This window comes from Gossypium hirsutum, chromosome A08 (assembly GCF_007990345.1).
Source record: "Gossypium hirsutum isolate 1008001.06 chromosome A08, Gossypium_hirsutum_v2.1, whole genome shotgun sequence".
Classification (NCBI taxonomy): Eukaryota; Viridiplantae; Streptophyta; class Magnoliopsida; order Malvales; family Malvaceae; genus Gossypium; species Gossypium hirsutum.
In genome coordinates, this window is record NC_053431.1 from 118,572,325 (window position 1) to 118,716,503 (window position 144,179).

The 144,179-nt window shown below is 32.1% G+C and overlaps 7 protein-coding genes, 4 long non-coding RNA genes and 2 pseudogenes across 12 annotated transcripts in view; 2 read left to right on the top strand and 11 right to left on the bottom strand.

Annotated features, from left to right (window-relative positions):
* Nucleotides 1–1,657: 1,657 nt before the first annotated feature.
* LOC107910974 (puromycin-sensitive aminopeptidase-like) lies at nucleotides 1,658–12,108 on the bottom strand (annotated as a pseudogene).
* A 56-nt stretch (nucleotides 12,109–12,164) lies between these two features.
* LOC121204657 (uncharacterized) lies at nucleotides 12,165–13,703 on the bottom strand. Its single transcript, XR_005899857.1, has 3 exons — nucleotides 13,506–13,703; nucleotides 12,524–12,664; nucleotides 12,165–12,440 (listed from the first exon to the last, which is right to left on the bottom strand). It is a non-coding gene; the product is annotated as an uncharacterized lncRNA (long non-coding RNA).
* An 11,835-nt stretch (nucleotides 13,704–25,538) lies between these two features.
* Nucleotides 25,539–26,846, top strand: LOC121205083 (pentatricopeptide repeat-containing protein At5g57250, mitochondrial-like). The gene has a single exon (XM_041076011.1). The coding sequence runs from the start codon at nucleotides 25,539–25,541 to the stop codon at nucleotides 26,844–26,846; it is 1,308 nt and encodes a 435-aa protein (XP_040931945.1).
* Nucleotides 26,798–27,748, bottom strand: LOC107948218 (metallothiol transferase FosB). The gene is made up of 3 exons (XM_016882683.2): nucleotides 27,551–27,748; nucleotides 27,358–27,472; nucleotides 26,798–27,283 (listed from the first exon to the last, which is right to left on the bottom strand). Exons 1-3 carry the CDS (start codon nucleotides 27,715–27,717, stop codon nucleotides 26,993–26,995), a joined length of 573 nt encoding a protein of 190 aa, XP_016738172.2. The 5' UTR covers nucleotides 27,718–27,748; the 3' UTR covers nucleotides 26,798–26,992.
* Nucleotides 27,749–47,868: 20,120 nt separating this feature from the next.
* LOC121204658 (AT-rich interactive domain-containing protein 2) lies at nucleotides 47,869–50,501 on the bottom strand. Its single transcript, XM_041074936.1, has 2 exons — nucleotides 49,267–50,501; nucleotides 47,869–48,976 (listed from the first exon to the last, which is right to left on the bottom strand). The coding sequence occupies exons 1-2, from the start codon at nucleotides 50,131–50,133 to the stop codon at nucleotides 48,119–48,121; spliced, it is 1,725 nt and encodes a 574-aa protein (XP_040930870.1). The 5' UTR covers nucleotides 50,134–50,501; the 3' UTR covers nucleotides 47,869–48,118.
* An 11,421-nt stretch (nucleotides 50,502–61,922) lies between these two features.
* LOC107941521 (probable E3 ubiquitin-protein ligase RHB1A) lies at nucleotides 61,923–65,231 on the bottom strand. The gene is made up of 5 exons (XM_041074937.1): nucleotides 65,021–65,231; nucleotides 63,690–63,837; nucleotides 63,062–63,488; nucleotides 62,831–62,940; nucleotides 61,923–62,734 (listed from the first exon to the last, which is right to left on the bottom strand). Exons 2-5 carry the CDS (start codon nucleotides 63,753–63,755, stop codon nucleotides 62,705–62,707), a joined length of 633 nt encoding a protein of 210 aa, XP_040930871.1. The 5' UTR covers nucleotides 63,756–63,837; nucleotides 65,021–65,231; the 3' UTR covers nucleotides 61,923–62,704.
* Nucleotides 65,232–68,418: 3,187 nt separating this feature from the next.
* On the bottom strand, nucleotides 68,419–74,948 carry LOC121204659 (beta-adaptin-like protein C; annotated as a pseudogene).
* A 5,122-nt stretch (nucleotides 74,949–80,070) lies between these two features.
* Nucleotides 80,071–81,317, top strand: LOC121204660 (uncharacterized). Its single transcript, XR_005899858.1, has 2 exons — nucleotides 80,071–80,748; nucleotides 80,934–81,317. It is a non-coding gene; the product is annotated as an uncharacterized lncRNA (long non-coding RNA).
* A 15,032-nt stretch (nucleotides 81,318–96,349) lies between these two features.
* LOC121204661 (putative zinc finger protein CONSTANS-LIKE 11) lies at nucleotides 96,350–97,869 on the bottom strand. The gene is made up of 4 exons (XM_041074938.1): nucleotides 97,220–97,869; nucleotides 96,965–97,126; nucleotides 96,718–96,849; nucleotides 96,350–96,579 (listed from the first exon to the last, which is right to left on the bottom strand). The coding sequence occupies exons 1-4, from the start codon at nucleotides 97,751–97,753 to the stop codon at nucleotides 96,481–96,483; spliced, it is 927 nt and encodes a 308-aa protein (XP_040930872.1). The 5' UTR covers nucleotides 97,754–97,869; the 3' UTR covers nucleotides 96,350–96,480.
* Nucleotides 97,870–103,563: 5,694 nt separating this feature from the next.
* On the bottom strand, nucleotides 103,564–105,286 carry LOC121203001 (histone H2AX). Of its 2 annotated transcripts, XM_041074940.1 has the most exons (3): nucleotides 104,979–105,286; nucleotides 104,697–104,880; nucleotides 103,564–104,254 (listed from the first exon to the last, which is right to left on the bottom strand). In XM_041074940.1, exons 1-3 carry the CDS (start codon nucleotides 105,186–105,188, stop codon nucleotides 104,229–104,231), a joined length of 420 nt encoding a protein of 139 aa, XP_040930874.1. In that variant the 5' UTR covers nucleotides 105,189–105,286; the 3' UTR covers nucleotides 103,564–104,228. The 2 variants fall into 2 exon arrangements, with proteins under 2 accessions (XP_040930874.1, XP_040930873.1); XM_041074939.1 differs by lacking the exon at nucleotides 103,564–104,254 and having other exon boundaries at nucleotides 104,563–104,880; nucleotides 104,979–105,282.
* Nucleotides 105,287–106,318: 1,032 nt separating this feature from the next.
* Nucleotides 106,319–108,133, bottom strand: LOC107941293 (protein VAPYRIN-LIKE). The gene has a single exon (XM_016874851.2). The coding sequence runs from the start codon at nucleotides 107,831–107,833 to the stop codon at nucleotides 106,421–106,423; it is 1,413 nt and encodes a 470-aa protein (XP_016730340.1). The 5' UTR covers nucleotides 107,834–108,133; the 3' UTR covers nucleotides 106,319–106,420.
* A 5,885-nt stretch (nucleotides 108,134–114,018) lies between these two features.
* LOC107941281 (uncharacterized) lies at nucleotides 114,019–115,207 on the bottom strand. The gene is made up of 2 exons (XR_001695572.2): nucleotides 114,684–115,207; nucleotides 114,019–114,370 (listed from the first exon to the last, which is right to left on the bottom strand). It is a non-coding gene; the product is annotated as an uncharacterized lncRNA (long non-coding RNA).
* A 27,608-nt stretch (nucleotides 115,208–142,815) lies between these two features.
* Nucleotides 142,816–144,179, bottom strand: part of LOC107941292 (uncharacterized) — a 5,112-nt gene continuing 3,748 nt past the window's right edge. The window contains exons 6-7 of the long non-coding RNA XR_005899859.1: nucleotides 143,290–143,426; nucleotides 142,816–143,169 (exon numbers count right to left, since the gene is read on the bottom strand). This is a non-coding gene — a long non-coding RNA (uncharacterized lncRNA). The remainder of the gene's footprint in view (nucleotides 143,170–143,289; nucleotides 143,427–144,179) is intronic.

The window sequence follows — 144,179 nt, forward strand, 5'->3', positions numbered from 1 at the left end:
TATTATCCCAATCTATAATATCCAATTTTGAAAAAAATTAAATTGAATATCGAAAAATAGTATAACCATTTTATTTATTATAAAATTTAAATTACTTAAAACAATGCCATTGATTGCCACCACAGCTGACTTGGTTAACCCACTTTGGTGATTTTTATTTTTTTAATTAATGTTATGGAAGGTCATGATAGCTCAAGTATTATAATATCTAATGCACCCAACTGTATTAACTTTCATTGATGATGATCATCAATTTGGAGGCAGCAGTATTAATTCAACCTAAATTTATGGGCTTTGATTTTGGGTGTCACTCTGATCATCTCTTTCTGTTCTTCTCACATTGTCTCCTCTTGAAAATAACTTTACATCATCTGTCTCTGTAAATCATTAATCTCCATGTTCAAACCCTTGCCAAGAAAAAGAAACTTCCAAAGAAAAAACTACAACATGTCTATTGTCTTAGTCTTCGAAAAGAAGAGTTATAATTATTAAAGAAAGTTATTTTTAAGAGGGTGTTTGGTTTGCCGAATGTAATATTATAGTATTTGGATTGGCAACTTTATGATCATCAAGTAATTTTACATTATAGAAATAGTGTTAAAATGTTGTAATATAGGGTGTAATCTTATTACGGTTTTTTTATAAGTTATTTAAGATTATTGATAGAATCTAAATATTAAAACAAAAATAATCTTTTATTTATTATATTAATTAATATAATTTTAATAGTTAAAATAGTAATCACTTATTATTTTTGTCTTTTTCAAATATCATTTTTTATAATTAAAAGTTCTAATATTAAAATTTTTTAAAGGAAATGAACTTGAAAAGATAATTTTATAAGAAAGATAATACAATAAAAATTGCTTGTAAATAATTTTATATTTCAACAATCAAACACTTAATTTTTTATTTTAGTCAAATCAATAAAACAAGTTAATCTTCAGTTGTAATATTTTATAAGTTTTACGTGTTTTGTGACATTTGACATCAAAACTTAATGTAAAAACCTAGTGACGTGTCATTGAAAACAACGAATATTTGTTGAAACAGGGACGATTTCATGATCCTAAAGGTCAAAGGAAACCCAAAAAACTCAGCTATTAAATACTCAAAAACACAATAAATTGACCTACAAACAAATTAATGTAAAGTTGAGTGTGGATGACAATAGGCGTTGAGAATATAATACTTATTCAGAAGTATATTTTTTTTCTAGCCAATAAAAAGAAGAAAGAGTGCATTTTTATTAGTCGGAATTTTTCTTTGAAATGATACTTTAGATATTAAATTGAATAAAAAGAATTAAATGGTAAAATGATAAAATGATTATACTTTAAAATTCATATCGTGAATTAAACTGAAAGGAGGAAGCAACTTTATACACCAAAAGTCTAAACAACATCAAATCCAACATCCACAGCCCCTGAGGTTTTGAGGCAATTCTGTCTCTTTCTCTCTATTCTCACTTTCAGCCATTCCTAAATGAAGGCCAAACCGGCTTCTCTGATATTTTGAAACTGCCCATTGCCACAAGGGGCAAAGTCTACCATATTGTCCTCAGACCACAAAAATGGGAGGCATATATATGTTGTTGCCGTCATATTTTCTGTAAGTTAAAAGAGAATTGTTTGGCAACTGCAGGCTTAATCTACTGTTTAGACAAATTAAAGGGGTTGGCATTGCAAAACAGAATAAATACAAGATCTTTCAATAATAATTCTAAAACAAAAGCTCAATAGATTTATGCAGTTTCAGTTCATAATCTATGAGTCTTGTTACACTCCAATCACTGAAAAAACAGAACGAAGTGTTACTGCATATTCTATATGAAGGTCTTTCTATTTGTCTATAACAAGGGATAGCGGCAAAAGTTAATTTAAGGCATTTAAGCAGATAAGCTCTCTGAAGCAATCTCGAATATGTTTTCTGATAAACCGTTGACAGACACAATCTTCTCTAGTTGTGCCTGCAAAACATGTTAGTTATAAATTGCATGCACTGAGCTTATATGATAGTGGCATCGGTCGTTAGACTCTTTATGCACTGTTGATAGGTATAAACAAATCAAAACATTTTAGATAAGTGCTACCAGCTTATTACCTTGGCAAGTTTTTGCCTGCTTTCATCAAAATGCCTCCATCTTGAGAAGGCCGACACCATGCGGGAGGCCACCTGCAACATTAAGGGGGGCGGGGGGAAATGTTACTGAAGAAGTGAAAAGAAAATTACCATATCCGGATGAGATGTAACCTTGACAAAGGAAATTGTTCTTTTGCAGTTCACCCAAAAGAACAAAGGAAGATAGGCAGATTGGGATTATCAACAAACCCGAGGATTTAGCTTGTCAAGTTGTAATACTATTTCTCCCAATAACTTGTAGCCTGATCCATCCTTGGCATGGAAATTCATTGGAGATCCACAAAATCCTCCAATGAGTGAGTATACCTACATTAACAAAACAAGTCACCGCCAATGCCCAAATCGTGCCCACACATGCATGTAAGAGAGAGAAAGATTACCTTAGTTGGGTTACGCAGGTCAAATGCTGGATGACTTAAGAGATTGCAAACATTCTCAACATTACCAGGAATGTCAGACATGGCTTGAAGGGCAAACCATTTGTTTACAACCTTAACAAAGAAGGAAAACAAGATTATACCAAGTGATAAAAGAAGTTCAAGATTACATTCTGGCAGGTAAAAGGAAGCTGAGCTGGAAATTTACCAGGAAGTCATGCTGCCACTTGTTATAGAGATCTGTCAATTCGTCATTGCAAGTTTTACCAGGCTTCTGGGTAATGGCTGCTAAAGCTGCAAACCGTTCTGTCATATTTGTAGCAGCTTTATATTCATGCAGGGCAAGCTCCATTATATCTGGAAATAGATACATGTAAGGTAATTAGATGATGAAAATTTTGCCATACAAATCTTGGGAAAATCAAATTCAAGGAATACAAACCAAGAGCAACATTCTTGAGTGCATATTGAGCCATCTTAGGATGGTTAAATACGAACTCATCTGAGCTTCTATTGTTCTTAACCTGTTAAAGTGCCAAGAAGGAAAATCAAGTCTACTTGCAAAACAGGCTCTAGTCTAAAAGTGAAGTAATAAAGATTTGTTTACATAAAATCAAACTTCGTATGGCATACCGTGTTTAGAAACTCTGATTTCAGTTGTGAGGCAATCTCCTTCCTAATGAAGGTTTGAACTGCATGAACAGCATTAGGGTCGGCAACTTCCATCATATCCATAATCTCTCCTTCACCGGGGAGAGTTATTGCTTTTGCAATAAATTCCTGGATAACAAAAGGCAGTTAAGAGTGAATTTGAATATTAAAGATTGTTAGAATCCCTAAGATTAAGGACAGAATACTTGCGTTAGTCCTAGGAATTACCTTGTATAGTAGGATCTAATATTAATCTCTAATTCTTAGAAAATTACTGATTTCTAGGGATTGATTCCTTATCTGTACTTAGTTCTACCTATAAAAATCTGAAACCTAATTAAAATAAAAAATAATCGTCTCTCTAAAGTTTGTTCATGGTATCGAAGCCATTGGAATTTTTTTGATTCCGACTTCTCTAATCTCTCGTTCCAAACGTCCCCTCTCTTCAATCTCTCTTGTCTCTTGTTTTATTCCTTCCCATGAGTGACACTATCGAAACTACATCTGAGATTGAAACCTCACAAATGATTCCAAACACCAATCAAGGAACTCCTCAAGGGGACCTTAATTCCTCTCTTATAATCACTAACCATCGGCTAGATGGGAAAAATTTCCTACAATGGTCCCAATCGGTCATTATGGTGATCCGTGTTCGTGAAAAACTAGGGTATATTAATGGAGACTTCCCACAACCAGCCATAACAGACCCAACTTATGGCACCTGGGAACTCAACAACTCGATTGTAATGGCTTGGTTAATCAATTCAATGGAAGGCCATATTAGTCGCACCTACCTCTTTTTCAAAACTGCAAAAGATATGTGGGATGCAATCAAAGAAAATTACTCGAATCTTGGAAATGCCTCCTAAGTATTTGAGATCAAACTGAAATTGAAGGATATCCGACAAGGAACACTTGAATTAACTCAGTACTACAATAACCTGAAAATTTTGTGGCAGGAACTGGACATGTACTATGAGGCAGACTGGGGAGAAGGCAAGGAACACACCAAGTTTATGGCTCACTTCAACAAGGAACGTCTCTATGAGTTTCTGGCAAGACTGAACCGAGAACTTGATGAGGTCCGTGGTCGAATTCTGGGCAGAACCTCTCTACCAACCATTGGTGAAGCATTTGCAGAAGTTAGAAAAGAAGAAAAGCGTCAACTTGTCATGTTGGGGGATTTAAAAGAATCTAAACCTGTGACAACTGCTGGTCACCGTCCCACTGAAAACTCGGCCTTTATTTCCAGAGGCCCACAACCACAAAAGCCACGTGCTGGGAATGATTCAGGCTCAACCAAGCCATGGTGCAGCCACTATAACCGTGTAGGACATACAAAGAAAAAATGCTTCAAACTACATGGCTATCCGGGAAAAAATCAGAAGGACAATAAAGTTGCACTAGTATCCTCTAACACCTCCACTGCTGCAGATGAAACTCTTGATGTTCGTCTAATCAAAAATCAACTTAAGGCTCTCCATAAGATACTAGGCACTACCACTGCTCAAGGATCCCTAGCCACTCAAGGTACTGCCCTCAACAGTACTTTTGAACCTAACAATCAATCTTCTTGGATACTCGATTCGGTTGCCTCCGATCATATGATAGGTAACTCCACCTTGTTTCACACCTATACACCCAGTCATAATCAGTCCCGAATCCACATTGCTGATGGCTCTTACTCACCTGTGGCTGGTGTTGGAAAAATACAATTAACAAAGAATTTTCCTCTTGATGAAGTGTTACATGTTCAACACCTATCCTGCCATTTACTTTCAATCAGTAAACTAACTAAGGATGAAAGTGTCCTTGCTGAATTTTTTGCAACTGGTTGTATGGTACAGGAACAGAAATCGGGGAGGATGATTGGCACTGCTAAAGTTTATGATGGTCTCTATATTTGGAATAAAGACAGTGGACAAGAAGGGTTGGCTCTATCTATCTCCAAGGAAGATACAATTATGTTATGACACCGTAGACTAGGACATCCGAACTTTTTGTACTTGAAGAAACACCTTCCACTGTTATTTAGAAATAAAAATGTTGATTCCTTGAAATGTGAAATCTGCCAATTATCCAAACACACCCATGTACCATACCCATTGAAACCCTATAAATAGTCCCAACCATTCTCTTTAATTCATAGTGACTTATGGGGAGCCAGCCGAGTGAAAAATATTACAGGGGCTAGGTGGTTCATAACTTTCATTGATGACCACACTAGGATTTGTTGGGTTTACCTTCTCAAAGAAAAATCAGGAACACCTAAAGTTTTCCAAAACTTTCATTCAATGATTCGAACCCAGTTTAACTCTACCATACATACTCTCCGTACTGACAATGGGAGAGAATATTTTAATTCTGTCCTGAGTCCTTATCTTGCTGAACAAGGCATCATACACCAAAGTTCTTGTCCTGACACCCCTCAACAAAATGGGATTTCCGAGAGAAAAAATCGTCATCTCCTTGCTGTGGCTCGTGCACTAATGTTCACCCTGGGGGTCCCAAAATACCTGCGGGGAGAAGCTGTCCTAACAGCCTGCTATCTCATAAGCTGACTACCATCAAAGGTTCTAAATTTCCAAACACCTATAAATATCCTTCAAAAGATTTTTCCCTTATTTCGCGTTCCCAATCTTCCACCCAAAATCTTCTGTTGCAAAGCTTTTGTCCATAATCACCAACAAAATCAATCCAAACTTGATCCTTGAGCCCATACTTGTGCTTTCATTGGCTATTTACCAACACAAAAAGGCTATAAGTGTTATTCACCTACCTTTCGTCGACTGTTTATCTTTCGGGATGTCACCTTTTTTGAGAATGAACCATACTTTACAGCAGCTCATCTTCATCCTCATTATACCTCCTAATCCTACCACCATTACAAAGCCTACAAATCAGGGTGTTATTGTAGTTCCAGATTTAGACAGTGGTTCCCCTGTGCAGCAAGAAATAGAAATAAGGCAACCACCTGATCTAGAGAGGCAGCAAGAACAGGCTCCAGAACTACGAGTTTATTCTCGACGACAGCGTCCTCCTGAAGCTGAGATAGCAATGCCAAGTTCATCCTCAACCGAGGACTATTCCGAAACAGAGGTCTCACCTCCATCGCCATCCATTTACCTTCCAATTGCTGTTCGAAAGGGCACAAGAAGCTGCACTCAACACCCTATTTCCCGGTTTGTGTCCTATGGAAACTTATCTAAGTCTTATAGAGCTTTTGTATCTAATGTTGATTCTGTAGAAACACTAAAAAATATAGAAAAGGCTCTTGAATTTGCTGAGTGGAGGAAAGCTGTGATGGAAGAAATGAGGGCTCTCAAGGCAAATGAAACTTGGGAAGTCTCAGATCTACCTAGTGGGAAGAAGACTGTAGGATGCAAATGGATCTTCACCACAAAGTTTAAACCTGATGGTAGCATTGATCGACACAAAGCTCGGCTCGTTGCAAAGGGTTTCACCCAAACCTATGGCCTAGACTACGACGAGACGTTCGCACCGGTTGCCAAACCAAACACCATTCGAGTTCTTCTATCCCTAGCTGTCAACATGGACTGGTCTTTGACTCAATTGGATGTAAAAAATGCATTCCTCAATGGAGAGTTAAATGAGGAAGTGTACATGGATTTCCCACCTGGGTTTGAAGAAAGCAAGGGCCAAGTATGCAAGTTGAAGAAATCCTTATATGGGCTGAAATAGTCTCCAAGGGCGTGGTTCAGCCGATTTGCAAAGGCTATGACTAGTAGGAGCTACACCCAGGGGCAGGCAGATCATATCATGTTTTACAAGCATTCGAAAGGTGGGAAATGCTGCATCCTTATTGTTTATGTGGATGATATAATATTAACTGGGGATGATTCAAGCGAAATTAAAAGTCTAAAAGAATTTCTTAGTGCTGAATTCGAACTTAAGGACTTAGGGAACCTTAAGTACTTCCTTGGAATGGAAGTAGCAAGGTCTAAAACAGGGATTTCCATCTCTCAAAGAAAGTATACCCTTGATCTTTTATCTGAGGTTGGGATGTTAGGGTGTAAACCAGCCGAAACTCCCATGGAATTCAATCTTAAATTGGGAACTGATAAAGATGGAGAAGAAGTCGACAGGGGGAGATATCAACGACTGGTAGGAAAACTCATTTACCTATCTTACACCCGTCCAGACATAGCCTTTGGTGTGAGTGTTATCAGCCAATATATGCATGCTCCAAGAGAGAAGCACTTGGAAGCTACTTACAGAATTTTAAGATATCTAAAGGGGACCCCTGGTAAAGGCCTACACTTCAAGAAAACTGCCAGCCAAAGTGTGGAAATTTACACTGATGCAGACTAGGCAGGGTCTGTCAATGACAGACGTTCTACAAGTGGTTATTGTAGCTATGTGTGGGACAATCTTGTGACATGGAGAAGCAAAAAACAGCCTGTTGTAGCACGCAGTAGCACAGAGGCAGAGTATCAAGCACTATCCCATGGCATATGCGAAGGAATCTGGATACAACGACTAATGGGAGAACTAAAAGTGCTCTACACTAGACCTATAAAGATGTATTGTGACAACCAAGCAATTGTCAGCATAGCTCATAACCTTATTCACCACGATTGCACCAAACATGTAGAGATAGATCGCCACTTCATCAAGGAAAAAATTGACTCAAGAGAAGTGTGCATTACCTACCTACCTACCAGGCAACAAGTTGTAGACATGCTAACTAAAAGCTTGAACAAGAACATGTTCAAGGAACTCATTAGCAAGCTGGGTTTGATAAATATTTACACTCCAGCTTGAGGGGGAGTGTTAGAATCTCTAAGATTAAGGACAGAATACTTGCCTTAGTCCTAGGAATTACCTTGAATAGTAGGATCTAATATTAATCTCTAATTCTTAGGAAATTACTGATTTCTAGGGATTGATTCCTTATCTGTACTTAGTTCTACCTATAAAAATCTGTAACCTAATTAAAATAAAAAATAATCTTCTATCTAAAGTTTGTTCAAAGATCTTATATTATCTGGTAAGAGAATTATCATACCTTATCCAAGCCTGTATCACAAAGTATGCTTCTCAGACCTTGCACAAATTTGGGATTTAGGGCCAATGTTTGTTTTGTTGGAAAACGGCAACTAAACTAAGCATGAGCTTCCTTGCCAGCAACTGTCCAGCCTCCCAACTGAAAAAAAAAAAAAGAAGAAAAGAAACATATCGAACAAATTCTCATATATTCCTCATTTAATAGATTAACACATTCATACTTCAAGAAGGACAAACCGATTGAACTCATCCGAATCATGAGCAAGAAGGAAAAATAGATCCTTGTCGATGAGATCATATTCAAGACAGATGGGAGCACTGTAACCTCGCAATAGTGATGGAATTGGCCGTACAAATATATCAGAAAAAACAAACTCCTCTTCTTTCTGCTCAACACCAACAAGAAAAATCGAAAATGATAAAACATAAAGATATGCAACAGACATTTTAGCAGCCTAAATATCAATATGTGGCAGCTTGGGAACAGTTTTAGACATTCAAGAAAAGAATGCAAGTTCTCTGCCTTTTATCCTCCATTGTGGAAGTATCTTACAGATATGAAGATGAAACATAGGAAGATTCTTTACAGACCTTAGTTACTCGAAGAACGGTACTCAAGACAGGTTGATTGTTGCATGCAACAGACTGCAGTGTACCATTGTGATACATAGAGGATAGAGGTACGTCTCTTCCACTTGAGTCCAGCAAACCAACGGCCACAGGAATGAACATGGGTTCTTTAACAGGCTGCCCAGGAGTCGGGGGTTCCTCTTGACTAGGAAAATGCAAAATCAAGCATAAAGTCAGCAGCAACAGATTTAGGAGGGAATCGATGGTCATTCATGGAAGTGGGAACAAAGTTTCCAGCTGTATACCTAAACTTTAAAGAAAAAGTATCAGCTTCAGTATTGTAGGATGAGTAACTTTTACTACCGGAGTCCCAGCTTGTGAATACCTGAGAGTTTCATTATGCATCAAAATGATCAGACAGACACGGTAACTGGAAAGAAGAGATACTGATCCATACCAGAGCAAGAAATTAGCAAAATCCGCATCATTTGTATCTCTCATGGCAAAAAAAAGTCTTCACATGTTACTGCTTGCCTGTCATGTCTTTTAAAGCAAAGATCCATACCCTGTAAAATGATTAAATCACTCAACAAATCTGTCCAACATAAGCAACTTCAAATGTATGCTAATGCATGCAAGTCCAGACTTACAAACATGCTTAAAATTTTACCTTATGGAAACCTTGAGTCCCCAAGAGTGTTTTGTACATCCTAACAACTTCAGCTCCCTGGGAAGTTGAATCATAAAGAAATTCATTGATGTGTCAATATAGCCCTTGCAGACAAACACATGTAAACAAGACAGATATGGGTTAAGATAATCGAACCTTTTCATAAACCTCTGGAAAAGGAAACAAAATGACCAAGAAGACACAATTAAAATTAGATGCCTTGTGAAAGAAAAACAGAAACAAAGATGCAAATGCAAGTTGATAGGGCTTACCGTCACTGCAGTTGTTGATAACCCCATAATAGATTCATATACAACAAGATCATACAACAAAATAAAACATTCACACATTAAAAAATAAATCAATATAGAAAGAGAAAACTGATCCTTGCACCCATTACACATTTCTATTAGGTATAACAAAAACTTGCCTGTGTAGAAGTTATCCATCTGTCAAAGGGAAAAAGGGAAAACAGCTTAGAAGCAAAAACTTTTGAGAGCTTATGAGCAAACAAAAAGGTAGTAAATGTCAATAAATAAGGGAGATAATTTAAGACCTAAACATAAGAATGCGGCCTAACAGGATGAGCCATGGGACCAGCATCCTGAGCAATACAGAAACAAAGGCAAGTCATCTCTCAAGTATGTCAAAACTGAAGGATATAATTCTACCTTTTCGTAGTAGTTTCAACATAACTGCTCATATAATTGGATATGAGATCACTATCAAGTCATGCAAAAAACATAATCTGTGGGATTTGATAATTTCTAAGCTTTGAAACATCAGCGATCCTCTTCACTGTACGGCTTCCCATGTCAGATGAAAATTCCTACCAACAACCATAAACACATTTAAGTTGTAATGAGGTGAAATTCACTCTCTTTGTCAACAGAAGCATCATACCTGATCACGGAAAACAGTTAGACCCTCCTTTGAACTGAGCTGAAACCAGTCTTGGCATGTCACTCTGCAGTGTTTCAGTTGATAAATACGTCTTTAGAACAACACATGATTTAACCACCTTTATTAGCAAGATAAACAAAAAACATAGATCTAAACATCGTGGTAAGATGCAATAACACATCTATGACAGACCAAACCTCCAAAAACAAATAATAAAACAGTAAGAAACAATAGAAAAGGATGTAATTCTTGAAAAACAATTAGCCTAAATGGGAACTAAACCAACCTGTTGCCAGTCCAGTTGTGGAAATACTGCATCAAAGCAAGAAATAAAATCAAGTCACAACACATCATACAGTAACAAATGTGTCAAAAAACAAGAAAACAAAGAGCACTTTTAATCCACATCCACAACAAACCTCATGACTGTTAACACCCAAAATTGCAGCATAATCAGTATCTGTAGCAGTTTCTGGAGAAGCCAAAACTAGCTTTGAATTGAAATTCTAAGACAACAAATACAAAACATATATGAACAAGACATAACAGTAAAAGTATTCAATATGAATGATCAGATAAGCCAGAAGGCATACATTCAGACTCTTGTTTTCCATGGCTCCCCTACATTAGAAAATATATAGAAAAGGGGAAAACAAATCATATTGGTTATAAAAGATATAAACGCTGCATAATAACTAGAAAAGAAGCAAAGGATAGCACATGTACATCAAATGTCCAATCTGTATAAGAGAGAAAGAATCTTACATGTTAAAATCAGGAACAGCAACAATATTGAAGAGATCCAGGTCATACTCAAGACCAAAAACCTACAAGATAATAAGATTTTAAATGAAGAAACAAAATAATCTCAATGCCACCAAAAACGAAAATGAAGGATATATAGACTTACATCTTCATCCCACTTCTTAGCTGCTTTAAGTGAATACATGGCATGTGCAGTCTTGGGTACATCTTGAGCTGGGGTCCAGATCCTTAGCGACACTTTTTGGCCAGAGCGAGTAATAAATATGTCATCTCTGCTCTCCAATTGGCCAGCTACTAAGGCAAACAAGTAAGATGGTTTCTCAAAGGGATTCTCCCATACAACATAATGCTTTCCACCCTACAATGAAACCAGAAAAATAACTTTGAACAATAGTCAAATATTAACCAAAAGAGCCAACCATAATATGTGAAAGCTTGCCTCAAGCTCTCCTTGTTCTATAGGATTTCCATTAGATAGCAATACCGGTTACAATGACTTATCAGCTTCTATACGGCATGTGTATTTCGCCATTATATCAGGATGGTCCCGTAAGTAAATTAAACATGTCAATGAGATATAAAGAGATTCATGCATCAAATGAAAATAATAAAGCCAATATATGTTTCCATGTCCTAACCTGATAAAATGTGATTTTCCGGAAACCCTCCGATTCACATTGTGTACAGAAATTCCCAGATGACTTGTAAAGCCCCTAGAATGAGAGAGAAATTTAATAATATAGTTATTAAGGTGAAATAGTATACATTATAGAACCAAATTAATAACGCCTCACCTCCAGTAATGTATTCTTCTGAGGTTGTATCTCAGTATCAATTTCCAAAGTAAATTTGTTACCTGGAGGTGATGAAAGTGTCAAATGGCATGAGTCCAGGATAGAAGCTCCCTCCTGCAAATGAAAAATAAATTATAATCATTTATGGCACCAAACATACTTTGAGAATGGTATGATATACCTTCAGTTCCTTGCCATTGACCTTGACTTAAATTAGCTTTAGATCTACCCCATCCAAAACCAATGGAGAAGGAGAACCTATTTTACAAGAAAAATTAGCATAAAAAAAAGTAGTGAGTTTTTCAAGTTTCAAAATAAAACTTGAGCACCGGATTCTCATGGAAGAAAAACGCAGATCCTTTAGCCGAATGCAATAAAAACTGTCAAAAACAGAAAAATGGTCTAATAATGAATGATATGTTCAGGCTTTAGCACTTAGCAGCAAATAATAATGATACCAATACCTTCAACCCTGGGGAAAACAGTTATTTTAGAAGCAACAATTGTTTTCTCCTCACCCAATGAAAAATTCAAATCCACCTGAAATGCTATTTTCTTAAGTAACAAGAAGCACGGTTAAGAACCCTAGCCCATACTCTAATTTAATTATTTCCCATACATACCGTATCGAAGTAGTAGTCAGGGGACTTGTAGTCCTTCAGAAAGATTTCTTCAGGTGTATTCATTTTGGATTCCCTAACTTCCTTAGGTAAAGATTCTATTGCAAAGGAACAAAGCTCCCTTCTTCTGGCTTCCCTCATCCTCTAAAACAAAGTTGCCAAAGCAACAAAAATAAGAGAAGTACTTATAAGAGGTATTCTGTGAAAAAAACATCCATGAAAATTTGACAATACTGTATACAAATTATGGACTTCCATATAAATGCATGCACATAAGCATGTGTCAATGGATAGAACAAAAATAGTTATATGCAAAACATAGCAACTTAACTAAGATGAAGAAAAGGAAACCTTAAATTCGTTCTACAGGTGCCCTTAACCAAAATAAAAATAAAATAAATTTTCAGCTAGACAAGCATCGTACCAAGAAAAAAGAATACAAGGAATTGTTTATTCTATGATAAAGAACACTACTTTTAGACTGAAGCTGCCAAATAAGCAAACAGTCACAAAATGACTTAAAAAACAATACACCTCCCAAAGTTAGCATCTCATAATCACCATTCAAGCTGCCAGCAGTAGTAAACTATGTACCTATGTGCATACATGAGTAAATATAGAAGCAAATAAGTAAATATAAGCTATACAATACATACGATCTCATATAAGCCACCAACAAAAATACTAATCTAAATACACTTCGAACTCGTATGTAACAATTCATCTACACTGTAAACTTAAAAAGAGTTTTTTTTTGGGGGGGGGGATTAAAACAAAGATACCCAGATGGCTAAAAGCCTAAAACGATCGATTTACACTGTTGGTATTTCTATATATATGGGTACAAAAACAAAACTATGGACAAGAAAATTATATTATAAAAAAAGTGAATAAGTAAGAAAGAAAGGCTGGTTACTGGGGAATATCTACTAAAAAACAACAATTGAATTAGAGTTTAAAAGGAAATACATTGTGGGGATCATACCTATTTGGATGATCAAACGAAGAGGAAAACAGAGTATTTTTGAAAACGAAAAGAAAACATTGGATAGAAACAAAAACAAGACATTTAATGCAAGGTAAACTAAAATTATTCCCTCAACTTCCATAAATTTTCATTTTGGGCATCAGGAAAAAAAAATTGCAATTAACACTGTCGTTGTATACTTTATCATTTTAATCATTGTTGTTATATACTTTTATCATTTAGCCACCTGCGTTAATTTTTCATTACATACACTCATTTTAATCCTTAAACTTTAATAAATTTTAAAATTAATTCTAAAAATGAAAATGAGTGGCCAAAATAAAAATTTACTAAAATTGATTGACTAAAATGAAAATATATAATGAAAAATTAATGATAAATGATTAACATGATAAAAATACGTAACAATAGTGACTAAAATGATGAAAGTATATAACGATAATGCCTATATCACAAACCTTTTTATTTTTGATGCCCAAATAAAAATTTATTAAAATTGAGTCACCAACCATATAATTTACTCTTATATATGAAAAACAATTTCTAAAAATAAGAATTTATACTATAATTTAAGGGTCTGTTTGATAGGGGGAAATGATTTTCCGGAAATGGTTTTCCCCATTTTTCGGTGTTTGATTGGAGGAAAATGATTTCCTTTTGGAAAATCAATTCCAAAACACGGGAAAATCAACCCTATATTTCCGGAAAATGTCTTACCCCTTAGAAATCGGTAAGACATTTTCCACAGCTCATCTTCTCACCGTTGAAACCATTTCCATAGCTCCTCATCATCTCTGCCTCATCTCCTCTGCTATTGTTGCTAATTTTACTGTATCCACAACATTATTGTTTTGTTTTACTGCCGACAGTCTTCCCTAACCCTATCTCCCCTCCTTCATTTTTTTTCCCAAATCCAAAATCAAGGCATCAAGCTACCTCCATCCTCCATCGATCCACCTCCGGTCTACCTCCGGTCCTCCACCCAGTTCCAGTTCCAGAAAATCAAGGGTTTGTTTATTCCCGAATCGCCAACAAATTCGTATTTAAGGTAAACTCTTTGTTTACTCGTTGATGTTCATAATTTGTCTGTTTAGCATCACTTGTTTGTTTAGCTGGTTTAGCTTCTTTGCTAAATGTTTGATTTATCAGTGATTTATTTGATTCATTATTGCATTTGATTATGGTAACTTATTTTAGATTTCTGGGTTTGATTTCACGTCTTTGATGATGCTTCGGTTCTATTCGGCTTTGTTTAATTCATTTTGAATTTGTTATTAAAAAGAAAAAGAAATGATTGCTTTTCTTGGCATTATTATTGATTTTGGGTAGGATTTTCTTTTTATCTTTTGGGTTTGCATGGATGTGATTCAGATTGGATCGAATAAGGCCAGAAGATTAGTATTTTGGGTCTAACTGATTGTTCGTGTTCTGAATTTCATTTTGGAGGTTCGGTTTTTCTTTCTGGGTTTCTTGTTTTGGAAAATCAATAAAAAAGGAGCAACAATGGGATTGCTAAAGGTTCGGTTAGGTAATTAGTGTTTCATGTAGAAGTGAGTTTCATTGTTAGAATTGATTGGATCATACTATGTGGAGAGCAGTAGAAATTGTTTTATAATAGATTCTATAAAGCTCCTAATCTGATAAGAGCCAACACTCCTATTTCGATGAGGACTACCATCTGAGCGAACTATATTAGAAACTTTAAAATTCTAGCAAATGAGTACTCAGAAAATATTCTGCAACTTCAACTTAAAAGACATGTGAAATGGTGATTTAAAGGGAAAAAAATAACTAAAAATGACTACTCAAATCTCACTCTCTAAAGTGATAAAATTCTTTATAATAATGCCTACTTAAGCACCCAACCTAGCATGCTTCTAAAGGATGGTAGAGGTTGCTGCCAGTGTTTGAGAGACCTAGTTGTCACATTTTTCTGTTGATCCCAATGGCTCTGTTTATCGGTCAAATAATGCTGTTATTTATGCCACCTCAAACCAACTACAAAATCCAAGACAAAAACCATTATTTATGCCAACCCAGAAGAACAATATGACATGTTAGCAAGATCCATAAACAGAATTCCCACTGGGGGTGATGCCTTTAAATATGGAATGATAGGGGGTGTATAAACCAATTCTTATCCCAGAATTTTCTCCTGCCAAAAAATGAAATAGAATTATTCAACTCCCAGAATCTTTACTTCAGAGAACAAAATGTCCTTACTAATGCATCTTACAGTCTAGAAGAGAAAAGTACCTTACAGAAAATTTATGTGATATTATTGAGGAGTTTTAGGTGACTCAAAATCACTAGATTCCCTCACAAAGCATCTTCAAAGCTGTGATGTTCAAATAATTGATGTTCAAAATCACTATATTCTGTACAGTAGGAGGGTAGCATAGAAAAATTTGGCTTCAAAATGTTTTTAGTTATCTAGGGAGTCATGAATCAGAGGCCAAAATGTTTTTAGTTAAAAGTAAGAAGCATAGAAAAATTTGGCTTCAAAAATTTTCTCAGGGTTGAAGATATTGATACTTTTATGTGTTGTAATATTATGCACTTGGACAATGTTGTTACTATGTGGTGTACTACTAATTATGTATTTGGATAATATTATTTCTAGTACTCATTATGGTTTCGAAGCAATTTATAATTATTCAATATTCTTACTAGTATTCATTGTGGATAATATTTTTTCAATTTATAACGATCAATATTGTAGCTTATTATTGAGTATTATTATAAATAATCATTGCAATATATGTAAAAACAATTTAAAATATAAAAATTTATTAATATATATTAATATATGTAAAAAATAACTTTTCCGGAAAATATTTTCAGGAAATCTGTCAAACAGCAGAAAATATTTTACACAGATTCAATCAAACACCAGAAAATATTTTCCAGTAAGTCATTTTACAGAAAAGTAAAACATTTTCTAGAAATCATTTTACGGAAAACATTTTACAGCCAATCAAACAGACCCTTAATTGGAAATCATGTTGCTGGTTAGTATTACAACAACACTTTTTTAATTTAGGAACATCTATCGAAACTAAGTGCATCATAACTTCAAAACTCTTATATATATATTTAAAAATCACTCAAACTTATATTCTTCTAGTTGTTACAATACTAATCGAGTAAAACTCCATTAGCTTAAGTGCAATAATATTCATATTTGTTTCAATGGTTTAATTATTAAGTAGAATAGTTATGTAAACATTTCAATATCTTTTTATTTTTTTATAACATATTAGATTATGGCACACGTATAAGGTAGGTGAAAAAAATTATGCAACAAATTTACAAAAAATGATATAAAAGTTAAATGTGGCTTTGGTTGGAATAGTAAAATCGATACAATGAAGATTATATTTTTAAATCTAATGATGTATTTTTTATAATTGTATTAATTAGCATAAAATAATATTTTTTTATTTTAATTATAATTTATTAATTTAAATATTAAAATAATTTTTAAAATAATTGTAATTTAAATTCCAATTATTTTTAAATGTGAATTCAGTTAAAAAAAATTAACCTCGTGTTTTTTTATATATATTATAGACTAATAAGATAAATGGTAGGAAATAAATAAAATAATTTGTATGTTGGCAAACTCTATTAAAATAAAAATAAAATAATAATTTGTTCATTTAGTTTTACTTTTTTTTGAATAATTTTTTAAAACTTATTTTCACAAATTTAAATATAAAATATTTATTTCATAATATGAAAATAAAAATTAATTATAAATTTTAAAAAATAAAATTTTCCTTAATTCAGGGGTAGCTAGAGTGCTGGCATGCCCCGGTCCCTCTAAAATAGAAATTTTTTTATTTAGCTCCTTTAAAATTTTTAAAATTTTAAATTAGTAAAAGTAAAATTATACTTTGACCCCTTAAAAATGGTAAAAATTTGATTTAATCATTTTAAAATTATAAAAATATAAGCTATTAAAATGGTAAAATTACATTTTTACTATTGTAAAAATTACAATTTAATTTCGACCCCTTAACAATATTTCTGACTTTGCTGCCACTTTAATTCGAATAATTATAGTTTTGTAACTTTTAAACATAAAATTACACTAAACCAAATACATTCAAGTACAACCCAAATTTAACCTGAAATAAATTTAATAAAATGGAATCAAAGTCGAACCAAACATTGCAAAAAACTAGTAATTGTAGTCTACTATATAACATTAGATAGTTTGTTCCGGCTCATGTGACTGCAAGCTTCTCTAAAGATTTTGCCCTAAATCTCCATAATATCCAATTAAGTGCCTTGTCCCCTTCCTTGGACCACTGAATTTCATGAAATTGGTGTTTCAGTGTGAGAATCTTGTCCATAATTGGTCAGAATTGTTTTCAATGATTTTGCCCAACTTGTCATTTACCTTGAACAAGCATGATTTGATGCCCCGTTTCAAGATGGAAGCTAATGCAAATGTCAACAACAAACAATTGTCGCTACTCCATTTTCATGATGCATTCTTTCTTCAGAATTCTATTTTGTATTTCTATCCAGTCTTTTGATTAAAATTGTCCGTGCAATCATCTGCACCACCCTAGATATAACCTATGAGGTCCAATAAAAGTGGACCTCTTTTAATTTGAAACTCGCTCCTTATATACGAATCTTAATTCAATCCATTCCAAGTTTACTTTTAGAACTTAATTTCTTTAATAACTACAATTAAAATTTTGCTTGATTTTGTCATTTCTATGTATCTAAAATTTCCACAATATACCTCCTTCAAGTAAATTTCCCCTTTGTGGAACATCTCCATGACCTGTACCCACCAATACTTAAATTGTTTCAAATTTAGTTTCATTTAATAAAACAAACAAATAATACTAGCTAGTAAAGCAATGTTTAATACTTTATTCACAAATAAAATTAGCAATGTTTGGCAATAGTTTAGCCTTTTAATGTGTATATATATATTATCAATGTCACCTTATTTTTTAGCTAAATAATTTTTTTTTAATAATGTTGGCGTGACAACTCGTGTGATAATTTACATGCAATTCATGCTAACATGGATTTAAAAAATATGAAATTGTAAAAATACAAATTCAAAAAAATAAAAAAAAGTTTATAAAATTCAAAATTTGAGATAAAGTACATGTGAATTACCATGTGAGTTTTCATTTTTAAAAATTTAACATTTTAGTCAGCATTCCCGTTAAAAAAATCAATTCGACTCTTTTTCAAAAAGTAATTGGTCAAATTTAACTTTTTTTTAAAAAGGTTGAGGGTCATATTTAACTTTAAAAAAAAGAATGAAGATCAAATTGACAAAAAATAGAATAAATTTGACATTATGTTGTTTGTTCAGGGAAAACATTCCCATCCATAAAGGATAGTACAGTAAAAAAAAGAGCTTAGAAAGCTCAAGATGTAACAAATGAAGAAATAAAAACTCAATCCCAAACAACCCAAACCCTAGTCGCCATCCACCCTATTGGCATTGTGATTGGAGGAGAAGAGTAAGAGGGCGACTAAGATGATCAAGGCTAGTTAACTATATCATCAACGACATGTATGTCTCCAGTAATTGTGGCAAGGCCTTAAAAGTGAAAGCAATGTTAGAGTCATTGTGGAAACCAACCACAACCATCAAAGGAAGAGCAACCACAACCATCTAAAGCGACATCAACTGCCAGACAAAACCGAGCTAGTGCGTGGATCCAAACTCAATGAGATTCAACTTGTCAAAAAGCAGGCAAAAATGGCATCTTACTCATGTACAAGAAGGCTAAGCTTAAGAGAGAACCAAAAATAAAAAGAAATAGCTAGCAAGCTAAAGAGAAGAGCCATGCTCCAACCAAAGTGAAACTTATGCAGTGGTAGGGTTGTAACACCCCTATACCATGTTCGACCCAAAGAACCTGATATAAGAATATTACATTTGGTGCCAAAGTGATTTTGGCTAATCACTAAGTATATTTGAACATAAAAATAAATAATAAATTTAAATAAATTATATTTTAGTTCCTACTACTAGTGACATACTTGATCTTCTTAATTACATGTCACTCTATTCAAAATCTTAAAACATACCCTTTTTATACTTGGATATGTGATGAGATGAATGCTCGCAATCTCAAATACCACCCTTCAAAATTTCTGTACTTAATCTGCGCACGGAAACAAACTGTATGCTAAGTATGCAGCCAATGATATTACTATAATTCAAATACTTAAGGTAAAAACAATAAACATGTACATTTTAATCTTACTACCATTTTACTTGCAATAAATCATTCATGCATTTAATTTTTTTTTATCGTAAATAGCTTTTCTTCATTTTAATTTAGATATCTTCTTACCATATCAATATTCATTTCATGCATTTCATAAATAACCATTTCATAAAATCATTATTTCAAATATTTCATTTCCACATCCCAATTCAATTTCTTATTCCATTTCATATCTAAAATCTTACAACATTAGTCTTTCAATAATCAATTTAAACCAACATATTGCAATAATAACATTTATAATTAATTCATAAGATTATATTCAATTAACTCATACACTATTTCATTATTTTCATTTTATTCTATTTTCACTTCTTATTTCGATATCTCAATCTATTTTGTAATGACCCGAATTTTACCGTTATCGAAAAAGTGTATTTTTGGGTCTCCGTTCCTGAAAAATGGATTCGTAAATATATATTAAAAATATTTACGAAGTAAAATGAGTGGTTAATTAGAGTTAGTTAAGTGAATTTAATTTAATTAAGAGTAATTAGGAAAAATGACTAAATTGAATAAAGGATGAAAGTTAAATTGTAGATTAAAAGAAAATGAAGAGGACCAAAATGACAATTATGCCATTTGTCCTAAGTGAGGCTAAGCATAAAAATCTGAGATTTTTATGTGTTAAAATATATATATTAAATCATTATTATTAAAAGTAAAGTAAATAAAAAGGAAATAAAGGAAAGAAACAAAAGAATAAAAAGAAGGAAGGAAACAGAATAGCAGGAAAACGAAACAGAGAAGAAACAGGGGAGAAGGAAAGAAAGAAAAGAAAAAGGGAAAATAGGGTTTAAAGGTTCCAAGTTAATTTGGTAAGTCAATTTAGCCCCTTTTCTTATGATTTTTGAGTTTTTGGAATCCTAGAGATAAATAGTACTTGTTTTAAGTAGAAATTTTGAAAGTTATTAGATTTCTAAGTTTGGTTCATGTTGAATAAAATGATGGAATTGGGGTTTATTTGATAGAAATTTTGATTGGAATTGAATAAAGGATTGAATCGTAAACTAAACTATAAGTTTTGAGTTTTAGGGATTAAATGGAAATAAATTCGAAATTATGAAAATATGTTGGAAATTTAATAGTTAAGTATGAGTTTGGACAAAATTTGAATAGAAATAAAGTACGAATTAAGATAGAAAAGTAAGTGAATTTAGTTAGGATTAAATTGAAATTAAAGTAAATCAACATTTTGTACTAAGACTATTTTGGACAGCAGCAGTAGTCTAAGTTTGAAAAATCACCAAAAATTGTAGAAATTAAATTATAGGATGAATAAAATATAGAATTAAATCTTATTGAGTCTAGTTTCTTATAGAAGAAACGATATAAGCAATTGAATTGTAAATTAAGAGATATAATGAATTTTGTGAGACAAGGTCAGAATAAATTCGGGTTCCCCTGTTCTGATTTTGGAAAATCACAAAAAATTGAATAAAAATAATTAGAGGCTTAAAGTTATATGTTTAGAATCCTTAATGAGTCTATTTTCAGGAGAAATCAACGAGAATATTATCCGAGTTCTGTACTGTGATATAATTAATTTCTAGTGAAGAATGGTCGGAACTATTTGACAGCAGAACAGGGGCAACTTTAAAGAATAAACTGTACTTATTGGCTTAACCAAAAATTCTAAAAATTTTATGGTAAGAATATATGTGAGTATAGTTTCAGGGAAAATTAGTGGATCTTAATTTGGAGTTTCCTAGCTCAAGATATAAATGATTTAGTAACAATGACTCAAGTAGACAGCTTTGAATGAACATATAAGTAAATAGTGGAATTATGTGTATAAAAATGGTTAAATTTGCATGTTTAGGCTCATGGATTAAATTGAATTGTGTTATATTGATGATTATAAATTATTATTATTTTCGTAGTTAACAAAGAACCCAAGACATCGGCGCACAAAGGAAAGGAGAAAGCTATCAAGGGTTAAAACGAGAAATTCACGGTTTGTATTACTATAATTCAAATTACTTTTTATTAAATGTTTTATATCAACTCTATATTTAATAAGTGAGTTATAAGGTAAGTATTGATATTTGAGTTGAATGTGTATGTATAATTGAATTGTAAATTGATTTGAATGTGAAAATTTTAATTGAAAAGTAATCTTGGAATGGAAATGAAAGTGAATTGAGAATTAAAATACCCTATTAACTAGTCGGGCTAAGTCGGATATAATTGGCATGCCATAGGATCTGGAAGTGTACGGGAATTTGCCGGCTTTACTGATCAGGCACTTTATGTGTCGTATTTCAGGCACCTCGTGTGTCGTTTTAGGCACTTTATGTGTCGTATACTGATCAGGTACTATGTACCGTTTTAGGCACAATGTGCCGTACTGGTGTGTTGGGTTGGAATCCGTGTATCCGTCAAAGTCCGGATTTGTTAATAGGGTGAATATGTAAAATGAGAAATTTAAAATAAATTGATTGATTATATTATTGAAATATTGAAAGAAACGAAAAAGTTGAATAGTGGATTGAAATTGAGATTGAAAATGAAAGGCATGAACTTAATGTTCATGTAGTGATTGAAATTGTTACATGTAATATGTGATGGAAACTGAAGAATAGATAAAAATTGTATCGTTATTATCAATTAATGAAAGTTTAAGAATGAATTGATATTTGTGAAATTAGATAGTTACATGTTTGGTAATTAAAATTCTTTATTGCTATTATAATTTGAATTATGGTAATACCACTGAGTACGGAATACTCAGCGTGCGGTTGTTTCCGTGCGCAGGTTAAAAGGAGTCTAGTACCCCGGTCCAGCATATGAACGATCCCGACTCCAGCAAATTTTGGGTGATGTTTTCTTTCTTAATTGAAAGTGGCTAGTACGTTGTATAAGTTATATAGATATACTTGTAAAGTTGGTTATAAGAATGGTATACCATATTTTGTTATTCGTTTGATAAAATGGTAAATATTATATTATATAATTTGGTATAAGTTGGAATGAAAAATGAATGAAGTTATTAGTTAATTTGGATTAATATTATGAATGTTTAGTTATTAAATGACTATGTTAATGAATTGGTTATGATTTAGATATATTTAGGTTTAAATTATTTTTGATTGTACCCTTGGTTTTGGATTAGTTGGTTTTTGGTTTGAATTTGCAGGGGGTTTTATGTAAAAATTAAGAAGAAATGCTGTCGAAATTTTTGTAAAAAAAATAAAAAAAATCTCTGAATACTCGAACAAGTCCCATTCCATTCCACTTTAATACTTATGTTGGGCTTCGAAAGTCCATTATAGGGACATAATTCTTCAATTATACTATGAATGTTATAATAATTGTAAAATATCCATAAGTTGTCTGATATATCCGGTAATGCCTCGTAGCCTTGTTCCGGCGACGGTTTGGGGTTAGGGGGTATTACATATTTCATATTATCAATTCATTCAATATCAATTTTAATTACCAATTCAATAAAATATGTATATTCAAATTATAATATTAATCTTTCAATAACCATTTCATGCATTAAATCAACTCGCTTCAATATCAATAATAACTATCTCAAAATTTATATTCATTTGAATTTATACATTAATTCACTTTCTCAATTTCATTTCATTATCACATCTCATTTCAATAATTCATTCTTTTTATATATAAAATCATTCAATAATGTTCATATTATCGAAATTATTCATTTGCCAAAATAACAAATTTACATATTAAATTATATAACATTTTAATTCATAATTAAAAACTAATTCTTAGTTAGTTTTCACTTCTCAACAATAGCAATTCAATTTGGCTATTCATCAATTTGATATCATATATCATCTCATTAAATAATTAATCATTACATGAACCTTTAATTCATGCATTTCATTTTCATTTCACAAATTCAATTTCTCATTTAATTTCAGTAGCACGATCAATCAAATTCATTCGATTTACCATTTCATTTATTTACCCCTATTAACAAGACTCGAACTTTGGTAGATACATAGATCCAACCAAACACACCAATGGCACCCAGTGCCTCATCGGATAGTTCGAAGCAATAAGTGACACTTAGTGCCTTTCGACCAAGCCGAAGTAAGTTGGTACCCAGTACCTCATCGAATCTATCCGAAATAATATAATGACACCCAGTGTCTCATCGACTCGAGGTCGAAGTATCCCTGAACACTTCCAATCCTATGGCATGTCAACTATATCCGACTTAACCTGACTAGTTAATAGGGTATTCAGTTCACTTTCTCAATTCAGTTTCAATTAGATTCAAATCACTACTCACTTTTCAATCAATATACATTTCAAATAATCACATATTTTCATCACTCAATTCAATTTGATTCAATTCAAATCACTTTTAATTTCCAATCAATATACCTTCAAATATTCACATAATTCATAATTCAATTCAATTCAATTCAATTCAATTACATTCAATTCAATATCAATACTCACCTCAATTTTATTTACCATGCATATTAAATAAAATTGAACAATTGATAATAATTAAATTCGAATTATAGTAATACAAACCGTGATTTCTCATTTTACTCTTTGTCTACTTTCTCCTTCCCTTTCTTGCTCAATGTTTCCGGCGTGATGTTAGCAATTTGAATTTGAGCCTTTAAAACCCTAATTTCTTTCTTTGCTTTTTCTTTCTTCTTTCTCCTTGTTTCGTCCCTCCTATTCTGTTTCTATTCTTCTTTTCTTTCTTTTATTTCCTTTATTAGTTTTAATTAATGATAACAATAATATATTATAATATTATTTAAGTAAATATAAATCTATTTTACAAGTGTACATTGATTTTATTATTACTATTACACATGTATGGTTTAAGTACCGTATATCTGTCATTATTTAATTTATTTAATAATTATTATAGTCATAACAATCTAATATATTAATGTATTTTTAACACATAAAAATCTTACACTTTGTTTGGTTCGCCGTATTACCCAATCCATTACGCCCCGATTACGTGCGTATTACATTACGCCCCTATTCCGGCGTTTGGTTCGCTGTAATAGGTATTACGCGCGTAATCGGTTACGCCCCTAATCCCCAAATTCCCGTGTTTTCCAATCCCTTCCCTTTTCGCTGTATTAGCTATTACTTCCGGCCTCCCTCCCCATCTCCCTGTTTTACCCTCCCTCCCTACCCGACCCTCTCCCTAATCATTTTCGACGTCCTTTCTCTTCATCTGGATTGAATTACATCGAAGGATCTACCACTAATTTCCCTTCTTTGATCCTCTCAATCAAGGTATTCTCAAATTATTTTCCTACTGTTTTTGGGTTTTTTAACCCTCTGTTTCATTCAGTCCTTTGGCTTTTTTTTTTCCTCCGTTTTTTTCTTCCTTCTCTGTTTCATTGTTTTTTTTGTTAATTTTGCTTATGTGATTATAAACACAGTGAATTTAGTGTTGGGATAGCTTTGATGTTACTGGGTTTTATTTTTATTTTTACAGTTTCTTTTCTCTTTTTTTCCTACTGGATTTTATGCTGCGTTTGATTGAATCTTTTTGTTAATTTTTGCTTTACTTTCTATTCATATATGTTTATGAGTGATGATAAAAAATGTGAATTTAGTGTTAGAACAGGTTTGGTTTTAACGGGTTTGATTTCTTTTTGCTGTCATCCGAAACAACCCAGAGAAGGGTCTTTTGTTGTTAAAGGATTGCTTGAGTGATTCTGGTACATTGCCTTCTTCTTTTACTTTTTGCTCGTTGATTCATGGTTTTGTATCTCAAGGGAATATGGATAGAGCAATTGAGGTGTTGGAGTTGATGACAGGTGATAATGTTAGATACCCTTTTGATAATTTTGTTTGTAGTTCAGTGATTGTTGGTTTTTGTAAGATTGGGAAACCTGAAGTTGCAGTTCGGTTTTTCGAAAATTGTATGAATTCAGGAGCTTTAAAGCCTAATGTTGTTACTTATACAGCTCTTTTAAGCAGTTTTAATCTGTTGGGTAAATTTGATGAGGGTTGTGAGTTGGTTTATAGTATGAAAAAGGAAGGGCTGGCTTTGGATGCTATTCTTTATAGCTGTTGGATTTTAGGGTATTTTAGAAATGGGTGTTTAATGGAGGCTTTGAGAAAATATAGAGAGATGGTTGAAAGAGGAATAAACCCTGATACTGTGAGCTACACTGTCCTTATTGATGGGTTTTCGAAGGAAGGTAGTGTTGGGAAGGTTGTTGGATTTCTGAAGAAGATGTTGAAAGACGGGGTGATGCCGAATGTGATTACGTATACGGCAATCATGTTAGGTTTCTGTAAGGAAGGGAAATTCGAGAAGGCATTTAGGTTGTTCAAGGAAGTTCAAGATATGGGGATTGAAGTGGATGAGTTTATGTATGCAACGTTGATTGATGGAGCTTGTCGGAAAGGAGATTTTGATTGCGTCTTCCATTTGTTAGATGGAATGGAGAAGAAAGGGATTAAGCCAAGTGTTGTTACTTATAACATAGTCATCAATGGTTTGTGTAAGGTTGGGAGGACATCTGAAGCAGATAATGTATTCAAAGAAGTAGCCGGTGATATTATAACATACAGTACTCTGTTGTATGGTTATACCGAAGAAGGGAATATAAAAGGAATTATTAAGACGAAAGAAAAATTAGAAAAATCTAGTCTTTGTATGGATGTTGTTGCATGTAACATACTTATCAAAGCATTCTTTATGGTTGGTGCATTTGAAGATGCTCGTGCACTCTACCAAGCAATGCCGGAAATGGATTTAAATGCAGATTCGATTACTTATTGCACAATGATTGATGGCTACTGTAAAGTGGGCAGAATAGAGGAGGCACTTGAAGTATTTGATGAGTATAGGGTGTCATTAGTTTCTTCTGTTGCATGCTATAATTGTATAATAAGTGGGCTATGCAAACAGGGAATGGTCGATATGGCCATTCAAGTGATTATTGAACTTGGTGAGAAAGGTTTCATTTTGGACATGGGTATCTCTATGATGTTGATCCGGGCAGCTTTTTCTCAAATGGGTGCAGTGGGTATAGATATATTACACAAGGATTGCAACTCAATCTCACATACTTATTAACTGCTATAACCATTACGAAATACACAAGTTGTTCAGGAAAAACAAGACAGCACACCATTGTAAGACTTGTGAAAACAATTGCAGAATATAATAGCAGAAAAAGAAAAATGAAAGTTGCTCACAGTTTTTCTTTTCCTTGTGCTGATTCAAAATGAAATGTTCAACATTTCCATGCTTAAGCTCTCCATCATGGCGTTTTCCATGAATCCGCATTTAGCCGGTGCAGACTTGTAGAAACTGCTTAGCCTTTGCTTGAATGAGCATGAAGAAAGAGGAATGATAGGAATGTTCTCACAGTTGCAGAGCTCAACCATGTAACCATCTGGATCATGAAAGAATACCTGATCAACCCTGTTCCCTTGGTCTTCGACCACCGCCGTAACATACTTCATTCCCATGTCTTGCAGCCTCCTCATGACAAGGCCAACATCAGTACACTGCTATTTCAAACAGAAACTTGTTAGTGCTGCTTGGTTTCTGAAAGATTCAACTTGGTTTCATTTTGCTATACCTGGAAGGATATGTGATTATCCTTTGGATTAATCGGTCGAGGTTCAACGATAGTGTCGAAATCATCGATTGATGGATTCTCAATTAAGTGTATCCCAATGCCATAATTATACAACCTGCATCAGTTGTTCAGTTAGTATCATGTTTCATTCAACACTGGATTTTACTAAACAAGGGTAGAGCAGTAAGGTTACCAAGCTCCATTGAACTTGAAAGAAGAAGGGCGTTTGATGGAAACAAAGCCCAAAACATCTTCATAGAACCGCACTGAATCCCAGACTGATCTACACAACAATGAGACATGATTCAATGACAGAAGTGGCAATGCCTCAAAGTTGTTTGCTTCCACAGAGTCCAACATGGTTTCACTCTTATTTGGGTTTCAAAGGAGATCTGCTCTTCCTTATTTGAAGGACTATTTAAGGAGATGAATTGAGAAGAAATATATATTTATATTTTCTTTTCGGTGTAGATTGAGAGACATGGGTCTTTAGGTAGACAACAGGATAGTATACTTTATGCTTGGCAATCTGCATATTCGTATTGATTTCGTGTCATATTCGTGTTTTAAGGTATTATAGGTATACAAATTTGAACATTTAAATAATTTCTGTTATATGGATTGTGGTACATTTGTGTATTCATGTTTTTTTTAATACCATATTATATACATATATACATTGAAATTTTGCCTTGCGGACTTCATTTAAATTAAGAAAGCTTACAAAAGACACTCCCTTTCCATTTTTTGTTATTCTTTGCTATGAGTTGGAGAAAGAATAAACAGGAAACTGTTTGCAGATTTTGCTTTGTTTTTTCTGTACAGTAGTGGATTGTTCTGTTTTGCTGCTGCATTGTTTGGTTGGTTTGTGCACTGATTCTTTGTTTTGGTTGGCTTTTTCGATTTAGATTTTGTTATTGTCCCCTAAAAGTTGGGTTAAGTTGTTTAAGGTGTTCTTTTTTTTTTGCTGGTTTATGGCATTTTGATGCCTTTTCTTATAAATTAAATATTCAAACTATTGCCGAGGAAAAAAAACATAATGGTTAAGGTGTTTATAAAGTTGACACTAGGCAGAAGAAAGAAATTCATCTGCTACCTTTTATACAATAAACTATCGCTTTTTGTTACCTTTTCATTTGTTATTTTCTTAATTTTTCTTTTTTTATTGTTGATTTTGCATATTTTTGCATATTTTCATCGATATTATATTTTAACTTAAAAGGTGATTGTTGCATAATTGTAAGTATTGATGATTGGTAGGCAAGGGGATTTAATAAACTATCTAGATACTGTTTTGATCGATATCATATTTAAAATATGGCTCATGGATGATGATTGGTGTATGGTTGTTCTGTGTTTTGATATACTATATTTAGCTATAGCATAAATATTTTCCCCAAAAAAAAAAGGTTGATCCGAGCACTTTTCTCATTACAGGTAACATTTTTCCAACACTTCCACATCGCAGTCGTCCCAGATTTGAGCATTACAGGTTAGTATTGATGTAGTAGGTTCTGTTGTTTCCCAAATGAATATGGTTTTGTTTGTATGTTTGTAATGCTCATTAAAGCTTTTGTTTGTATGGTTATGGTTATTGCTGCATGACCATTGTTCTTTTTGAATTTATCAGCCAAGTTATATGTTTTTACTATTAGGTAACATTTTGTTTAAAGAGCATTATGCCTACACATCTTTTATGAGATAAATTTGTACATGTAAATGAGATAAAAGTTATATATTTTTTATGAAATTATATTACCATTTAAAATGTTATTATCTAGTTTTAAAACTTCAATTTCATTATTAAACAAAATTAATTTTACCTCAATTATACATAATATATTAAAATTTAATATAAGTTTTTGAAGAAATTAAATGCTCATGGATTATAATTAACCTTTTATGCACGCAATACATGTTATTTAAAACAAATGTTAATTGATTCAAACATTATTTTTCCCCTATAATGGAAATAATGTTATCTTAATTATAAAAATGGATAAATGGACTGAAATTTATTATTGTCTAATTCTATCTTAGATTTTAAGTCAATTACATTATACATAAAATATTCCTCATTCATAATATGATTTCCCTATAATACATAAATTATAATTGTGAAAGTGTAAGGAAGTTTTTAAAATTAACGTATATATAATATGATAAATAAAATTATACAAATTTTACTTAAAAAGTCAAATTTGGCTGTTAAATTAATAAATTCTATAGAATTCTGAAATTTTAATAATAATAAATTTTTGATGAAAAAATGCTAAACATGTATTTTAAACTTGATACTAGACAGCTAAGTAACAATTCTTGTAAAAAATAAGTCCTCTTCAAAGTTAATTATATTTTTACAAAATGAAATTACCATTTAAAATGTTATAAAAGTTATAAAACCTTAATTAAACTAATCATCAGTAATTAAATATACTCTTTCATTATTATTTGGGTGATTGATAAAGAAATGAAATTAAAGTTGCAACGATATCATTTAGTCGTCTAATTTTTTGCTTCGTGTGTTCTAAATTTGTGCTGTTTATTTTTATTCGATAATGTGTAATTGCAACTTCAATTCTTTGATAGTGTGTTCTAATTTTAAAATGTTGCAGTAATGGCTCGTCTGCCTTTAATTGCACAAAGTGTGAGGCGTAAAAGAATTAGTATTGCTGTGACAATATGGTTGGAAATCTGTAGAATCGCGGTTTGGTTCTTATTTAGAATGGGTGCCAGCCTTAGCCTACATAGACCAAGGATTAGGTCCTATACCGTAGATTTTTATGCAAAACGGGATTATGTGAATAGGCTTGTATATGCTAGTGACGAGACCTGTATTGAACAAGTTAGGATGAATAGAGCTGCCTTTTTTAAATTATGTGAGATGTTAGAATCGATAGGGGGATTGAAGTCGACAAGGTTCATGCTTGTTGACGAGCAAGTAGCAATGTTTTTACATATCATCTCCCATCACCTGAAAAATCGAGTTATCAAGCATCACTTTAGAAGGTCCGGGGAAACTGTTAGCAGAGCATTTCATAGTGTTTTAAATGCTGTCATACGCTTGCAAGATGTGTTATTTAAAAACCCGGAGCCAATTACAGCCGATTCTTCTAACACAAGGTGGAAATGGTTTAAGGTATAGGACTAAGTTTTATATATAGCTTCAACAACATTTACTTGATTTAGATTTAAATTAGTATTCTAACTCAAGGTTTTATATCATGTGATATAGAATTGCTTAGGTGCTCTTGATGGAACCCACATCAAGATTAGGGTTCCAACAGTTGATAAACCTAGATATCGGACGCGAAAAGGTGACATAGCAACAAATATGCTAGGTGTTTGTACACCTGAGATGCAATTTGTTTATGTTCTTCCTGGTTGGGAAGGTTCAGTTGCTGATGGACGGGTTCTTCGAGATGCCATTAGTAGAAGACATGGATTAAAAGTTCCTCATGGTAAAGTGTATAGTTAGAGGACTTTGATTTATTCATTAAGATCACACTTTGTGTGCTGAATTAATCATTTTTTAATATGAAACTTATCCTATAGGTTGTTATTATCTAGTTGATGCTGGATACACAAATTGTGAGGGATTTCTTGCACCATTTAGAGGACAACGATATCATTTGAACGAGTGGCGTCAGGGTTATCAGCCAAGTTCTCCGCAAGAGTTTTTTAATATGAAACATGCCTCAGCACGTAATGTCATTGAAAGATGCTTTGGCTTATTAAAACTTAGAGGGGAATACTTAGGAGTCCATCGTTCTATCCTGTAAGGGTGCACAATAGAATTATTATTGCATGTTGTTTGCTCCATAATTTTATTCGAACCCATATGAGTAGTGACCCCATTGAAGCGGAGGTGGGAGAAGGATTACCTACAATTAATGTGGTGGATGACGATGAACCGAATATCACAAATATTCATCCATCGGATGCTTGGGCTACTTGGAGGATGGAACTAGCCAACCAAATGTTCGATGAATGGCAAGCATCTAGAAATTAGTTTGTGAAACTTTTGTGAAACTTTTGTATTTATTTTTGTATTGTACTAAACTACAGAAATTATAATATAATTTCTTCTAATTCAGCTTGTGTTATAATTTTAAATTTTTTGTGCTATGGAACTTTTGATTCATGATATTCAACTTAATTACTAGATTTTATAAAGTGTTGACCTTTTGAATCATGATATTAAAATAGTAATTAATATAATTTATTTTTTTTTTGTTCTTAAGATCATTATGTCAGGTGTTCCAGAATCAAATGCTCAAGCTTCTCGAGGAAGCAAAAGAAAATGGGTTCCCGAGGAAGATGCAGCATTAGTTTCCAGCATGGTGGACCTGCACAATGTTGGAACAATTAATGCTGATACCGGGTTCAAAGCCGGTTATTTGAACGAGTTGGAAAGAAAGCTACAAACGGTTTTACCAAATGCAATGTTGAAGGCGAAACCTAATATTGAATCAAGGATTAGGTTACTTAAAAGGGAGTGGTCAATCGTCTACGACATGCTTAATGGCCAAAACAATAGCGGTTTTGGTTGGGACGAGCATAGGCAGCTCGTTGTTGCTGAAGATGCGGTTTGGGAGTCCTATTTAAAGGTAAGATTATTTCAAGTCTTTATTATATTATTTTTACCAAACTTACGACTAATATGATTTCCTCATTTTTTTAGAGTCACAAAGAAGCCGCCCAATTCAGATTTCATACTTTCCCTTACTATGACCAGCTTACTACCATATACGCAAGAGATCGAGCAACTGGGAGAGATGCTCAAACAGCTGCTGATGTTCTTGAAGAAATACATGCTGATGATGAACGTACTACAGATATGAATGAAGAGAGAAACACATTCTATGACTGCGAAGCTGACGTCTCTTTAGATGACATGGATGTTTCTGGTACGGATCCACGAGGAGATCGAGACCAAGGGGGTTCCTCATCTTCAAACAAGAGAAAGAAGAAATCTGATGCTCGTGATAATATGTTTTCTTCATTTAATGAGGCTGCCACTTTGTTCGGGGAGAAAATCCAGGCCGTTGGCGATCAAATCAGTAGGAGTTTTGCCTCCGAGGTGGTAGTTCAGCAGAAGTCAGAACAACATATGGAAGAGAGAGCTTCAAATTTATATTCAGCCTTATGGTCAATTGAAGGTTTAACCGACGATCAACGATATGATGTATTGAGTAAAATTCCCGACCATCCAACTCAAATGATCGTTTTCTTTAGTTTACCTTCAGTTGCCCGATTGGAATGGGTTAGGAGATTTCTTTCTTACCATTAAATATCAATGTTCAAACTTTTTGATGTTGTAAAACTATATAACATATGGATTTTAATGTACAATTTCATTTTCATCTAACCTTTTCTTAATATAAGTTAATTATGTTTATGCATAATATAATTCTCAAGTTATATATTGATTTTAGTAAATTCATATAAGAACATTTTATTATTAAGAATTTTATGGAATTATATATCACTATATAATTATATTAATATTAATTATTTTAAATTGTATAAATTCATATAAGAAAATTTTTATTATCAAGAATTTTATGAAATTATATATTATTATTAAATTATATGTAATAATTATTATTTTAAATTATACAAATTGATAAACTATAATCATATTAGTTATAATAATTTTAAATTTTATTAAATCATATATTTAATTAAATCATATTAGTTATAATCATATATTATAATTTGAGTAAATTCATATAAGAATATTAATTATTAAGAATTTTATTAAATAATATATTTTAATTATATTATATTTAATAATAATTATGTTATTTTATATTTTACAGTATCATATTTAATAATATGGTTTGAGTAAATTCATATAAGAATATTAATTATTAAGAATTTTATTAAATTATATATTTTAATTAAAATATATTTATAATAATTATGTTTAAATATGATTAAATTATTTATTATTGATATTAATCTTATTAAAATTTAAATAAAATAATTTACCAAAACAAATTTCTGCTAATTATTAAGAATTTTATTAAATTATATATTTTAATTAAAATATATTAAATAATAATTATGTTTAAATATGATTAAATTATTTATTTTTGATAATAAATAATCTTATTAAAATTTAAATAACAATAACAATAATCATTTACCAAAACAAATTTATGCTAAGGGTATTCTGGTCATTTTAGTTTTCTCCATTATGCTATTACACCTCTATTACATTCAACCAAACACAGTTTTACTATTACGCCTCTATTCCATTACATTCAACCAAACAGTTGATTTGCTATTACACCTCTATTCCATTACACCTCTAATCCAATCCAATACACCTCTAATCCAATACAGCGAACCAAACGTGCTGTTAGATTTTTATGCTTGCCTCAATTTTGACAATTGGCATAATTTCTATTTAGTCCTTTTTTATTTTCTTTAATTTATAATTCAACTTTCACTCCTATTTCAATTTAGTCTTTTTTCTTAATTACTCTTAATTCGAACTAATTCACCTATCCAAAACCTATTTGACCACTCAACTAACTTCGTAAATATTTTTAATAAATATTTACGAATTCGTTTTATTAAGACAGAGGCCCGACAATACACTTTTTCGATGCCCGTAAATTTTGGGTCATTACAGGGGTTCCATCAGTGGTGAAGTCAGGGGGTGGCAAGGGCCTCGCCCCCTTTAAAATGATTTTTTTTTCATTTAGGTCTTTTATAATTTATAAAATTTTAAATTAGTTGTAACACCTCAAATTCGGCTTAAACATTACAGCTGAATTTAGAGAAATTAATTAATTTGTGTAAAAACTCAAAAGTTTTAATCCCAACTTTATAAATTGTAAATTCTGAAAATATTAACTTTTAGCAAAACAATTATATGTTATTTTAAAAATTACTCACAGAACTTATTTATTTTATAGAAAACTCTTAACTTAATGTCGTTTGAAAACTTCTAATTTCAGTGTGAGTTTCAAAAATATAAATATGGCAAAGCTTTTACATATTTTAGAAAAACTTGTACTTGAAAACTTCTATTTCATAGTAAAACCACTGTAATAGGCAAATTTTGGCCTGGGCCCCAAAAACATAATAACCGAAGCCAAATGATGCAATCGGTCTAAAACAAGTTAAAAAAGAGCCAAATTGAAAGACAATTATTAAATTGTGACCAAATCAAAAAGATGGAGAAAGCCAATGAGTTATCAAAATTTGTTGACTTGGTAAAAGGCTAAAAATAGGAAGATATGATTTTTATTTTATTTTATTTTATTATTAAATTATTTAGGCTATTTTTAGTAAACCTCATGTATATAAATAGGGGTATTTTGTTATTTGAAAGGGGAGAATTACTTTTGGAGACTTGGATGAATTACTTTTGTATTCCTACTTCAATTTGGAATTGGATTATTCTCTCTTTTCCTATTTCTATTATAATTGAATTATTTTCTTTTCTCTTTTAATTATGTGGGAATTTTGTCCATTTCATTTCAATTTCTTTGTTTTTTCTAAATTCGTCCAATTGCTTTTAGCCCTTCCGTTTTTTATTGTTTTGCAATTAAGTTTTTTTTTGCCCTAAAATTTGTTTTGACTACATTTTGGTCTTCCTTGAAGCTGTGTGTTTTGGAGGGTGAGGATTATTTCCCTTTTGGTCCCTCATTGTTATTTGCACGTTCAAATTGGTCCATTTTCTTTTATTTATTTCTGATTTACCACAGGATTTTGCTTTAAGGTTCGATTTAATCTTTTTTATTTTCGCTATTTTATTATCAAATTAACTAATTTAATATATTATTGCTGTTATGTTTATATTTCTATTTATATTTATTTTGTTATTCTAATACTATTATTATTTATCTAATTATTATTTATCTATTTTTATTTCTACTATTATTATATTTCTATTTATTATATTTTTATTTCTATTTATATACTAATATTATTTTCATTATTATTTTTCTAATATTTGTTTTTCACTCTTGTTATTAACATTCTATTTATTTATCTATTTTTTTTTACTTTTTTTTGTTATTATCTATCTTAACTTTTTATATAACGCTCATTTCAATTTTTTATACATTATTTACTTTAATATTTTCATATATTATATATTTCAAACTTTTTTTACACATGATATATTTTGAATTGTTTATATATTATTTTTAAAGAGTTTTATATATTATTTTATCTTAAATGGATACTATTTTTTTCAAATTATTTTATATACTTTAGATCGCTTTTATAATCATCCTCATTTTAAAAAACCTCTCAAAATAAAAAAATATTTCGTGTTTGAAAATTCGAGAAATTGTGCCCTACCGTGCTGGGTTTTGATTTTTTGTTCAACCGAATAACTGAAATATCCTTTTAAAATTTCGTCCATGTTTTCTTAAATTAAAATGAGGCAATATTTTGTGTTCGAAAATTCGAGAAATCGTGCCTAATCGTGCCCAATCGTGCTGGGTTTCGACTTACCGTTTGACCAGATAGCCAAATATCCTTTTGAAATTTCAAATGCATGAGTTTTGGAAATTATAAGATGATCTTGTATCGAGGGTTTGAAATATTGTATCCTATCGTGCTGGATATGATATTTTATTTCTTCTAAGCGAGAGAATCTCAATATCCAATTCAAGTTATCCAAGCGTTTTAAAGGAATTGTATTTTAATATCTTTTTCAAATTTTCAACATTAGGACATTAATTGATCAATGCTTCCTCGCGCGTAACTAACACCCGAATCCGTTTTCTAGTTTTTCGTAGACCAAAAACATTGTTTAAATAAACCGAAATGCTTTATCAAAACGATCGATCACAAGGTGACCCGATCACACATAAACAAAAAGGATTGGTAGCAACTCTATTTTCGTTTTAAAGTCGACCTTCGTTTTTCAAAATAAAAATGGTTTCGACAACCACTAAACAAATCCATAACAAATTTACAAACCAAAAGATAAGAATAAACTAATCATAAACTCATTTATTTACTTGATCAAAAATTCAGTCCGAGCTCCCACACGCCGTCCGATGCTAAACTTTACTAATTACCTGAAACGTCAAAAATAAAACAAAGATGTGAGCTATAAAACTCAGTGTATACTGAAACTCAACATAGAACACACATATCACAATATACAGTTCAAAGTTTCACAGAGAATTTCATCAAGAACAATTGAGCAGAACTAAGAATATATGATTATGTTTATGCGATATTTTTTAGAAAACATAATGCAAATTTTTGGAAAACTTTTTACCCAGCTTCGCTACACACCAAAATAGAGTTCCCCAGTACTCGTCCAACCAAATCACGCCAATTAATAATTATGGACATTGCCACTAGAGTTGCAATTAAACTGTCAAATCAAATATATGTGGTCAAGCCAATAAATCCCAGCAAAGCTACCAGAGCAGATGAGTGGTCGAGCCACCATAATCACAAACAAGCTGCTAGACAAAAATGTGGATAAACCACCAGAATATGCAAATCATTAAACTGTCAGAGTTTTCCTCCTTTCAACATTTTCCCAAACCCCATAACGTGTCTTGGCATGCATATATAGAAATAAAATGATAAGCATGTAAGACATGCTGACATACAGTAACAGAAAACAGAAAGCATGAGAGTCTATGCTTTACAAAATAGAAGTATCAAACCTTATAGAAACGCATCAATTTTGCCATGAAGTCACATGCATGGTTACATAATAGATCTAGAGATATACAAATAATCATATTCTAACATCACATTCTCACATCCTAACATAATAACACGGAAACATACCATGAAAATTAACAGAACACAAATTGTACATGTATAAATCACGCATCTTAAACACATCCTATAATGACCCAAATTTTGGGTCATCGAAAAAGTGAATTTTTGGGTCTTCGATTCTGAAAAATTAGATTCGTAAATATTTCTAAGTGGAAGGTTAATTAGATTTTAATTAAGTAAATTTAGCTTAATTAAGGTTAATTTAGTGTAATGATTAAATTGAATAAAGTGTGAAAGTTTAATTAGAAATTATAGAAAGGTCAAGGGACTAAATTAGAAATAATACCTTAAGGTGACAAGTGTGTGGTAAAAATTAATTACATGTGTATAAAGTATAATACATACATGTGTAGTATAAATATATGTTTACTTATATTATAAGTAAATAATAATTACTAAATATAATAATATAATAATATAATAAAAGAATAAAGAAATAAAATAGAAAAAGAAAGAAAGAACAGACAAAGTGGAACGGAATAGGAAAGAGGAAAAATTAGGGTTTTAGAGTTTTAAGCTTAATTGGTAAGTCAATTTGACCTCTTTTCTTGTAATTTTAGTGTCTATGAAATCCTAAGAAGAAATACTATTTGAGTTATGTTAAAATTTAGAAAGTTATTGAATTTTTAGATATTGATTAAGTTGAATAAATGGAAGAATTAAGTGTAATTTGATGGAAATTTAAGTTAGAAGTGGGAGAAGGATTGAATTGTAAAGATAGATATAAGTTTTGTTATAGTAAGGATTAAATTGTTTAAATTGTAGAATTGATGTTTTATATTGAATATTAAGAGTTGAAACCTGTTTAAAGTAGGTATAAAATGAAAACTATAAGGTTATTTGAAGAAAAAGAATGGTTATGGTGGAAGGACTAAATTGGAATTTATGTAAAAGTTACATAGAAAATTAAAGGTGTGTTATTAAATAACATATATTGATAATTTTAAATGTTAAATTTTATGTAGCCAAAGTAGCACCGAAAACGTCATCGAAAAAGGAAAAGGAGAAAGTGAACGAGGATATCGAATAAACCGGAGAATTTCGGTTTGTATTTCTATAAACTATGCTCTATAATTTAATAATTGTAATTGTTATTTTTATATGGTTAGTATGTATGATAAATAATGTGATAGAAATTGTTACTATTTTTGTTCCAAAATGAAATGATTCAAATACCCTATTAACAGTGTTGGGCTTGTCGGATATAATTGGCAAGCCATAGGATTGGAAGTGTTCAGGGATATTCCGACTGTGTGTCAATGAGACACTATATGTGTCAACTACTGTGACTGTTTCAGATTCGTTCCGAAGAGGTACTTTGTACCTGACTATGACTGTTACTATTATTGTTACTGTTATTGTTACTGTTACCCTACGGTGTATTTTGGTTTCGGCCGATGAAACACTGTATAATATCCCCAGTGTGTGGGTTGGATCTGCGTATCCATTTAGGTCCGAGTTATATTAATAGGGGTATATGAAAGTACTGAAGACTGACTGCTATTGATTTTGTGACTGTGACTGTTATACAATTGTTGAAAGATATTGAATGATATGAAATGTATATAAAGAATTGTTTAATTACATTTAAGAGCTATAAGTTAAAGGTAAGTGATGAAGTTATTAAGATAATGAAAGTAAAAAGTTTAAGTTACAATGTATATACATAGCTTATTATTGTTTGAGTATTAGTTTATAGAAATACCACTGAGTGCATACTTAGCGTACGGTTTGTTTTCGTGCGCAGGACTAGGTATGAAAGGAAGCTAAGGACTCAGCATCCAAGCCAATCCCGAACTCAAAGTGGTGAAATACCTTTCTTTTGGTAAAATGGCATGTACCTAGGCTGATAAGATTTTATTTTGTAAATGATAGGAATGGGCATGAAAGATGTAGAAACATTTAGTGTGAAATATACATATTTTGGAAGTTAAACTTACATGAGTTTGATTAGTATGATAATGTAGTATAATTTTGATGAATTATGGTATATAATCCTTAAGAGGTGATGAAGTGAACGAATGAATATTTGTTAAGTTTGAATGGCATAACGAATGATATTTGATTTAAGAATTATTAGTAAATTTTTGGGTATGAATTAGATGTGTTTAGCATGTGAAAATAGCTTAAAAATGGTCAAAAATCATGTTTTCACACGGCCAAGTCACATGGGTGTGTGCTCAGGCCGTGTGGCTCTCTGTTTATGTCACACGGACTGTTCCCACGACCATGCGTGCAAGTCAGATCTGCCCACGGCCATGGGAGCCCCACGGGCAGGCCATACGGGCGTGTGCCCCTATTTTCAAGGAAAAGTTTCCAAAGTTCCCGGTTTAGTCCCAAATCATTTCCTAAGCATATTTTGGGCCTCGTAGGTCCTTATTAGGGACTTAAAGATGATATTTGAGACATTTTAAATTGAAATACAGATTTATAACTCGATTTTGTTCGTTTATTAGTGTGTAATTTTGGTAATGCCTCGTAACCCTGTTCCGACAACGGGTTGGGGTTAAGGGGTGTTACACATCCCATACAAAAGCATATTAAAAAATACCTTATTTTCAAGTCTTATTTAAGTGGTACAGATCCTACGAATAGGCTAATTACAAATCACGGATCAAATCGGGTCAAAATGAAATTTTTTTAAAAATGGGTCCACACGTTCGTGTGGCCCACATGGCCCAATTGGCCAGCTCGTGTGGCCCACACAATCTGGCACACTGCTTGTCACACGATCGTGAGGCGTTAACAGACTAGTTTTTGACTTTCTGTCGTTCACTGTTTTTCGAGTTTTTCGATATACACCTTATTGTTTTTCGATGACGACACACCGCAACAATTCCAGAACCTAAAACCAATGATTAAATGACCCGATTTAGCCACAAAATACTTAATCAAAACACTAACACGGTTACAACTGCTAAGGTTAAACTTTAATAAAATAAAAATCAGCCTTTCGACAAATGATCACTTACCCAAACAGAGACGTAGGCCTTTAAATCACCTAATTCGTCGAAAGGATGTCACGTGATTCACAAACCTCTCCTAACAGTACATCAAAACCATCAATTCACACAAATCTTACCAACCCATACTTACAACCCTTCCACAAAAACGAAAACAACAACATGCTCTAGGTGTAAATAGAAATTACCACTGAAGAAAACACTAAATGAACAGACATACTTTAGATAATACACCCAACAACACTAATAGGCAGCAATAGGATGAAACAAAAAGTAAAAGAAAAGGAATAGTATCAAAAAATCGCAAAAAATGAAAATTCAAAAAAAAAGAAAAAAAAGATGAAAGAGTTGATCACAAAATAACAAAAAATCGACTGTAAAAAGAGGGAGTGGGACGACAATTTTTGGAGAATTTTGGGGAATTTTCAAAAAAAATAATTATTATTAGCAGATGATAACCACCCACTCTCCCACTAAAATTAGATCTTATCCAAATCAGATATACCCTTAATTTCTAACCAACCCTATCACGTGAGCGGCACACAGGAAATTTAGCAAATATAATTCCTATTGCACACACAAATATTCGAACATAGGACCAAAGGGTAAGCTAACACCTTACCACTGAACCAGCAGGCTCATTTTATTAGTAATTGCGTGAAAATATTACTTAAGCCAAAAGATTAGACAAAAATTAGCAAAAATACAAGACACATGATTTGAACTTAGAACCTCTCTCACACCACTCACAACACTTAACAATTGGGCCAAATTAATTCAATTGTCATAATTCCCACAGCTTTTACTCAAGAACATGACGTGCACACTCTTGGTCTCATTAACCCAATTTCTTCTAACTCGATTTTTGGGATATGACATTTGTAACACCCCCTACCCGTATCCGTCGCCGGAACAGAGTACGAGGCATTACCGAGGAGTACAAAACTTACAGATAATTTAAATATATTTTCATAACAACTTGTCTCGATTTCATACTATTTCATATTTAAGCTTTACTCACCAAAGTATTAGAAATATCATCTTTATGCAAATAGCACACATGAGGTACATAATTCCATAGTTAAGAATGAACACATTTATCAAACATATTCCACATTCATATATCAATGTCTTACATTTCCATATATCAATAACCGTCATTTTCTTACTTTTCAGATAATTATGTGTAACCATTGATAAGCATGTAATTCACTGTTTCTTCCTGTCAATCACAATTTCAAATGACAAATTCGTGTGAATCAGCTCAACCTCATTAGGTGTTTAAATTCTGTCACTTTGATTCACATACTCATAATTTACTAACATATCCTGTCAAACACAACCTCTGAATGATAAAATCACATAATTGAGCTCAATAATAATAATGATAACATTACTTACATTTCTTTTTCCACATGTTACATTTACGACTTACCAACTTGTCCGTCCAAAGAACAGCTTACGGATTTGAGTACATCGTGATCTGAAGCCCGAAATCTAGCTGAAGCACATAAGTGCCAAACGGAAGCCCGAAGGCTAACTAAAGCACATAAGTGCTAAACGGAAGCCCAGAGGCTAACTGAAGCACATAAGTGCTAAACGGAAGCCCGAAGGCTAGCTGAAGCATATAAGTGCTAAACGGAAGCCCGGAGGCTAACTGAAGCTCATCAGAGCTGAACTGAAACCCCAAAAGGGTTAACTGAAACTCATATGAGTTAACGAAAGCTCGTAAGAGCTAAACGGAAAACAAACACGAGAATTCGCAACAAATGCTGAATCTCGGTTTACTTGGGTAATTTACCGTCAATTCATCTTTTTCACTGAAATATTGTACTCATTTCCTGCGTTCCGTTCCTCCGAAATTCTCAGTTTAATTTCATAACTTTTGTACATAATTTACTTATTTTCAACAATTAATATACATAAATATTAATCACCATTCATAAAATAATATTAAAATTTAATAATATTAACAAATGGTCACTAAATTTAGTTATATAAACTCACAAGTTCGATTTTTGTATTATAGCGATAATCATAATTTCATAATAAATATTTCAAATAAAACATTATATCATTTCTAATTCAACACTTATCGATTATAATCGGGCATGTGATCAATTTATACACGAGTCATTCATATATTTTAGTATATTTTCCTCCTCCTCCTCTCCATCTACATCCTTTAGTATAAACAACACACTTGTAGGTAACATTATCTATAATTTTCACTATCTACTTATGTGAATATTCAAGTTGTCCATCTGTGTTATAGTCACTAAATTATTTTTATCTTGAGCTACAGAACTCCAAATTAAGATCCATAAATTTTACCAGAAACTATATTCACATATCTTCTTACCATAAAATTTTCATAATTTTTGGTTGGGCCAATTAATACAGTTTATTCATTGAAGTCTCCACTGTTCTGCTGTCTGACAGTTCCGACCCTTCTTCACTAAAAATTAATTATCTCCTCGTACAGGATTCGAATGATGTTCCCGTTTGTTTCTATTGAAAATAGACTCATTCAGAATTCTAAACATATTAATTTAAGCCCATAATTATTTTTATCCAATTTTTGATGATTTTACAAAGTCAGAACAGGGGAACCCAAAATCATTCTGACATTGTCTCACAAAATTTATCATATCTCATGATTTATAATTCCATTGCTTACATTATTTCTTCTATAAGAAACTAGACTCAATATATTTAATTTCATATTTTATTCATCCTCTAATTCCATTTCTACAATTTTTGGTGATTTTTAAAAGTTAGACTATTGCTGCTGTCCAAAACAGTTTTAGTGCAAAATGTTGATTTCCATTTTGCCCCAAATTTCACAATTCATACAATTCAGTCCTTGCTCAATTAACCCCTCAATTAAGATAATTTTCTCAATTAATACTTTTCATAAACATTATAAGTTATTTCATAACTATTGAATTTCAGAATTTTCACATAAAACTCTAACTTCAAACTCTTTTACAATTAGGTCTCAAACATTCACTTTCTATTCAATTCTTACAATAAAATCAACATATAAACAATTTAAAGCTCTAATTCCATGCCAAATCATCATATACTTCCAGCACATATGTATAGAAACTTTCAATTTCTTTCATAGAATCAAAAACTAATGAATTCAACAATAGGACCTAGTTGTAAAAGTCACAAAAACACAAAAATTTCAAGAAATAATCAAGAATTGAACTTACTTGAAGTAAAAATATGAAAAACCAGCTTAATAGAACTCTTCCATGGAGTTTTTCTGATGAGAATGCATAAAAATAAAGAGAAATCTAGATAATTCCACTTTAGTCCTAGCTTTATTAAGTAAATTTTGCAATTTTCCAATTTTGCCCTTAATTCTCCTTATTTTCTTGCTGATTTCATGCCCTTGCCGTCCAGCCCAAATAGACTTTGAGTCTATTTTCCTTTTAAACCCTCTTTCTTTTATCAATTAATTTATTTAATCATTTCCCACAATTTTGCATTTGATACAATTTAGTCCTTTTTGTTCAATTAACTATCAGAAGTTTAAAATTTCTTGACGAAACTTTAATACTAACATATTAACACTCCATAAATATTTATAAAAATATTTATGGCTCGATTTAAAATTATCGAGGTCTCGATACCTCGTTTTCGATTCTAATTATTTTAATATTTATTTTTAGTACACTATTCACTATTTCAAAATTTTTCCTAACTTCACATTTAATTATACTTACTAAATTAATAATATTTCCTACTCATTTGTCGGATTTAGTGATATCGAATCAGTGTTCCAACACCATTGAAAATTAGGCTGTTACAACATTAGTAATGGTAAAATTGTACTTTGCCTCCCCCAAACGATAAAAAATTGATTTAATCATTTAAAAATTATAAATATGTAGACTATTAAAATAGTGAGATTGCATTTTTACTATCATAAAAATATACAATTTAATTCTGATCCCTTTAGAAAAAAAATTTTTTGGCTCCGCCACTGGTTCTATATGCTCAGACATGGTGGCTAATGGTTGTAGAAAAAGAAGAAGGCTAGATCTTGGAGTTATTGTTCCGAGAAAAAAGAGGAGAAACATGATCGTGGTATCTAACAAGATAAAAAAAGGATTTTATTTTTTTTCTCTCACTTAGAGAAAAGGCAAAGGATTCTGGAAGACGCTTTCAACTTTAGTATCTTTCTCATTTTTATTGCATAATCAAATTTGTAAATTTTGCTTTATTTTTATATATAATAAATTTTTGAATGACTTATTTTATATAATTCTAGAAATTCTATCACACACGTGTATATATATATATATGGAAATCACATATTTAGAACACATGTATGCATTTAAAAATAATATACAATAAATAATAAAATTTAAGATTTGAAAACAATGTGGGTGAAGCCATGTGTAATACCATTGAAATGTACAAATATATTAAATTGAAGTTTTAATTGAAGTGGTAAAGAAAATATTCTATAAATGCATGTGATATGGGATTAAATCTTAATATTTATAATTTTTTATCGTTTTTTAATAATAAAAAAACCAAAATTACTTTTGTAATAATATAATTTTCTAAAATATTTAAGGTTATTTTAATAATTTTCTTAATTGAATTAGTGTCAAATTGATTTGTGACACTAATTTAATCACGTACTTTTTTAAAGAAAAAATACCCACGCAAAAAATCAATAAGAAATCAAAGTGTCATTCAACACAAGGTGGTGAATGACTTCCGGATAGTCCAAACCAAAATATAAACCCATGTTTTCATCAAGGGTTGATCGGGCTAATCTATGCGCAACCCTATTAGTGACCTATGAACATACTGAAAAATAACAGAATCAAAACTAGCACACAATCTATGGGCCTCAGCAATGAAATAAGCTTACAATGAAAAATCCAACAAACAACAATCAAACACAATAATGATGTGGGAAAACTGAACCAAAATAACATTAACTTAATTAACCGACTCTTCAAAATTTTTAATCGTTAACTGAATCGAAATTTTTTCAAAAAAATTAATCGAATCGAAATTTTTTCGGTTAATTTGGTCGATTAACCGAATTAATTGAAATTATATATTTTTTTAATTTTTGGTTAAAATAAATATAAGATTAACCGAATTAATCGAATTAACCGAATTACCCGAATTAACCAAATTAACCGAATTATTTGTATAAAATTATATGTTTTTTTTTATTTTTAGTTTTAGTTTTAGATTTTTATTTTTATTTATTAAATTATTTGTAATTTTTATGATTGGGTTGGGTATTTGGGTTTATATTGGATTGAGTTTGAGTGAATAGTGAGCTATTTATATATTATAATTTTATTTATTTAATTTTTTCAGTTAAACCAAAAAAATTCGGTTAACCGACCGGTTTTGAACCGAGTTAACTGTTAACCGAAAACTCAAAAAATTATTAACCGACACCCGACTGAATTAATTCAGTTAACCGACCGATTAACCAAATTTTTTCAGTTTTACCCGAATTTTGCACACCCCTAGTTAATTCGATTAATGGTAGTTCGGGTTGGTTAACCGGTCGATTAACCAATTGAACACCCCTACTCCATTGTATTAGTGGTCATGTATGATTTTGATATTTATCATTATTTATTTAGATTAAATGTTATCATAAGACAAAATGTTAGTTAAGACTTAATGTATAAAGTCAGTTCAGCCTTAAATTAGTCGACACAATTATTATTGCAACAATCAGAAAGACGTGAGTTTAGGCATGCTTAAACGTGTTATTCCTCTTAGTTAAGTGTGGGAGAAAAGTTATAAGAAGAAGTACGCAATGTATAAAAAAAAACTCGAATGTGTAAAAAGTGTAAATAAGGTATACATGTTCACAAGCTACTCAAATTTAGATGAAAAAAAATTAAATTTGGTTCAATAATTTTTTTAATCTATTTTTTTTCAAATTTTTTTTCATAAAAGAAAAAGTTATTACATCAAATGAGACCAACGCCACAAAAAAACAAAAGAGCAATAAAGTCACAAATCCAATAGCATAAATATGAGAAAGCAATCGAGGACCTTAGTCCTTTAGATGACAAAAGCCGTATAACACTCTTAAGTCTAGTTTTGGAATATTTCTCAAAAATGCTTTTAAGAAAAAAAAATTTGGGTAGAAATTAAAACTTTTAACTTTTTAAAAAAGTGATTTTAGGTCAATTTTTTACTTGAGAGAAGCACTTTTTCTCTTAAAAAATAACTTTTTTAGGAATATTTTTATTCCAAAAGTACTTTTTGTCCCGAAAAAACTTTTAAGAAATATTCATAAACTGAATCTTAACCATCAAGATAAACAGATTCTTGTACAAATGAGTCTCCATACAAATCCTTCCCATTATAGCAGTGGTCACAACTCTAACATGAATCAACAAATGCAACAAACGCCTATCCAAATTTGAGTTACTATGAACTTTGAGAAATGAAGTCACAAAGGATCAAAGAACATGAATTGCTATGAACTCGAAAAAGCCATTAGTGATAACCACGCGATATAAATTGCAACCAAACCTTAGAAAATTTATTATTCCAAGAGAAATTGTCACAACACGCTGGAAAAATGATCGATGGCTAGCATGAAGCGCATGGCCAAGGTCAGAGGAGGATGACCTTCTAAATGGACATATAGTCAGACCGCAATGAAAACCTTTAGTGCACTTGGTTGGGTGAAAAAATGAATGGAAAGGAGAGAGTGGAAAAGTAGAAAGAATATAAATTTTAAGTGTATTTTGTAAGAAAAAAAAAAAGATGATCATCTTCAATCTAAGGAATAAAAACTAATCCTTCTAAATTAAAAAAATGACTGTAGAGAAAATAAGAATATTGCAAGTTATTTTAAAATTATACATTTTTTAAATGTTTTATATTCTTTCATTTCATTTTTCAACTCTACCAAACAATGAATGAAAATAAAATTACTTTTTCTTTCAATTTTATCTTTCCTACCAAACACACCTATTTTCTTTCAATTTTTCACCTTTCCAATTTTCTTTCCACTCTACCAAGCAAAGCCAAACTTGCACCACCATTCACCTCTAATGACCAATCAAAGATCTAAACGGTCAAAAGTCCCAAGTAGTCAAGTGGGACAATCAACCTAAATCCCTCGACGATCTGATGATTGATGATCGAAAGATGACTTGTTCCTAACATTGAGGAGACCTAGGGTATTAGGGCAATAAACCTAGGGCTAGAGACAACACTGAGAGACAACAACGACAATGGGAAGAAAAGACGAAACAAAATCCAACACACAATGTATACAGGCCTCACCAAGGAAATACTTTATGTGGGAACGACAACTTCTAGTCCCCAAAGAAGGTTACCCAAAATGGTAGTTTTTTATTTTTTTTGCAAATGCTCGACTTTTCTTTAAATCCGAGTAACTTAATATCCATGTCAAATAACTTACAAGCCTAATCAATTTTTATTTTATTATTAATATATATTTATTATATTTAATTAATATTGAAAAATATATCTAACTTAAGAAAAAAAAATTGAATTTGAAGTCGAGCATAAAAATCAAGATTGTTTACTTGTAGTTCAAGGTAGTGGACAACTAATAATCAAATTTGAAGTTGAACATGAAAACCAAATTCTTCTCATGAATGTCCTGGTTTTAGACATTACAAAAGTAAAATTAGACACTGAATAAGAGGACAATTCATGAGAAGAATCTGTTTGTGAAGATTTTCAACAAAAACTGCAGTGACAGGCAAATTAAACATAGCAGCAATGGTGGGATCGCAGTATTCACAGATGTAAATGCAGCAAAAGATAAAGCTTTTGCTGATACAGGTAGTGCACATTAGCTCATTTGTAAATTCATTGACCAGTGTCAATGAACTATAAAGCCAGGTCCAAGACACCATCATAGCATCATTGGTGTCATCACCCTATCCCAAAGAGATTTTGATAAGGTTCAGATATTTGGTTCAAAGAGAGTGGGTTCATATTTTAATCTATCGGTGTTCGTCCTACTCCCAGTTGATACACTGACTGTTTTGAAAACATGTCAGCATATTTGATCCAGGAACCTTTACGGCTTCACTTCCAAGACTACCACTTATGCACCCAAACTCCGATTCATCATCATCACTATCAATACTTTTAGGAGTCACACGGTTCTGATAACTTCTACGCCGGATAAGAAATACATTGAAGTAATAGCTTCCCACGTCTTGCCTAGTCTTACCAGGAAAAAACTTGGACGCACTAGGCCAGAATGTATTCAATGATGGTGGTTCGTACTGAACCATGTATTTGAATCTCTTTTCTTCTTCAGCCGTCCACCGAAGTGTGACTTCCTCCCCCATCCCATCGAATTTCCAACGATAGAACACTGAGCCCAGTTCGAGCTTTAATTTCATCCTTTTCTCAGCAATATGAAGTCTAATACATTCAACAGAACCTGGAATCTGACAGCTACATGAATTTGGTCTTCCCTTACCAATTTGATCTGTTACAGCCAACGAATTATGGTCTTCACATTTCACGGGCCATTCCAATGTGCCTAGCCATTTGGAATCAGTATCAGAAACTATTCCACTCCATTCAGGGACTTCAGCTTGAAAGCGAGGACCTACAAACACTTGTCTTCTGAAAGAATCATCCATAGATGGCTCTGCAGCCATACTCGTATCCAACGATGATAAGTCCATAGCTACAACAGGTTGCTCCTCAGGACCACATTCAGACTTTGTACTGTTGAGACACACCAAGTTGTTCTCTAAGGTTGAAGCAGAAATGCAACAAGAGCATGATCTTAACCTCTCCGTAAACTGGTGATGGAGAGAGGTATCATCGAACATGGATGGATGCATCTTACGGTTCTTCTGTAAGTTCAACAGCAATACACATCTAAATTCGACAAACTAACCTAATTTCACACACGAACTAGTATAGAAGTGAGTAAAATTCACATAACAAACTTGTTTATTGATAACTTTGAATTTTTATATATTGTGAATCATTAACTTTGTATGGAGATTTTGGTCAACAGCAACAATTACTAATAAATAGTTCTATACCATCCAAGTCTATTTGATGATGCTCTAGCAAAATCTCAGAATGAAAACTTAAAACAACTAGCAAAACCAAAATTTATGTAGGATAAAGAGTTAACCTGAGAGAGAGACGGTTCAACAACTGAACGATCATCCCTTTTGCGCCTTAAAGCTTCGCGTGCTCTAATGGCTTGTATCCAAAATTCATTGCCAACGTGATCTTTCCACTTGGAAGGCTCCAATATCGCCCCTGATGAAGGATCATCCAGACATTTAGCAACCTGGATTACCCAATTCAACATTCCTGATAAAGATTCTCTCTTTCTTTTACGAGTAGTAAATTCTTTCCGAGGAAAAGGTGGACCAAAATCATTTCTACATACTTTTTCTTTTTCCTTGTAATCACCAAACATTTGCAATCTACATTTCAACCGGTTAGCAGCATCCATACCAATGAACTGGTCATGTTTTACATATTCCAATAGAGCCACTCTATTTACGCCCACTTTTGGATGAACCCCATTAATAAACAAACCCCTAAACTCCTCTTCATGCTCTAATGACAAGAAGCCAAAATTCCCAGTATCCGAACCTTCTCTATTTCTCTTCTTCAACCATTTTTCAAGCTCATGCAAATACTTGGCATAAATCAATTTAACCGAAGCTGAAACCTCAAGATCCAACCCTAATTCTTTCACCACAAAAGCCCATAGTCCCTTTTTCGACACAAACTCATATCCACCAATCTCCCTAACTACAAGGAAAAGCTTGAGTAAATCTGGTGATTGCATATCATTCCCCAGCATTGGTGGCATAGGCCTGATAAAACCCTTACCAGTAACTTCTTTTAAATATCCAGAAAGAACCAGATCAAACAAGCATCTCAATCTATCTTTATGATCACAAAACTCTTCAACACTATCCTTCGTTGCATGACTTACACAATCTAAACCAGACCCATTGGTTAAACTTGACCATCCTGCCATGGAAGTTAGAATTTCTTTTCCTTTCCCTTTCTAAAACAAAAAGGGTTTTTTTCTTTATACTTTTTTTAAATGGCTGATGAAAGATGAATCCAAGCAAAAACAAAGAAATAACAAAAGAAGATGAAATCTGTAAGTGGGCATAAATAAGATCCTTTTGCCCCTTTGTCTACAAAGTTATATTACCTCGTGGGTTTTTGTATTTGTTGACTATCTTTGCTTTTTAGAAGCCGCCCAATACAATTTACAGAATCCCAGAGAAAGAAGAGATGCAATGTACCATTAAGACACAAAAGAGTGAAGAACAGGGATTTTTAAGGTTCGGATTATCAAATTTCGGTATACTTAGGTTAAGTAAAAGAAATTAGGTCAATTTTAAATTTCTTCCACCTTTCTAAGTTTATAATATATTATGTAATGAGTAAGCTGTCACTAAATTATTATTAAATTTACACTTTAATTAGGTAATTCTAAAAAATTATAAAATAATTACTTAATTATTGAAGGTTTAGGCTTAAATGATTGAACTATTCAAAATTTTTTATTTAAATCACCGAACTATTAATTTTTTTAGAAAAAAGTTTGGCTTATAAGCTTCAAGCGACTATTCAACAATTGGTACAGTAGATCAGTATCTATCAACAAGTAGAAGAATATATCTTAGATTTATATCGATTTGACGACTAATGTCAAAGATTAAATAAAAAAATTGTTTGAATTTTGGTTTACAGATTCATAACATTTAAACTATTTTAGGAAAAAATAAATAGTAGAAAAGAAGGAGGAGAGTTTTTGATTGTTGTAGGCCGTGTGAATAAATAAAGCCACCCAAGAGCTATTTTAGCATCCTATTGACTTAAATAAAAACTTTTAAACAGTTTGGTGATTATTTTGTAAATTTTTTAGGTTGAGTGATAAAACCGTAAACTTACTAATAGTTTAGTAACAGTTGGATGTAGTTTATCCTTATATAAATTATAACACATAAAAATTAAATGGGTAAACTATAGTAAATGTGACTCAATTATGTTTTTTTTTGTCACTCAACTAGACAACTATAAAAAGTTACAAAATAGTCATTCACCTATTTAATTTTGTATTTTTTTTGTGACCAATTGGCTAACGTAAAAATAGAAACACCCAGAAATCTAAGTTAATTTGATGACAAAAAAAGAAAAAAAAATTATAGTCAGGTAACTGCTAATGTAGTTTGCCCAAATTAAATTTTTAACTTCAAAAAACATAAATCTATAGTAGTATATAATGCTATAATGTAAACATATTAAAAAAATTAAATTGCCTATATATATACTTTTAATAAATGAAAAATATATAAATTTATTTAATATTAAATTAAAATATAATATTTTTAAAAAAACTTTAAAAAAATAATATGAGTGAATTTAAAAATAAATTTAGGTTAATCATTTACAAATATAAGCGAGTTTGGGTATACAATTTTGTAATGACCCGAATTTTACTGTTACCGGAAAAGTGTATTTTCGAGTCTCCGTTTCTAAAAAATGGATTCGTAAATATTTATTAAAAATATTTACGAAGTAAAATGAGTGGTTAATTAGAATTTAATTAATTGAATTTAATTTAATTAAGAGTGATTAGGAAAAAGGATTAAATTGAATAAAGGGTAAAGGTTTAATTATAGATTAATAAAAAGAAAGTGAGGCTAAAATGGCAAATATGCCATTTGATATAGTTGAGGCGGCAAATACATAAATATGTATATTATTATTATTATTTATTATGGTTTTATATTTGATATTTATTAATGTTATTTCTATTAAATTGATATTATATTATAAAATAAATTAAAGTAAAGACAAATGAATAGAAATAAAAATATACATGTATAATAATTATATTGGTACAATTGTGATATGTTTATTTAATTACTTTTTATTTAAGTAAATAGATTTTTATTATAATAAAATATTAAATAAATAGAATAAAAAAATGATAAATGTATGGTGATATATGGATATATATGTATTAATAATGTACACATGTATAAAAGTATTATTTATTATATATGTATATTATTTTTATTTTTCTTATATATATATATAAGAAACAAAAGAAAGACAAAAAGAAAACAATGAAACGAAACAGAGAGAATAGGGGAGAAAGAAAGAAAAGAAAGAAAGAAAAGGAAAATTTAGTTTTCAAGGTTTGGAAGTTTAATAAGTAAATCAATTTAGCCCTTTCTACTTAATTTTTATGTTTTAGAAGCTTTGGAATAAGGTTTTGATGAAATTAAGTTGATATATTGAAAGTTATTAGATTTCTAAATACGGTTCATGTTGAATAAAATGATGAATTAAGGGTTAAATTGGTAGAAATTCAAGTTAAAAATGAAATAAGGATTGAATTGTAAAGTAATTCATAAGTTTTGAATAGTAGGGATTAAATTGAAAAAAATTCGAAATTATGGTTTTATGCTGAAATTAGAGAGCTGAAATTAGTTTAAAGTGAAAATTGAATGAAAATATTGAGTTAAAAGTGAAGAATAAAAGTTAGTCTCGGTTTGGGACTAAATTGGAATTTAGACAAAAGTTGAATAAAAATTAAAACATTCAATGTGAAAAATTGTACTGTATTAATGATTATAAATTGTATTAATTTCGTAGCTAACAGGGTGCCGAAAAATCCTCGGTTAAGAAAGGAAAAGACGAGGTCAGCAAGGGTTAGCTCGGAAATCACGGTTTGTGTTTCTATAATCCGAACTTAATATTTAATTGTTGAATTTATTATTTAATATGTAGGGTGATGCATTGAAAAGTGAAATTTAATTGTCAATAAATATATTTTGATTGAATGTTATGGTAAGTAATTAAGGTAAGCATTATTGTGTTTTATGATTATTGAAATGAATCAAAATGCATATTGTACTGCAATTGAATTGTATATGGATTGATATGGAAAATGTATTAAATTGAATTGAAATTAAATTACTAATGCAATTGAAATTTGAAAGTTTACTGAATACTCTATTAACTGTATCTGGCTAAGTCGGATATAGTTGGCATGTCATAAGATTGGAAGTGTTCAGGGATATTTTGACTTTGTGTCGATGAGACACTATACGTGTCGACTACTGTGACTGTTCCGAATTCGTTCCAAAGAGGTACTACGTACCTGACTGTTACTGTTACTGTTTCGGATTTGTTCCGATGAGGTACTCTGTGTACCGCTACTGTTACTGTTACGGTGTATTCCGGCTCCGGCCGATGAAACACTGTATATTATCCCCGGTGTGTGGGTTGGATCCATGTATCCGTCCAAGTCCGAGTCATGTTAATAGGGGCAAATAAAGGTACTAAAAAAAATTTACTGCTACCGAATATTTGACTGTTACTGAATAAATGAATGACTAATACTGAATAATAATGATTAAATAATTGTTATTGAAAAATACTGACTGTCATCGAATAATTGATTGTTATTGAGTAAAGGATCGCTACTGAACGAATAATCGTTATTGGATAATTAATTGTTATCGAATGACTAAATGTTATTGAAAAAAACTGATAAATTAATCTATACTGAAATATGTTTATTGATATTGAATAGTGAATAGAAACACAAGTAAGACATATGAATAGAGAATATTATTGTTGTGAATTAAATGGTAAAGCTAATCAAGTTATTAGATGATGAAATTTGAATGAGTTGTAAAGAAATTATCTATGAAATGAATAAATGAATATTTATGATTATTATAGAGCAATAGCTAATAAGTGTATGTTATGTTTTAAATGTTCGGATTATAGGAATGCCACTGAGTTCATACTCAGAGTACGTTTTGTTTCTGTGCGCAGGTTAAGTTAAAGTCAGATCGTTGAATCAGCATCCCAGGCTGATCCCGAAGTCAATAAAGTAAAGCATGTTAATTGTTGATAATGGCATGTACCTAGGATGTCTTAAGTGTGTCATATTGGATAGTACATAAAATGCTTTTGAAATGGTTTAGTTTAAGACATTATTAAATATGCGTGTTAAATTATGATATGATGATTTAATAAGTATTAAGTGTGTTTAATCATGTTTGGACTGATTGAATGGAGAAATTTTGAAATGCTTGTTATCTACAATTTGTAGGATTGGTAAATTTTAAAATACAAGGTTCATTTTGAGTCACATGGTTTGTCACACGGGCGTGTGACCAGGTCGTGTGAGACACACGGCTTGCACATGGGCATGTTGTTAGGCCGTGTGTCCCTTGCACTTAAATTGTTACAACCAAGTTAGTACATGGGCGTGTGCCTTGGTTGCCATAGCCGTGTCTTAAAGTCAGTTTAGTACACGGGCAGGCTACACGGACATGTGTCATGGCCGTATTTAAAAGTCAGTGTTGCATACGGAATGAGGACACGGGCATGTCTCAAGCCGCACGGGCATGTTCAATTAGCCACATGGGCGTGTGGTACTGTTCAAAAGAAGAAAATTTAAAATTTCACGAAAAATTTCCTAAGCTTTCGATCGAGTCCCGGTTTGTTTTAATTACACTTGTAAAGTACTGTGGACCCATTAAAGTTATATTTAGATGGATAATATTGCATTTATACTTGTTTATGTGCAAATATACTGTAATGACTGGTAATACTCTGTAATCTTGTTCCAGTAATGGGACAGGGTTAGAGGTGTTACAAATTTTAACTTATAAATATATAATTTTTATAGAATAAAAGAAAGCATCATAATGTCTTATTTCAATTTGTTCTTACAATGTCATCTCCTAGTTTATCTTCTGGAAGTAATTTCTTAACATGAAATTAAGGAAATTCCATCTTAACTAAACTCTCTGCATTTGAGGAACAATTCCTTGCTAACTAGTCTGCAACCATGTTCCCTTCTCTACGCACAAATTGGAATTTGGCATCAGCAAATGGTCGTTGCATCATCTTTATTTTCCTGATTATAATCATTGTAGTCGTACTCTTCAACCCCTCTTTAATCATCTCTACTATCGTCATACAATCTATTTCAAGAATAACCTTATCATACCCTCTGCTCTGTGCCATTTCTAGGCTATGAAGGATCGCCCACAACTCTACATTCACCGCTGACCCTCTTCTGATGAACCTTTGAAATCTTTCAATCCAATTCCCAGCAGAGTCTCTCAAAACACCCCCAACAGCCGACCAACTTCCATTTGTATTTGCCGCTCCATCCGTATTAATCTCGATCTATCCACTGTTGAATGGATGCCATTTAGTCTAACTGCCTCTGAAATTTCCAGCAACATTCATGTTCTTATTTGTATCACATAGATTAACAGTGAAACATTCAACAGCTCTTACAATATCCTTCACTCTGCTCCTTACATGTTGAAATACAAAATTGTTTCTATTTTTCCACAACATCTAGCACATTACCCCAAACATAGTTGATGTCTCAATCATTCCAACTCTCATTCTATACTCACCTTTAAGGTTATCAGACATCCACTCATTCATCTCCTTCCCAAAGAAACTAGTAACATCATCCACAAAGAGTATATTCTTCCATACTTCGGCAGCAGCTTGGCAATCTCGTAAAACATGTAAGCCAGTCTCTTAGACATCCCTACAGACTAAACAACTTGCATCATCAGTCATCCATCTCTGTACCCTCTTACAGTTTGTGAGAATTTTCCTATGCTTAACTAGCCATAGAAAATGCTTAATTCTAGGAGGCAAAAATTTCCCCATATTTCCTTCCACCCATTAAGATTATGCAGAGAATCATTCTTAACAATACTATTATACGCAGACTTATCAGTGAACTTACCGTTGTCAGTGGCCTGCCAGAAACATACATCTTCCCCAAAAGCGTCATTAGGTAGGTGACAAGCAGCTATATATTCCTTAACCTCTGTAGAGAACATGTTATTCAACTCCAACCATTTCCAACAACCACTAGCATCGACAAAGTCAGCTACCTTCATATGTAACGAGACCTCTATATTAGGAAGCAAATGATCAAATAGTGGCCCCAACCTCGGAATCCAAACATCCTTTATAAAGCTGACAGACTTGTCATTTCCTAGACTCCAATACAGTCTCTGGCGAAATTGTTCCCATACTTTTGCCAACAAATGCCATACATAAGAACATGCATTTCTACTAATTGAGTGGGGACGAATTCAGCTTTGTCACAATCTGGTACGCAAGCTTCATCAAATAGGAGATATTATTAGGCACGAATTTCCTTAAACTAAGACCTCCTTTCATTGGATCTTGACAACAACAGTCTCATTTAATCAAAGACACTTTATTTCCACTACTCGTCGAACCCCAAACAAATTGGCGGACTATTTGTTTAATCTTCTCACACACCCCTATTGGAATCATAGTGGACAGCATAAAATACTCTGGTATGGCTAGCAACACCGATTTTGCCAACATCACTCTTCCTGCAAAACGACAACAATTTACCATCAAAGCCATTCAATTTTTTCTATACTTTATCAACAACGAATTCAAAAGTTCTCTTAGTAGTTCTTTTATGGAATAGTGGTACCCCTAAGTAAGTGCCCAATTCAACTTCCACCTGAAATCCTAAAACAATCGCAAGCATATTACGAACTGGTACATCCGTATTAGCCAAAAAACAAACTTTGGACTTACTAGGATTGACTTTATGACCAGAATAAAAACAAAATTGCTCAAGAATCATCTGAAAACACCAAGCATTATCCATGTTTGCTTTTCCAAATAAGACCAAGTCATCAGCAAAAAATAAATGAGAGAGACTCGGCCCATTTCTACCTAACTTAATAGGCTTCCACTTTCCTTCTGAAACTGCCAAATTAATCGCATGACCAAGCTTCTCTATTGCTAAAACAAATAAATAACGCAAAATTGGGTTTCCTTGCTGTGCACCCTTTGTAGGATCAAACTCATCCATTAGCCTTCCATTCCAAAAAAATTGCATAAAGGATGTTGAAACACACTTCATAATAATACGGACAAAATTATTAGGTAGCTGAGCATCTTCGAGATTGTCCTTAAAAAAATCCCACCGTAACCGATCGTAAGCTTTCTCCATATCTATTTTAACTACCATCCATCCCTTCTGCCCTTTATGAATCCTCATTGAATGTATCACCTCTTGAGCGATAACAATGTTGTCCATAGTATTCCGTCCTCCAACAAAACTAGTTTAATTACCAGCAATCAAAAGTGGCATTAGAGGTTTAAGTCGATTTACAATGACTTTAGTAATAATTTTATACAGGACAATGCAGAGACTTATAGGTCTGAACTGGGTAATAGATTCCAGACCCACAACTTTCAGTATAAGTACAAGTAATGTTTTATTAAAAAATTTCTCTAATATACCATTCTCAAACACCCTCCTGACCAATGAGACTAAAATTCCCCAACCGTAATTCACTGCGATTGATAAAATTGAGCATGCAAACCATCAATTCCCGAGGCCTAAAGAGTTGTCATACCAAATAAAACGTCATAAACTTCTTGTGTAGTCAATTTTCGATCAAGTGCTTCTAGAAATTCAGTTTCCACTGTAAGGAACATTCGCCCAGGAATCTGCCCATGTTACCCTTCTCCTCAGTGTATAATCTCTGATAAAAAGACATAACTTTATATTTTAACCTCTCATCTTCATAGCACCACATCCAATCTTCTAACTTCAGAGCATTAATCTGATTAACACACCTTCTATTATTAGCTTGGGAATGAAAATACTTGGTGTTAAGGTTACCAAGTGTCAGCCAATTACTACGAGATTTCTGCTTCCACAACAGTTTTTCATTATCAAGAACACTTTCTAGCTCAATCTGTAGTTCTTTTTCAAGGTCAACAAGTTTTCTTAATCGATATTTCTCCATACTCCTTTGGATTCCACTGAGCCAAACTAAAATTGTACGTTTCCTCTTTAAAATATTACCAAAGACTTCTCTGTTTGACTTCTTTGCTTCTTCTTTACACTTTTTAACGGAGTCTTCTACCATTGTATAATTCCTCCAATTGTCATTAACAAACTGCCTAAATCCATTATACAACAACCAACCACTCAAAAATTGAAAAGGTCGAGAAGGTTTCCTACCTCTATCTTTGCCACACCAGATAGCTCAAGGATGGTGATCGAATTTAACTCTTTGGAGGTGATAAACTATTGTATCCGGCATCAAAATTTCCTATTGAGAATTACCCAACACTCGTTCAATACATGCAAACACCTACCCTCTATTCCAAGTATATTTTGGACCTTTAAACCCAAGATCTTTCAACCTAGACACATCACAAAACTGTTGGAACAGGGGGCAACTACTTTTAGTTTTCCTCAACCCTCCTTGTTTATTATCCTCACTAACCATAGCGTTAAAGTCACCTGTAACCAACTAAGGCAAATTAATATTCTTAGCAATCAAGACTAGTTCCTTCCATAACTCTTTCCTAATTGACAATCGTGGACTACAATAAACACCAGTAAAATAAACCCACTCATTTATCTCTGGTAATTTGCCTCCAGCAAAATGTAACAGTATCCTTCCATAATATCCAAATTCATTTAGAAAACCCACAAGCTTCCACTCTATGAGAATTCACCATACCGATGTTCTTTATCACTTTATCAGCCTTAACCCCACTAATTCTGGTTTCAACTAGAAAAACAACTCCAGGATCAAAGTCTCTTACATATTCCTTGAGTAACCTTTGAAAATTTAGATTATCTGCACCCTGACAATTCCATACAATGATATCTGACTTCATAAAAATAGAATGCCAACATACATGAGCCAAGAACTCACTCCTAGGAGTCATCCATTCCATCTGTACCAATATCCTCAACTCGAACAGCTTCAATAGAATCCTTCCAATTTTGCAAACTCACTGAAAGCCTTGTTTTAGCTAACGTGGTATTCTCCGGTTGAATGCCTACTTCTTGTTCAACCATATCCAAACTTTCCACTATTCCTTCCACTGCTTGTTCAACATGTATCAAATCAGCCATATTGCATTTGCTTAAGACTTTGCTCGATTCACCAACTTCCAACAAGTCCTTTTGTCAAAAAAAATTCAACATCGTTTGAAGAGAGCTTGGTGCAATTAGGTTAGAAAACCCCAAATTTTTTGTTTGATTAGCAGCCATATCAGTCTCAACATTTGGGCTCCTATCTTCTTTCAAATTCACTACTGTGTGATACATTGGGTCAGGTAACCTCTGCCCACTTAACCTGCCACCACTACTCCTGCCTGACCCATCCTTTAATGTCCCCGAGACATTCCTTGTCCCACCCTTTCTCAAGCCCGCCAACCCATTAACATCAATTTTTTTTTTGTTTTTTGGCCTTATTTGAAACTCTCAGCCTCTTTCCCTTATTATTTTTAGTTCCAAACACCCATTCTATTTTATCAACCTCCATTTCCCCAACAATACTCTGCTTTCCAAATTGAAAGGATTTCGGAATTGTTGCCTGAGATTCTTCCTTATTCTCACCATACATAGAAAGAACATTAAACCGAGATCCATTTCGAATATTTTCTTTAACTGCTCCCAAACCCGACAATTCTCACCGTGATTGATGTCGTTGGCGATGATCGACCACCATCCATTATATTGATAAGGAGGTAAACTACTAAAATAGTCACTTTTATTTGCATCAGATTATATTTTAATCACTTATGTTTGAAATATTACGTTTGAGTTACTTACGGTATCGTGTTATAACATTTTAGTCACTGAGCCGTTAATTTCAGTTAACGGTATAACAGTAAGCTGACGTGACACATTAAATCATCATTTTAAACGAAAATTTTAGGTTAAATTCTGCAATTGGTTCCCATATTTTTTTACTTTGAGCAATTTAATTTTTTCTTTTATATTCTTTGAACTTTCTTTTTTTCATTTTTTGTTCTCTTCTGCTTCTCATCTCTGTTTTCCTCCCTTCTTCATTTCTTTTAACATAGTTTTTCTATGTTTTTCATTTGTTAAAACTAATTCACAAGCTCGCCTCACTCGAAAAAATTAAATTGTTCAAAAAAATAAAAGTATAGGAACTAATTTTAACAAATAAAAAACATAAAAAAATTACGTTAAAAGAAATGGAAAAGGGAGGAAAACAAAGGAAGAAGCAGAAGAGAATAGAAAATAAAGAAAAAAAAAAGAAAGTTAAAAAAACATAAAAGAAAAAATAAATTGCTCAAAACGAAAACCTATGGGGACCGATTGTATAAATTAACCTAAAATTTTTGTTTGAAATGATGATTTAAGGTGCTACGTTAGCTTACACCATTAACGGTAATTAACGACTCAGTGACTAAAATGTTATAACATAATAACGTAAGTGACTAAAACGTAACATTTTAAATAAAAGTGACTAAAATGTAACCTGAGCTAAATAAAAATGACTGTTTTGGTAGTTTATAAAATTAAGAAATTGTAGTAAAAAAATTTTAAAATTAAAATATATGTTATAAAGTTGAATCAAATATATATTTTGAGCCGGTAAAATAGGTTGTTGGCAAAAGCAGGTAAGGAGGTGGTTTTAAAGACTATAGCTTGCTTTCTCCTCCCGTTGAATACATGCGATGCGTTGCAAAAAGATGATGAATTTCTTCTGGTGAGGGTCGAATGGCTATGACCGCAGGAAAATCCATTGGGCGTCCTTGCAAAACAAATCTTATCCAGCGCGGTGTGAACATATTGCTCAGTGTGGGCAGACTGAGGAATCGACCATGTCTTGCTTGGTTGTAGGCTCGCCTGTGAAGTGTGGCACCTTACTAATATTACTGTTTCCTATAATTCTGTTACTGATTTCATTTATGTCTCGCTGTGTTTGAATGATGATATTATGTCGGGTCGTGCTCTTTGTATTTTATGGAGCATTTGGCTTCATAGGAATTTGTTTGTGTGGAAACAGATTGTCTTCCGACTGCTCATATTCTTCGTGTTGCTGATTCGTTCCTGCAGGACTGGAGGGTGGAAAGCAGGTTTTGATAAAATCTAGGTGCTCGGTTCAGCAGCCCCTACTGCTCTGCTAAGTTGGTCTAAGCCGCCGATGGGTAGTTTGAAATGCAACGTTGATGCTGCAATTTTTGGCGATCAAAATGCTACAGGCTGGTCAGCTGTTGTTAGAGACACAGAGGGCTCTTTTGTTCGAGCGGTTACTGGTTATGTCTGCTTGAAATTCCCAGAATGGCTGAAGTCTTTGCTGTTCGTGAAGCTTTATACTGGGTTTTGTTGAATCGATGATGTCTTGGTTGAGACCGATTGTCTGCAAGTCCGGCATGCGCTGTTGAGGCAGCAATGCAACCTATCTGAGTTTGGAACAATTGCTTAGGATTGTTGTAGCCTTCAATCTCCGTTCCATTCCCTTTCCTTCCTGTGGATTCGTAGAGGGGCAAATAAAGTAGCTCATTCGCTTGCTATGACAGCTTGTTACATGGGAACTACATTGATTGTGGGTAACGTAGAAGGATATTTCTTTCACTATGCTGATAGAGGAGGATGGACATACGACAAGGTTGGGGGACGTCGAAACCAATCAATTTCGACAAGGTTCGGGTTATTTTACCATGCCTACCATCCCATAAATTGGGAAAAGTATTCATTCCCACAAAGTTGGGGGAAGTCGAAACCTATCAATTTCGAGTCCCTACCATCCCAACACGAGTTCTCAAGCTTTGGGATTTTTTAAAATGAAAATTGGGTGACAGCGGAAAATCTGTGGAACTAATTGGGAAAGGAAAAAAAACAAAAGAAAGGAAATTAAAGATTTGCAAAATGTAAGTGCTGGTTCTGATGAACTGGAGAACAAAAAAAGAAGATTTCAAATTGAATAAAATTGATCCAATCATCCAATAATAATAAATACAATCTCGTTACATACAAAATTTCATATGAATAGTAAAAAAAACTGTAAATTTTTTTATGTGAAATGATCAAACTTTGATATGAAAAAAATACATGTTATATACAAGAATCATATTGTATTACAAAATGCCTATTCAGTTTATCCCTTCTGTCTTTTGAAAACAAAAGCAAATCCACCACCAACAATTGCACATATACATGAACTGAAAATAAGTGTAACCACATCCCATTTACTGCAGATTCATGGTAAGGAAAATATATATATGTGTGTGTGTGTATGATATGCTGCTTGCGGCTGACTACAAAGGTTTCTAGACAAATTACGGCACTATAAAACCAGCATCTCTTTTATTCAACTTCAGGCACTCACTTATTCGGGGAGGTAGAAACTAATGGCATGCTGCTCTAATAAACACTTTATGCATAGGCCATTAAGTGATGATCGTTAAAAATGGCATCTAAGCTGTTTCTGTATTTCTTTCTCCTTTCTTCTCATCTAAAAGTTTTGAGGGATGAAAGCACAAAGAGACTATGTTCACGAATTGCAACTCCTTTATACGATGGAGAAAAGAGACCCAAAACCAAACTATCGCTAATTGGAAGCAGCCACTAAATATGCTATAATAAATGAGGGGGAAAACGAAAAACCGAAAATCTGTTGTGATTGGTAAGTTGTAACCTTTGCAACAAACTTAATTTGAAGCAACTAAAAGCTGAGTCCACCACAATGAAACTAGTCGGTGGGTAGGTCAAATATCATTTCCTACATCATAAGAGAATTAGAACACTCTTGTTATTTACTTGGATTAGATATGATAATACCTATCGACGTATAGATGAAAATAGTTTCGAGACAAACCTTATCACACACAGGGCATGTGTCACTTCTTTCCATCCATTCAAGAATACATGCAAGGTGAAAATGGTGCTCGCATTTTGTGATAATTTTCGGATTTTCTGCATCATACTCTGCATGAAAAACAGACAAAAGGATCTCTCAACAACCTTTTCTCCTCGAGAGTAGAAGCACAAGTTCGCTAAAAAATGGCAACTGTTAAGAAAACTAATAAATTGCAAAGGGAAGACATACCTTCCAAACAGGTTGGACAAACATCCTCCTCTTCCTTTGTAGACACAACTGGTTCAACTGGTTTTGAAAGTTCGACTTCTAGTTCCTTTGGTGACTCAATTTCTGTATCGGATTGTGCTTTGCAGCCCAATCCCTTTGTGTCCTCAGATTTTGTGCAAGTCTCTCGAGTATTGGCAGCTACTGTTTCTTGACCAGAATCAACATTAGTCGATTGCACTGCTTCGTCACTTTTACTGCTATGAATTTGGGCTACTGAAGGAGTTTGAGGTCCTAAAATTGCATCAAATGGCACCGGAGCAGGAGGAGGTCTATATGCATCGGGCACAGATACCTCCAGATTTGTGTCGACTAGGAGCCCGGTAGAGAGAGCAGAGGCAGCAACACTATGAGAAGATAAAGGCACGCGCTCATCTGATGCTCTTGGATACTATTAAAGGAAAGGAGTTCCAATCAATAAAGATCATGAAAATAAATTCAATACAATAACTGATTAGTTTCAAATATGGCTCAAGTTCGGATTAGTGTTTAGTCATCCAGTATCTAATAAATAAATGAGATGAGATCACTTCAACAGGAACACTAATCCAGTATCTAATAATATTCCATGGGGGAAGAAAATTATACTAACGTAATAATATGCTGGTCCACTACTTATTTCTACTCCTCTAGAAGAGCAACAGCAACAACCTCCCATTCCTTTTACTTATGTCCACTGCCCATAAAACACCAGTGGTACTTTGTAGATCAGAATTCCACAAACAGAAGGTGAGAAAAACCTGCTTTAAGAAAAAGATTGAAATCACTTTTGAGGATATAAACAGCATAGTATTCCGTCTAGTAAACTATATACATGCCAAATGCCACATGACAATGCAAAACATATTCTATATCCGGTTTCTTGCATACACTTGTCATCAACAAGCACATGTATGATAGAAAACAGTAAAAGTGTTATAGAGGCCTCTGTACTAGGAATCGGATTGCATCTCCCTTCTCTACTAAAAAAATGAGCAAATTAGTCCCTCTTTGGTCCTTCTGTTAGAATTTTCATCCATTTCTATTGTTAAAACCTGGTACTTATACATAAGTATGAGGTACATGTGACATTCCATGTGTCATTTTCTATGCCATGTGTCATTTTCTGGTTATTCTATCAGTCACAGCAGTTTTTACCTGTACAAATGGATGAAAATTTTAATAAAAATGACCAATTTACTCTTTAATTTAACGTACAGTAACTAATTTACTCATTTCTGAGTAGAAAGGGTAAAATACACTCCATTCCTGGTACAAGGACATCCTTAGATAAAGACCCTAAAACAAAGGCAAGCTGGATCATATTCTACTCTTTGCAGCACAAGCAACATGTAAAAACAAAAGCAACATCCATTATCGATTGTCAAAAACAAACGAAGTTTAAGAAACAAGCTACCAAGTCAGTTCAGTTTTCCAGCTACAATTCCATATCAAGAAATTCAAGACAACCAAATGAAGTAAACTGAAAAGCAATACTCTGATAGTTAAATTAAAGTGTAGGACTAAACCCCAAGTTCCGATTCCTTAAATAATCGAGGTGGACAGTGTTAATGGCAAACTTGTAATCAAATCAAACCAAACTTTTTTGTGAGACTAATTAACCCAAATGCTCAAACACTTGGAGAAACAAACAGAAGAGGAGAATTCAATAAGAAATCAAAAAAAGGAGTTGCCTTTGAGTTACTCTTCATCAATATCATATGCAAAAGCTATAGTCAAAACATCTAAATTTCATAAGGTTGAGAAAAAAGAAGAAGAAGAAGAAAACCCAATAAAATTGACCAGTAATTCAACAATTCTAGAGGTAGTAAGAAAAATATAATCAAACCCTAGAGAAACCATAATTAAATAGCTAAGCAAACCAAATCACAGAAAGCAAAAAGAAAAAAAAAATATATATATATATAGAACACGAAATTTTACCTTTTTTATTGAAATTATGGATTCAAGAATTCCCAGATGAAACTTGAATAATAAAAGATTAATTTATTTTACTTCCTTGTTTGGAGTGTAAATTCTGGGGACCCTTTTTTCTGTTTTGAATAAGTAAAATTTAGCTCTGTTTTGTGTGGGAGAATGAACATCTTTCAGTGAAAAAAAGGAAGACTTTCCCCCATTAAAACTGATATAAGATTCCACCATTGCAGATTTGTTTAAGAGAATTTTCTACACGCGCCAATTTCTACGGTTACTTCCACGCATCATACTAAAAAGTATATATAATGTCATGCATCCATTGATCTTCATAAATTTAAAATTTATTCTTTATATTTTTACTTCTAGAAGTTTAGTTATTTTTTTAAATATTTTTAAATTTTTTTGTTAAATTAATTGATGTAATATTTTAAAATAAAAAAATTTGATATTAATATAACTATAAAATAATGTTTTAATGAAACTAAATTTAACAAAATAATTTTAAACTTAAATTTTAAAATTCGAAAAATAAGAAGACTAAAATTGTGAAAATAAAAAGTGTAGGACTAAATTTTAAAGTTACAAAATTTATAAACATATTTTAATTTAATAATTACATTAAAAAAGGTCAATTTTTGTTTGTTTGTTTATTGTTGGAGAAAAGAGAATGGTAGACGTAAGGGGAGAGACACATAATGCTCCTTTTTGGCGCAAATTTATTTGTTTTTGCTTTGAAATGTATAACACAATGGAAGATGAAAGAGAATTTTGGACTTCAACGGCCAACACTTAGGCAAGGCTTTTAGATTTAGTTGGGTATGATTAATTTTTGATTTGATTGATTTGATTTGTCTAAATATTTATTAAAAATATAATATAATAATAATTATTTAATTAATTCAATTGTCGGGTAAAGTAATTTTTTAAATTAAATTAATTTATTCGATTAATTTATTCAACCGATTATTGGGGTCAAGGGTTTTGGCTTTCAACCTAAAAAAAGTAAAATATTAAATTTAATAGTTTTAAACAAAAAAAATTTAAATTTTAGCTCTCTAAAATATAAATAATTTAAATTAAGTATTTTTTAACACAATAATTTTAGTTTTGACCTCAAAATTTTATAATTTGCTTTGCACTCCTAAACAAAATTCTTAATTTGGCCATTGAATCTAACCCTTTATTTTAGTCTGGAATCTCAATTGATCTAATCTGATTTTGAAAATAATGTATTAAGTCTACTTTAATGATCTCGTATATATTGTATATATTTTATATATCACATTGCTCAATTTTATAAATACCAGCCATCTTTCAATGCTTATTCAACCAAATCAAATTAAGGGTGTGCGCACTTTCAATTAAACATAATTTAACTGTTGGGACTAAATTAATTTAGGCCTTGTATGTTGTATTGAAAATGGCTTTTGAAAAATAATTTTTAGAAAATGATTTATTTTCTTGAAAAAGTTAATATTTTTCGGTGTTTAGATGAATTTATATAAAATATTTTTTGTTATTTGATAGCTTTTTTAAAAATATTTCATAAAAACTATTTTCAATGAAACAAACATACATTTAAGATTTTCTTATCTTTTCATTATTTAATTGAGTTTATTTTATATCTATAAATTTATATTTTACATTGTTTTTGCATATATTAAAAATATTTTGTTAAATTCATGTTCATTACAACACCATTTTTTAGTTACATGACTACCAAGTGAATATTTTTTATTTAAAAATGTGGCATCAACAGAATTGACCAAAACAAATTAACAATTTCAGCAATTGGACTTGATTTTCAAATCTGAAAAGTAGAAAGAATAAATTCTTGAAAATAAAATTACAATGACTAAATTTCAAATTTGTGAAAAGTATATAGACTTATAACATATTTTAACTTTTATACTACAAAACACTTATTATTAAAATATTAATATTGAATATTTTCAATTATTATTTTTAAAATTTATTATTAAAATAAAATTAAAATATTAAATAAATTATTAAAATATATTAATAATTTATTATATGACTAAATATGCGCAATTAAATATGTATGTTTAATAATATTAAAAAATATAATATTTTATATTAATATTTTAATAATTTTATTTTTTTTAAAAATAAAAATTATTATTAATATAATAAAATTAAACTTGATTTCAGTTAATTTTTATATAAAAATAAAATTATCTATAGAGTAGCTTTTTTTCCGGAAATTGACTTATATTTTTTAAAAGGGCAAGTCCTTTTACAAAAAAAAAAAGAGCTTATTTTACATTGAACTATAAATCATTTTCTGTTGACTAAGCTATTTACTATGAAACAAATACTAGAAAATACAGAAAACATTTTCTGTAAAACCTTTTAAGTGTAAACAAATAAATCCTTAGTTAATCAATCAGCCATCAAAATTAATTTAGTAGAATATTAGTTAAAAGCTTTTTAAAATTTAAGTTATCAATTTGAAAGTGAATATTTAACCGAAATTATTAATATATATTAAATATCTATAAGCGCTCTCTATACAAGTGGACCTATAGCTATCAATATAATGTGTTAAAAGAATAAAATTATGAAAAGTAAAAATAAAATAAAACAATCAACAAAAAGCATTAAAAATACTATATATATTATTGGATGTTGTGATAAAACACAATGTACTCTTAAAAGAAGAATAAGATTCGAATTTTAGAGACGACACTATTGGGAGGAATAGCCATGAACCCCAAATATAGACTATAAAATGAACATGAAAAGTACAAAACCATACTACATTTTTAATATAATGTTTTTAATTTAGTGTTTTCATTGTGTTATTTGTCATATTCTAAACGTGTTTAAATCAAAAAAAAAAGGAACTTCTATGAATTTCAATTTATTGAATTAACCAAAATTAATTTGGCTCGATTAACTATTTAAAAATTTTATAAAAAAATTAAATTTTGATTAATAATAATTAAGTTTGGGTATTAATTTAACCGACGATTTAAATACCCTTACGTAAAATCATTAAATAAATATTTACATCGAATATGTTTGAGGTAAGTTTTTATTAAATTTTTGTAATTTTTACTAGTATAGCAGTTCAAATTTTTTGAATTTTTTTCTTTAATACAAAGGAATACATTTTACTATATTTAATTTTATTCGAATTTTATTTTATACAATATATTTTTTAACATAATTCAGTAGAAAGAATTTTGAGATATTTTGATATATTAAGCTGAAATTTTATAAATTATATTAGGGAGACTGTGGCCCCTGCCAGCCCCAGCGCTACCTCCTCAAAAAATAAAAATTGATAATGACCAGAAAACTATCGAGTATTTACATCAGGATGTGGAAATATACAAAAAAAATTATGTAAGGAGTGCAAGATCAGATCACTAAACATCTATGGAAAGAGATTTGAGTTTTGCAGTACTTTCATGATTAAGTGTCTTGATGAGTTTATTGATTCAACCAATATACAAGTTAATCAAGTGAAGCAAAATATTAAGAGGAAGCAAAATGTATCCAAAACCTAAGCTAGGTTGCTAAGCTGACCAAAAATATATACCTGGATAGAGGAAGGAATCAAATCTTCAGGAGTGTCTCAATGGCGTCAAAAAACAGTGGTGCCAGCTCGGGATTTGGAGTCTTGGTTGCGCACTTCACGCCGGGGTTCCCAATTACTGTTGTAAGTTCAATCAAGAAGGGTATACCTCGGGGGATCTTGGCAGAGAAATACAATACGTCCTGATTCGCGTGCTTCCGCTTTGCTATAAAGAACACATTTGATGCAGCTAGTCGATCCATGGTCGTTTCTGCACTGCTCACCATGATGCCTGGAAATTCTTTTAGGACCTCATTTGAGTCAGGCAGTGACCTCCATGTCTGCATAATGGGAAGAAATCATTAGATGCTAGAAAAACTAAAATTGACAATTCGGTGGTGCTGGTTGCGGGGATCAATCACCACAAACATGACACTTCAAAAGGACATGGAGGAAGACCTTTCAGCAGTGTGATCCTTCATGATGTAGGGCTTTGACAACTTTGTACCACAATAAACTAAAGCAATATGAAACAAACTTCTCACCTCGAGAAAACTAGTTCGCTCCATTCTTCCATCCTCGGTAAAGAACACATGCAACAAGATTTTATCATTGAAGTAACAGACAGGCTGCTGATTATTTTTCACAGCAACCTGCAGAAGTGAGCTAGGAGGACCAGGAGACATATTCTGGAACAATACCATAGGGAGCAGTGTCCTGGCTGCTGCTCCCGGTGCCAATGGGGGAACCTAATAAACAGTATCGGTTAAACCCCAATAATCTATTAACAAGCTACCTAAAGACCAACCGTAATTACCTGAAGAGGTCCATCAGCTGCCAGACCAAACGAATTCTTGTTGAACTGAATCATGAATCCATCAAGTGTGATCTGTGAGTTATTCTCAAACATTAAACTGTAAAATATTTGACCATCTTGTCGAGCTAACTGTGCACTGATTTGCAAACCCTGTCCGGTAGATGCTGGAAGTAAAATAGGCAAAGGAGGGCTGCAATCAAGGGAAAAAAAATCAGTGAAGCTTGACACATGTTTAGTGTTTAAAACTTAAATATTATCACACCAAAAGCAAAATGTTCTGGTAGATATAACGGGACTTCTATCAGCATTCCAGCATACTTACCCAGAAGGCATTGCTGGCTGATCAGCAAGGACAATAGCATTGTTATCAAGGCCAATTAGGTCGCCTAGCAAATCAGGCACTGGATAAGCAGGTGCAGGCATGACTTGGGCAGGAGATGGCTTCCTAGCTGCAGTATATGGGACACTACTTGAGCTGGTTGAAGGTGATGCACCACCATCACCAACATTAGCGGAATACCCTTTTTCATTTCCATCAGGGTAGTCATCATCTTCAGTACTCTGAGATGCAGTCTTCACACGGGTAACAAAAGCATCTGGAGGTTTGTGATACACAGAAGACAGTGTAGCAATGTTGGCAAGAAGCTCATCCAGAAGAGATGGATCCAGTTGGTTTGAATCATCACTAATCACTGGTTTCTCAGCTAACACAACATCCTTAGCAGCCTGGGGGGAAATAGAAACACTAAACTACATAAAACTTACTGCACATAGTCTAGATGTACCTCTAAATGACACAATCATGTCCACAGTGACACCTGCATTCAACAATAGCTATCAATTGCAACCCCCTTTCCCCTGAAGATTGGACTTGCTGGATTTACAGGGAAAATCCACCACATAGGGGCAGGAAAAGTCTTTAAATAAAAGGACTCACATGCCTAATCATGCAGACATGATGAAAAGCATTCTAAAGCTCTTAAATCCTTCCCCTCAAAGATAAGAAAGGGAAATAAATTTAAAAATGTCTCTGTAGTTAAAAACGATTCCTTAAAATCCTGAGATTAACTTCATAGAAATGGAATAATAAATTAACTTAAAAGAATAATGAATCGTGATTGGTTAACCATACCTCAGGATCAGTTGATAGAAGACGCCAATAAATGTATGCACGGTCACGTAAATCAGGATTGTCAGTTTCCACAGTAGCATTATTCAAGACAACCTAAAAAAAACCCACATGATAAAAATTAGCTGGGATGTGATTCCTGAAGATAAACGCGCATAGCTAAGTGTAAACAAAGATAACAAAACCATTAGAGAAATCTTTTCATATGCAAATGTGATAAAGCCAGAACAGAATCAACAGATAACTAACTGAAAAAAATGCATGAAGATCGCAAATGCAAGACCTGAATCATCTGCTGGGGTCCTTCAGTTGGCTTCTTAAGAAAAAGTTTCACCGTTGCAGTTAGCAGTTGCAGTTGAACTTGGGGAGGCTCTTCAGGGAAACTCTCCAAGAAGCTTTCAAGGAGCTCATCAGCATTGTCAATTCTTTCCGCATATTCTCCAATTATCCATATCATTGATGCCTTAGTAGCATGGGGTAAAAAGAGGATAAAATATGAGCTAAGTAACAACCTAACAGTAGTAATAGAAATATGTACTAATATTTTTGAACTTGTGACACAAACATACCTTAGCTTCTGGCTCATCTAAAGTGTCCAAGCTCTCGCATAGGGTTGCAATGATGGATTCATACCTGGGAAGGTCATAGTAAATCATGAGCAGGGCTTTCAAGGTGCAAACAAAAGGTTTCTGTTACTATTAAGAAATGCAATGACATTATTTGCATGCTTTGGATCATATTGCAACACAAAATAGAAGTATAAAAAATGGGACATACATGTTAGGGTATCTTCTAAAGATATCTTTGATAACTATAATAGCCTCTTGAACAACATAGTTTACTTTAATCTTGGTCAACTCAAGCAGAACACTGATGCATCGTTCAGCTGCTCTGTCCAACTTGATAGCACAGCGACCTATAGCACGAACTGCCCTCCTGACGAAATCTACATCTACTTCTGTGGCATATTCTTTAAACTCCAATAAAACCTACAAAGGTATCCTCCAAGAGAACATATCAACTATATGACTTCACATCAATATTAGCATGTCCTAAATGCAGGAGCAAAAACTATTAAGAAGCCCATCATACCAAAAGTTTGATACCTGGTCTATATTTCGGTCAGAAGCAAGCTTGATCATGATTTCTAACTTTTCCATCTTCACATAAATTGGATCATTGTACTTGCAGAAGAACACCTAGCACGAGCAAGCATTTGATAAGAATACATTCAAGGCTACTACATTGGTACTGAGCACAAATATCAAACTGTAATGCAGAAGTCTGTAGGAAAGCTTGCATATGTTTATTCCATGTCAATCCACCTTGATCTCATGGGCAAGGATTGTAGGCCGCTTTTGTACTATAAGGTTGATATTCCGCAATGCAACATACTGTATCTCAGGTTCTGCAGATAATAATGTCACAAGAGGAGGAGCCATCTTTTTGCAAAGATTTCGAACAACATCAGTGCTAGAGATAAGTTCCATTTGTAGAAGGATCATCTGGGCATCAATAAAAGAAAGGAGAAGATACAAAAAAAAAAATTAGAGAATTTTCACAAGGACATTAATAAAAGACAATACTGATGTTGAAGCAAATTAATGAATGGAAACAAAAGTTACCTTAACAGCTGAAAGTACAACAGCACAATTAGCATGCTGAAGTCATGGCGTAATTCTCTCCACTATATTTTCTGCTTCACGTGCATCTGCTGCCTTGTATCTTGGAAGGGCATCAAGTATGAAAACTTGACCCCACCTGACATGCACCATTATCAAAATGAGATTGGCAAAGCACAAGGTTCCCAGACAAAACTCAACATAAAGAAATAGCCACTAGATTATTGACTTGCTCTGGCTGTCTTGATGGAAGATCACATATGAGCAACATATCAATCTGAAAGACCAAGCTACGGATAAACTCACTTTGAGAAAGAAATCATAGTCTCCAAAATATGGAACATAAAAAGTACCAAAAGTTCTGTTGATACCTGCTTTATTAGGCAATTAAAAGGACAGCTCAACCACATTGCAATGCCATGATAGAAGGTAATTGTTTTGAAATATAAAATTAAAGGGGTTTAAACAAGGCCATACTTTTTCAAATGTCTGAACTTACTCTGTGCATTCATTAAGAGCAGTAAGAAGCTTTGAGAGCGTGTAACTAGTGATTTCAAATATTGGTCTACTACTATGCTCTTGGATCTCAGCAAGAGCTGCCACAGTATTAGCAACAACCATTGGGTTGTTGTCAGATATCAAATCCTTGAGAGACTCCAGAAAGCCCCTGTCCTCAACCAACTCAGCATTTATGTCATAAAGTTTAGCAACACATACAGCAGCTGTCTTGCGAACATATGGATCATCATCCTGTTAAACTAGTTTGCTCGGTAAGTCAAATACATAATAACTGGCGTGAATTGTATATAGCAAGTAGATGATGTTGTTGGAAACTAAAAAACTAAAAGAAGTGTTAAAACTTGGAACATATACCATCAAAGGAACCAACCTTGAGGCACCGCTGAAGGGGATCACAGAGGTATTCTGTGATCTTATCAACACGGATACACCCCATAGTCCGAACAGCCAAAGCACGAATGAGAGGGTTCGGATCCTGTGAATCCTGCATATACAAGTTCATTAGAGATTCATGCAGAATTATTAAAAATTCTTAAGACAAACATAACATGCATCCTAACTCCCTATTATGCTTTATATCTTTGAGGCAGATGCAATTGGTAGATCAGAAGGTTAATATTTAACTTCTTTTCCAGAAGGCAGACATTATCAACCACAAATATATGTGCAAAAAAAAATTTGTAAAGCCCAGTGTTCTGATATCAGAAAGACATCTTGTATTAGAAAAGAAATGCAAAAAGCACAATGTACTTTATCAGAAGTGAAATGCTGTGATAAGCAACTTAGAAGCAACCATTACTTATTTTAGCACTAGAATGGTATCAAACTTTCTTTTCCCTAAATCTCAAAGAAACTCAACACAAGTAAAGAAGAAAAATAGATTACAAAGACCTGGAATTTATCAGCTATTTACTCATCTATGTTACCCATTTCCTTCACCAATTGCATGGATTTTGTTTGACTATCAAATTAATAATATAATAATGTACTACAATCATAGGAAAGATACATCTTTGGCCCTCTAAGAGCTAAAGAACTCCATTTCTTGCAGATAGTCAGTCACCTTCAAACTGTGCTCCTAAAAGGCTTGAGGCTGAGAAACACAGCCTGAGGATGAAAATAAGCAGTATCTTAGTCGACATATTTTTTCTAATTCAAATCTACGTATCATGAAATATCAACATTTATGCCAAATGGAAAAGAAATACCCATTTCCTTTAAACCATGATTAACAGTAAGATAGACAGCATAAAAAATTGTATACCTTTACAAATGTATTTACTGCAAGAATTGCAAGGTCAGGCTGGCTCTTAGCATAATTTATAAGGTACAAATAGACAAGCTTTTTCAGCTCCAAATTCTCAGTTTGCATGCAATTCACAACATCTGTGAATAGTGATGACACATCCTTCCCAACTGTCATTGCAGCAATAACCTTCTTCACAGCATCTTTTCTTTTATCCTTGATGATATTGGAAAAGAGATGCATGATTATAATCCATAACCATAACCATAACCATATGTCACGATAACAGACATGCTAAAATATGAATTCAAATCCCAATGAGGACAGCTTCTACACCTTTGACATGCTAAGAACTACATAATTAAAAAATCTTCAGAAAACTAATGTTTACGAAAAAAAATCAAGAGAACTGAAAGTTTTCCTACAATTAAAGTTCAGTTTTCACTTAGATTAAATATAAATCTATTCCGGAAAAGAAGTTGATAAAAAGGCAAACCATAATCGGGTGCTCGAATAAAGTAGCACTAATCTATCCTAATCAAGAAAATCGAATCTCTATTTCCATAATCCGAAACTAATCCAAGTAGCTTAGCTAACTAAAACATAATTCAGAAAATTTAAGACTTCAAAATAACAAATCAAAACGTAAAACAAATAGATCTAAGGAGGAAAAAGGAGCTAAGCCTAATCCACTATAAAGATTATCAAATCGCAAAACTAATGAATGGAAATGAAGCAGATACAAACAGGAAGTGGAAAAAAAGATGTGGCTGGATTAATAAGTAGGTACTCTGTGCTGAGAATTGAGCTCTTCCTTGAGTTCAGGGATTTCCCCCTTTTTCGTCGTCGAGAAGTACTTAGAATCGTGACCGCTCATTTCTCACTCTCAGAGGTTTCCTCCTCTTGTTATTGTTGTTGTTTGGATTGAATCGTGAAGGAAAATGTAAAATTATAAACTGAAGAAATGGCGAATTGAGAATTAGAGAGCGAAAAGAAGAGACGAGATCGTTGATTTTTCAGAGAACCGGAAAGCACATTTCAGTCACTATGTTTATGTTATAGTATTTTGTAACCGTTGTAGTACTGAACCATATATTGGGCTTTGGTGACTAAATGCGAAGAGAACGGCATCGTTTTGAGTCCTAATAAATTAAGGCCAAAATTTGCTGTTAGTACTTTTGACAAAATTTGAAATTTAATCCCTTTACTTTAGTAAGTTATCAAAACTTAGTTCTATCATTAACAATTTTAATATTTTTTGTCGAAATCTGTTGACTTGGCATGTTGATTGACAAATTTTGGAAGGAAATTATCGACAACGATAATAATTGGACTAGAATTTTTAAATTAAAAAATATAGAAAGTTGAAATTTTAACTTTTAAAGGATAGGGATTAAATATCAAATTTTAGATAAATATAAGAACTAATAGCATATTTTAACCTAAATTCAAATGCAAAGAATTGAGCCTAAATGTAACAGCCCGATTTTTTAGTGGTATCAGAAATAGTGGATCGAGGCCTCCAAATCCGGCAAGTAAGTTCGTAAATATTATTATTTAATATTTATGAGTCAAATATAGTTTTAAAAATGTTTTTGAATTAGTAATTTGTATTTTATAATATTTATTAGGTCAAGTGGTTTTAGAAAGTGACGTATTGGACCTCGTTTCTTTAAATCGAGCCGTAAATATTTATAAATATTTTTATAAATATTTACGGAGTGTCATTAAGATGGTATTAAAGTTTGGTTGAAAAATTTTAATGTTTCGATAATCAATTAATGGAAAAGAACTAAATTGAAAATGTGTAAAACTTTTTAAATATAATAAATGGGTGATTAAATGGCCTAATTAATAAATAAAGAAGGACCTAAGTAATAAATGTACCTAAATTTAATGGATGAGGCGGCACAAGGGAAAAAAATAATAAAATAAAGCCATTCAATGGCAAAATTGTAATTTTTGTGAAATTAAAATAAAACAAATTTGAAATTGGAATGTTTTTAAACATTTTCTTCTTCAATTTTCGGTTCAAAACAGACGTAGAAGAGAGCTTAAGCTGGTTTTCAATTTTTTGCTTGAGTTGAATTCTTACTAGTTTGTTATAATTTTTATATTTTTGAGATTGTTACTATTAGGTTCAACTAAATTATACTTTTATTTTTTTATTTTATTAAAAATTTTGAAAGTTGCCATTGATAAATATTAGATTATTTTGATGAATAACATGAATTTAGAGCTTTGATTATATCGTATAATGATTTTATAAAGTGATTTTGTTAAATATTGATTTTAAGATTAAATTGTGAAAAGGTTAAAATATTAGGGTTTGATAGTAAATTTAGAGTTTATTAGGGGTTGCATGAAGGCCTAGTATAAATGGATAAATTATTGATTGAAAAATTAGTTAAATTGATAGATTAACTAATTAAGGAATTAAATTACAAAAATTATAAAAGTTGGGGTAATTGTGTAAATTTGAAAATAAAAGGATATTAATTGTAAAGTGAATTGGGAATGAAATATATGCTAATAAGTGAGTAATTTTATACTCTAGATCAAGATCCCGTGGATATTTGTGAAAAAGGAAAAATAGTATAATAGTCTCTGAACTTCTACAATTACTACAATTCAGTCCAGGTAAGTTCGTACGGTTAAAAAATTTTAATATTTTGTATAAATTGATGAATGGTATTATTTATTTATTCTATTGTTGGAATTAAGTTATTGTTGAAATTATAATATTGAATTGGATTTCAGTTTGAATGGAACGGGGGATTTGAGTACATTCGTATTTTGGTGTATGATGGTATTGGGAGGAGACAACGACATTTTTCTCAAGTAAACCGGGATTCGGCATTTGTTGTGAACTCTCATGTTTTACTTTTTGTTCAACTCTTACGAGCTTCTGTTCAGCTTTTGAGCTTCTGTTGGCTTATTCGGGAGGACCAGCTCTTATGAGCTTCTGTTGACAATGTACTATTATCCGTAAGTCGTTCTTCGATTTAGGAAAGTCTTGGTAAAGTGATTTATTTAATGAATTTGAAAGTTATCCAACGATATTCTAAATGGTTCAACGGGAAATGTTCTGTTACGAGATAATATGAGTTTGATACAAACTAATACAGGTATATACATGAAATACATGGAAATGATGGTACATGATATATTGATATATAATGATATATTGAAATGGATGATATATGTATATGAAGAAACGGTAAGAGAATGATATGTATCATGACATGAACATATACGAATATCTTTCATATGTTGATACATGAAAGTTATGTTAGTTGAGACAAGAAATAAACTTAAGTGTGACTTGTTGAGATAATAAGATTATCAAGTTGAATTTATATGAAATATGTTCAAGTATGCTAACAAGTGTTGTTGTTTGATGTTTAAGCAAATGCCAAGCTGTTGGTTGAATGGTAATATATTTAATTATAAGTTGCATTGAAATGGTAAGTGTTCAAATGAAAATATGTTTAATTATAAGTCGCATTAAAGAGTGGTAAGGTTTAAAGTTATTTAAAATCCTACTATGCTATGGATGATATGTATAAGTGATGTTGTGGATTTATTCATTGTGTCGTTGAATATAGCTTCATGAATCTTATGGTATCGAGATTGGATTGCTCTTGATATGTATAAATTTTATATTTAAAATAAATTGATATGATTAAAGTTTATACAAGCTTACTAAGCATTCATTGCTTATGTAGTTGTTTACCTTTACTTTCAGATTATCAGAAGCTCGATTGGTTGGAAGCTTATTGGAGTTATATCACACTATCCATCAGTTCTATCGGTACTTACGGATGTTTTAATTTTGGTTATAATGGCATGTTTAAGTATTTCGTTTAATGTTGGCCTATATGTAATTTGTTGAAATTAGCCACTTGTCAAAACCATTTTTTTTGTTATGAAAACAAAAACGTAAACCGACTTTGAAAATGAAATATGGAGTTGCCAACAATCTTTTTTGTTTAGGTGTGATTGGATCACCAAGAAGTTTGGTCATTTTAATAAAACATTTTAGTTTACTAAAACAACGATTTTGGTCTACGAAATTTGAGAAAACGGGTTCGGGAGTCGGTTACATATGAGGAAGGATTAGCACCCTCATTACGCCCAAAATTGGTACCAAATTGATTAAATACTATCCTTATGTCTGAGATTTAAAAGAGTTTTTGAGAAGTGGTTCGTTTTATAAACATTTGAATAGCTCAAGTTGGTCATCAAAATTCTCTTGTTTCAGAGGAATACAGCATCACATCCAGCACGATAGGGCACGATCCTTTATACCCTCGAAAACACGATAAATTTCGACTTCCAAAAGTTTATACGTTGAAAATCACAAAAGGATGCCCAATTATTTAGTCCAACGAAAAAATCGAAACCCAGCACAGTAGGGCACGATTCCTCGAATTTCTAGACATCGAACATTGCCTTATTTTAGAATTTAGAGAACATGAGTGAAATTCTAAAGGGATATTCGATTATTTTGAACAAACGGGAAATTGCAACCCAGCACGATAGGGCACGATTCCCCGAATTGCCAAACATCGAACATTACCTTCGTTTTGAAGAATTTTAAAGACATGAGTGAAATTCTAAAGGAATATTCGATTATTTTGAACAAACGAGAAATTGCAATCCAACACGATAGGGCACGATTCCCCGAATTGCCAAACATAGAACATTGCCTTCGTTTTAAAGAATTTTTGAATGAATAGTTATAAAACTAGCTTAAAACGCATTAATTCGACTTGGGATAAAACGGAATACTTAGTTTTAAAGAGTTGGAAGTTATAAAGCAACATTTGTAAACCAAGAGAAAAAAATGAAGACATAGGATAACATGTATGCATAAAATACGACAATGGATGAATGAAGATAATATAACTTATTTAATCAACTAACAAAACAATTAACTATAATTAATCTAAAAAATATAACTCAATATTCAAGCATGTATGGAGAATAATTGACATAATAATACAAAAAAACGAATAAATGATATGCAACAACAATCTATGGAATAATATAAAAAAAAACAATCAAAATACAAAACAATATAGAAATTAAGAGCTACTATGAGGCGAATCGATATAAAAACTATATATATATATAAATCATAAGTGAATAACATGTGCAAAATTTGAAATAATTTATATATATAAACTAAAGTATATACATAACTTATTATTGAAATAGATATTATAAAAGAGGAAATTTGAGTCAAATAATGGACATAAATATTTTAAAGATGATGTATCCATTTAAAGTTGACAAATGTATATATATAAATAGTATTTAAATGTGAGACTTTAAATCAAAACGATATGTAATAAAACATGTTCAAAAAATGACTCATATACATAAAAATATATACGGATAAATTTAAAAGAATTTATAAAATAAATTATCATGGGATTTAATATGTACATAGAATTAAATTATTTATTATACATGTACAAATATACATGAAACATTTGAACAAGTGTTATACAAATATTTAAAATAATATTGTATAAAAATGAACTACAAAATGGTGATTTTATATAAAGAAAAAACAAAATAAAGTTATTGAAATAGCTCAACACATATCTAAAAATATTAAGCACTTTAAAGTAATAAACATTACAAATTACAAACTTTAATTAAAAAAATACATGTACAAATATATATAGAATATTTAAAAAAAATTTGTACAAATATTAAAATGAATCAACACATGTACAAATGTTAAATGTATTGTAAAATAATAGGCTATACTAATAGAATACTAAATTAAAATTGAATTAAAATAAGCGGGATAATTTGAAAATAGAAGAAACCCCAAAATAGGGACCAGCGCGCAACATGTGCTAATGCGTAGGGACCAAATCTGGAAATATTCCAAGCCCCAAAACGCAGCATCAAAGCAGGGACCAGATCGAGTTCATGCGCAAATTATAGGAAAAATTTAGAAACTAATGAAACACCAATATAAGCTGATTGAAATGCAGCGCGAAAGGGGAGGGACTTATATCGCAAATAACCCATTTGAAGCACAAAGGCGCAGGTTCGGGTCCTGGAATGGGTTGACGCGCGGACCCTTCCCCTTGAAACGGCATCGTTTCGTCCTTTGTTAATCCCCCTTTTATTTCCTTCCTAAAACACATCTCATCATTTAAATCAAAGCCATTAACCCCATTTGTTAGGGTTTCATTTGGCAAGCGGTTGTCGAACCACCATTTTATTTGGTGACCGACAGTTCTCAGGTTAGATCTGGTACACGCCCACGGAGGTAAGCTTTCCATTTTCTTTTTCTTCTTAAAAAAACTCAAGTCATGCATTACTCCTTTTAAGAAACAAAGCATAAATTCAAAAGAATCAAAACCGACCCTCACCCGAATCTTTATATTTTCGAGATACTTGGGTGTTTATCGGTGTCGTTTCACATACTAAAACAAGCCAAACGAAAAGAAAATAAAGAGACCGAAAAGAAAAACTTTGAAATCACCTTTGCTATTTCGATTGCTTTTTCTCTATTATGTGTGCGTATATTTTCATAAAAAAGATCAATACATTCTTTTTTGGCTTTATAGCCGAAATCTAAAAGAAAAAAAATAAATATAAAAATACAATATTTTTTTCTTGTTTTTTGCTGTTGTGTTTGTCTCGTTTGTTTGCAGGTACTGGGTATGGGGCGTGTGCTGGCACTTGGCGTGAGGTGTACAGAGGCGCGCGTGGCGGCATGGAGGGTACGGAGCCAGGCCTTGGGCTCACGGAGGCCGTACATGAAGGTGTTGGCTGCGGCGCACCTAAGAAACCTAGGGTTTTTGTTGCTAAGGAATTTTGGGGCGGTTAGGCCTTGAACCTTTAGGTCTAGATTTGGGCTTGTAGTAGGTTTGGGCTAGGGTATTAATTTGGGTATTGGGTTAGTGATTTGAATTTAATGTTTAGGTTTGGTTTGGTTTAAGCTTGAATATTTGTAAACGAACATTGGACTTTTGGTTTTTTTTAATTTATGTTTCTGGGTTTATTGCAGGCCGGGCAAAAATGGGACATTACACCACTTATTTTGGCTTGTTCTGGTTGCCTAATTATGGCTTGTTGATATGCATAATGTTGATTGTAGGTTGACACAAAATTGGGTGAGAAATATGGCTTGTAAAATGGCCTATTTTTATCCATGCGGCCTAAGACACGGGCGTGTCTCATGGTTGTGTGAGTCACATAGCCTGGCCACACAGCCGTGTGACCCCTGCAGTGTTGAAAATTTTAAATATTTTTGAAAATTTTTTTGAGTTTTCGATTTAGTCCCGATTTATTTATAATGTGTAATTTGGGCCTCGAGGGCTCGTTTAAGGGGCAATATGTATGATTTTGATTGGTTTTTGACATGAATTCTATGTGATATGAATTGTGTGCATTTTCTGTTTGTTTGATTTGTAAACTCCAGTAATACTCCGTAACTCTGTTCTGGTGACCAATTCGAGTTAGGGGTGTTACACTAAAAATGGGGGCGAGCCCTTGTAATACCCCTACCCGTATTCATTGCCGGAATAGGGTACGAGGCATTACCGGAGTTTACGAATTAAATTTTTTTTATATTCAATATAGCCCTTTTATAAATATCTAACCTTCCCTGTAATATTAAATCGAGACCAATCCATATCAACCAAATCAATTCAACATATTTTCAAGATAAATTCATGTATTTATATAAGATAACGTCATCACATATCTATAACCAGGTTTGTTAACCATACTAATGGCTAACTTTACATTCATTTCACGTTAACATTTACTTTGTTAGCTTATACATGCCATTGATTTTCAAAATAAAGTTTCTTTATATACCGAAATCCTGAGGTTGACAGTGTGATGTGTCTCCGACCAAATCCGACATCTGAGCTCTGAACACTACAAAACAGGGAAAAAGGAAACGAGGTAAGCACTTTGTGCTTAGTAAGCTCATGTAACAAGAATTATACTTACCTAATATTTTCAATACAATACAATAAATATCCATATATCCATTCAATGCATTATTACCCTAATATGCACAAGCTCAACATTCAAGTTAGTACAATAATTTCCATGTACCAATAATATATACTATGATTGATGAGCTCATCAATACCATGATTTCCATTTGCTTGTTATTTTTCCATATTTATCCCGTTGAATTTCTTGAAATTTTCGATGGATTTTCAGAGGTACACTTTTAGTGTACAATTCCGGGTCTGTCAATTCATATTCATGTGCGCACATTTTCATTTCAGAGAGCACACTCCCGCGAACCTCAACCTTGCAATGGGATTACCAGTCCAGGCTAAATCCCCTGCAATTTAAACTCATAGAGTATTGTCGGGATTACCAGTCCAGGCTAAATCTCCTGCAACGACAATTACTCTAATGAGCTTGGATCTGAATTACCAGTCCAGGCTAAATTCAGACCCTAATTCGGATTACCCGTCCGGGCTAAATCCATTTTACACATATTCTTCGGGAGGGCTATATCAGGATAGGATCACCCGTCCGGGCTTGATCCTTTTTACCGTCAATTCCTTTTTAGATCCATCGAATTTTCCTTTCATTCAACCGAGATTTCTTTCTATTTTATCAAATATATCAATGTTTCATTAATTTTCATATAATGAACACTCAAATCATATTCACATCAATAACATACAATCTCAAGCATTTAAGAATATAATTCAAGTTACATGAACTTACCTTGATACTTGTTTGTAAACAGTAAAAATCTACTAATCCCGAACTTTTTCCTTTCCTCGATCTAGCTTCGTATTTGAATCTTCTGGATCTAAATAAATAAATTTAATTATCAATTTAATACATTTCATGTTCATATGCAACATTCTCTATAATTCAACTATTATTTATAATTCATTCAAAGCTGTCTACTTGAGTCATAGTCACTAAATTATTTATAACTTGAGCTATGGAACTCAAAATTAAGATCCGTTAATTTTCTCTGAAACTAGACTCATATATATTTTTACCATAAAATTTTCAGAATTTTTGGTTTAGCCAATCAGTACAGTTTATTCTTCAAAGTCACCCCTGTTCTGTTGTCTAACAGTTCTGACCCTTATTCACTAAAAATAAATTATCTCTTTATAAAGAATTCAAATGATGTTATTGTTTCTTTCTATTAAAAATAGACTCATTCAGGATTCTAGACATATAAATTTAAGTCCCTAATTATTTTTATTCAATTTTTTATAATTTTTCAAAGTCAGAACAGGGGAATCCGAATTCATTCTGACCTTGTCTCACAAAATTCATTATATCTCAAAATTTACAAATCCATTGCTTACAATATTTCTTCTATGAGAAACTAGACTCAATAAGATTTAATTCCATATTTTTTTAATCTTCTAATTCGATTCCTACAATTTTTGGTGATTTTTCAAAGTTAGTCTACTGCTGTTGTCCAAACTGTTTTAGTGCAAGCTGTTTATTACCATTTTTCCCCTAAGCTTTTAATAAATGATAATTTCGTCCCTACTCAATTAGCCTCTCAATTGAGCTGATTTTTCTCAATTAACATTTTATTCTATCACCTTAAATTAGTTTACAACCTTTAGGAATCAAAATTTCAGCAATAGACTTTAATTCCAAGCATTTTCACAATTAGGTCCAAAAAATCAATTTCTATTGAAATTACCTAATAAAATCATCTCATAAACAAATTAAAGCTTTAATTTCATTCTATTTTATCATAAACTTACAGCACTCAGCCATGGTGACTTTCAATTTCATCCATGAAATCAAAAACTAATGAATTTAATAGTAGGACCTCGTTGTAAAAGTCTTAGAAACACAAAAATTACAAGAAAAAGGCAAGGATTAACTCACTTGGTGAAAAAATTATGAAATACCAGCTTAGAGAATCCTCCTATGGCGTTTTTAGCTGCTGGAATTGAAGAGAAATGAAGAGAAATCTAGATATTTCTTATTTAGTCCTAGTTTTATTTAGTTAATTTTGCAATATTCCAATTTTACCCTTAATTTATCAATTTTTCTGCTGATTTCATACCCTTGCCGTCCAGCCCAAATAACTTTTGGGTCTAATTGTCTTTTAAATCCTTTCTCATTAGACTCTTAAGCTATTTAATCACTCTAGCAACTTTTACACCTATTACAATTTAGTCCTTTTCATTTAATTGACTACCCAAACATTAAAATTTCCTAACGAAATTTTAATACCACATTAATAAAATCTCATAAATATTTATAAAATTATTTTCGACTCATTTTTACGAGATAGAGGTCCCGATACCTTATTTTACCCAATTTCTTCAATAATTTCTTTTTCTAACTAATCACTAAATCGATAAAATTTTCCTATCAATATTTTCATACGATTTTCCTATCATATCAATTTTCAAGCAAAAATATTGAAATAAATTTCTCTTTAAATCGGATCTATGGTTACGAAACCATTGTTCCGATAACCTTGAATTTAGGCCATTACAGCCCTTCCCAGATAAATCAAAATCAATAATTTGATTTTTAAGGGTGAAGTATAGGATTATACAATCAAGCGTGTTTCTGTTTTAGTTATCAAACTATGAAAATTTTCAATTTTCTTACTAACGTTTTAGATCGTTTCTTGTTTGGTCACTCTCCATTAAATTATTAATGATATAATAACATATTTAGTCCTCAATATTTAAATATTCTATTATTTTGATCCTAATTCTAAATAATTCAATAAATTTAACCCTCCACATTTACAAATTATATTAACCTCAAGTACATATAATTAAAAATAAATTATATATTATAAAAAATACAAAATATAATATTATACAATACTATAATCCAATATCCATTAGAATTTAAAACTCAAATTAATAATTTATTTTTTATTGATATTATACATAGATTCTGTAATAAAATATATGTAAGAGTTGTTAATTTTTTTGTCCTTACAATTCAGGTACTCATTTATCTAAATATTCCTTATTAAATGTCTAATTTTTATCGTAATTTTTTTCAGTAGAAAATATCATCATAAAGCGAAAACATCAACTGATTAAATCTTAACCCGACATCGACCGAACTAGATCAGCTAACAATAATCCTTTCGCTGTAATCGGGAGACCTTCTACACTTGCAAACTTGAACTTCCAAAAATAACACATTTGACCATATGATCGGCATCCCCATTATGAATTCTTGAAATATGATGGATCCTTATGGTGGATCCTTACTCTTTAACTCCTTGGGATTTGATGCAACAAGAGCAATTCCACCAAACTGTTGTTGTCTCCCCCACCAGACAAAAGAAATTCTACCAGTAGTGCATTATCACATTCAACCTCTATCTGTTTAAAACCCTTCTCCCAAACTATAAGAAGACCTTCCAAAACTACTCTTGTTTCTACTTTAAAGATAAAATCATTACCAAAAGTCATCGAGAAACCACACAACCAATCAGTATCTAAGTCTCTAAATACACTTAGCCAAAGTTTGAAATCCATGTTCCAAGTAAGAAAGCCATGATATCACACATGGACATGAAAAACATATGTTCACCTTATAAACTTGAATAATAGCCTGCTAAGATGAAATTGTATATAAAACTCAAACATGTAAGAATAGTAGATGATATAGAATTTGTATGTTAGTCATGTAAAAATATAAATATTTTTTGAGTTTATTAAAATCTATTTGATTTAATTTTTTAATTTTTTATAATTAATTTAAAATTAAATTAAATTAAAAGTGATATGATATATTAAATTGAAAAAAAAGACAATTATGTTAAAAAGTAGTTTAATAAAATATAATAAAAAAACAACAAATCTAAGGATCAAACATATATTTAATAAATTTAAATATAACTTCTTTACCACTTCACTAGTAATCATTATTAAATAATTTTTTTTAAAATATTTTTTACATAAAATATTTTTCTATCATCGTGGGTGTGTCATAATAATGAAAATAGTTTAATCTTAAAAAGTAGAATGATGTATATGAGTTTCACTCACAGAGGAAATTTGGGTATGGAAGAGCTATAAAGCCTAGAGACCTTGTCTTTGTGGGGAAACAAAAACATAATTGATATCAAAGAGTGTTTCTTGCATGCGGTCGAAATCAAATAAATAATCAAATTTTATTGGATTGAGCGGTAAGGATTAGATGTTTTTTAAATAAGTTTTTGAGTTTGAGTTTTATATATAAAAATAATAATTTGTAGAAAATTTAATATTTTTTAAAAATTTAATTTAACTCAACTTTAAATTTAATCCAAATTAACTCTAAATTTAATCTCAACATAATATTGATACTGAAATTTAAAAAAAAAATCAAAATCAATGATATTACAAATTCGCATGAAAATAAAATTTTTCCTTTCTTTCTCCCTTCTATTTGGTGTAGTATTTTCTCCCCTCTATATGCCTTTAGCTTTGGCCTTGCTATGAGCAACCACTGGCCTAACCCCTCACTCTCCACTATCAATCCTAGGTTTTTTTTTTCCATTATTTTTTTAGCAAAATAATTTAAGCCAATTGTTGGAAATTTTGATTGAGAAAATAAAATTTCTGCAAGCAGATTAATTTTATTTTCATAAAACTGAAATGTTTTTTTATTTATTTATCTATAGCAATAAACTTTACTAAATTAGTACATTTTTTTTAACTCAACAAGATCTACTTTATTCCTAGTTTTTAAGCAAAATAATTTTTTTTGCTATTCTCAAACCTTCAATTTCTTAGAAAGTGAGGATCTAATTTCTGAACCAAACGCATAATGAAAACTTTAACACTGATCCTTCAATTTCTTAGAAAGTGAGGATCTAATTTCTAAACCAAACACATAATGAAAACTTTAACCTTTCAGTAAGAAAAGTTAATTCTCTCTATGAATAAAGTGAAACCAAAACAAAAACTCAAAATTTTCACAAAAAATAAAATTTATTTTAAAAAATAAATCTCACTAAATTTCGGCATAATAACTAAGCTAAATGATTATGCATATTTTAGTTAACCCATAGTCCCCATATACAGGGAAAAACCACAAATGTTGCAAGAATAGGAAAAATAATAATATTTTAATATAAAACATAGAATTCCTCTAGGAGTCTATGTAGAGGGCAGCACACACGTTAGGAATACCCAGTGTGTCGCCCACCCCTATCATATGCAGGCTTATTGGTTTTTCATGTATCAGATAAAATAGATATATTTTATCTAGTCTTATTTAAACACAAGCTCATATAATTTTCCAACCCAATAACATGTTTTTTATTTCCAAAATGAATCTAATTGATTCTTTTAATTAAATTGTTTTCTAAACTCAATTCTAATTTTATTAAAATCGTGATGATTTTATCATACTAGAATCTAGAATAAGATAAATTTATTTGTCTCGTTCAGTAAAACTACAATGACTAATTAATCTAATTTTTACTTTAAGGGTCTGTTTGATTGACGGAATTGATTTTCCGGAAAATCATTTCCAACTTTTCCAGCGTTTGATTGGCAGAAAATATTTTCCATTTGGAAAATGAACTCCAAAACAAGGGAAAATGGGTTACATTTTAGGGAAAATGTCTTACCCTTTCAATTTCCGTAAGACATTTTCCGTGCTCTCCTCTCTATCGCCTCCTTCATTCCTTCCTTCATTTCCGGTAGAAAAATGCTTCTGTTTATCGATTTTCCAGTAATTTGTTTTTTTAATTATTCAATACTTGTTTTTTAACACAATTACAAATAATTTATTTGATATTAATTTTTTCAATTTATAACGATTAATATTGTAGCTTAATAATTGAGTATTATTATAAATAAATTATTGCAATATATGTAAAAATAATTTAAAATATAAAAATTTATTAATATATATTAATATATGTAAAAAAAACTTTTCCGAAAAACATTTTCAAAAAATCTGCCAAGCAGCAGAAAATATTTTACACAGATTCAATCAAACACCAGAAAATATTTTCCAGTAAATCATTTTACAGAAAAGTAAAACATTTTCCAGAAATCATTTTACGGAAAATATTTTACTGGCAATCAAACAGACCCTAAACTCAATTATTTAATTGCAATCAATTAAATAATAATTTAAAGAAACTAAATTGATTTCCAAGTTTCTCTCTTTTTTTGCGAGAAAATGCATTTATTATAGATAGTAATATGTGCAATTTATTTCTCTTTTCATCATTTTCATTCATTCAACATATCAGTTATGGTTGCAATTCAAACAAGGTTATATTGAGCTAGTAGAAGGATCAATTGGACATACATAATTAGGGCTCAAATAATTTGTAATTAAGTTCCAACTCTTATCTATTAATTACAACATTATTTACTCATGGAGTCAAATCACTAAATACCATGACTGAACTTTCCCTTATTGAATATCATTACAAAAGCTACTTATAATTTTTCTCGTTCAATGACATTGTTATTTGTGTGTTACGATGCCCTTAATCTCTTTTGGTTGAAATCTGTTCACCCTATATTATCATATTTAATCTCATAATAACCATTGAATTTTTCACCATGAAAAAAATTATTACTAGCAAATAGTAAAATAAAATTTTCGTCTCAGGCAAATGACCAATGAGCACGTTTCTTTTTCATAAATCATTTAATGTCACTAAGAGGATTTCATCTATCTTTTACTGACTATGAATTCCACTATTGTAAATGAAATAATATCATACATAAGTTGCGTACCCAACTTACCAGTTTTCAACCCTTAACCAATGGAACACAGGCGCTTTCAATATATCAAAATATATGAGTTAAATACAAATAGTTCAGTCACTTACTCAGGATTTCAATAAGTCATAGACCATGAACCTTACAAGTGAATAAATTCATAAATGAGTTCAAGATAAATTTGGCATGGATCATGTCTGATGTATTGTTAGTCTAGACAATTACACTTTTGTATTTATCTTTCTGTGAGTCATTCGCTTCAATATCCAAAACAAAGTATCTCCCCAATCAAACACAATAGACAACAAAAAAGCCCATTGAATCAACTGCTCAATTTTTATTCATCAACGTATGTATCATTTAGATGACCTACTAATATAAGTTATCTTCTATATTATGATTTGACCACATGATGCAACTTAATGTTATTTAAACTTAAGCAAAAAGTGAGTTAATATTTGCTTATTCATTTTATTTTTCATGCAAAAAATCATTGAAGACTATGAAATTTTATTAATCAATCTATTCGAAATATTACAAGGGTTATTGATGAAATCAAAAGGGAGTCAAATCCCAACACCAATCTTGTCCTTGTTTCCATTTAGGTCGCTGATGCTAAGCAATGCATTATCGTTCCAAGGGTTTTGCCCTCCATCACCATCCGCCTTTGTGACTCTTTTTGCAGCCTCCTCCTGTTGAAAGACAACGGTTTTTTCCTCTCCTTCGTTCGGTGAAGCCCTTGCTTTCCACGCTTTTTCGACATTAACACTTCTTCCGAGTTCTCGTAGGATCTAACCTTCAATGGTGTTTTGGTGTCATTGCACTAGATTTGTTTCTGGTGGTTGTCTATCATGTCTCTTATGTTGTTTGGCTTTGGCTCTTCTCCATTGGAGTCCATGATTGTGCTGGTGGTAGCTTTGGCGTTCTCTTTGAGGTTTCACGTTGGCATGACCTCCTTTGGAAGGGGTGCATGCCGATGGGCCAAATGCTCTCACTGTCACAATGCTCTTCCCTCCTCCTCTATACTTTTTTTTTTAATTAATGAATTCAACCAATAAAACCAAATTGGTAAGAAAATGGTTGTCACAATCTTGAAGTTGGTAAGAGACCCCATAATCAGCACTTTTGAGTCCTAAAAATATTGAAAAAGAGAAATGGTGGATTCTTCCACATTGCAATAAAAAATAGATAACAAACAGTTTGAATTCCCAACATTGCCAAGACCTAGCATTTGACTACTTTTTAAAATTTGTTTTTATAGGGAACATCATTGTAGGTGTAGATTATTAGATAATGAATCTCACTCCATATTAACCAACTTTCATTAGTCATTTACAATTTCCAACTATTGGTTTGATTTTGCTGTATAAAGAAAACAGAAGCCACCTCTCACATATAAACTTTTTCCATAGCCAGTCAAAAAGCATCATTCCCAAGTGTTATTTAAGAAATAATTTTTTTTTCAATAATAAAAATATGAAAACATTTTATCTTTTCAAATATATTTTTATAATAATATTAAATACTTATTTATTAAATTAAAATTTTCAAAAAAAAAATTAGAAAAAAATTTATACTATACTTTTCCAGAAAAGAAAAATTAAAGTAATCAAGCATCTATTAGATGGCATTAATATATATATATATAGCACCAGCAAAAGCAAACCTAAGATCCAAAGACAAAAACAATAATGAAAAACCAAAATGCAGTAAAGTATGACTGAATTGAAGTCTGAAGTCAAGTCCACTAATCATTTATTTTTGAAGTCTCAATTAAAAATACAAGAGCACTTTAGTCATCATGAAGCCTTTCTAGGGCTAAGTTGATAAACATAATTATATTTTTTTCACACCTAAAGAAATTACCATGGTGAAACTTACTTCCTCAAAGCCGAGAAAGACATCATTGGCTTTCAAAGTCTTTATCTTGTATAAATTATAGGCCTCGTTTTAGGGTTATGTTTTCTACGATGTTTAAGGTTTAGAGTTTATAAGTTGAGTTGAGTCGAATTTAAGTTAAATTTATGATGGTATTTAAATTAATTTTTAAAATTTGAGTTTGATTCGATCTAAAAAATGGACTTAATTTTTTTCAAGCGTGCCCCAGTTTAAGAAAAGTAAATCCAGACACAACTCAATCCATCCATAATTGATTTTTTTTAGATAAATTTTTATTTAATAATATTTTTTTAAAAATATAATGCATTAAATGCACTAAAAAATCTAAAATAAAATTTTTATTACATATTAAAAAGTATTTATATAAAAATCACAAATAAATATAATAAATATTTTATTGTATTAAATATAACTTTTAGAATATTATATTTTGGATTGAGTCATTGAGTTATTTAGTTGAGTAAATTTTTTTCAAGGTTTTGGGTAATGATTTAATTGTTATTGTGATAGTAGTTTAATATAAATATATAATTATTATTTAACATATATAATTAATATAATATTTTTTTATAACATAATATATTTTGGTCGGATTGAGCTTGAGCAAAAAATATTGCCCAAAGCCCGAGCCATATAGAGAACGAGATTTAAATTTTACCCAAATTTATTTTTTGAGCCTTGTATTTTATTCAAACTTTCTTACTTTTTAAGTGATCAGCCCCATAAGCAGGTCTAAACTCGTTCCACAAGTAATTTTTTTCATTTAAATCAAAGGTAAACTATAAAAATAATCACTTTTGTTTCCCTCATATTACATTTTAGTCACTTATGTTTGAAATGTTATGTTTTAGTCACTTATGTTATTGTTTTATTATGAAGTGGTCACTCTGCCGTTAAGATCTGTTGCCTCCCAAACGGCAACCCTACATGGCAATTCAAATGGGTTTTAAATGTCAACTTGGATGTCCAACTAGGATGAGAATAAGTTTTTAATTAAATAAATTTAATTAATTAAAAATTTTAAATTATTTATACCTTGAACTTGAACAGAAAAACTATTCGTCTCCTTTTTCTTTTAGTTTTCTTTTCTGTTTTGACTGAAAAAACTATCCTCATATTAGTTGGACCTCTAAGTTGGCATTTAAAACCTATTTGGACTATCACGTAGGATTGTCGTTGGGGAGATAACAGAACTTAACGACAGAGTGACTATTTCGTAACAAAATGATAACGTAAGTGACTAAAACGTAACATTTCAAATATAAGTGATTAAAATATAATTTGAGACAAACAAAAGTGATTATTTTTGTAATTTACCCTGTTTGTCGTCGAAAAAATTTACTTTCATGGTCAATGATATGGGTATTCCTTTATATTTGTAAAAATTAACAAAAGTCGTAGTCTTAAACTTTCTAAGGAAAATTTGGTTGGGCTGGTTAGGGATGGTAAAAAACACCGTCTCAAGATATTTATGAAGTTGGTTTTTTATGTATTATTTTGTCATAACAAAGGTATTCACTAGAAGTAGTGATGATTATTGTTTTCATATAAGTACTTCTTGAAGAGGTAAATGACTTACGATGAAATATGCTTTATTTTCATGAACAAGAATTAAACTTTAATTATATGATTAAAAAATGAGATGAACAGTTATCACGCTACACCACACTATTAGACTTATTCATGCGTCGGGTCACTCAACTCGAAGGCCTGCTCGAAATGTGAGAGGGTTTTGACAAAAAAATATAGGCATGTAAAATGGCTTGGACAAAAAAAAAGGCCCATTTAAAAAATAGGTCGAGTCTCAGGTAAGGCATTTTTAGCCCCCGCCCGGCCTAGCATGGCCTAACTTTACTAAAGGACAAAAAAAATCTATTTTTTTTTGTTTTTTAATATTATTTTCTTATTATTTTATCCCTATTTTGCTGCCATTTTATTATTATGTTACTATTATTTTCTTGTTATTATTTGGATATTGTATAAAACTTATTTTATTGTTAATTTTTTTATTATTTTAAAGACATTTGTTAATTTTGTTATTATTTTAGAGACATTTGCTTGCTAAGTTGCATCTATCTTAGTGTTATTTAAGTGTACATATTTTTTAAAATTTATTTTCAATTTGTTGAGAAGTGTTTATTTTGATGTTTTTAGTATTTTTGATGTATTATATATATTTTAAAAGTATATAAAAATAATATAAAAATTAATATAGGCGGCCCGAGTTTTAACATTTTTATCCGGGTCAGGCTCGGGCAAAATTTTACGCCCATTTTTTGGGCCAGGCTCGAGCCCAGGCATAACAAACGGGCTTAAGTTTTTAGTTAAGCCTAACCCGGCCCATATACACCTCTACACACCATTCTCCTTTTAACTTATTTTCCCAAATTTCCCTCTCATTTTCATTTTTTTCTCTTATGTATGTCATCTTAAGCATAGTCTTTGTTGTAAATCACAACACCTTAAAAAGTAAACCATTATCAGTAAATTCGACGTTGAACCAAAAAAAAAAAAGGACAAAACAAATTCAATGGGAAGATGTCAATTATTTTTTTAATTTATTAATCACAATTTAAAAAAAATTTTAAATTAAGTTTAAGTCAAACCAAAGTCAGGGACACAATTAATTTTCTAGTTTAAGTTTCGATAAGTTAAATCTTTTTAAAACTAAAGTCAAGTTGAGGTTCAAGCATGTCTGTAGAGAAACATCGAGTCGAAGTCAGGACAGGTAAAAATCTGACTCATTTCACTCCATTGTGATTAATAAGGCTGTTAAAATTTACTTAAAGCAATGATTGGAATTCTGGTTTATCACTAAGATGATATAAATTCGAACATTGTGATTCACTTTCCTCCAACATTATAAAAATAAAAAGTTTTTGGAATTTTGAAGTAGCCACAAAAGCCCTCTTCTTAGACTTATCATAAAAAGGAAACAACTTAAAAATCACTTTGATTCTATTCTCCGCATCCCAAAAGAAAAAAAATGGTCCTTTTAGGTTTTAAACAACCAAACATATGGCCTTTTATGATCACTCCAAAGATTCTTTTTGGCTTAAACAACTTTGACTCCACATCTTGAGTTAATATTTAATATAAAAATAAATGATAATAAATAATTAAAATTAAAGATAATTTATTTTTTATAATATATAATTATTTTATTCATTATCAATACAAGAAATGGTAAGCAAAGCAAAGCAAAGCATTGCATTATATTGCTTTCCATTGCCAAATAAAATACAAAAACATTGACACTTAATCACTTTGCCACCAATATTTTAATAGGAAAGAACAAATGGTGACAGACAGGATATATATATATATATATATATATTCTTTGTTATATGCCATTATATAATATATAAGTATAGGATTGAGAGAAATACAAATTGATATGTGTTAATCAGCTTGACACATGCTTTCACTTTACATCTGCTTTGCCTCACCCTTTATTATTTTTATTTGCTTTCTTGCCAACAACCTTCATTCATTTGTTTTAACAAAAAGAAAAAAGTCTTTAAACAACCAGATTATTTGTTTAATTTCTAGATTCTCAAACAATAAAATAAAAGTGCTTTGCCAATAGCTCTAATCTCTTTCAATTCCATTAATTCACTTTTCTCAATATAAATGATTCATTGATTCATGCAAACAACGAAATAGTAAAAGTCTATAATGTCTATTCTATTTATTTGGGGTTTCGTCGTATCGTCACGACGTCACTTCTATTTTACCTCTTCTTCGATAAATTATTGAATATTTTTTTAAATGTCTATAATGTATCAAATAAATACAAGATACGCCCTACAAAATATATTATATTTTTATAAATAGAAATTAAAACTCTAATTTTACATAATTAAGAAATGAGATCAGCCACACCACGTGATTAACATTTAACGATTACTGCTACCGTCAATAGAGAATATATTTTTTTTTATATTTTTCAATCAGCTATTTCCAGTTTAGGAACCGAAATTTAGTAAAAATATAGTGTTAAGTGGAATGAGAACGATCAAACAAAGGGTTTATATATATTTCTCCATAGAGTGAATCAATTTTCATGCCATCCACTTTTTCATTAAGTGCTAAGCCATCATTATGGCCCCTGGATTTGACAACACTCAAAAAGGGTTACAATAAACAAACCAATCCTCTACACTTGGGAAATTGCTTTGACTGTTATCTTCTCATTGGAAATTTTATGCTTTCATATTAAAAATAATATTAAAATTAATTAATTATAAAAATTTTACGAATAATAAATTAATTACGAATATGAGATGTTTGCTATAATAATTTTGGATGTTATTTAATACATTAGCGATATCAATAATTTTTTTTTTAAAAATTAAAAAAATAAAAAATATATTTATTTAATTAATGTTATCAATGTGTCAAGCCGCGCTCTCTTGATTAAATAAAAAAAAAAGATAGTTTCCTCTCTTTTTCTTTTACTCTCATCTAGTTTGATAAATGATAATATGTTAAAAAAAGTATTAAAAGCTTGGAAGTAGAAGTGGTTTTAGGGATTAAATTTAGAAAAAAAAGCTATTATATGGTGTTCGAATCATAAATAAATTTTTTATTATTTTTTTACTAAATTTTTTTAGCTTTTTTTTCTTAATCAATTTTTTTTTAAAAAATTCACCAGCTAATATATTAGACTGTATTAAAATTAGTGTAACAAAAATACAATTTTTGTAATTAATTTAGCCTTCACTCTATCTTGATAATTAATTAATTTTTAAAATATTTTTATAAAAAAAATCCCGAAATTTTATCATAGACCTCTTTTCTATAGTTGTTTTCCAATTGAAGTATGAACAATGAAGCCACTTCCCAAGCCATTTCATCAAGAAAATAAAATAAAATAAATGGTCTAGCCTAAGAAAAAACCATGTAGCAAAGTAGAGTTTGACCATACCAATCCATATTCTAATGAATCCATCTTTAGAATATATCATCATATATATGTTATATATTTTTTCAATCAAATCCATCAATTGCTTTATAACGAAGAAAAGAAAATTTGTAACTCTACCCACTATAGATTTTTATGTGTATTTTATGCTGATAAATAATCCACCTTCCATTGGAGTTTATTTTTCTCAATTTAACAGTAAAGTTGCTTGACATTATCATTGCATGTACATACTACAATTTGAACTTTTTAAAGTGTTTCCACTTCATATAAAGAATGAACTATGTCTATACCATGTACATGCATCTCCCAAATTAACAATTATAACCATTTAAATAATGAGATGGGAAGAAATTCTGCCTTTTTTTATTTAAAAAATAGTAATTTATATAGTAGTATTCTCTCAAAGTACTATTAGAGTGAGCCTAGTTATTAATCTTCCGTTGGTCATGAATTTTAAAACTATACCATACTCAGTGTAAGGATCGAACCATCAACCATTGGTTAAGGTAAGTGAGACATTTACTATCTCGCCTAAATCTTGTAATTTTTAAATTTCTTTCAATATAGTGTTATTTCCTTGAATATAATATATATGATCACGAGACTAAAATATTGTCATAAAATTCATTGTTTATATTTAAAGTATGTGCACTTTAAAGTAAAGAGCATAACGTCATTACAATAAAATAATGATAATGATGAGATCTTATTACGAGGTCAAAGATTCGAAATCAAGTTAAATAACATATAATAATATATATCATTGATTAATCTTGTAACGTAGAACGATATTTGAAAATTTATTAAAGAAAATGAAGGGAATAATTCTTAGTTTTATTTATTTATTTATTTATTTTTACAATTCCATTAAAGAAACAAATGCGCCAGTGACTTCAAAATTTTGATAACTTTTATTTTTTAAAAATATATTCTAAGGTAAGGAGCAGGTTTGATTGGTCGAATCTTATATTACAATCAGAAATGTTTTTTCTTGAAAGAAATTAAAATATTTCAACTATTCTGAAAACGAGATTCTCAATATTCTTATATCAGAAACAACCATGGTGATATGGAAACTGATTTTGTTGACTAAAACTATTGATAAATGTTGCTCTTCCCATGATTTCATCCTCCACTTCATGTAACGCCTGCAAATTAATACATTAAAAAAATGAGAAAAATGATAATTTTTTTCGAAATATTGTATTGTATTGGATACAGATACAGAAACAGAAACGATTAATGATGCCACATTGAACTATGAGGAATGGATTGGAATACAGTACCCATAGCTCATCTTCGTCTTCGTCTCTAGTTGAATTACATGGGAGTTTCGGAGTCTCAACAGTGTCATCGTTGCGAGTGAACCGGCCTCGTACACGAGGACGATTGTCTGCTAGTGTTTTACGGCATGCATACTTTGCAATCAAACATAAACCAAACCAAACCAAACTGTAATGACTAGTTTAGAACACAATCAAAAACAAATTAATGTCGTAATTAATAATAATCATTGAAAAAAGTTGTGAAAACCTTAATTGTTTTGTTGAAGTTCCTTAGATTACGCTTTGCTCTGTACTTTGAAATCCTCTCTTGTCTCTCTTCTGGGTTGTATCGTCCTACTTTGAACGGTACTTCTTCTATTAACGAATTCTCTATAGTCGACCTTTGGTTGTCATTCACGTTTCTCATATTCTAAATCGTCGAGGAACAAACAAGATTTAAAATAAATAAATAAATAAACAAAGACAGAGTGAACAACATAATTTGTTTGGTGGTGCTGGATACCTCTAAATCGCCGGTGCTGGAAACCTTCCTCATATGTGTGGCGAAAAAGGTATTTTCCGGCAAGCTGAAAGCGGTTTGGCCTTGAAAATTCTGGGGTTCCATCAGAGAATTAGGAGCGGTTTGGAACGAAAAGTTAGGCTTTGTTTCGAAAGAATTGCTACTAAAGCTCCTTTGCAAGTAATTTGCTACATTGTCAATATTAAAAGCAGAACCGAAATCCACTAGAGATTCTTCATTTTTAACAGCCGGAAAACTCAAGCTGCTGGAACTTTGGTACTCATTTGCTGCATTTGGATCAAATGAGAAAGATGGAAAGTGGGTAGTTTGATAAAGGCTGAGATTTTCAAGCTGGTCCGTTAATGGCGACCCTGAAACCAATTGGTCTGAACAATTGGATTCGTCAATTGGGTTTTGTTGGGTCATCAAAGATTGAAGATTGTAATCGGATGAGGAATCGTAGAGAGGAACCAAAGGAAGATCAAACAGGAAGTGCTCATTGAATGTATCAGGCGGAACAGATATATTGTCAGACATTTGAAAACCAAACTGGCTAACTCTTGATTGAATTAAACCCCCCTAAACAGAAAAAAATTAAGAGAAGTGAGTTGATTTTGTTGTCCTATTTATTCAAGGCTTTCGCATTACATTCATGCAAGAACAAGACTAAGGTCTATGGCCTTTCAAACAACACGCATATATATAGACTAGACCAGAGGAGATGAAGAATTTCTTTAGCCAATTAGATTATGACATCTGGAAAAAATGTTCAGAAAAAGAAAAATATTTTGTGTTTATATGGGCTTGAGTCAGGAATTTCTTTTCAATTTTACGAGATACTTTATTTCATATATTTTCAAGCGAACATGTTTTTTTTTTTCAAGAATTTATTTCCTAAAACCAAACATAAATTTGATTTTTCGAAAATTACTTTTGAGATAAGTTATATATTTACTCTAGTTTATCATAAGCAAAAGTATGTTCCTTTCATTTCCCTTTTAGAAATTTATTTAAAATATGTAATATTATATATTCGTATAATTTAAATATCTAAAATAATATTTTCGATATTTAAATTAAATGTTACAAAAACTTAAATTAATTACTTAAGAAGTATTTAAAACGCGGATTGAATTTTAGTTTGATTGGCACCGGCATTTACATTATTGCTAGTGTAAGAGGTAGGGTGAGTAAAACTCGATTCGAATTGAAAAAAATTTCAAATTTCGAGTCAACTCAAATAAGTAATTCGAGTTTCAAGTTCGAATCAAGTTGAACTTTACAAATCGAATAATTCAAATAACAGATTGGTGTAAATACCTTTTAGCCCCTGTTAAGTTTGAAAACAAGCAAAATGAATTAAAAAAAATCAAAAATAATTTTCAAAAATACAAAATAATTTTTAAAGTTTTAAAATATTTATAAAAATTTCAAAAAATATCCTTAAAAATATATAAAGGAAGTTTAAAGAAATTAAAAAAAATTTCTAGAATAATAATTTTGAGAACCTAAATAAGTTAATTAATTATTAAAGTTTATCATACTAAAATATTTTATTATTATTATGCCTTGAAAAGGTTTTCAAATATATATGATTTCAAATTTATGTGCTCTAATATGAAATTAGTTATACTGTAACAAGATTTTAATTTAACATGTTTAATTTTTTAATTTAACTTGAACAAATTCACTCGATTAGACTCGACTTGAATTTCATCTCACTCGATTCGATTCGAAAAAATTTCAAATCGAGTTAGGATGATTAAATAGGACTAATCAATTCGATTAACTTAAAAAAATTTCACTCGATTCGTCTCACTTCGATCGAACGCTCATCCCTAGCAGGAGGACTTGGGTTTGAATGTGTCGAAGCACATTGTCATCCTATTTAAGAGTTCAAGGGTTATGAGTAGTTCTAAACATTTTATATATATATATATAAAGCATATATGATAAGATTAATGTAAAAAAAATGTATTTAAAATTTATATTTCATACATCAAAATATTAATAATAAATTACAATAAAATAATTTTTATTATGATTTAAATCTATATATTTTTATATATCATAATATTAATAAATTTCAATATCATTTAAATAAATATTTAATCTTTTTAAAAATATTTCTTATTAAATTAAAATTTTCAAAAATACTATTATACCATACTTTTTAAAGCAATACTAAAGTAATGTAAGTAAACTGTTGTTAAGCATCTATTAGATGGCATTATATATATATAAAGCAATAATTAAAAACTAAACTGCAGTAAAGTATGATGAAGCCTGAAGTCAAGGCCACAAATCATTTATTTTTAAAGTCTCAATTAAAAATTCAAAGTGTTGGTCACCCATGCCACTTTAGTCATCATGAAGCCTTTCTAGGGCAGAGGGGGCTAAGCCTATAAAGAAATAAATCACCTTAGTCAAAGTCATGTATTAATATGGTTTCGAATTTATTTATATTTTTAAATATTATCTTTATATGTTTTTGTTGATAGGTTGATCTATTTGAAAGATACTTTTAAAGTATTGCTTACTAGATAGTTAATCGATTTCTCAGCAAATGAAAACATTATTCTTTGATAGAGGCTTTTGTGCATCAACATGCCCAGAGCACATACCCAGTGGGCCTAGTTCGTAGAGTCAAGAATGCCTTGATTTGTGATACTTATAAGATTAAGAAATGATGTCAATATAGAACGTTTGGATAATAATTGAGCTATATATTGCTTATAAAGCCTTTATCTGCATCCATGATATCACTATGGCAAAGTAAAATAGACAAAGTCTCCCAGAGAGACAATATATTTGATTGTTGGAGATTAATTCACTATCTAGTAGACAATACCATGAAGGAGTTGACCTCTGCAACAATATTTTTTATTTTTTAATAAATTATATTATTTTGGTTAAAAATAAAGTAAATATCATATATATATATTCAAATATATCTTGTTTACATCCATATAAATATATTTATATGTAAATATAAGTTTTAAATTTAATTATAGAAAAATTAAAATAGTTAAAATAAAAAAAATATAAAAGTTAGATTCAAAATATTAACATTTTGTGTTAATAAGTATTGACTAAAATGGGTTGAAACATGTCAAAACTTTAACCGAGATAAAATATAAATTATTTGATACCGATTTAATATCATATGGTTGAATAATGGGGGGAAAGTTAAATTTAAAGAGGTTGGAATTTTGAAGTAGCCACAAAAGCCCTTTTCTTAGACTGATCATAAAGGGGACAACTTAAAAACCACTTTGATTCTATTCTCTGCATCCCAAAAGAAAGACGGTCCTTTTGGGTTTTAATTTTCCAACCAAACATTTCGCCTTCTATGATCACTCTCACGATCCTTTCTGGCTTGTCAAAGTTGTAAACAACTATTAGTCCCCATTTTCATTTTCAAACATTAGCTTATTGGGTTAATATTTAATGTATTTGTTGATATCCGGCTCGCACACGAAAGAATAGGGGCCGGAGATAGAAGGTTCACTTTGTTTAGAACAAGGCTGAGAGCCGTCTAGTTGGGTGGCTGAAGTTAGAGGTGAGATGAAATAAGTAAGAGAAAGGAGGGTAAAAGAGAGTTCAAGAGGAAAAATTGAAAAACTCCCTTTCTAACTACATCTTCGAGTTTTATATATTCTTTTTCCCTTAGTTTGAGGTGTCACGTGTTACTATTGGTGGGTCAAAGGTAAGTGACCAATTGGTCTGTTGATATGCACCTAGGTAAAGTGTTGTTATGATGCGTCATCTCAAATGAGATGGAATAGTAGAATTTTCGCAAGGCAATTAATGAACGAGGCTCGCTCGTCAATAGCAAGTCCTTATAAGCGCCAAGACCTCAAAATTTTGAAAATTCTTATTATACCTTTTAATTTTTTTTTTGAAAATTTTAGTTAAACTCCTAATTTTTTTTGAAATTCCCATTAATCTCACGAAAATTTAATTAAACCCTTAATTTTTTAAAAAAAATTCTCATTAAACCCTTAAAATTTTTGAATTTTTTACTAAACTCCCAAAAAATTAGTCATGGGATTCGCCACTATCGCTCATTGTTAAACAATGAGTTTTCACGAGAAATTCCTCTTAAGGGTCTATTCATACCACTCATCGGGTTGACCTTCTGAACCGTCCGAATAGAATATAACAGTATTGATAATGTAGAATTTTATGCTCTATCAGAGAAACAAATGATAACATATATCAGTCTAATTTTTTTATACATAAAATGTTATCACAAAGGGAGTGCCATTTATTTTTTTTTTTTTGAGTATACTACGAGTTTAAAGGGAGTGCCATTTATAGATACAAGTGGAGGGGTCAAAAAATAAATACCTTGATTAACCTAGCTTGGAACTGTTAAGCAGTATGGTATCCGCATCGTAAAGGAAAGGAAAGCAATGCATTATATTCCTTCCATTGCCAATCAAATACCACCTAATCACTTTGTCCCCATTTTTTTAATAGGAAAGAACATATCGTGACAGCCAGGAGATATATGTATATATATATTCTTATCTTTATATTCCAATTTTATAAATTCTAATATAAGTATAGGATAGAGAGAAATACAAATTGATATGTCTTAATCAGCTTTATTTCATATACACCAATTAGCACTATGGAAGAAGAACCTTTCTTTATTTGTTTTAAACAAGCAGATGATGATAGTTTAATTTCTAGATTCTCAAAGGATTAATTCACAAATTATACCTCACCTTTTAAAGAAAACCATTGACCAATCATATGGAGCCACGCCAATACCCATTTGTTATTTTCTAATATTTATATTAATATTAATTAAAATAATTATGTTAATATTTAAAAAATAAAAATTTCTCTCCCCAAGAGAGAGAAGGAAGGGAGAGGATTTTTTATGAGTCAGGTTGGACCGAGTTCGGACATAAACATAAATAGATCTTATCATAAGGTCAAAGATTCAAATTCAAGCTAAATAAGAAAGAGTAATATCCTTTATCAACCTTATAAGATATAAAGATAATTAAAAAATATATTAAAGGAAAGAAGGGAATAATTTTTAATTTTATTCATTTATTTCACAATTTCATTAAAAAAACAAATGGCCAATGTTTTCAAAATTTTTATACCTTTATTCTTTAACTCTTTAGAATTACAAATATTTTATTTTCTCTAAAAACACATTTTTGGCTATTTAGTAAGGTGGGTTAGTCACAATTTTATATTACGGCTTCTAATGTCATATTCTGAAATGAAATTAAAATAATTAGATTCTCAATATTCTAATCATTTAGAAAAGTTAAATGATAAAACAAGATTCTCAATACTCTTATTTTCTTAAGTATCAGAAATAATTGTGATGAAAACAAATATTGCTGATTAAAACTATTGATAAAAGTTCCTCCAACAAGGGAGGAGTACAAGGATGAGATCACAACAGTGTAGAGGAGGCTAGTTCACCTAAAGAGATCGAAAGTCAAAACAAAGACAAGAGGACAGACTAATTAAAGAGACAATTGTTCATATTAACTTTAGGGTATTAAGAGATTAATTCCTTCTTTGTAGTTCATCAATGTATTTATAGGAGAAATTCCCTTATTCATTAGTGTGACATGACGCAATAAACGTTTAATCCCATCAAATGTTCGATAGAGAGTCAACAATCCGAGTGACAGAAGAATAGCTCCATCTTTCCCAAGTCAAACGAGAGGTTATAAAATAATCTTCAATTAAACATGTTCTGATTTTTTATTACGGCAAAAGGTTTGCCCTGCCAGAGAAGATGAAGACACACCTAATTCTTTCTAAAATAACCGACATAAATACAAAATTTTGGGGGAAATGTCGCCATGATAACAATGGCATCAATTCCAAGGTTTAAAATGGGTAATCTCAACCCATCTCACATCTTTAATATTTATAGTTGAATACAATCAAATCCTTAATCATCTTGGTAGCCATTCACCAGCCAAACTCTACTTTTTTTGGAACAGTTTTCCAAGTTAACGGCACTTTTATTCAGTAGGAAATGAACGTATAAAAGATAGGTAACCGTTATTTTGTTTGAGAGCTATGGACAATGAAAAAAAAAAACAATTTGAGAGCTATGGATGATGAAAAAGAATATTCAATTTAATGGGGTTGACCATAATTTTTGAACTTATATTTTATAAATAACTTAAATATTTTAGTCTGAATTAATTTTTAATTTTTAGGCTTTTTTAGCTTAGCCCTACCAAACACCGCTTCCAATCAAATGTCAAATAACTAAACAAACGATTCCTCAATCTCGTCCCATAAAGCACAACCAAATAAGATGAACTGATGATGATTAACTCACAATGTAAGGAACAAATAACATATCATACCTATTTGTAAAATAAGTAGGATCAAAACCCATAGTATCGTAAAAAATTTTGAATTCTAGGATCCACATTCCCCAAAGTAACTAGACATGCATCTTCTTTTCTAAGGTAATTTCATCTCTAACAATAAATAATTTTAAATACCATGCTCATTTTAACTTGTCTATGAGTTATACAATTCAGCTCAACTCAACTTGAGTCAAACTTAGGTTAAAAGAAAAAAAAAAAAAAAGGAAATTTCCCCTGGCCTAGCTCAACCCAATCAAATTTTAAATTAAATATTTTCAAGACATATTTTTATTTTAAATAATTATAATAGATACGTTAATATATTATTTTTTAAAATAATAATGAACTACTTGGACAAATCAAACTTAAAAAACTTGAAAATTTTTAAATTCAAGCTTTAACAACCTATACACATATCTATATTCAATTAAACAAACCACCAAGTGTTTACCTTTATAAGGGTGTAAAAATTTTATAAACAAAAATCAAGTTTACTTTTTCAGTTTCATTGATTCCAAAGTTTGATTTAATTAATTTAGTTGATATATTTTCTGATATTTTAAACCAAATAAAATTTTAATTAATAAACTTAAAACCTATTTACCAAAAATAAGCCCCGCGATTGCAACTCACTTGCATAACTATGATGTACAAGTCCCACGATTACCTGCAATGGTAAATTCTTCCATAAATTTCAAGAAGTACCAAGACCTTATCACCCCCTAGCTCCACCCTTGGAAGAAACCTTTGCTTTGTACACATAGCTCAGAAGTTGTAAAAGATCCAACCTTTTAACCAGTGAGTGTAGTTTACAGACAGTTTATATTATTAATTCTAGGAGACAGCGTTGGGGGAAAGTTTCATTTATTGTGCCATATAGGTAGGTTACGGTCAGCGTTGGCGGAAAGTACTTCCAAGGGAAATGATGAAAATATATGAATCACCCAAGACAATGGAGAAAAGGCAAAAAAATGCTTACAACAAAACTCAATTCAACGATTTCATTACTAGGAATGATATTTGCAATAACAGGAACGTAATTCCATTACATACTATGTTACACAAAATTACCTAAAATGCCTGAGAAGCGGAACCGGTCTCTACTTTACCTTTCCCGGCCTTCCGTGACAATAGACTTTGATTGATATTAGGCAAAACACCTCCGTTCGCAATCGTCACACCTCCCATCAGCCTGCTCAATTCTTCGTCGTTCCTCACTGCCAATTGAATATGCCTCGGGATGATTCTGTTCTTCTTGTTATCTCTTGCGGCATTTCCAGCCAATTCCAAAACCTGTAAAGATCAAAGAATTGGTAAATGAGATCACCTAAATCCTCTTCAAAACCTTTGGAATTTCACATAAACCAATGAGGAATCTCGATTTCACAAACCTCAGCGGCAAGATACTCGAGGACGGCGGAGAGGTAGACAGGAGAGCCAGATCCAACGCGCTCAGAGTACCGTCCTTTCTTGAGGAAACGAGCGACGCGGCCAACGGGGAACTGGAGACCAGCTTTGCTAGACCTGGAAACGGCTTTGGCCGTTGGCTTACCTCGGCCTCGGCCCCGACCTCCTTTGGCTGCTACGGCGGCTGAACTCATGGTTGTAGATTTTTCAATTTTCTGTTTTGAATGAATGGAGAATTTTGAAATGTTTGAAATTGATTTTGGAGGGAGGTGGTGAGATTTGATTTCGGCGGTTTGGGGACTATATAGGAAGGAGAAGGTGCGTTCTGATTGGTTATTTGGGTTTCACGCAGATCGCCAAAGTGGATCACCATCGTGGAGATAGGTGAAGTACCTGTGATTTGATTGGCTGTTTTGAAATCACTAGGATCCCCAACGTGGAAAGGTATATTTTTTGTGGGACTTGCAATATTTTAGATTAGGCGGGAAGTATATAGGAATGTTACAGTGAAGATAACTTTATCATTATAGAAAATATGTTCGCAGAAAAAATTTTGATAAGATGATTTAGGAGAATAATGAGATAATTTCATGTTGATCGAAAATTTATTTATATTGATTATCTTATTTTATATAAAATAAATATTAGAAAACACTGAAAATATTTTTCATAAAAAATTTTATATTGAAATAAGCAGAGTCTAAATGTTGTTTTATCTCTAAATCCACTCTACACTATGTGCAAATGGTAGTGATTTTTTTTGGTATAATAAACAAGCTTAGCTATCGCCGGTCTGAAGGACTCTCAGATAGTCCATCACCGACTAAATGCCATCTTCCAGAAGACTACGAATGTAGCACGGGGGCTCATTTTATCCCAGTAACCATCCACCATGTAGTCCTCGAATAATACCCCCTATAGTCACTCGATACAGGTGGTTATAAGGGGATCCATCTTGTGCTTGTCCTAGCTATACCCAGAAAACAAAGAGCTGCTATGGACCTTTCCCTCAATCATGCCAAGTTGCACCCATTTTATCCATAATGGTCCTGATGCCAAGTATTGGATAATCTCTTCCGAATTTGTTTGACCAAGACAAGAGGTGTCTAACTGGAATATTAACCACTACTCTGAATATGTGTTAGTCAAGTACAATCGAGGTAACTTCTTAATACATTACTCAGGCAACATACAATGTCCACACCAATAGTTATGTATATTTAATAAAACTGTCTGTTTAAGCTTTGCTTAACATTTGTTAAATGTCTTGGTTTTTACTTGAAACCAAGGAAGAAGATGAGATCACTGTACCAAGTAAACACCATTGGCTAAATCCCATATTATACAGTGAAAAATTTTACACGGCTCAGCACATTTCAAAGCTAAAAAAACAACCCCAAAACAGGCAAATCATCAAATCTATCAATCACAAAGGTTGAACAAATGAACTACGATAACAACAATGATTCTTAGAACAATCTGACTTCAAAGCCACCCCCATACCAATACCTTTAAGGCACTTCACATTAGCTTTAGCCCCATGACCGATCAACACCAAAGCAGCCTCAACATGCCCCGCCTCCACCGCGCGATGCAACGGCGTGTACCCGTTGTTATCAACACCGTTAATATCACCACCGTAGCTAATCAAAGCCCGAACACACTCGGTTTTACCTTTGAATGCCGCCCTATGTAAAGGCGTCCACCCATTCTGATCTTTCCCGTTCATGTTCGCCCCCTCGCTGATGCAACACTTCATCCCATTCACGTCTCCGATCCTCGCAGCACGGTGCAACGCGTCACCTAAATGCAATGGATCATACAAGTTCGACCTGTCGTTTTCGACTGCAAGCGCGAAAGCGGTCTTCCCTTGTCCGTTCAATGCGTATTTGGTATAATTGGATACTTCCAACAGGCATTCCACGGCGCTTAAATGACCTCCCAGAGCGGCTAAATGAAGTGGGGTGCATTTATTGACGTCTAAAACTTCAGGGTCGGCACCTAGTGATAAACAGAACTTAATCGATTCGGTGTGTCCGTGAATTGCAGATATATGAATTGGGGTTCGGCCATTGAAATCAATGGAATCAATCAAATCCATGTTTTTATAACCTCGAAACAGAACATCCATCAAATCGGCTCTGTTTTTTGCTGCTGCATAGTGCAAGACATGGTCAACCGTGTTATCAATTTCACAACCAGATGAAATCAAGGCATTGACGACATCAACATGTCCAGCTTCGACCGCTAGGGAGACCAAAGACCTTCCTTTATCATCCTTGTCGTTCACATCCCCACCGTGGTCGATCAGTGTACGGACCAAACCAACTTTCCCTGAAACGATAGCGGATTTGAGCAGCACCGTGAGTTGATCCCCGAAACACCCGGAAATCGCTTTGCTGAACCAAATATCCATATCTGTCATCTGGGTATTGCTCGAAATGAGGTGTTGAATCACGTGGGGACCGGTGAACGAGATCGGTAAAGTAGCGTCCTTGAACACGTGAGGTCCAGGCTTGGAAAACAGACGGCGGAGATCGTCATGGTGGGCTTTCCCTAAAGGAAGCATGGTGGTTTTGACGGTAATAGCATCGGGGGGGTTTGTCAAAGGAGGTTGATCCGACGGCTGGGAGAAGAGAGTATAGGTTGCAGATGAAAGGGGTGGGATTATTGAAAATTGCTTGTTGAAAGAGAAGAAAGATGAGTTCTTTGTGGATAAACAAACAGCTACAGACATGGTGTGCATGAGATTCGTTAAAGTGAAATTCGTAGTGGTTTTTTGGCCTTTCATGAACACTATTTCGACTTCTTTCACATCTACTTTCACTAACCTGTCCATCGAATAGCTAAGTTCAGCCTTTTTCTCAAGAAAGATTTATGAAAGGTTTGTTTGGTTGCCGAGAAAAAAAAAATGAAGATGCAAAAGGAAAAAAAATGGGATTTTATTATTTTTATTCGTTGTTTACTTTTATAATAAGATTTGTTGTTAATTAAATGTTGAAATTGCTGGTTTAGGTTTGAATGGTGGGAAAAATGGAGCAGGTAAAGGAAAGACTTTGAAAATGAAAACAATGTGAAGAAGGGGTCGTTGTCTTGGCGTTCTTAACCTTTTGAATGAGTTGCATTTTGTAACGTGATCATAAAGGTCGGATGTTTGGGGGTTAAATTTCATTAACCATCCTCAGACTATTACATTGATTTTAAATTGATCCATAAACTTTAAAACGTTCTAATTGAATTTTTGAAATATTGATATTGTATTAATCTAACTTAACCTAAGATTTGGGCATTGAATGTTGATTCAGATTTTTCATTTGGACATCTGGTGTAATGACGAAATCAGGATAAAATATCTGGGATCTAAGCATGGATACCAAATAATTTAAGTTTCATTTTGGTTAAAATTATTTGTGTATTTCAATAAAATTCTATTAATGTCACCTTATATCATCGTGTACCAGATGAAATATGGTTTTAATATTTTAAATTAATTTCAAATATTTTTATATATTTTAAAATAATAGAAAAAATATCAATTGAAAATTAAATTGTAATTAAAAATCATATATATATATATAAAGTTAACAAATATGGTTAATTTAAAATTTGAACAAAATTATAAATAAAAAAGTAGACAAGATCTTACAATTTTACGTTTTAATACAAATTATTATATGCTACCATACGAGGGGGAAAAAAAAGAAAAGCGAAAATCGCAAATGTATATCAACTTGATGAATGTAAAAACGAAAAAGACAAACAAAGAAGAAGATAGAATAAGAAATTAAAAATTAAAAAAGTTTCTCAAATCTTATTTGTTAAGCGACCAATTTAAAAATTATAAATTGGGAGAGAATCTAATTTGCCTAATTCCGGAATTCACAATTAAACAAAAAATTGGGGATCAAGGTCATTTTGTCTAATTCGGAATTGGTAGAGACCTAAAAGGTGTTTAAACCAAGAAAAGTTAGGGAGGCTCAATTCATTTAATTATAAATTAGCAGGACCTAAATAATAATTGAACCAAAACCCTCACACCCTCCGTTTAGTTGCCCCTTGGCATGTTGTACATCTTATTTGAATTAGCATTTAACGGATAAGTTAATGGAATGGCTCGATTAATATGGCATTGAGACTCTAAAGATTCGATTCAAACATTTTAAAGTTTAGAGCTAATTTAGAGTTTGGATCACAGTTTGAGGGACCTGGTGCAATTAATCCAAATCGAGGACTCGATTAAAACAAATTAATTAAGTTTAAAGTTTGAATATTTATGGTTTTAGGTGTCATAATTGAATGTAATAATATTATTAAATCTGTAATTAGGATTACGCAAATACATAATCCTAAGTTTAATATACGAAACCAGAGTTTAGGACAAAGAAACACTTTTTGGTGATTAATGAAAGATCAACCACTCTCAGTTAATAATATTAATTAGCTCTCTAATTCAAGAAATAATCAGCTGACTCTTATGCTTTTTGTTTAATCATAAATATACATTTTTGAATTTTTATTTTCCTCTTATTTAAATACCATTTGATTCGAATAGGATTAAAATCACTGTTGTAATAACTATATTTTATTTTTGTCTATACCCGACTCAACCTGAAATATAGGTTTAAATTTTTACTCAAGCCCAACCATATTTACAAAAGATTAACTCAAACCTATTTTAAGTTTGCTCGTATTATTTTAAATTTTTTAAGATATTTATATTATTTTAATTTAATATTTAATAATCTTATTATTTATTTTATTTATTGAATTTTTTATATAGTCATCTTAACATTATTTTAATGTTTACATTAGTGTAGTATTATATATTTAGTATAGATTTATTTTTAATGTGTCATATAATTATATAATTTATAAAGATAACATAATATAAAGTGTTATAAACTTAAAAATAAGTTGGGTTGGGTCGAACTTAATGTTTTAAACGGATTTAATTTTTTTGCCCAAACTCATTTTTCGGGCCTTATATTTTTACCTAAACCGTCTCAAATTTCGGGCAGAATTTCAGGTCTGGATAAGTAAAAAAAATTTAATTCTTAATGGATGTTTAATAAACTTTGATTCTAATTATAAAATTATAATAAACATAGGGTTGGTTTAAATTATTTGTTTGCATTTATTTGTCCCCAAGGCATAAAATATTTTCCATTTCAATGAAATAATGTTTTTTTTTTTTTGAGTTGTAATCATACAACAATAAAATATAAAATCATATAAGTAAAAACGAAGGTGGAAAATAAAATAAAAAAAGTATTTTACTCGTTGTTTATTTTTTATAATAATATTATTAATTTAATGTTAAATTTGCTGGTTTAGGTTTGAATGTTGGGAAAATGGAGCAGGTAAGCAAAAGCCATTGAAAAGAGCTTAAATCTCAATTAAACATTCTCAAACTAATACTTGTATTTTAAGTTGGTCTATGAATTTCAAAAATATTCTATGTGAGTCCTCAATGTATTAATATTGTATCAATCAGGTCATTATGTTAATCTCAATCAATTTAAACATCAAGTGCCAACTCAGATCAGATGTGGAGCATATTTAGAATATGTAAATCAAATTGTAAATACATGTACACCTATTGTATTCTAGATTAGCCCATGAACCCCGAACTTCAAGATATTTTAATTGAATCCTCAAAACATTATCATTATATCGACGAGGTCCTCTTGTTAGCAGTTAATTTAAGAGTTAAATGTCGGTTCAAATCTAACGTGGAACATATTTAAAATATGTTAATTAAATTGTAAAAAAATGTATACCTATTATATAAACAACTTACATCTAACCTGATATATATATATATATAGAGAGAGAGAGAGAGAGAGAATGTCAATGGAATTTATTAGTTCTTTTTAACAATTAAAATGCAAAGCTTTTCATGCGTACACATATGTTTACAAATTGAGCCATTTGTTTTAAAAATTTTCCACGCTATATTTGTGCTGCCATTTAATGTTTAAACTAATGGTTGCATTGACGGAAGGACCTTATTAGTAGGTTAAATGTTTAAATTAGAGCCCAACCTTCTATAATTTGCTTACATAAGGGTTAAACAATTATAAAAGTGCTCAAATAAGAATTTTTCACGCACTAAACCTTAGTTTGTAATAAAACAAACGTGTTTTGAATAGAATACATGACAGTTGAGTCAAATATTACTGAGGAAAAAAAATTGATAATTAATATACAATATTTTAAAAATTATTATTCGTACACTTTCGAAAAAATTTGACACTTATAGAAGCAACACATAAAAGATTGGATGCCGATACGAGCATCTAATTATACAAAGAATTGGCATAATAGAAAGCAGGCTTAAAAGGGTGCAAGACAAATAAACACTTTTTGGTGACTGATGAAAGATCAACCACCTTCAATTAAATAATTAGCTCTCTGACGTATTTTCAAGGTGAAGCCATCTGATTTTGAAGGAATTAGCAGCTGACTGGCTTTAATTTTTTGTTTAATTATAAAATACATCTTTGAAAATAATTAATTTTTATTTATTGATTGATTGATGGGATCTTTAAGAATAAACTTAGATTCAAATTATAATAATATATGGTTGGCTTAAATTATTTGTTTGAATTCATAATGATGCTTACAAGGTCACATCACATTAGTTTGTCCCCTTCTTGGCATAAAATATATTCCATTACATTGAATTAGTGTTGAATAATCCTAAACTTAGGGACTTGCATGTGCAACTCTATTGTAATTTTATATATTTTCCAAATTTTTATATAATATTTTAATAATATAATTGTATTTGTTATGTCAAAATTTTTTTATACAAAATATTTTTTTATTTATTTTAAACTTAAAAAATAATATTTATACGAATAAAACATAAAATAGATAATTAAATTATTAAAATATCAATAATATAAATTTTATGAAATTGTGTTAAAACTATTTTAATTATATATATATTGGTTATATATGATTTGAGATACAACAAAAAATATAAAATCATAAGTAAAAAAATTTAAGATAAAGTTACTATATAATTTTTTATACAATCAAATAGGTTTAAGATTTTACCAGTTTCATCACTAAGAAGACATGAAAAGACCTAGAAATTTTTTTTTATACCAGTTTAAAGATATACGCCTTAAACCCAAAGAAATAAATGGCTCAAGAGGCCCAGGTTATATGACACTTAGCACAACAAATAGTGCTTAACCTTCAAAGACAATACCAACAAAAGAAAAGCCTCAAGGACAATCCTATTAGGCCAATGAAATATCCGCTCCAGCCAACCCCATGCTACGAGCAGCTTGGTCCCCAAGTACTAGCATGCACATAGTAGTTGCCAAGAATGTATGTTTCAATCAATTTCATGCAAGGGGCTTGCGCAAGTAACAACGTACATCAGGGCAATTGACACCCCAGTTTAACTTTTTTAAGTACACTCTCCTTCAACTTCAACTTTGCTATTACTTCACCAAAATATTTTCTTATACCTTATTCCCATTATCTCTTCCTCTTTTAACTTAAATATGAAAAAGCATCTAGAAACACATGCTCTAACACCCCATACTTTACCCTTTGTTTTGCAGAAATTTTCTTGACCCCTAAAGTTCAAGAAGTAGCTTCCATCCCCAATCACCTTTAAGGAAAACATTAATAAATATCATTGATGGTAAACAACAAAACAACATATCTAAAATGGCTTTTAAATAAACGTTTTCAAGACTGTTCTTTAAACCGTGATTTCCCATAACATTTTTCAATGAATATGATGAAACCATGGAAGAAACCATCAAATCTACAAGAGGACAACACGTGGCAAGAGAGGTAAACCCATACAAATAAACCTCTCAACCTTGAAGCTCACCTTCTACTCTGAACTCCAACCACACTATTTCTTTTGTCAAAGCTTCTCCTCCTTCATAGCTTTCTTCCACCACTCAATCCATACGAGCCTCCATTCAAACAAGATGAACCAACCTCAATTTCCTCCACGTCTTCTTTTGATATCAACAATTCTAAAAGTTAAAGTAGGAACATCATATTTAATCAACTTAATTAGCAAATAATATCCAATTAATGAAATTATATCACAATCCTAATTGGATTACCAATTAAAATCCAACACCTATCACTTAATTTTACTAGAAATTTAAAACAAACAAACACAGAATATTGCACATTGTTCTCAAAAAAGGTGGGCTACAAATTTCGTGTAGGATCCATTGACAGTAACTTTGCCATTTGAATGTGACTACAACTTTTTAATTAATGAATTTTTATTCTCATAATCAGCTCATGTTGTGGGGACAAATCATTGAATGTTTATGAAAACAGATATTTTTATTTTTCTCACATCTTTTTCATAATTTTTACAAGATAAATTATCAATCTTTCAATGCTTTTAAGTTTGTTTAATTTGATAACTATTATTCTCTCTCTCTTTTTTTTCAAGTTTTAATCTCTAAAAAATAAAAATGGTGGTTTTACTTTTATAAAATAGGATTTTTATGCAAGATTGATGGAATGATTTTGGAATATTAATTTTGTATGAGATCACTAGTATCTTAATTGATTTGTATTTTTTAGATAACATTAATACATATCCTTGGAGAAAGTCTGTATAATCTTGTATTTCTTAAATATAGATTAAAAATTAGTATTTTTGGTTAAAAATTTTTACTGCTGGTGCAATATCGTGTTTTACATATTACATTCTCATGACACTAAAAAATACTTAAATAACTTTTATTGTTGTGAAGGGAATTATATTTTATCTGGTAATTTACCAACGAGAATTACAAAATAAAATTTTCTTATGATAAAAATAGTATGCATAAAAAGTTAATTTTTTTTGGCCCTGTTGATTAGAATATTTAGCTTGTATAAATTGCTATTAGTCTAATACTAATAATATATTATACATTATGATTTTTTTAGGACGTTTTAACTTTTCATTGACCCTACAATTAAAATTAGACTCTAGTGAAATTTTATTTGAGTAAAATCATGTTTCATGATAAGAGCAAGTCCTCTTAATATTATTTTCTTTTTCTATAAAATTTGAAGGTAGGTGTAAATGTAATAGCCAATTTTGGCCTAAAAGAACCCAAACCAAATAAACAAAAAATAGTCCAATACATGACCCAAAATTAAAACAAAACCTAATTAAAACCCAATACCCAGATTTTAGCCCAAAATAAACTCAATAACCTAAAACCCTAAAGCCCAAGTCAGCCCACTATCTTAAACTTTTTTTCAGCAGCCACCCTAACCCTAGCCACCAAAGTTCAGCCGCCACTCCCCCCTCTGCCCTTGGCCATCACGCGCGCCACCACCACCGCTTGGGGCACCAACCATCGGCCTTCCACGCGTCTGACACCTGCAAAACAAAACTAGCACGCGAAACACAAGAAACGAAGAAGAAAAAATAGCAGACAAGAAGAAAAAAACAAAAAAACGAATCTATGTAATTCGGTTATAAAAGTCGAAACATCCATTTGTAGTTTTTTTTGGACACGAACATTTAGCAATAAAAATCAAGAGCAAAACAGATAAAAAAGGGTGATTTCCGAATTATTCTCTTTGTTTTCATTTCATTGCTAATCTCTTTTAGTTTCTTTTTATATTTACTTGCAAATCTATTAAATAAAGTGGGCACGAAAATAAATAAAAGGAGGGAGTAGAGGCCTCACTGGAATCGCTCAGGGCTTCGTCGCTGGAGATCCCTCCTCCGTCGTCGGGGTCGCGTCGTTTAGAGAGGGAGAGACCCTTTCATTTCCGCATTGTTTGGCTGAAAACTCGGCCTTCAAAGGGTCCCAAAAACGGGGTTGAAATACCAATTGTTGCGCGTCACCGGCCACCGAAAACGGTGGTGGTACGGTGGGCGGTGAGGGAGCCCGATCGTTGGAAAGACAAAAGGGGGAGAGGGTGTTTTGTTTTTTCCTTGGAAAACAAAAGAGAACGGCAGATCAAAAAGAGTGAATGAAATTTGGATTTTATTTCACCCTTGAAATGACGTCGTTTGGGGGGTGGGGTCTGTGCACTTTCCCTAAAAGGGAAATTTGTGCGTTTAGTCCTCCTCTCTCGCAACCTCGTTCAATTAACCCCCATTTTCTATCTTCTTTTGTTTTTTTAAATTTGACCCTCAGATCTTGTTTGGTTTTCGTTTTGATCCCTAATTAACTATCCAATATTTATACTTTTATACCCGAATTTTAATTTGTTTTTAGCCATGTCCTAAATCTATTTAATTCATTTATTAACTCTCTTTTTTTGTTTCATTTATATGTTATTTCAAATATTTTATATGTTGTTTATTTATATCTATTCTAACTTATTTTAATGTACTATTTATTCAAATTCATATTATTTATTTTAACTTACTTTATGTATATATGCCACTTTAATCTATTTTATATGTATTATTTATTTCTTTATTCCTTACCCATTATATATATGTATACATATAGTTTATTTCAAGCTTTTTATATCTTTATAATTCTTTAAAAATTGTTTTGTTATATATATATATTTCAAATTATTTTATATTTTAAGTTATTGTATATTATATATTTCAAATGACTCTCTTTATATTACCCTTGAACTGTTACTATTATAAAATATAATTATATTGTCTATTTTTAATTCTTTTGCGTATCATATATTTTAAACTTCTTATTAATTATTTTAAATTAATTTATATATTATTTATTTTAAAATTATTCATATATGTCATTCTTTAATTTGCTTTGTGTATTATAAATTTTAAAATGCTTTATACATTATTTATTTTAAACTTGTTTTATGTATTATTCATTTTAAATTGTTTTATTGTTTACTTTAATTTTTTTCCATATATATTATCAATTTCAAATTTTTATATGTATTATCTATTTTTTATATACCATTTATTTTTAAAATGTTTTGTATGTTACTTATTTTAAATTTCTCACTACATAATATTCATTTTAAACTTATTTTCATTATTTATCTTAAATTACCTTACATATCATTTATTTTAAACCCTTTTTTTACGTAAGTCATTTTGAATTATTATATATATGTTAATCACTTTACATTTGCTTTTTATTTATTTATTTATTTTAAAACCTTTTTATATATTATTTTTGAATAGCTTATTGTTTTAAGTTTATAGAATATTTGTTCTTAAACTTCTTTTTGTATGGATCACTTATTTTTGAATTTCCCTATGTTTTTATCTTAAACTCTTTATACATTATTTATTCTTTATATACATATATTTATGTTAAGTTGTCTTTTTTATATACCATGTATATTTTTTTTTATTTTTTTTTACGTATTACTTATTTTAGACTTTGCATTAATGGTTTTAAATTATTTTTTATCATTTACTTTAAGTTGCTTTTATAGTACTTATCTTAAACCTTTTACATATATATTTTATATTTAAGATTATCTTATTATTTGATTTAAGTTGTTTCATACTATTACTCCGTTTCTATGTTTATTAAGCTTAATGTTAAATAATGTATGTTGTGAAATTATTGCTATTGCATGCATGTAAACTTGCTTACTCGTATTCATATTATTGCCATACGCTTGTGGAATATTTTATGCATGAATAATTGTTCCATGTCGCACTATACTTCATTCCATGTCATTGCCTCAAATTGAACCCCAATACATTTATCCAATAAATCACTTTATTTTTACCTAAATAAATAACACATGTTGTTTAAATATCGTATTCGCTATTATTTCAAAAACAAAATTTCGAAACAAGGCAATGTTTCGCGTTTTGAAACATCGAAGAATTGTGCCCTAACTTACGGGGTTTCGACTCTCTCGTTGATTCTAAATAGCTAAGTATCCTTTTGGGTTTAAAATGCACGGAATCCCAATTTAAATGAAGATACACTTGCGCTCGGGAGTTTATGGTATTGCGTCCTAACTTACGGGATGTGATACTCCGATATCTTGAGACGAGGAAATCTTTAATAATTATTTTGAGCTAACTCAAGCATTTTTAAAATCGACGTCAATAAAAAAGGATCGTATTTTAAAATCCATTCCCGATTTTCAACTTTCGACATTAAGACATTAACTAATCAATTCGGTACCAATTTTTGGGCGTGTCGAGGGTGCTAATCCTTCCTCGCACATAACCGACTCCCGAACGTATTCTCTTGGATTTCGTAGACTAAAATGCTGTTTTAATAAACTAAAATTGTTTTATTAAAACAAAGGTGATCCGATCACACCAAATCAAGATCGGTGGCGACTTCCGTTTTAGATTTTGTTTTCAAAATCAAGTCGATCCCGTTTTTTCAAAAAAATGTTTGATATCGTGTTTTACATATTACATTCTCATGACACTAAAAAATACTTAAATAACTTTTATTGTTGTGAAGGGAATTATATTTTATCTGGTAATTTACTAACGAGAATTACAAAATAAAATTTTCTTATGATAAAAATAGTATGCATAAAAAGTTAATTTTATTTGCCCGTGTTGATTAGAATATTTAGCTTGTACAAATTGCTATTAGTCTAATACTAATAATATATTATACATTATGATTTTTTTTAAGACGTTTTAACTTTTCATTGACCCTACAATTAAAATTAGACTCTAATAAAATTTTATTTGAGTAAAATCATGTTTCATAACAAGAGCAAGTCCTCTTAATATTATTTTCTTTTTCTATAAAATTTGAAGGAAGGACTCTACTTAATAAACATCAAATTCTTTACCATTTGAATTAAGAAATATTAACTAATTATGGCACACTTAATATGCAAAAAAAATAAAAATATTATGAGTAAATTAAAATATTTAAGTGAAAAAATACGTAAAAGTAAAATATCTTTCTTAAATCACATAAAAAGGGGAGGAAAAAAAATGCAATTGAAAGGAAAGGGCAAGGAAAAATGAAAATGAAAATTGCATCAGAAATACTAAGAAATTGGGCGGTGGCTGCAATTAAAATGTCTGTTTTTTCCAGTCCACAATCTTGAAAGTCAATCCAAAAATAATACTGAATTTAATCGATTAAAATAATGTTGTTTTTAAGGTGTTTATGTGATTTTAGTATTAAATTTTTAATTTATTATTCCGATTTTCGAGAAGAGTCAAAATGAGTTCTCCAAATTTATCAGAAGCCCGTAAAGTACATTATGGAAATGTTTTATCATTTTGGCTTTAATGGAGTTCACCCAAACTCTTAAAGGGTAAGAATACTACTAAAGAAACTCCGTGAATCCCTTTAGGCTCTCTTCAAAGTACGAAGATAAAAATTCAAGACTAAAATTGAGTATAGACACTCAGGGAACAATACCACAACAGTTGAGGGTCTAATACCAACCTCCCCTCAACAATTATAATTGCATTTATATTAATCGACCTTAAAAACGTTGTGAATTCATTGATTTGGATTGTTAGATATTCGTTCAGTTGTACTTATATGAAGTTACTATTAATTATAAAATAAATATGATAATACAAAATTATTTATACAATTAGAGAACTTTCAATGTCCGCGAGGCTTTATTCAAGGTATAATCTAATATAATTTAACAAGTACAAGCTGTGATTTATATTTAACTCATTCATCAATTTGTAACATTGTTCTTATACTTTAGTCTGGAAATAGTTCCTTTATGAATAAATACGTGTTCTCTTGTATGTGCTAATTGAGTTTTAACTCGGTTGCATCAATATTTTTGCCAGTATAATAGGATGTGAGTTCGAGCGCACTGAAGCACATTTACTCTGATAAGAATAGGGTAGTCTTATTGATAGACCTCAAGAGTATATATAATATTTATACAGCAATAGTCACGTAAGAATATGAAAGATATATAATATATTCCTAAATATATGCCTAAAAGATATACAATAATATACAATATATTTAGATATTCCTAAAAGATAATATCCCATAATAATGTCCTAACACCCCTCTAAAGTTGGAGCATGCAGATCATAAATGCACAACTTGTTGATGAGGTATTCAAATTGCAGTTTACCAAACGCTTTTGTAAAAATGTCAGTCAACTAAATGTAGGTCGGAACATAAGAAGGTGCAATCAGTCATCCTAAATTGCATCCCTAACAAAGTGAAAATCCACTTCAATATGTTCAGTACACTCATGAAATACAAGATTTTTATGCAATATGCAACGCAAATTGACTATCACAAAATAAAGGAATAGTTTTAGGATGATGAACAACTAAGCTCAATAGCATGGTCTTCAACCTCTTGAGCTAACAGGTGACGGAAGCCACAGACTTATACTCAGCCTCAATGGAAGACAAATGCACAATATGTTGTTTCTTAATTTTCTAGGAAATAGGAGATTGTCCCAAAAAGACAAGTCATCCAGTAATTGAACGCCAAGTTAACGTGCAAGCAGCCCAATTCAAATTACACCTGTAAATATATATAATATATTCCTAAATATATGCCTAAAAAATATACAATATATTTAGGTATTCCTAAAAAATCATAATAATATATTAACATATCTTCCTAATCAAGGGTTAGAGAGGAGTTATAAATAACATCAGACATTATATAAAAAAACATAAAATTATCCGTGACGTGTTTATAATTTTATATATTTGTTGAAGTACTTTAACTTAAAATTGTGTGACATGAAGTGTTTACGTTGAATCAAATTTTAGTGGTATATATTCATACATATCATATTTTAAAATTTAATAAGATTTTATAAGGGGCATATTCTAGTTATATTTAGAATATTGTTAGTATTAAATATAAATTCAATTAGGATTTATCTGAAATTATATAACTTCTATTAAAAGAATGTGTATACATAAATAATACATAATAAGTGGTAAAAAGATTTCTTCAGTTTCTTTTAATTTTGATATTAAGTAAATTGATCTCTCTTAATAATATCAAAGCAATTTAATTCCTGCTTATTTCGAAAGTGAGCAATTAAGAACATTTAATCACAATATTAATGTTTTTCATTGCATGTACATACTTTTGATTAGTATAATGATAAATTTAACCCTCAAAATTTATGCCCTCAAAATTTATGCATTCTATCAATTTGGTCCTGATTTAACAATTTTAACCTGCAACATTTGTGTAAATATGTACATGTTGAGGCTAAATTTATTGAATTTTTTAGAATCAATACCAAATTGACAAAACATGTAAACATCGATGGCTAAAGTTGTAGTTATACTGATCAAATTAAGTACAATTGATGAAAGTCATTAATACTGTGATTAATTTTTTTTAGTTGCTCAGAGATTAAATTGCTCATATTTTTTTTAAATGAACAAATTTACTTAATTTCAAATTTGAGAGATTTTTTTAATATAATAAATCAATGGTAATTCACGAGAAAAAAGTAAACATAGTGTATAATTTAGAATCAAATTACGACATAGTATAAAACGAAAATAAAATAATTTTTTTTTTAAGAATTGTAAATGATGTGCTATTATTTAGTTCATCAATAATGTATATATAGTACATTAAATACTAAATTTATTTTTAAAAAAATTATAGGACTATGCCAAAATAACGAAAACACTTCTAATTGGAAGCGTTTTCAACGAATTTGCAAGCTGTAAGCTTTTTCAGCCCTTAATATCTTTTTTTTTAAATTCATTTGGTACCACTTATTGTGAAAATAAAATTTACAAAAACAAATTTTTATATAAATTCCAAGTCTCATTTCCCTCGTTTATTAAGCGATGTGAGATATGAGTTTATATAGACTCATAATTCATTTACAGATTATTCCTATACTCTGAAAATAAAATTTACAAAATAAGTTTTTATATAAACTTCAAGTATTATTTCTCTTATTTTCTTAAGCGATATGAGATATGGGTCTATATAGACTCCTAATTCATTTACAGTTTATTCTTAATGAAAAAAATGAGACTTGAGATCCATATAAAAACTTGATTTGTAAATTTTATTTTCACAAAAATGACAAAGAAAAAAATACTTTCAATTGAAAAATGACATTCTTAGAAAATTTACTCCAAAAGTGGTATTTTTTGGCAGGTTGGCCCCGTAGGGGAGTAAGCAGAAGCCGAAAGATGTTCCTAGTTATTGACCTAACCCACAACCAGCCAAAACTGTGGTGGGCGGCACCTTTAATTACTGTGGTCCAATAAAAAAGCCCCCAAATCCAATCCAAAACCCAAGCCTATTCTTTCTTTTAAATAGGATTAAAAGCCATCAAATGGTGTAGATTTGTGTGGTAAAAATAGTGTTTGGTTCAATAATGAAGCACATTGTATTATTAGGGAAATAATAAGGTAAGTTGTATTATGAAGAAAAAAATTTAGATTTAGATTTTAAATATAACGTTGTAGGAGAGAGCAATCACGATCATCAAAATGATTTGTCTTCGTGGACTTTAAAACCACCAAAAAAAATTTAATACCTATTAAATAAAGTTGAGTAGTAACGAATTTAATACCTATTAAGTAAAGTTTTGAATATGAGTTTTGCGGATTGAGAAAACAACTTTAAAAAGCTTTTTCATGTTTAAGGTTCTAACCCAACTTGACTTTCGAATTTAGTTGAAAGCACGAGTATAAATTTTAATTTTATTCTGTTAACGTTTGTTGGGTCAAATAGTAAGTCAGGTTTAAAGTTTATTAAAAACATAAAACAATGCTTATAATACTCGCTCTCAATTTAGTTATGATGCAATGTAACTACCAAACACCGAGGGATGTGAGAAAAAAATATTTTTCAATTTTATATGAAAATAATAATTTATCATTTTTTGCTATTAATTACTGTACTATGTGTAAGTTGTGGATTTAATTTTTACATTTTAAATTGATTAACTATAATTAATATTAGTTTTTTATTTTTGAAATTTTAGAACTAATCTTAATAATAACTTATAAATTCGTTAAGTTGAATTATATCATTTCTAAAATATAAGGTGACAAACATACTGTAGAGGCCCAAATTTGCCCGGCCCAACAATTAAAATCAAACCTAAATTCTACCCAATTCACAAACCCAATTATAAAATCAGACCCAAAACTAAGTCCAAATAATAAAAACCCTAGCCCAATACAACCTAAACTTATTTTTTTTTTTTAAAAAAGACAAAACCCTAGCCACATTGCTTCCCACTTGCACCTACTCCACCATCTTGCCTCCCACTTACACCTACTCCACCACCTTGTCTCCCACTTGCACCTACACCATCAAATGGAGAAAAGACATAGAATGATAAGAAATGTATGTAAGATGGCTATAAAAGCAAAACCAAAAGTCCATTGTAAAAAAAAGAAAGAAGGAAAGAATTGTATTTTTGAAAGGTTTTTTTATACAAAAAAAAAGAGAAGAATGTAAAAGCAAAAGGTTTGCAAGCAAATCTGAAATGAAAAAGGCGAGTATTGAAGAAGAAAAGATTCAAACGCGTTAAGGTTTTTATTCCTTTTTTCCTTTTTATTTTCACTTTTTTTTTGTACATATAAACATTTTTTCTTTTTTTTCTTTTCTTTCAAAAATAGTATACATATATTTAGATATAAAAAAAACAAAAAAATAATACATTTTTTAAATTCTGGCCACCGCGCACGGTGGTCGGCGACGGCGACAAAGATGGCGGACGGCTCCGGTCCGGCGCCTAGGTACTAACCGGACCATGGCCGGAATGGGGAAAGAGGGAGAGAGTTGAAAGCTTTGTTTTATTTTTTGTATTTTATTATTTTTACTATTATTTATATTATTATTATTATATTATATATACCCTCTCCATATTTATTTATATTATTACTATCATTATTGTTACTTCTATTATTTTTTATTTCTGACTACTATTATTATATATAAATATATATGTATTATTGTTTGTATTATTATTATTATTATTATCACCCCTATTGTTATTACTTTATTTTTGTATTCTAATATATTATTAATATTACTCATATTTTCATTATTTTTGCTATTACTATTATTATTATATATTAGTGTATATTTTTATGTATATATATTTATATATAGTATTGTTTTTTATTACTTTAATTTAATATTTTTATTATATTTGCTTTTTGTATTTCTATATTTATTATTATTATATAGTAGTGTGTATTTCTATTATATACATATATATATTTTTATATATAGTACTATTATTTACTTTACTTTAATATTATTATTATCATTATATCCAACCCAATAATAATTCTTTCATAAAAGTAATATTCCGTATTTGGTAATTCGAGACAATCGTGCCCTAACTTACTGGGTTTCAATTTTTCTCCTTTAACCTAAATAACGGAATACTCTTTTAAATCGCGACATGAGTTTTGAAAAATGCTTATTTTCGGATATACGAGGTGTTGTGCCCTAACTTACAGGGTATGGCATTTTGGTACCTCGAAATAAGATTTTTGCAAGTAAAGGCAATATTCGGTGTTCGAAAATTCGAGGAAACGTGCCCTAACTTACTGGGTTTCGATTTTCCTCGTTCACCTTAACTAACTGAATAACCTTTTGAAATACATGAATTTTTATATAAAAGGCAAGCTCGCTCTCGAAAATTCAAGATGTCGTGTCCTAACTTACTGGATGTGACATTTTATATTGTGAGACGAGAATGTCTTTAACATTTGAGCATTTTCTTTACAAAGAGGGATCGTATTTTAAATTCTTTCAAGTTTTCAAATTTTCGACACTAAGACACTAATTAATCAACTAGGTACCAATTTTGGGCGTATCGAGGGTGCTAATCCTTCCTCGTGCGTAACCGAATCCCGAACTCATTTTCTGATTTTCGTAAACCAAAAATTATCGTTTAGTAAATCTTAACTTTTATTAAAATGATTAATTTAAGGTGATCCGATCACACCTCATCAAAAAAGATTGGTGGCGAATCCTCTATTCGTTTTCATTTCCAAAAATCTAAATCGATTCCCGTTTTTTCAAAAAAATGGTTACGACAGCTTGGCGACTCCACTGAGGATTAAATAAGAGAGTCAAGCCACAAGTTGATTAACTTTTGTCTTTTTGTCGAAAATTGAGAATTTGGTTTTGATATATGATCCCTTCATTGTATTTCACCCGTTTTTCGTACGGTTTTCATCATTTTATTCCCATTTTCTTTAATCGCTTCAAGTTTTTATGCATATATCCTCGCACATTGTATTGCATGACCGTTGTGGTCACACCCTTTAAGTGGGAGTGAGAAACTATTCCTTCGTGAGGTTTTCACCTCCGTGCAGGATAGCGGATTGCTTTCGGGATACATCCGTACCTATGTCTTCGTGAGATTTTTATCTCCGTGCAGCCATAGGGAAATGTATTCCCCTGAACTGAACTCGGTCCATAAGAACCTATAATGGGTGAGGATCGAGGAATCTACTGGTTCAGGTACCCTTATTCTAGAACCAAACCATATATAAAGAGACCTACGAGCCCACCCTAGGTAGAGCCACTCTGAAACCCTAGTGGTCACCTGAGCAAGTGCTATATTTATTATTCTTTGTTTGCTTTGAACTGTGTATAAATTACTGACTTGCTTTGTTTTACTTTGATTGTATTTGCATGGCATTTTCATTATAAAAGGTGTTGATTCGCATTCGGTTCCTAAATAGATAGTTTATCATGGAAAAAGGGGTTTTTTGATAAAGTAGAAGACAACGCGGCTGTCCGGATATAGGCTGAGACAACACAACAAGAGAAAGGTGACAGTCTTACCGAAGGGCATGTGTCAGAGTTATGGAATTTTACTCGGATTAGTGTAACTCAGAATAATATCCAAGAGATAAAAGAAATTTGGGGTCAGTGGGATGATGAGGTCAAACAACTATTCTATTGTCATTACGGTGATTTACCTTATCTGCTCGATGTCAAGGTAGATGAACACCTGTTTCGAGCCCTGCCCAATATTGGAATTCTACTTACAGTTGCTTCACTTTCGGGAAAGTAGATTTGGTACCTACTATAGAAGAATACACGATCTTGCTCCATTGCCCAAAGATTCAAGTTGACAGAATTTATGCCAGACCTGCTAACGTCCCAGCATTTTCAAAAAAGCTGATGAACATCACGGGGATGAGCGAACAGTGGGTGACAACTCGGATCAAACAAAAAGGATATTGTAAATGCATTCCTTGGAGGAACCTGAGGGATCTAGTCTTAGCGCACCTCAACGTGAAGAAAAGGGTAGATGTCTTCGCCTTGAGCATTTATGGACTGGTCATCTTCCCTAAAGCTTTGGGGCATGTAGATGAGGTTGTTGCCGGCCTTTTTGACAGGCTTGGTAAAGGAACCACACCTGTACCCGTAATCTTGGCTGAAACTTTCAGATCATTAAATGCTTGTAGAAGAGCGGGTGAAGGGAGATTTATTGGATGTGCACAGCTCTTGCTATCCTGGTTCCACAGCCATTTTTGGAAAGTGGAAAAGGTCTCATATCGTATCTTCTCTGAAAATTACTCTCCGCTGAAAGAGTTAGTGGCTACACCGAGGCGAGAAGATGTGACAGAAGAAAATTGGATGACAGTTCTCCAAAATCTGCATGAAGAAGATATTGAATGGAGAGCCCCGTGGATGGTTCCTGATGAAATATTATACCGATGCGGAGACTTCGATTGGGTTTCCTTGTTAGGAGTATGGGGGGCCGTCGGTATGCTCCTCTGCTTGCATTGCGACAATACAGATCTAGACAGTTTACACCACCAACATACGGGTTATCCCAGTGCGAGTTCGTGTTCACAGGGAATAATTACAAAAAGAAAGTTCGCGAGATATCAAATACCTGGAACCAGACTCGTAGATTGAAGAAGTTTGCTGCCAATCCCATGACTACTCTTGAGTACGACCGATGGTGGAATCAGAGGAATAACGACAACATCCCTACTTCAGATCAAGGGAATCCTCAGTCGATAGAAGAACACTTGAAAGTAATCCCATCTGAGCTAGAAATCATCAAGCAAGATTTCGAGAGAAAGAGTCTGGAGCTAGAAAAAAAGATCGAGCAGTTGGAAAAAGAAAAGATGCAGTTAGGGTTAGATGTCGATGTCCAGAAACTAGAAGCTGAAAAACTCAGAAAAGGGAAAAATAAGGCTAAAGAGGACTTAGACAGTTTGAAAACGGGCTATAAGAAGCTACGCAGATCAATGAGAACCGCTGGGTTAGGAAAAACATCTGAACAATGGCAACATGAAGTTAAAGAAGAACAAAGCAAAGCCAACCAGTGGGAAGAAAAATTTCGCGATGCTCAAGCTCTAGAAAGTGCACTGAAAAGAAGTTTGGTAGAAAGCCAGAATGAGAAAGAAGGGTTAAAGATCCGGGTATTAGAGTTAGAGAGGTCATTGTATCAGTATCGCTCGCATAACTCTGCAATCGAGTTGAAAGCTAGTCAGAACAGAATCGAAGAATTAAAAGAGAATATAGAAGAACTCAAAAAAGCGCTGCAAAATCGTGAACTTCAGATAGAACTCATCGAGGTAAATAACGAGCGATGGAAGGAGCAACTTCATCAATCTCAAGACCAAGTCAGGAGCAGGGACTACGTCATAGGCGAAGCTTTGACTCAAGTGCGAGAAGTGGCTGATCACTTGCAAACATTAGCAGTACAAGCCGATGTGCTGAGTTTAAAATACAAGTCAGAATCGGACCGAGGATGAGAGCTAGCTTGGCTTCTTAGGCAGGTCAAGGCCTTAAGTATCAGGGCCAGGCCTTATAAGTAATCTATTTTATGTAAAGAAACTTGTTTTCTAGAAAAGTTACTCTAATGAAATCGAATTGGAATCAACACTTTTTTGCATTCATCGCATTCATTACATTCATGCATCAGCATTGCATCATATGCACTAAAACTCACAAGAAAACCTAAAAATCATGGCAGTTACCCTGGAACATCGTTACGGTACAAGGGAAAAAACAAGGGCAATAGACCAAAGGTTAGAGAGATTGGAACAAATGCAAAAAGAGATGCAGGATCAATTACAAGCATGTATGCAAGAATAGCTTGCCAAAATCCAGCAAGATATGAGGGACCATATGTTGAAGTCCCAGAAAAGCATGATGGACCAATTAACTCGTCTATTGGCTGGCGGATTAGAAAAAGGGAAAAACTCTTTGATCAATGCGGGAGAAGATAATGAAGATCCTACCTACCCTCCGGGTTTTGCCCCAGCGGATGTTCAGACACAACCTGATATGTACCCAAGAAGGCCATCGGTCACAATTAGGCCCCAACCATTTCAAGCCGGTGTTTCGGCACCAATGAATTATCAGGCCGGCTCGGGCTCTAATCTGAGGGATAACCCGACCAATCCTGTGGTCCTCAATCTCGATGAAGTAACAGAAGCAGAAAAGACAAGGGTAGAACTCCTGAGAGAGCTTGAAGAAAGGTGTGGATGGTTGGAAGAAAAATTTAAAGAAATGGAAAGCACCGACTACCATGGTGGAATTGATGCTTAGGAATTAAGTTTGGTTCCGGACCTGATACTCCCTCCCAAGTTCAAAACTCTGGAATTTGAGAAATATAACGGGACTAGCTGTCCCGAAGCTCACATCACTATGTTCTGTAGACGAATGACAGGCCATGTCAATAATTACCAACTATTAATTCAGTGCTTCCAAGAAAGTCTGGTTGGGGCCACTTCTAGATGGTACAACCAGCTGAGTCACGCTCAGATCAGTTCATGGAAAGATTTAGCACAAGCCTTCATGAAGCAGTACGGTCATGTGGCAGACAGCCCCTGATAGAATCACTTTACAGAATATGGAGAAAAAGCACAATGAGAGCTTTAGGCAGTATGCCCAGTGATGGAGAGAAGTGGCCACACAGGTCCAACCCTCTCTATTGGAAAAGGAAACCACTATGCTCTTCATCAATACCCTGAAGGCACCTTTTATTAACCACATGCTGGGTAGCGTAACCAAGAGTTTTTCGGACATAGTAATGTCTAGAGAAATGATAGAAAATGCTATAAGATGTGGGAAAATAGAGGCTGGGGAAAACGCTAAGAGGTCAGCGCCGAGAAAGAAAGAGCACGAGGTGAATAATGTGAGCTCATATTCGAAATCGATCACCGTAAGCCAACCAAGGTCGACAACTACTGGACAGTAGGGCCCATCCAGACAAGAGCCCAACACAAAACAAAATAGGGAGAAACTTCAATTTACGCCCATTCCAATGACATACAAGGAGTTATACCAGAGTTTATTTGATGCACATGTCGTGTCTCCCTTCTATCTGAAGCCAATGTAACCTCCATACCCTAAATGGTATGATGCAAATGCCCAATGCGATTATCATGCGGGAGCCACAGGACACTCGATAGAAAACTGCACCACTTTAAAGAAATTGGTTGAAAGACTCATCAACATGGGGCTTGTGAAATTTGATGATGCATCCAATACAGAGAACCCATTACCTAACCATGGAGATAAGGGAATAAATGTGATAATCGAGAGTTCGGGAAAAGAAATTAAGATGAGTATTGCAGAAGTGAATACCCCATTGGAGGAAGTTTGGAAGAAAATGGTGGAAAGAGGGTTGATAGCACAGAATTCAAGGGTCAGACCTCGAGAAGTGAAGAATTATTGTGAGTTCCACGATCAAGAGGATCACGAGATTCAGAAATGCATCCAATTCAGGACTTTAGTACAAGGATTGATGGATAATAAGGTGCTGGAATTCTTCGAATATGTTGGGAGCCCAGAAGAAACAGATGTGTGTGCCTCCGAAGAGGGATCAATGAAGGATGTTTACAAAGTCAATCACCCAGTGGTTATCATATCACGTCCAAGAATAAATGAAGCTGGGGCACAAGTTGCGCCAAAGGTCATGATCCAAAAGCCCATTGCTTTCCCTTATAAAGATAGCAAAAGGGTACCGTGGAACTATAGCTGTAATGTGACATTCCCGGGAGAGGAGATCCCGATTAATGCATCAGAAAAAGTTCAAGACGAGGGTTTTTATACGCGCAGCGGAAGGCGTTATACCCCAAATACAAAAGTCGAACAGGTTAAAGAAAAATCATTAGCAATTGAGCAAAAGAAAAAGAGGCTGGGGGGCCTGAACCAACTGTTAATGAATCAGTGACTGAAAAAAAAGCTAAAGAATTCTTAAAATTTCTAAAGCACAGCGAATATAGTGTCGTAGAACAGTTGCACAAACAGCCAGCGCGTATATCGGTACTGGCCTTACTTTTAAGCTCCGAAACCCATCGCAGCGCATTGATGAAGGTGCTGAATGAAACTTATGTTGCTAACGATATCTCTGTAAACTAACTGGACAGCTTAGTCAACAATATAAGTGCCGACAACTTCGTATTCTTCAATGAAGATGAGGTACCGCCAAGGGGCCGATGATCAACTAAAGCTTTGCACATCACGACTCGCTGCAAAGGGTACACATTGCCGGGGGTATCGATTGACAATGGTTCTGCGCTGAATGCCCTACCCCTATCTACGCTGAGTAGGTTGCCAGTGGATAGTTCACATATGAAGACATGCTAAAGTGTAGTGAGAGCATTTGATGGCATGGAAAGGAAGGTAATGGGGAGAATTGAAGTACCCCTCTTAATCTGACCGAGCACCTATGAGGTAGATTTCTTGGTCATGGATATTAACTCTTCGTATAGTTGCCTATTGGGGAGACCATTGATACACTCGGCAGGGGCAGTCCCTTCATCGCTGCACCAAAAGTTGAAATTAGTGACCGAAGGTCGGTTAGTAACGATCAATGCTGAAAATGACATCATCGCGGCGATAACCAGTGACGCCCCATATCTGGAGGCAAATGATGAAGCAATTGAGTGCTCTTTTCGATCTTTGGAGTTTGTGAACGCGACGTTCATCACCGAAGGAAATAAGATTCCAATGCCCAGGTTATCTGAGACTACAAGAATGAGACTACGGCTAATTGTTAGAAAAGAGGCTCTACCGGGAAGAGGACTCGGGAGATACCTCCAGGGAAGGATTAATGTACCAGTGATGAAGGACAAACAAGACCATTTTGGGTTAGGGTTTAAGCCGAACATGAAACAAAGAAAGAAGGAACTTGAGAAGAAGTAAAAAAGAAGGAGAGCGCGATTGGGCGGGGGAGAAATCGAATGGGAACCGATGATCTTCCCCCATATATCGAAGACTTTTGTGTCTGGAGGGGTTATTCACTCCGAGCGGAAGAAGACGTCGGGAAAAGAAATCGTGGAAGGAATAATGGAGAGTTTGGACATCAATGCCACATATGAAGAAGGAACTGGGGTAGAGAATTTGTCGGGCATTCGCCCCTATGAGCCGGGAAGCATTTTGAATAATTGAACTGTGGAAGAGATTCTTGTAGTCTTTAGAACTAACTCAGAGTAATGTCCAAAACACACTTATTGCTCTAGGCCTAGGAGTAACAAGTGTCCTTTTGTGAAATAAGCTTATGTTCGAAATCCTTATTTCAATAAAATGCATCCTTTTGACTCTTTCATTCATGATCATACCATACATATCATTGTTCTTAGATTCTCTTATTCTTTGTATCTTCCTTCGCACCTACAACAGGTCTCCAGATATCAATGATATGAGTGATGTTGCTACTAATTCAGAGTCTCCTTTCGAGCGGGATATGTGCCTAGAGGGATCTTAGGACTTTGAGGATGACGAAGACTGTAACTTATCCCCTGATTTGTTAAGGATGGTAGAACACGAGGACAAACAGATTCTACCCCACAAAGAGACCGTAGAAGTCGTGAACTTGGGAGATGAACTAGAAAGGAAAGAAGTAAAGATCGGAGCTTGCATTACCACAGAGACAAAACGGGACCTTCTTGAGTTACTTCAAGAGTTCAATGATGTCTTTGTATGGTCATATCAGGACATGCCTGGGCTAAGTACTGACATTGTGGTACATAGGCTCCCCATCAAAGAAGAATGCAAGCCAGTTCAGCAAAAGCTTCGAAGAATACGGCCAGATGTTTTGTTGAAAATAAATGAGGATGCCAAGAAGCAATTTGATGTTGGTTTCTTACAAGTAGTTAAGTACTTGGAATGGGTAGCCAACATCGTCCCCGTCCCTAAAAAAGATGGAAAAGTACGGATGTGTGTAGACTATAGAGACTTAAACAAAGCCAGCCCGAAGGATAATTTCCCGTTGCCTCATATTGACACCTTAGTGGATAACACGGCAGGTTACTCACTCTTCTCCTTCATAGATGGTTTTTCGGGGTACAATCAGATCAAGATACATCCTGAAGACATGAATAAAACCACATTTGTGACCATGTGGGGAACCTTTTGTTATAAGGTGATGCCGTTCGGATTGAAAAATGCGGGAGTAACATATCAGAGAGCCATGGTAACCCTATTCCATGATGTGATGCATAAAAAAATTGAAGTCTACGTCGACGACATGATCGCCAAATCTCGAACTGAAGGAGAGCATGTGCAAGTCTTGAGGAAATTATTTTTGAGGTTGAGGAAATTCTAGTTAAAACTCAATCCAGCAAAATGTACCTTCGGGGCCAGGTCTGGAAAACTGCTAGGATTCGTGGTCAGTGAAAAAGGGATTGAGATTGACCCAGATAAAGTCAAAGTCATACAAGAGTTACCTCCACCACGAACTCAGAAGGAAGTTCGGGGATTCCTAGGAAGATTAAATTACATCGCTCAGTTTATTTCACAACTAACCGAGAAATGTGACCCCATATTCTGTCTCCTTAAGAAACACAACCCTGGTGTTTGGGACGAGGAATGCCAGAAGACGTTTGACAAAGTTAAGCAATACTTGTCTAATACCCCAGTGTTGACACCACCTAGTCTAGATAAGCCACTGATACTGTATTTGACAGTATTTGAAAATTCTATGGGATGCGTGCTTGGCCAACACGATGAATCAGGAAGGAAAGAAAGAACGATATATTACCTCAGTAAAAAGTTTACTAAGTGTGAGACGAGATACTCGTTCATTGAAAAGTTGTGCTGTGCTTTAATCTGGACAACCCGAAGACTGAGACAATACATGTTATATCACACAACTTCACTAATCTCTAAAATAGACCCTCTGAAGTACTTGATGGAGTCGACTGCCTTGAACGGGAGAATGGCCCGATGGCAAATTCTACTTTCTGAATTCGATATAGTCTATGTGAACCAGAAGGCCGTAAAAGGGAGTGCGATAGCAGATTTTCTAGCCAGCAGAGCCCTAGAGGACTACGAGCCTCTAAACTTTAACTTCTCAAATGAAGATCTAATGTACATAGCAACCACTGAAGAAGATCTTCTCAAATGAAGATCTAATGTACGAGCCTCTAAACTTTGACGGAGCATCAAATACCGTGGGCAATGAAATCGGGGCAGTCTTTGTATCCTCGAACGGAGATCATTATCCCTTCACTAGTAAATTGGATTTTGACTGCACGAATAATATGGCAGAATACGAAACATACAACATGGGAATACGTGCGGCCATAGAACGAAAAATCAAAGTGTTAGAGGTATATGGAGATTCTGCCCTAGTGATTTATCAACTCAAAGGTGAATGGGAGACGAGAGACCCCAAGTTGATCAATTATCGAAGGCTGATCCTTGAATTAATTAAAGAGTTTGATGATATTGTCTTCTGCTACCTCCCGCGAGAAGAAAATCAGATGGCTGACGCCCTAGCAACTTTAGCTTCTATGATCAAGGTGAACTAACCAGAGGATGTGAAACCAATGCAAATGAGCATTTATGAGGCCCCGGCTCATTGTTAAAACCTCGAAGAAGAAGAAGAAAATGATGATCACCCTTAGTACCACGATATCCTGCGATATGTGAAGAATTGTGAGTACCCCGACCAAGCTACTGAGAACGACAAAAGAACGTTGAGAAGACGGGCCCATGACTATGTCTTAGATGGAGAGATCCTATACAAAAGAAGGAAGTATCAAGTACTGTTGAGATGTGTAGATGCTATAGAGGCTAAGAAAATTTTAGAGGAAGTCCATGAGGGCGTCTGTGGGACACGTGCTAATGGCTTTACAATGGCCAGACGAATTATGAGGTTTGGTTATTATTGGCCCACCATGGAAGGAGACTGTATTAACTATGTCAAAAGATGTCATAAGTGTCAAATTTATGGAGACAAGATTAATGTACCTCCCTCACCTTTGCATGTCATGATTTCGCCATGGCCTTTCTCGATGTGGGGCATGGATGTGATTGGGCCAATATCACCAAAAGCTTCAAATGGGCATCGTTTCATCTTTTTGGTCATCAATTATTTCACCAAGTGGGTAGAAGCCGCTTCATATGCCAATGTTACAAAATTGGTAGTTAGCAAGTTTCTAAAAAAGGAAATCATTTGTCAATATGGAATGCCGGAAATGATCATATCTGACAACGCATTGAATTTGAACAACAGTACAATAGTAGAGGTCTGCAAGCAGTTCAAGATTAGACACCACAACTCATCACCGTATCGCCCGAAGATGAACGGTGCAGTCGAAGCAGCCAATAAGAACATCAAGAAGATTGTGGGAAAGATGACAGAAACTTATAAAGATTGGCATGAGAAGCTACCATTCGCCTTCTATGCTTATCGAACGTCTGTCAGGACTTCCACCGGAGCAACGTCTTTCTCATTGGTCTACGGGATGGAGGCGGTTTTACCTATCGAAGTCGAGATTCCTTCATTCAGAGTTTTGTCAGAAGTAAAGTTGGACGAAGCAGAATGGATCTAGTCTCGATACGATCAATTGAATCTGATTGAAGAAAAGAGGCTAAGGGCTATTCGCCATGGTCAGATGTACAAAAAGTAAATGATGCGAACTTACAACAAAAAGGTTCGTCCTAGGGAATTCCACGAGGGAGACCTAGTGTTGAAAAAGATCCTGCCCATACAAAAGGATTTCAGGGGGAAATAGATGCCGAATTGGGAAGGACCTTATGTGGTAAAGAAGGCCTTTTCTAGAGGAGCATTGATATTGGTTGAAATGGATGGCAAGACCTTACCCAATCCCGTGAATTCAAATTCGGTTAAGAAATACTTCGCCTAAAAATAAAAAAAATAAAAAAAGGGAGAGAGGCCAGGGTGAAAACTCGCAAACAGCACCTTGAAACCAAAGGGATTTTGGATTGAAAACCCGTAAAGGGCGATTCAAATTTTGATCAAAGGTGGGGCATGCAGTAGTCTTATGATACCTAAATTAACAAGGAAGAGAGATGTTACGTCTTGGGGCATCTACAAGGGTACTCTAGATCCCCTAAGCACATATTGGGCAAAAAGGGAGTCCTCAAGAAGTTCGTGCAAAGAAGCTCACACTGCGATATCTGGGGCACCTATTCCCTTTTATTCATTTTTTATTCCAGCAATGTTTGTTGACTGTGATTAATCTATTCCCTTCAATGTTGTTTCTGATAAATTTCAGTTTTGTCACTATTATGATCTTTTTCGAGCATTTTGCATTGAAATGATGATTAATGAACTAAAGCCATTTTTGCAAAAAGAGTTCTGCATATTACCCTGAAAGTTTCTAAATAGCACAGGAACCTGAAACAGGACTATTTTTTAGAACTAACCAAACTCAAAGATTGGGAGCATCTGAGAAGAAAAAGTTTAAATTGGGACTACCTCTTCGGGTTTTCTGTTCAAAATTTGAGTTGAACAAGAAGATAGGGTACCATTTCTGTGAAGGAACCTTGATGAACAAAGAGCAATGGCAACCTAAACAGGGATTCACGCTCACAACATGCTGCACTCATACATTCATAGATCATTCATAAGTGCATCTAATTAGGAACATTTGATTCATTTTGATCATAGTATCCTAATTCTTTGACATAAGCATAAATACATGGAACTGATTCTACAGGTCATGTCCCTAGAATCAGTGAATTTGCAGATCTTATCTCCCTAAACAGTAGGGAAACAAATCGAGGTTGATGGGCCTTAAACCCCTAAGCAGTAGGGTAACAGACCGAATTGCAGATCTTATTTCCCTAAGCAGTAGTGGGGAAGATCGAAGACGAAGGGTCTTAAACCCCTAAGCAGTAGGGTAACAGACCAAATTACAGATCTTATCTCCCTAAGCATTAGTGGAGCAGATCGAAGACGAAGGGTCTTAAACCCCTAAGCAGTAGGGTAACAGACCAAATTGCAGATCTTATCTCCCTAAGCAGTAGTGGAGCAGATCAAAGACGAAGGGCCTTAAACCCCTAAGTAGTAGGGTAACAGGCTAAATTTTCAGATCTTAACCCCCTATACAGTAGGGAAGCAGATCGAAGACGAAGGGTCTTAAACCCCTAAGCAGTAGGGTAACAGGCTGAATTTACAGATCTTATCCCCCTAAGCAGTAGTGGAGCAGATTGAAGGCGATGGCCTTAATCCCCTAAGCAGTAGGGTAGCAGGCTAAATTTACAGATCTTAACCCCCTAAGCAGTAGGGAAACAGATCGAAGATGATGAGCCTTAAACCCCTAAGCAGTAGGGTAACAGGTTGAATTTACAGATCTTAACCCCCTAAGCAGTAGGGAAACAGATCGAAGGCGATGGACCTTAACCCCCTAAGCAGTAGGGTAACAGGCTGAATTTACAGATCTTAACCCCTTAAGCAGTAGGGAAACAGATCGAAGGCGATGGGCCTTAAACCCCTAAGCAGTAGGGTAACAGGCTGAATTTACAGATCTTAACCCCCTAAGCAGTAGGGAAACAGATTAAAGACGATAAGCCTTAAACCCCTAAGTAGTAGGGTAACAGGTTAAATTTACAGACCCTAAATAGTAGGGAAACAGATCGAAGGTGACAAGCCTTAAACCCCTAAGTAGTAGGGTAATAGGCTGAAGATTTACAGATCTTAAACCCCCTAAGCAGTAGGGAAATAGATCGAAGGTGACAAGCCTTAACCCCTAAACAGTAGGGTAACAGGCTAAATTTACAGATCTTAACACCCTAAGCAGTAGGGAAACAGATCGAAGATGATGGGCCTTAAACCCCTAAGCAGTAAGGTACCAAGCTGAAAATTACAACTTTTTTCTCCTTGAAATGGCACTGGAGAGGCTCGAAGCCACTATTCGTACCTCCTTGAAGTTTCAGCGGATCTCTTCTCCTTGAAATGGCTTGGAGCTGTTAAAAGCCACAGCAGATCTCCTTAAAGTTTCGGCGGAGAAGATTGAAGTCACAAGTCTTATTTTTCTGAAGTTACAGTGGAATAGATCGGAGCATCAAGATGTAATAGACTGAAGTGAGGCTACATGAAGAAGTGGAGCACAGAAGAAGTTGAGACCGGGTGAGACCAGGCAAATTTGGCCCTTTTTAAGTCTTTGCTCCATTCTCGTTACACGACAATGAGCAAAGAGGGGCAGCTGTAGAGGCCCAAATTTGCCCGGCCCAACAAATTAAAATCAAACCTAAATCCTACCCAATTCACAAACCCAATTGCAAAATCAGACCCAAAACTAAGCCCAAATAATAAAAACCCTAGCCCAATACAACCTAAACTTTTTTTTTTAAAAAAAAAGACAAAACCCTAGCCACATTGCTTCCCACTTGCACCTACTCCACCACCTTGCCTCCCACTTGCACCTACTCCACCACCTTGTCTCCCACTTGCACCTACACCATCAAATGGAGAAGAGACATAGAATGATAAGAAATGTATGTAAGATGGCTATAAAAGCAAAACCAAAAGTCCATTGTAAAGAAGGAGATGAGGAAAGAATTGTATTTTTGAAAGGTTTTTTTGATACAAAAAAAAGAGAAGAATGTAAAAGCAAAAAGGTTTGCAAGCAAATCTGAAATAAAAAAAAGCGAGTATTGAAGAAGAAAAGATTCAAACGCGTTAAGGTTTTTATTTCTTTTTTCCATTTTATTTTCACTTTTTTTGTACATATAAACATTTTTTCTTTTTTTCTTTTCTTTCAAAAATAGTATACATATATTTAGATATAAAAATAAAAAAGAAAACAAAAAATAATACATTTTTTAAATTCTGGCCACCGCGCACGGTGGTCAGCAACGGCGGCAAAGACGGCGGACGGAGCCGGTCCGGCGCCTGGATACTGACCGGACCATGGCCGGAATGGGGAAAGAGGGAGAGAGTTGAGAGCTTTGTTTTATTTTTTTATTTTATTATTTTTACTATTATTTATATTATTATTATTATTTCTCATGTATATATTATTATTTATATTATTATTATATTATATATACCCTCTCCATATTTATTTATATTATTACTATCATTATTGTTACTTCTATTATTTTCTATTTCTGACTACTATTATTATATATAAATATATATGTATTATTGTTTGTATTATTATTATTATTATTATCACCCCTATTGTTATTACTTTACTTTTGTATTCTAATATATTATTAATATTACTCATATTTTCATTATTTTTGCTATTACTATTATTATTATATATTAGTGTATATTTTTATTTATAGATATATTTATATATAGTATTGTTTTTTATTACTTTAATTTAATATTTTTATTATATTTGCTTTTTGTATTTCTATATTTATTATTATTATTATATAGTAGTGTGTATTTTTATTATATACATATATATATATTTATATATATAGTATTATTATTTACTTTACTTTAATATTATTATTATTATCATTATATCCAACCCAATAATAATTCTTTCATAAAAGTAATATTCCGTATTTGGTAATTCGAGACAATCGTGCCCTAACTTACTGGGTTTCGATTTTTCTTCTTTAACCTAAATAACGGAATACTCTTTTAAATCGCGACGTAAGTTTTGAAAAATGCTTATTCTCGGAGATACGAGGTGTTGTGCCCTAACTTACCGGGTATGGCATTTTGTTACCTCGAAATAAGATTTTTGCAAGTAAAGGCAATATTCGGTGTTCGGAAATTTGAGGAAACGTACCCTAACTTACTGGGTTTCGATTTTCTTCGTTCACCTTAACTAACTGAATAACCTTTTGAAATACACGAATTTTTATATAAAAGGCAAGCTCGCTCTCGAAAATTCAAGATGTCGTGTCCTAACTTACTGGATGTGACATTTTATATTGTGAGACGAGAAGGTCTTTAACATTTGAGCATTTTCTTTACAAATAGGGATCGTATTTTAAATTCTTTCAAGTTTTCAAATTTTCGACACTAAGACACTAATTAATCAACTATGTACCAATTTTGGGCGTATCGAAGGTGCTAATCCTTCCTCGTGCGTAACCGACTCCCGAACTCATTTTCTGATTTTCGTAGACCAAAAATTATCGTTTTAGTAAATCTTAACTTTTATTAAAATGATTAATTTAAGATGATCTGATCACACCTCATCAAAAAAGATTGGTGGCGACTCCTCTATTCGTTTTCATTTCCAAAAATCTAAGTCGATTCCTGTTTTTTTTTTAAAATAGTTACGACACATAATGTATAAATTAACTTGTCCAAGCATCAAAATGTGTCATTAGACTCCCTTCAAAACAAGAGGATAAAACCTTTAAGGAACTCATTCTTCGATACAACAACACTGACTTTAAAAGAAAATATTTCTTTTAACTTGTGTGATGTTTTGTCTATCAAAACTTATCATTTAAAATTTCTATTTAAATTGGTATTATAAATTAATTAGAGAAAGATTAAAATAATATTTTTATAAATTTATTTTTTATATATATAATTTTATATAAAACACTAAAAAATTACGTTTAGTATAGTTTTAACATTTTAATTTTACTATTTCAATTAAAAATTTATTTAATTTTTTATATAAAAATTTAATAATATATTTACTATTTTTTTCATATAAGCACAGTCATCAACGGTCCCCAGTGGACTTTATGTTCAGATGAGCATTGTCTCCAATAAAGTACATCAGCGCTTTCTTTCGGCTTAATATAAAAATTGCTCCCTAAACTATGCTTATTTTCTCAAATAAGTACTTAAACTATTTTTTGGTCAAATTGAGTATCTAAACTAATTTTTTCCCACATTGGTACCTCATTAGTTCTTCATTAATCAGTCCTTAGTCAGCCTTGGTCAACGATGATGTGGCCCAATCACCAATCACCAATCAACATGTGGCAAAATAGCCACGACAAACCACTTCATTATTTGTATAAAATAATTTCAAAAAAAATTTAAAATTATTCTTTGGATTTTATAATTTTATATTAAGATTAATTGAAAACAATATTAAAAAATATTTCCCCACCACTGCTCTTCCATCCCTCTCCATGTCCCCCCACCATCCTCCCCCCACTACTTGACCCTTTCCTTCTGCAAGTCCTTCAATTATATTTTCATTAAAATATTTTTTCTCTCATTTTTTTCTTTAACATTGATTTCCCCTAGTTGTTTTCAAATTCGAACACCACATGTTTGGGAAAATGACCCTAAAAAAAATCAAGCCTAAAATTAGTGTTTTCCTTTTCATGTATTGGATTTGTTTCCTTATAATAGGATCATAACTTTATACCTAAACAAGAAATGGAACATTTCAATGTTGGTTTTTGTGGGTAAAGGTTTTGTTAGTTTTATTTATGGCCTTCTTCCAATTTGGGGTTTGTGTTTGTACTTTGAAACGCTGAAGTGCTAATAACCAAGTTAATTGTCTTTAAAGAGAGAGAGGTTCGAGGTGAGAGCGGGAGGGACGATGGGAGAGAGGAGAGGGATGGGTTGGATTGGGTTGGGTTAGGGGAGAGAAATATTTTTTTAATATTATTTTTAGTTGATATTAATATTAATACAAAATTATAAAATCAAAAAAATAATTAAATTTTTTCTAATTTTTTATGTAGCCACATCATCAAAAAAAATTACATTAGATTGTCTTTGTGGGCTTCCCATATTTACAATAGTGTTATGGTCATTGAGTTCTATACGTCCCCCGAGAGGCTCTCATATACGGGTGCGCACTGAGTCTTCATATCATTTATCTCCTTTCCTGACTCAATCAAACCAAACCTCCCTCAAAGTCACATATATATAATGGACATGCAATCTCGTATATGACCATCCTATCCTCCGCAAAGCCACATAAACATAATGCATATCATACACACATTTTGCCAATAAAGGCTATGAATCATACAACACATACCAAGCCAATTCCAGTGACATATCATAAGCATACTTACTATCAGTCAATCATATCACTTTAATACGCAATAACGCATTACGCGAAACAATTCGTTCACTCAACAAAGTAAGCATACAACCATTCAATTGCATCTCATTAAAAAACATACATTACGCTAAATCACTTATTGTTTCAGTCATGATCAAATTCGACCAAACAATGTTTGCACTCAATACCCTATGCACACACAAAGCAACAACACTTTGCCATAAATTGATTCACCATTGGTAACATTACATCAAACTCAACATGCTAGGGACACAGAGTACATTCATTTAAGATCTAAGTTTGAGAACTCACCTGGGCGTCGTCGCTTATTCCACATTCTAAGCCCTTTTTCCCTTACTACACGAGCCTCTTTAGTCAATAGAGCATGATAACTATATCAGAATCCAACTGAGACCATTCATTATTGCAAAATACATAATTTCTTTTCACGCAGAAGCCATTTGAGTGGTCACCCGCCACTTTACCCCAAAACAGAACATAACCAATAATTTGTTGAAATCCTTAACTACCTTCTTTCTTGAATCCGATGATGCAAAAAGATTAAAAAACTTACCAGCATGCAAGATTTCCAATTTCAAAGACTTAATCCTTAGTCTCACTCTTTCATGCATGAACACTCCTTAATATTTCTCTCTTTTATGGAAAACTTGAGAGAAAAGAATAATAGAAAACAAAAAAATCGATCCCGGAGAATAATGCTTCTCCTATATATATAGTCCTTTCGTGCCACCTGGAAAGACCTTAACCATCATGTCTTCCAATAACTTATTTCTAGTTCATAACCAATGGGACTATGGTTGAAATCCAATTTTACCTCAACCAGTCCGCTACTTATTCTTATTTGCAGAAAGAACCTGTCGTGTTAGAGAAACTTTCAATTTGGTACGCCAAACTTTTTTGCTACTTTGGACCTTACAAATTCGGGTGTGACAAATCTCTTACCCTAAAAGAAAATTCCATCCCCAAAATTTCTTATAATTGAGGGAATAAATTTTACAATAGGACGACATGTGATAACTTTACACAAGGTACTTAAGAGAGGTCAATTCCTTGGGTGGGACACTTCATTGAATATTTTTGCAAGTATTCACTTTGGCGGATAGACTCATTAAATATACCTGAGGCGAAAATTTGTGGAGTACAAGAATAAATATCCTTAGTGAATAATGGCTCTTCAACATCCATTCTTAGCGAATGCCTAATGGGTAAACCCTACCTTGGCGAATACTTATTTTTGCGGGATGATTTGGCGGATATTCCAGCTTTTCTAGATACCAAGGGTTTAAGAAAAACCCTCGTGAATCACCAACAGCTGTCAAGCATAGATTGGGGAGTGTGAATAGTTTATTACCATTTTGAAATTGAAACTTCTATGAGATGATTACCTTATATACAAAATCGTAGAGAAAAGAGAATTGTTACTTCTCAAATTATTTTCCCCCTAAATTTTTCATCATTTGAGTTCTTTTCGCTCCCTAATTTCTCTTCCTCGATTTCTTCTTCCATCATCGTAGCATTTCAGCTTCTTTTTCTAGAATTCCATTCATTCCAAAAGTAATCATTCATTCTCGTCTTTCTTGCTCTTAAGCTTCCCCTCATATGGCTAGAGTTAGGATAGGTTCCAAAGGTAGAGTCAGTAGACACGATAGTCGGAATCAAAGAGGATAGGGTAGTGGGTCTACTACTGGTAGTGGCAATGAGCCATGAAATCAAGAAGCCAATACTTCAGTGGAAACCCCTTTCTTTAGATGTGTAACTCCTAGAAAGAGATGATCAAACACCTGGCCGCCAAGGGAATTCGTCAACCCAACTTCGCTTATGGTTTTGAAGTTGTATAAGGGGAGTGTTGTTTGAGTGGTTGTAGTAATGGCTTCATTCTCCCTCTCTATCTATTGGAGGTAGGTTTCCACATTCCACTAAACCCTTTTCTTTTATACTGTACTGAATGAATATGGAATTGCACCCGACCATCTCGTGGGTCTATCCTGGTGGACACTGGTGGCCTACTTCATCAACATGTTGGATACACTGCAGCAAAATTGACTTTTAGCGGCGTTTTTTAAGGTCTTTAGCGGCCCTTTCACAAGCGCCGCGAAAAATGCCGCTATAGATGGCGCCACTAAAGTTTGCGGCGTTTATTTGAAAAAACGCAGCTAAAGATCATGACCTTTAGCGGCGCTTTTTCCACAAACGCCGCTAAAGATCAAGACCTTTAGCGACGCTTTTCCTACAAACGCCGCTAAAGATCACGACCTTTACCGGCGCTTTTCTAAAAAATGCCGCTAAAAGTCATGAAATTCAAAAAAATATATATTACAAAATATTATAAAGGTCATGAAAAATATAAAAAAATTAAAATTCATTATCAAATTAAATTTTCTATTAAAATTTGAACTTTAAAACTAAATACAAAAATTAATGAATTTAAATTTAGAATTTAAAATAATAAATTAATAACACAATTAAAATCCAAAAGTTAGAACTCAAGTTATCTTAAATATTAAAATAACAATAAAAATTTAGAATCCAAACTAAATTAAATAATAAAAATTAGATTAAATATAAAGATATCAATAAAATAAGATATTATAATGAAGTTCCTTAAATGAAATAAGGACTTAATTCCCATGTAAAATATCAACATTGATTATTTAAATTGATTAACTAAGTCAAAATTGCAATTTGTGTTTTTCTTCTTTCAACTCAAATAAAAATAAAATGTTGAAACAAAACAATTAAATAAAAAATTAGAATAATTAGTTGACACGAGATTATTATTAAGTATATGCAAATATGCAAGTAGACGATTACAAAATAGGGTGTAGCTTTTGATCAACTAATTAGTTGATCCTACTGTAGGTTCTATCTATAATCTGCTTAACTAACATACAAACATAAGACACTCTAATACTTTTTTGCACATAAAATATCTAAAAGTCACACCTGAATTCGGATTCATAGAACATACGGTGTCAACTACATGTTATCATCCTTATTCGCTGCTGCAATGCCTCCCACAAGCATTCGTAGAGGTAGGAGCTAGTCATTATGTGCCTCCTGCAAATTGTTCTTGGACCGCAATCTAGTGTAGTTGGTTTTTCCTGTTCCTTTTGCCACCAGTCAAAACATAAATGAGCTATTACCACACAAAATCATCAAAACGATATCCAGAAAAACAATATACAGTTAAATTATGAGAATGCAAAAATACAAAACGATACCGCTGTTCTTAGATCCCACAACATTACTTTCCCATCATAAGATGAAGAAAGTAAATGAAGAGGAGACGTATTGTGCCACTTGCAAGCTGGAATCCAATAACTATGTGCCGAGAACTGAAACACAGGTGTCGATGTTCCTTGAAAAATAGAAAAAAAGTTTCAAGTGAGATGGAGTTTTAGTGGTTTCATGTGCCTGCACATGCAACAAGTAGGGGAAAAAGAAGGGAAAAGAAAAAAATGAAAGCAACCTAAGAAATAGTATCCTTTTACTCTTTTTTCTCGGATGAACAAAAATGGTACATCTAAAAATGGAACATCCAAACATCAAATTAACAATAATGATTATGACAAAGAGCTCATTCAACTAATTTGATATAATTTAATCAATTAATTCAATAGTCAATTAACAATATTAACTATTATGGTTAAAATGCAAAAAATTATATTTTTAAAATATATAAATTCTAATAATAACATTCAAATCAACATTTTGATAGAGTCAACAATACTAACTGATTGAACTAACAGATAACAATTAAATTAAATTATGTCAAATCAAAGTATAAAGATTAAATATTAAATTTTAGCATGATAAAGAGGGAGAAAACTATAATTTGACCATTTTATTGGTTATTTCAATTTAATTTTAATTTATTCAAATAAATTGATTTCAATTTAATTCACTGTTTGTAAGTTAGAAAACTATAATCATCTGAACCAAACTAAATTTAATTTTTTTATTTTATAACTAATTTCTTTTACAAATATAAAAATAAAAAAATTATTTAAATTAGTAAAAAAATTAAAATACTTTATACAAATATATTTTAAAAACTAATTAATCAAATGTATACAACGTTAACTAGTGCTAAGAAGTGGTATTTACCTCA

Bases quoted from the DNA above. Each gene is read 5' to 3' on its own strand.
- LOC107941521 (XM_041074937.1), bottom strand. From the start codon at position 63,755: ATGGGAGGTTGTTGCTGTTGCTCTTCTAGAGGAGTAGAAATAAGTAGT. The intron at 63,489-63,689 runs GTTAGTATAATT...TTCCTTTAATAG, and splicing joins GTGGACCAGCATATTATTAC to TATCCAAGAGCATCAGATGA. The intron at 62,735-62,830 runs GTTTGTCTCGAA...CTTATGATGTAG, and splicing joins CATGCCCTGTGTGTGATAAG to GAAATGATATTTGACCTACC.
- LOC107941293 (XM_016874851.2), bottom strand. From the start codon at position 107,833: ATGGACAGGTTAGTGAAAGTAGATGTGAAAGAAGTCGAAATAGTGTTC.
- LOC121205083 (XM_041076011.1), top strand. From the start codon at position 25,539: ATGGATAGAGCAATTGAGGTGTTGGAGTTGATGACAGGTGATAATGTT.
- LOC121204658 (XM_041074936.1), bottom strand. From the start codon at position 50,133: ATGGCAGGATGGTCAAGTTTAACCAATGGGTCTGGTTTAGATTGTGTA. The intron at 48,977-49,266 runs GTTAACTCTTTA...TTGAACTTACAG, and splicing joins TTGAACCGTCTCTCTCTCAG to AAGAACCGTAAGATGCATCC.
- LOC121203001 (XM_041074939.1), bottom strand. From the start codon at position 105,188: ATGAGTTCAGCCGCCGTAGCAGCCAAAGGAGGTCGGGGCCGAGGCCGA. The intron at 104,881-104,978 runs GTTTGTGAAATC...TGATCTTTACAG, and splicing joins TCGAGTATCTTGCCGCTGAG to GTTTTGGAATTGGCTGGAAA.
- LOC121204661 (XM_041074938.1), bottom strand. From the start codon at position 97,753: ATGTCTGACAATATATCTGTTCCGCCTGATACATTCAATGAGCACTTC. The intron at 97,127-97,219 runs GTATCCAGCACC...TCGACGATTTAG, and splicing joins CCAGCACCGGCGATTTAGAG to AATATGAGAAACGTGAATGA. The intron at 96,850-96,964 runs GTTTTCACAACT...TTGATTGCAAAG, and splicing joins ACTTCAACAAAACAATTAAG to TATGCATGCCGTAAAACACT.
- LOC107948218 (XM_016882683.2), bottom strand. From the start codon at position 27,717: ATGTTGGACTCTGTGGAAGCAAACAACTTTGAGGCATTGCCACTTCTG. The intron at 27,473-27,550 runs GTAACCTTACTG...CAACTGATGCAG, and splicing joins TTCAAGTTCAATGGAGCTTG to GTTGTATAATTATGGCATTG. The intron at 27,284-27,357 runs GTATAGCAAAAT...TTGAAATAGCAG, and splicing joins ATAATCACATATCCTTCCAG to TGTACTGATGTTGGCCTTGT.